Raw genomic sequence first — 128,696 nt, 5'->3', positions numbered from 1 at the left:
AAGATGACTCCACCTCTTCCTTTGGCCTTCTTCCTTTCCAGAAGCCCGGCCTTCCTACCGCTGGACCCTTCCTGGTCCAATAAAAAGCCCCCCTTCTCAATTGACTCCCCCACCCAGTGGATTATGATAATTGTAGAGCAGCAGTGAGAGCAGACTTGACAACCCTTTCCTAAGAATTATGGGCATTAATAATTATAATTATTGCCGGGGTGGTGCAGTGGTTAGAGTGCAGCTCTGCAGGCTCCTTCAGCTCACTGCTAGCTGTAGTCCAGCAGTTCAAATCTCACCACCGGCTCAAGGTTAGCTCAGCCTTCCATCCTTCCAAGGTGAGTCAAATGAGGACCCAGATTGTTGGGGGCAAGAGGCTGAGTCTGCAAACTGCTTTTAGAGGGCTGTAAAAGCAATATGAAGCTGTATATAAGTCTAAATGCTATTGCTATTGCTATTATTGGGAAGAGCAGATTATCCAGATATCCTGTGATTGTGTGAATAAATGTTATTCTATCAAAATGCTTCGCTTGGACCTGTGTTTATGTTTAAACTCAGTTACTGAGGACTGACTCATTCATTACCTCTGCTGGAAGTTGGCTGCAAGCATCCATTGCTCATTCTGTGAAGTTATCCTTTCTAATGCGGATTTTGAATTTCCCTCCTGTCAGTTTGAGGTTATACTCACACACATACACCCCGTGGTTCTCGAGGTTTGTTTTCTAGAACCTTATTGCAACAACATCAACACTGCAACAACATCGCCAAAAAGGCTTCAAGAGTTGTTAACCTAATCCTACATAGCTTCTGCTCCGGTAATCTCACAATACTAACGAGAGCATAAAAAACTTTTGCCAGATCAATCTTTGAATACAGCTCATCTGTCTGGAACCCACACCGCATTTCAGACATAAACACTCTAGAAAATGTCCAGAGATACTTTACTAGAAGAGCCCTCCACTCCTCCACTCGCAACAGGATACCCTACGCAACAAGACTTGCAATCCTAGGTTTAGAAAGCTTAGACTACGTCGTCTTAAACATGACCTAAGCATAGCCCATAAAACCATCTGCTACGTCCTTCTTGTCAACGACTACTTCAGCTTCAATGACAACACACAAGCACACAACAGATACAAACTTAAAGTAAACCCCTCCAAACTCGACTGCAGGAAATAGGACTTTAGTAACCGAGTAGTTGATGTATGGAACTGACTACCAGACTCTGTAGTATCATCCCCTAACCCCCAAATCTTGACCCTTAGACTCTTCACCGTTGACCTCACCCGATTCCTAAGAGGTCAGTAAGGAGCGTGCATAAGTGCACCAGCATGTCTTCTGTCCCATCCTGATATTTCTTTCTTACTAATATCATGTACATATAAATATTACATCTATGTATACCACCAATATGTACGGGCCAAATAAATAAACTAAAATAAAAAAATAAAATAATTTTTCACCAGGATGCACATATTCAGTCCTTCCAATCTCTCCTGATATGTTTTGTCCCTCAGACCTTGCACTGTTTTTGTTCCCAGTGTTTGGACTCGCTCAATCTTATCCATTCATCATCATCATCAATTAAAAAGAGTCCTCCCATCCTGTTCTGTCTGGGTTCCCCCAGACGTCAACACCAACTAAAAAGAGTAGCCAGACACGCTGGTAAAAAGCAAAGTTATTTTATATCTTTGAAAACAAACACAGATAACAAAAACTGTTCTTACAAACTGGAATGCTGTGAAGCTTCACAGAAGAGTCACGACGGCCAGACAATACAACAGGCTTCTTGCTGGCACACACACCACTTGCTGGCACACACACCCACGCCTCCCCCAAGTTTTCAGCATTCGAGGCCACAAGCCAGAATCAGAGACGCCAAGGATCGAAGCAAGGTCACAGGACTCCCAAATACAGGAAGGGCGGGCCTGCCTTTTCAACCTTTCTGAGGAGAACCACACCCAAACCCAGCTGTTGCCTATTAGGGATGGAAATACCTGGCTAATTGTCCCCTTCTTTGTGCTGCCCTTCTCTGCCTCATATCTATGATGGCTTGTGCTTTCTCATCTAATGACTCCAGGCTACTCGCTGGGGAGAGCTCCCCCCCGGGGGTCTCAGGCTGTTCTCCCTCTTCCTCCTCCTGACATTCCTCTTCCCCGTCTGCCTGGTCCTTCTCCTCCTCCTGTTCCTCGTCCTCCCCCTCTGAGCATGGAGCCGGCAGAGTTCCAGCCGTTCCCTGAGGAGCCTCAGACTGAATCACAACACATCCTTACTGCTGTTGAGCCAGGTATTGCTATTCCGTTCCTGGGCATTTGGTTTTTCTTGCGTAAGTGCAAAACCTGAACTTTTCTCACTGCTGAATTATATCTTATTTATTTATTCATTGGATTTATATGCGGCCCCCCTCCGCAGACTTCTTGGATAGAGCCTGGTCTTCCAAACTGTCAAGGACCTTCTGGATCTTGAATCTATCTAGATCAGTGTTTCCCAACCTTGGCAACTTGAAGATATCTGGACTTCAACTCCCAGAATTCCCCAGCCAGCGAATGCACTCTGGAGGGTTCAGGGCAGTGAAGGGCTACCAAAATTTTCACGACCACACTGTGGGTGTGGCTTATTTTGTGGGTGTGGCTTGATGATCATGTGACCAGGTAGACGTGGCTTGCCAGCCATGTGACCAGGTAGGAGTGGCTTGGCAGTCATGTGACTTGACCAAGAGTTTTCCAAGAACCTCAAAACGATCCCCATATCAATGGACTCAAAACAAGCAGGTCATCGAATTCACCCCCATCCTAGAAGTGAGCTGCTACAGAACAGTGAAAGGACAGAAACATCTCACTTAGAATTTTGAAAGCCCATTTTGAGCATTGTCATCAAGGGGCCTTCATGATTAAAATGGCCACTCACAAAATAATCACTTACACAAAGGCAACAATCTAAATTGTCCCTTGCTACTTTCACAGCCTAAATGAACATCCCAAAATGCTCCATTCCCCATAACAGTCTTAATGCCTGCAGACTATCAAACAAAGTCAAGGTTTCTGGCAAAACATTTGGTTTCAAGCATTATTCATTTCATTTTCTAGAGCAGGGGTCCCCAACCTTGGCAACTTGAAGACTTGTGAATTTCAACTCCCAGAATTCTCCAGCCAGCGATGAAGACCTCTGTTCTAGAGAATACTACAGCCATTTGGAAAGGAGGGGGAGGCAGAAACCCAGATCCCATAGAATTCATCCCAGATCTGATCTCCTGATACTTTTCCTAGACACTTTTGTTTGTAGCAGAATCGCACGCTTTGGGGGTATTAATCACTTTTGGGAAAAACGCAGAGGCTGCCCAAAAAGGATGCCCTGCATTTTCTTTCAACATCTTTCAGTGCAAATTGGGTGCTCTGGGGTGGAACTCCATTTTCCATCCCCCACTCCATCCCCCCCCAATCTGAGCAGCAGCCCACCCCTGGTTCCATCCCCTTCTCCGCATTGCTTGGCTCTGGTGGACACTGGAGGACATTCCAACCCCTGCCCATGTTTGAAGCCATAGTTCCCTCTAAGCTGAGCAGTGAGCAATCGCTCACTTAAAAATCATCATCAACTCAGTTTTCCAAACCTGCCCAGAAGCCGAGAGGGAAAGAGTGAGAGGGAAGGAGAGAGAGAGGAAGAGAGGAAGAGAGAGAAACAGATAGAAAAAAGAGAGGAAGGAAAAGAGAAAGAAAAAGAATGGGAGTAAGGAAGAGAGAAAGAAAATCAAAATCTAGTTTGAAACTAGCTCAACTATTTAAGTGGCATTTTGATATTGATAGAGTTGCCCTATTATGAGCTCACTGTTATAGACACACAGTATTTATTTATTTATTTATTTATTTTTCTGTGCCGCCCAGTCCCGAAGGGACTGCCGCTCAGACACTATACTTTTCCGCCCACCCCCCAAAAAAATTAGAGGGAACACTGTTTGAAGCTGCCCCACATCTGTTACTTTCTCTCCCCAAGGAGCCCCCTAAGTTTCCTAAGGATGGAGGAGGAGGAGGAGGAAAGGGGAGGATGGTCGCAGAATGGTGACAGGCTCTCTGGAATTTCATCAACCGGCAGCTGCTAAAATATGCGCCACTATATAATTAAAAGGATATAATAAAAAAGAAAGTGCAAATGCTCTTTGATGACAGTAAATCCATCTGTGGATTGAATGATGGCTTCATTTTTGTAATCTCTTTTGTTTCTTTTTTTCTATTTTCTACTTTGTTTATTACTGCCTTACAATGGGGTTTAACCCTCCAACACTATTGACAGGTCCTACTTAATGTGCTAATTTGACATTAGCCACAAGAGGGAGCTAAAGACTAATTTTTAGTTAACATCCTACCTTAAGTATAAGTGAAATACTGTATATAAAATGCCTGCGACATTTTATATGGACTTTATTTATTTATTCGATTTTTATGCCACCCTTCTCCTTAGACTCAGGGTGGATTACAACATGTTAGCAATAGCACTTTTTAAAAACAGAGTCAGCCTATTGCCCCCACAATCCTGGTCCTCATTTTACCCACCTCGGAAGGATGGAAGTCTGAGTCGACCTTGAGCCAGTGGTGAGATTTGAACCGCTGACCTACAGATCTACAGTCAGCTTCAGTGGCCTGCAGTACAGCACTCTACCTGCTGTGCCATCCCGGCTCATTTGTTTTTACCTATTCTTTAACATATACACGCACACACACAGGACTCTGTTCTACGTCCTGTGGAGATGCACAAACTAAAAAGAAATGTTTGTACCAGGAAAAACACAACCAGAGTCTAATAACATTGTTATATGTCAATGGAGAGTCTCAATCATCCAGGCCATGGTTCTTCCAAAGTGGCTTTTCAGAAGGCAGCTGAACTCTAGCAATAATACTAATATTAATGCTAATGCTAACATTAACAACAACAACAGCAACAGAGTTGGAAGGGACCCTAGAGGTCTTCTAGTCCAACCCCCTGCTTAGGCAGGAAACCCTACACTACTACAGACAGATGGTTATCCAACATCTGCTTAAAAACTTCCAGTGTTGGGGCATTCACTTTTGGGGGCAAGCTGTTCCACTGATCAACTGTTCTGAGTCTGACAGTCAGGAAATTTCTCCTTAGTTCTAAGTTGCTTCTCTCCTTTTTTAGTTTCCACCCATTGCTTCTTGTTCTACTCTCAGGTGCTTTGGAGAATAGCTTGACTCCTTCTTCTTTGTGGCAACCCCTGAGATACTGGAACACTACTATCATGTCAGCCCTGGTCCTTCTTTTCATTAAACTAGCCATGCCCAGTTCCTGCAACCGTTCTTCATATGTTTTAGCCTCCATCTTTGTTGCTCTTCTCTGCACTTTTTCTAGAGTCCCAATATCCTTTTTGCATCGTGGCGACAAAAACTGAATGAGTATTCCAAGTGTGGCCTTACTAAGGCCTTATAAAGTGATATTAACACTTCACGTAATCTTGATTCTATCCCTCTGTTGATGCAACTTGTTGGTTTTTTTGACAGCTGCTGCACATGGCTGGTTCCTATTTAAATGGTTGTCCACTAGGAGACAATCACTACAAGACTCTTCCTGTAACATCCTGGCAGGAAAGTACAGTAGATGACAGAACTAACCTCAATCAAGACCACCGATGTCCCATGCTGGACCTCGGCCTGACCACGACTTATTTTCAATACAAAGAGGTTTCTACAGAGAAAAACACAGCTGTGCCATGGGTTCACCTCTGTCCCCCATTAAGGCCAATCTCCACACGGAATGAGTAGAATCCAAAGTCTAGAAACAAAATTCCAATTTTTTTTCTCCAGTTCTTTTTCCATTACTCCCCAAAGGAAAAATTCTGGTTTCAATTTTATTTCCATTTTCAGGGTTCTCTATGTTAGAGTGTGAATCATACTCCATTTTTTTTGGCTTTATCACATGGGAAAGTATCGTGCCTTAAAATTAATAAAACAAAAACAAAACTGACAGTTAAAAACATTAAACATTAAAACAGGAAAGAGAATTAGAGAAAGAATTGGGATTACAGAGCACAAGGAAAATAAAGTATTTGGGAATTTGGCTGACAGCGAAGTGTTCCTCGATTAAAGAAGACACCTACCCTGTTTCCCCGATAGTAAGACACCCCCGATTGTAAGACGTATCGGGGGTTTCAGGGGGGTCGGCTAATATAAGCCGTACCCCGAAAGTAAGACATATGTCTTACTTTCGGGGAAACACGGGAGGTATTGCCGCCTCCCTCTCATCTAGCTGCGCGCCGCCTCCTGCCCACGTCCGCACCGTCCCCCTCTCCATACGTCGCCGCGCCGTCCCCTGCACTTGTCACTGCCGCCTCTGCAAATTTACTCGGGCACGTCCCTACTCCAAAGAAACCCCCCCCCCCCGCCCGTCACAGAAGGTAAAATGCATATACACTAAAAAAACACATTTTACACAGTTTTTTTAGCTGTCAGTGCCCCTTTAACAATATAAGACATACCCCGAAAGTAAGACATAGTGGGGCTTTTGGGGATAAAAAGAAAGTAAGACACTGTCTTACTTTCGGGGAAACACGGGTATGTGAAATTAATGCAAGAAATAAAATCTGATTTGGAAAGATGGGAAGGCATTACAGCTACCTATACTAGGTTGAATTGCAACCATTGAGATGAACATTTTACTGAAATTGCTTTATCTTTTCCAAATTATACCTATATATATATTAACTATAACTATACATATTTTTCAGAGTATAAGAAGCACCTTAGTTTTTGGGAAGGAAAATAGGGAGAAGGATCTGCTTACCAGATATTCTTTTGGCTAGCGTCCTTAGTCTGGTCAGCTTCAGCACATTATTTTATCCCCTGGTTATGGCTTAAAAAAAAACCTTATTCAGAGAGAGTAACAATGAAAGAGCTTGCAAGCCAGTATGAGCTGGAAAAATCATTAGCCCCTGGTTAGGGCTGGAAAGAAACATTTGGAACAAGTAGAACAATGAAAAAAACCTACAAATACTTAGGGCTTGGAAAACATTCTTTGCAAAGAGTAACAATGAAAGAACCTGCAACTTGTTGCTTGTAGCCCTAATATTTTTATTAATATTGATTGCTTATTTGCACTCTATGACAACCATTAAGTGTTGTCCCTCAGGATTCTTAACAAATGGATCTTTTATTTTATGTACACTGACAGCATCTGCACCAAAGACAAATTCCTTGGGTGTCCAATCACACTTGGCCAATAAAAAATTCTATTCTATTCTATTCTATTCTTCGGACTAGAAAAACAGACCCACAATGGCAAAACCAGGAGGGCAGGTGATGCTTAGAGTTTGGCAGGACATGACCTGAAATATTGTGTGCAAAACCACAGATGTTTCTTTCTATCTAAATTGCACCGTCCTGCCAAGTTCAAAGAATCAGGAGGGTACATTCAAATGCAATTCAGAAAATTTATTGCTCAATCCTCTTCAAGATAAGTGCAGTGGTTAGAGTGCAGTCCTGCAGGCTATGCCTGCTGATCACCGGCTGCCAGCAGTTTGGCAGATCGAATCTCACCAGCGTCAAGGTTGACTCAGCCTTCCATCCTTCCAAAGGGGGTCAAATGAGGACCCAGATTGTTGGGGGCAAGAGGCTAACTCTCTGTAAACCGCTTAGAGAGGGCTGTAAAGCACTGTGAAGCGGTATATAAGTGCTAATGCTAATGTTTGTGGGGACCTAATGACTCTAAGCTGATGACTCATTTAACTCTCTCCCCACCAGTTCTGCTTAATTTTCTCCTACATGTATAAGGAAATAGGGGCAATAATAGGGATAATAATGAAAGAAGGCAAATGTTAAGGTAAGAGGAGTCACTGAATTTGATGGGATGCTCATTATGGACATACAGACCTGGAGGACTACAATTTTTCCAAAAATGTGCCCTTTGTCTCAGGTTGCAGACACATATACCAAGTTGCTAAGTTGTTATCTAGTAAAGTTGTTATTTTACTAGATTAGCAGGTGACAGGAGAGAAGATTGTAAATCAAATTCCGTGCAGAGTGCTTGCTCGTAAAAGTCCACTTCAAGTTCAAGCAGCAACAGAGTGGTCCACCTCATTCCAGGAATCAAGAACCAAACCAGGTAGTTAGCAGGCCCAATAGTAAAGGGTTGAGAAGTGAGGAAATATGGGAGCTATAGAGTCACAAGCTGAAATTCCAAACATTGTTTCCAACAACCTTTGAAGGCAAGAGAGGTACATAAATCTCTCTGCAGGCAGCTGGCTGCTATTTCTGAGGTCTCACCTTTTGCCCGGCAAGGAGCCTCTTTGAATAGAGTTGTTCTGTTCACTGCTGTTTGCATCAACACCTGCAGCTCATCAAATTTGCAGATGACACCAAGTTAGAGAGAGAGCAGTCAAACTTTAGAAGATAAGCTGAAGGTCCAGAAGGCTTTTGATAGGGTTGAGCAATGGGCTCTATCCAGTGAAGGACTGCAACATTTTTTACTATCACACTGTGTGGGCGTGGCTTATTGTGCAAGTGTGGCTTGATGGTCATGTGCCGGGTAGGAGTGGCTTGCCGGCCACGTGACCAGGTGGGAGTGGCTTGACAATCATGTAACTGGGGTGGGTGGGTGGCTTAAAGGTCATGTGACTGGGTGGGAGTGGCTTGCCAACCAAGGCAAGTTTTCAAATAGGCGCTTGGACTCTTTTTCAGTTGATTAAGTCACATTATGTGAATAGCCACAAAAAGGACAAATGATAGACAGCATTATTTATTGAGGAGCACCGTAACATTTTAAGGTTTTGCACCGAACCCACAAGGTTCAGTATGATAACAGATTAGGCAAGTAGCTCGATTTTCTTTAATTACTATAAAAGTTCAGTTCAGATAATGATTAAAACGATTAAATTGTTTATGGGTAAAACCATACTATTTAATTTTTTTTTATTTTAAAAGTAATTAAGGATCATGATAAGGTACTAGAGAATTAAAAAAACTATTGTATTCAATAAATAGTGCATAAATGTACTATCCCCACTGTGCCCCCCTCCCTACCATGGGGGCAGCAGTCCATTGCTGGCCCTATCCAAGAAAATGTTATTCAGTGGTGAGAAAAATAAGGTCTTACTCCTAGAAGGACGGGCATATAATAGGTAGTTCCTAGCTCAATAGTAGCAATTGTGAGAGGGATCAAGTTAATAGCCACTTAGATATGAGCCAACAGTGTGCCAAAAGAACCAATATCCTTCTAGCCTGCATCAACAGAAGAATAGTATCGAGATCAAGTGGAGTAGTATTATTTATACAGCATCCAGTACTGGTCACCACGATACAAAAATATGTTGAGATCCTAGAAAGAGTGCAGAGAAGAGCAATAAAGACAATATGGCATCTGGAACTCAATTGTACAGCGGAGGGCTAAGGGAACTCATAAGGGAGCCCTTCCCTTATGAAACCAGGTTGCAATGCCTTAGTCTCTTCAGCCTTGAAAGACAGCGTTTAAGGGGTGACTTGATCGAAGGGTATAAAATCAGGCATGGGACAGAAAAGGTGGATAAAGAAAAATTCGTTTCTCTATCACACAATACAAGGATGAGGGGGCCCTCCCTAAAGCTCATAGGTAAGAAAGCGAGGACAAATAAAGGGAAATATTTCTTCACCTAGAGGGTTGATGGAATTCACTTCCAGAAGAGGTTGTGACAGCTGTCAGCCTTGGATAGCTTCAAGGCAGATTCATGGATGCCAAGCGTATCAGTGGTTATTGAAAGGGATGTCCAAGGGTCACATCTATGTTGGTTGAGACAGGCAGGGTTCCCTTGAGTCCCATTTGTTGGGGGTCCAGGGAAAGGGAAGGTTTTGCCTTCTCTTTCTACTCAATATCCCCATGGACAATTGGTGGGCCACTGTGTGACACAGAATGCTGGACTCGATGGGCTTTGGCCTGATTCAGCATGGCTCTTCTTATGTTCTTATGAACTAGATATGTTTAGCTTAACAAAGAGAAGGATTGGAGAGACCAGAAACTTCACAGGGAAGAGGGGATCAATTTAGTATAGCAATAGCATTTAGACTTTTTAAAAATAGCAATAGCATTTAGACTTATATACCGCTTCATAGTGCTTTTACAGCCCTCTGTAAGCAGTTTACAGAATCAGCCTCTTTGCCCCCAACAAGCTGCGTCCTCATTTTATGCACCTCGGAAGGAAGGAAAGGAGACTGAATCAACCTGGAGCCTGGTGAGATTTGAACTTCCAAATTGCAGGTAGCCAGCAATCAGCAGATGTAGTTTGCAGTACTGCATTGGAAAAGCCTGTGATGCTCTACTACAGAAATAGAATTTTAAGAAGCAGGCTAAGAAGAGTGTTGAGGTCTTTGAATGTTGGAGAAGACGGCAAGAATACAATGGATAGCCAAGGGGGGGAAATGGATGAGTCATTGAAAAAACAATCAACACAAATAAATACACTTAGAAACAGTTCACTTAAATGCGTGAGTCAATGGAAATAGTTGACCAATAGTATCTCTTTCTTTTTCTTTCCTTCCTCTTCTTTTACCTTTCCTTTTCTCTCTCCCCCCCTCCTCATTTCATTCTTTTTTTAAATCATGCATAAAATCAGTCTAGGCTTAAGTGATAACTGGGTAATTAAATAGGAACAAATTATAGTAAATATACTTAATTGATTTAGAATGTATATAGAAAAAAGAATGGTAAACTGCTGAAATGTAAGCCTAAAAACTTCAACCAATGTCAAGCATCTTTGTCAATTTTGTTTGTTTAATAAAGTTTATTTAATTTTTTTTAAAAAAATGAACCCAGATTCTCAGTCAAGGCACAAATGGCCAGGCTCAAATTATTCTACTTTGGACACATGATGTGAAAAGGCCCTGATGCTGGGGAAGATGGAAGGAAGAAGATGATCAGAGCAAAGTGGAGACGCTCTTGGAAGAGCTTAGGGACAGCATCATGGAAAATCTAATAAGCAACTTCAATTACAAGTCTATAAGCTGTTTGCAGTAATGAAACCTCACATATAGCAACTTTTCCCCCTATAAAAATTGCTATAAGCTAAATTAAGAAAAGGAAGATAGCAAGTCACAGGGGATCTGCTCTTCCAGTTTATAGCCATCCCAACATCATCTCTCGATGAGTGAAAAAAGGACAAATTACAACTTATTCTCCAAAGTACCAGTGGGCAGGACAGGAAGCAATGGATGGAAACTAATTAAGGAGAGAAACAACCTGGAATTAAGGAGTAGCTTCCTAACAGGGAGGACAATTCACCAGTGGAACAGCTTGCCACCAGAAATCATGGGAGCTCCATCACTGGAGGTTTTTAAGAAGAGACTGGACATTTGTTTGTCTGATCATATTCATCTTTAGATCAGATGACTTTGATTAATTAAAATAAAGTGAAAGAACTGACGGGAAGATGGGACAGGATTAGAGGTTCTATGGTTAGAAGAATCCGAGACCAAGGTATAAAGAATAAACTGGAATCACTCTATAATGTGTAAATATTGAAATGTTCTTGGTTTAAAATAATATAAAAAAGTACACCCTCATTTTAGTGGAGGGGTCTGAATGAATGATGTTGTGTGCTGGGAGTACGCATCACTGTGCCCTGTGTTTTATGTAGTGTGCATCTGTCATTATTAAAAATTAATAAAATTTATTTAATTTTAAAAAGACATTCGTTTGTCTGAGATGGTATAGGATATCCTGCTTGAGCAGGTTGGATTAAAAGACCTTCAAGGTCCCAACTCTGTTATTCTGTAAATTCTTGGTTGGGCCCCAGAATTTGCTTCTAAGGGCTATTGAATGCTTTTTCTCTCCTATTTTGGACACATGATGTAAAAATCTCATTTTCTGGAGAAGAATGTACTCCTGGAAAAGCTGGAAGGAAACAGAAGAGGACATACTTCACCAGAAGAGCCCTTCATTCCTCCACTCAAAACAGAATACCATACGAGACTAGACTTTCAATCCTGGGCCTAGAAAGCCTAGAACTATGATGCCTTAAACAAGATCTAAGTATTGCCCACAAGGTCATATGCTGCAACGTCCTGCCTGTCGGCGACTACTTCAGCTTCAACCACAACAGCACAAGAGCACACAACAGATTTAAACTTAATATTAACCGCTCCAAACTTGACTGTAAAAAATATGACTTCAGTAACCGAGTTGTCAAAGCGTGGAACTCATTACCAGACTCCATAGTGTCATCCCCAAACCGCCAACATTTACCCTTAGATTATCTACGGTTGACCTATCCAGATTCCTAAGAGGTCAGTAAGGGGCGAGTACAAGTGCACTAGAGTGCCTTCCGTCCCCTGTCCTATTGCTCTCCTATATCTCCTATACCTTTCTTCTATTCCTATATCTCTTCTTCTATTCTTTCATCTTCATATTACTATATCTTCTTTTCTATTCTTTCACAGATATATTTTACTATGAGTATCTCCTCTATAACCTTCATCATGTATTTTACTATGTGTATATATATATATATACCCACTAAAACTCTCATTGTGTATTGGACAAAATAAATAAATAAATAAAAAATAAACAACTAGCAGAAAGGTGGAGGAACTCAGTTAGTGGGGATAGTACCGATCAGGTTAGGATGGTGATTTTCAATTATTTTCTATTACACCATCCCCCAGGAAGAAGTAAACATTTACCTCCCCCAAGTCTCCAATCTGGATCCAATGGAATTTTAGTGTTAATATTTATTATTTTATTCTACAATTTCTCTCCCAGTACTTTATTTCCAAGATCTTCTCCTAGGACCAAGACACACCTCTACAAGTCTACGGTAATCTTGTTTAGCTACCTGTTGACACCTGTAATGAGCTGAAGTATAAATTGCTGGGAAATAACCCAAGGGGGAATTGTGGAAACCCTTAGGATCCCTCGCTGTCTTTCACGGACTCCATCCAAATGTGTTCCAACTTGTGGAATCACAGTGATAATCCTTCACTCCCAGTCCTTCATCATAATCAGTCACATCGCAGACATATTTTAGATGTACAACTTCTCCTTCGCTCCTACAATTTGTTTCTACTTCACTATGACATTTATGCTTGAACCACACAGTTGAAATGTTATTTTTAATACACATTCAGACATCTAAATTGTATAAAAGAATTATACAAATTACTAAAAAGTATTAAAACACCATGTACAGTCATGCGCATTCATCCAATTCAATCATTCATAATATCAGCCGGGGACAATCTCGTGGCTCACGGCCCCCATGCCCGCTGGCAGAGGTGGGTCTTCAGAGCTTTACAAAAGACCAGGAGGGAGGGGGTGGTACGTATCTCCGGAGGGAGTTTGTTCCAGAGGACTGGGGCCACCACAGAGAAGGCTCTTCCCCTAGGCCCTGCCAGGTGACATTGTCTGGCCAACGGGATCTGGAGATGGCCGACTCTGTGGGACCTGACTGGCCACTGGGATACATGAGGCAGAAAGTGGTCCCGTAGGTAATCTGATCCTAAGCCATGTAGGACCAATTATTATACAGTGATCCCTTGTTTTTCGCTGGGGGTGCATTCCAAGACCACCCGTGAAAAACGAATTTCCATGAAGTAGAGGAAAGATATTTTTTAATGTATTTAACAAGTATTTGGACTTTTAAAACCCACCCTTTGCATTAAGCAGTCATTCTATAATGTTTCTCAGCTGGAACTACATGTGATATCCTATCAGTTTCTTTAATAGAGTACAGTAGTACTGTAGAAGAATTTTAGGAATTTTTAATGGATTTAAATATTTTAATGGATTTAATGGATTTAAGCCCCCTTTGAAAACCCATGAAATAGCGAATTCGTGAAAGATGAAGCGTGAAGTAGCGGGGGATTACTGTATACCAAATTATACCAAAATATATTTCCATCTTTTCACTTATTATTTAATTAGAATTCTCACTTCCCTGCATTCCACAAAAGCAGAACCACTTTTATTCGAGTCTTTTTGCAAGCTTTCCTGTTCTCTTATTTTCCCAGGGACAGAATTTACATTTATAATTCTCTCTTTAATTCACAGTCTGGGTGAAACTTGAACTCGCCATCCTCCTGCTTTTTTTTCCAGCCTGGCGGGGCCTTCCCACTAGGCCACACCGCCTCCGACTCAGCCAGCGTTTCTTTCGCTCGGGGCTCCCCGAGGTCATCGGTGCGGCCCCCACAGGTGAGAGCCCCCCCCTCCCCGGCCAGCACACGAGGTGGCCGGACAAGGAGGCTAGAATCCGGGCAGGAAAGCCGGCCGCCTCTCGGGCTCAAGACAGGGGGACCCTCGGAACCCCCCAAAGCCACCATGGAGACTCCTTACCCCCGACGGCCCGCACCGGAGAGAGGGAGGGGCAGGACAGGTCCTCCCAGGGGTCCGCCGCTCGCCCCACCCGGCCTGCGTTCCCGCACGGCGCCGGCAGGGGGAGCCCGCCGCTCGCAGCCGCGAAGGGACGAAGGAAGGAAGGACCGCGCCCCCCTTCCTTCCCTCCCTCCCTCGCGCGTCTTCGCGACTCCTCCCGGCCCCGCCTCGCTCGAGTCGGGCGCGCCCCTCCCTTTGTCGAGGCGGGGCGGGGCGTGTCCGTCCCCGCCCCGTCCGGCGGCCGGGCGAGGACCCCGGCGCGCCGCTCTGCCATTGGCCGCCGGGGAGGGCTGCCTGCCGCGATCGCCTGCGCCGGAGAGTAGAGCGCGCGGCGTCGCCCCGGCGCGCCCAGTGCGAGCGGAGCAGCCAGCGCGGTCGCTCGACGGGCGGGAGTAGTAGACACGCACCATGGCGGGCCCGTGAGGAGGCGGAGGCGGAGGCGGCGGCGGAGGAGGAAGGTCCGCGTCGCCCCGAGGAAGAGCCGCCGCCGCCGCCCCCGGAGCAGCGGTGGCGGTGGCGGCCGAGGATGGGACGCCCCGAGCGCCTCTGCCGGGGGCTGCTGGCGCTGCTGCTGGCGCTGGGCCGCCTGGCGACGCCGCTGCTGGCCAAGAGCCTGGAGCCGGTCTCCTGGAGCGCCGCCAACCACAAGTAGGTGCCCGGACGGGGCGGGCGGGCGGGCGGCGGGGACAAAGGGGGCCGCTGGAGCGGGGCGGGTGGCGGGTGGGAGAGTCTCGGGGGAAGGGAGAGCCCAGGCGCCTTCGGGGCCCGTCGCCCCTCGCCGGCCCCGCGGCTGCAGAAAATAGCCCCGCCGAAAATAGCTCCGGTACTGAGGGTCGGCGGCCCCGGCCTCCCTCCCGGCTGAGCTTCCCGGCCTTCCGCCCGCCCCTCAGCGCGTCCCCCTCGCCCGCTTGGGTCCCTCGGCTTCTTTTCTGGAAGAGCGGCCGGCGGAGCCCCCGAAACCCCCCGCCCTGCAAGGCGGCTGCATGGCCTCCGGGTTCCCGGCAGCTGCCCTTGGGTCTACTCCCCCCCCCGATCCCCCTTTGTGGACTTTCCGCGGGCGAGCAGCGCTGGTTTCCCTTCGGGGCCGCCGGTGCGAATCCTGCTATCTTGTCTCCCCCCCCCCCCTCCGGGAAGCCGCCGACAAAGAGCTCCGTTCGGAACCGGCCTTTCCTAAGAAAGTCTCCGACGGGACGGAGCTCGGTTCGGATTTCGGTTGCTCCGAATTGCGGAGCCATCCAGGAGGCGATTCCCCCCCCCCCCTTCTTGTCCTTTGAAAACCTGAGAACCGTTGGGCAGCGTAGAACTCAATTAAATTAAAATTAAATTGAAAGCCCTTGAAGAATAGACACAACGATGAATGGGACATGGAGGGCAGTGGAGCCGATGGCATAGGATCGTTTCTTGCAAAGGATTTTTCGGCGGTGTAATTTACACTTGGTTGGAACCGCGGTGGTTTTTACGTTACGGAATGCTCGGAGTTGAGATCCGATCTGCTCGACGGGACAAAGCTGGCTTCGCTTTGCTCAGAGTTCCCGGGGGCGATTCCCCCCTCCTTGCACTTTTGAAACCTAGAGTCCCGTTGGGATTGGGCGGCGTAGAAGTCAATGAAATGAAGTTAAATTAAATTAAACCCCTTGGAGAATAGAGCGATGAATGGGATGGAGGGCTAATGATCCAAAGCCATTGATGAACCGTTTCTTGCAAAGGACTTTCGTCTGTATATTTACACTTGGTTGGAACTGCGATGGTTTTATTTGAGATCCGATTTGCCTGCTTCCTTCCTTGCCTCTTCGTTCTGCGCTACTATTACTACTAGTTTTTTCTCATTGTTCCTATCACCCATCTCCTCCCACTTATGACTGTAACTTGTTGCTTGTATCCTTAAGATTTTTATTAATATTGATTGTCTCCTGATTGCTTATGTGACCTCTATGACCATCATTAAGTGTTGTACCTCATGATTCTTGACAAATGTCTCTTTTTCTTTTATGTACCTTGAGAGCATATGCACCAAGACAAGTTCCTTGTGTGTCCAATCACACTTGGCCAATAAATAAATCTATCTATCTATCTATCTATCTATCTATCTATCTATCTATCTATCTATCATCTATCCCTCCCTCCATCCATCCATCTATCTATGATAAGAAGCAACATGAGAAAATATTATTTGAAAGAGTAGTAGATGCTTGGAACAAATTTCAGGTAGACTTGGTTGGTCAATCCACAGTCACTGAATTGAAACATGCCTGGGGTAAACATAGATCCATCCTAAAATAAAATACAGGAAAAAGTATAAGGGCAGACTAGATGGACCAGGAGGTCTTTTTCTGCCGTCAATCTTCTGTGTGTCTATGTTTCTATCTATTGGTTGGGAGCTGATAGGTCTGGCTGGGATTGGCAGAAATCAGCACGATTTTGCTTGGAATTTGCATTGGAGAAAGGCAGTTCTGTGTTAAGCTGAATGTAGCAAGACCTCTCCCCCCTTTCAAAGGAAGGGTCTTTTAATGGGGGGGCGGGGAGAACTTTGATTAAAAAGTTTGGTCTGTCCCAGTTGAGGCTGCCGGCCCTGGGAATTGAGAATGGCACAACGAGCCTCGGATGGGAGAAGCCCAAGTGTTGCCCATTTAGGGCAGGGGTCTCCAACCTTGGCCGCTTTCAGACTTGTGGACTTCAACTCCCAGAGACCCCTGCTTTATGGTGTTGCCAATCCGTTGCCTGTTTGCCTTATAAACCAAGTCGCCTTGCAAAGCAGAGCAGCTCTCTGGTTCCGTCTCCCTGGCCTCCCTCCGACGGTTCAGCCCTGAAAGATCCAACGGCTGATAACTACCCAAACATTCCTCCCCCCCCCCCTCTTAACTTCCCACCTTTAAACCCCTTTGCGATCGGCAGCATCATAGCCGGCTGGTTGAGAAAGAGATGCAATGTTTCCAAACATTCCGAAACGAAACCTTGCGCCTCGGTTTCCCTTCAGGGGTCAGCTTCCCTCCCTCTCCTGCCGGCTGATTGGCTGCGGGTGCATTCCAGCCGTTGCCCCCCTCTCACTCCATCTCTAATCCCAGGGAAGGGCCGGTCAAGTAACCCAAGAGCCGAAAGAGTTGCTCAACCACCTTCCATGGGTCTTGCTTTGTGTTTCTAGCGTGACGTGGGTGAGATCACAAAAGGGTGTGTTTAGGGGGGGAGGATAGAGGGATCCCGCTGTGGGTTAGTTTTCAGGTCCCAGAGGTTCTCCTTGTTGGAGGGCCAGATTTGAGTTGAGTGAGGACTTCTTGGCTGACTCTTGCGAGTGAGAAGAGGTTGGCTTTCCTCTTCTTTCTTGAATAGCTCATCCTTTGCCTGTAGCAGGGGCCTTGTTAAAAAGAGAACAAGAGTCTCTCCCCCTCCCTCCCTCCCGTTGCAAGTTAGTGGTACTGGTAGTGATTTCTGGGTGAACAGTGTGGTCAGGCGGTAGGGAAAGTGCGTAGAATGCTTGGCTGCATAGCTAGAGGTATAACAAGCAGGAAGAGGGAGATTGTGATCCCGCTGTATAGAGTGCTGGTGAGACCCCATTTGGAGTACTGTCTTCAGTTCTGGAGACCTCACCTACAAAAAGATATGGGTAAAATTGAACGGGTCCAAAGACGGGCTACAAAAATGGTGGAAGGTCTTAATTAAGCATAAAACTTATTAGGAATGACTTAATGAACTTAAAGGGTTAAATAAGGTTCAGGAAGGAAGTGTTTTTAATAGAAAAGTGAACACAAGAACAAGGGGGCACAATCTGAGGTCAGTTGGGGGAAAGTTCAGAAGCAGTGTGAGAAATATTTGACTGAAAGAGTAGTAGATGCTTGGAACAAACTTCCAGCAGATGTAGTTGGTAAATCCACAGGAACTGAACTGAAACATGCCTGGGATAAACATATATTCATTATAAGATAAAATACAGGAAATAGTATAAGGGCAGACTAGATGGACCATGAGGTCTTTTTCTGCCGTCAATCTTCTATGTTTCTATGTTGTTCTGATCTTCCTGCCTCGGGGACAAATGAGGTCAAGGGGATTGGGTCGGTGGCTTGTCAACCTCTCAGCACAGCGGGTAGCGGGGATGACACACCAAAAGAGACCCCCTCCAACGTCATAGAGAAGAAAAGAGGTGAACCTGACCATGCATTAGGACGTGCCACCCTTTGGTGGGCATACCCTATGCCAGTGATGGCGAACCTTTTTTGCTTCGTATGCCAAAAGGGACGTGTGTGTGTGTGTTAGCACTGCACCAGTACCCACACCCATTCCCTTCCTCCCTACATGTGTGCAAGCCCCCCAAATCAGCTGTGATTTGTGGAAAAGTGATCTGGAGGTGCAAGTGCCCACACTCATAATTCAATGCCTGGGAAGGGCGAAAACAGCTTCCCCCCCCCAAAGACCCTCTGGAAGCCAGAATGGCTTGTTTCCCAACTTCTGGTGGGCCCAGTAGGCTCGTTTTGCTGGCTGGGGAATTCTGGGAGTTGAAGTCCAAATATCTTCAAGTTGCCAAGGTTGGGAAAGGCTGGTTTAGAGAACTATTTCTTGGTTTCCAACTTTCCTCTGAAGCCTGGATTTGTAAAAGAGGAGATGGCCTGGGTGGCATTAGTGGAGGGCATTGGCTGGGACCTAGATCAGGAGAGTGGACCCATCAAGGTCCTTTTAAGAATGCACAGCAATGTTTGGTATTCTTGGTATTCTTATGGCTCCCCTTTGGAGTTGAGGGCTCTGTATTGCAGTAATTCCAGTCCTTGCTCAGTGGCAAGTTGCTTTGTCTGCTCCAGCGGTGTTTCTTGGTGGGATGTCAAAACTCCCAAAGGAGCTTCTGTGTGATTTTATTCTGAACTCCTGCCTCCTTTTAGAGCAGCAGATGGGATACTAGGGGCAGTGGGAGGACTTTGCTGCAGTGACTCACACACTTGGGACTCCTGTTTAGACTTTGCCACAAAGAAGAGGGAAACAAACTATTTTCCAAGGCACCAAAAGGCCAGGCAAGAGAAGAAGCAATGAGTGGAAACTGATCAAGGAGAGAAGCAACTAAACAATGTCGTTTGGCGGGGCCTAGGGGAAGAGCCTTCTCTGTGACGGCCCTGGCCCTCTGGAACCAACTCCCCCCCAGAGATTAGAATTGCCCCCACCCTCCTCGCCTTTTGTAAGCTTCTTAAAACCCACCTTTGCCATCAGGCATGGGGGAACTAAGATATTCTTTCCCCCTAGGCCTTTACAATTTATGCATGGTATGTTTGTATGTATGTTTGGTTTTATAAATAAGGGTTTTTTAGTTGTTTTAGTATTGGATTGTTACATGCTGTTTTTTATCACTATTGTTAGCCACCTGAGTCTACCGAGAGGGGCGGCATACAAATCCAATCAATCAATCAATCAATCAATCAATCAATCAATAAACCTAGAACTAAAGAGAAATTTCCTGAGAGTGAGGACAATGAATCAGTGGAACAGCTTGCCTCCAGAAGTTGTGAGTGATCCAACACTGAAAAAAAAAGAAGAGATTGGACAGCCATTTGTTTGAAATGGCATAGTTTTTTCTGTCTGAGCAGACTATAAGACCTTCAAGGTCCCTTCCAACCAGTGGAGGACTGCAAAAAGTTTTACTACCACACTGTGGATGTGGCTCATTTTGTGGGTGTGTCTTGCCAGCCATATGACCAGGTGGGAGTGGCTTGATGACCATGTGACTGGGAGGTGCCCTAAAGGTTATGTGACTGGCTTAAAGGTGGCCAACTTGATGTCATTCACGTCAAGGGTTTGGGTTTGGATGCCTGGCCTCTTCTCTCCTCAAATGGATACAATTTCCCTCTCTATTGACTATGACTGAACATCCAAAATATACTCTTTTAATTCTATGTATATATGCCATATTATACATAGTGTACATATTACACACAGGCGCACAAAAATATACATTACTATATAAACGGTATGTGTATGTACACACACACAAGCACAGCTCTTCTAAAATTATACACATTCAACCTCATTTACTATGATAGGAAAAACATACCCGGAGCCCAGAAGGGAAAAAAAGAAAGAAAAAAAATATCCAAATTTTTCTACTGTTTCTGTGTACCTGACTGTACCCGTAGTAGGAAGGAGCCCATCAAAACTCCCAACTCTGTTATTCTGCTCTATTCTACTTTAGCCTTCTCTGGGTAGTACTGTGCCTTTAAAGATGACTCAGAGACTGCAGTTCGTTCAGAGTGCAATGGTTTGTATGCTGATGGAATTGGCATTTGCTGATAGACGAATATTACACTCATGCTGTGGACCGTATACTGCTTGCCAGTAGTTTTCTGAATGAAACCCAAAGTGGAGTGCTTGCCTATAAAGCTGTGATGGCGAATCTATGGCACGTATGCCACAAGTGGCACATGGAGCCATACCTGCCGGAACGCGAGCTGTTCACCTAGCTCAGCTCCAGTGCACATGTGTGTGCCAGCCAGCTGATTTTTGGCTCACGCAGAGGCTCCAGGAGGGTATTTTCAGCCTCTGGGGGGTGGGAGAGGCTGTTTTTGCCCTTTCCAGGCTCCAGGGAAGCCTCTGGAGGCGGGGGAGAGTGAAAAATGGCCTAGTGGGCCCACCGGAAGTCAGGAAATAGAGGAGCGTGGGGGAGATCATGCACGCATGCGTGGGGGCAGAGTAGATGGGGGCACATTAAATTATGGACACGCACGCTTTTGGCACCCGTTGGAAAAATTGGTTCACCATCACTGCTATAAAGCCTTCCATGGCTTGGTGCCAAGGTATCTACAAGATTCAGTTCCATGAATTCTATCTACCCTTGGAGTTGGTCCAGCCTCTTTGATTTACTTGGGAAAAGTTGCTAGTCCTGCTGCACTTTAAGGAGCTCTCTCTCTCTCTCTCTCTCTCTGTGTGTGTGTGTCAGTGTCATGGTCTTCTTGGGGGCATCTACTCCTTTGGTTAGCCGGTTACATTCTGGAAGCCAGTCAAAATTGAGCCATCCTGGAGGATGTTAAAGTCCTGATTGCATCTTGGTTGGGTTACCTGTAGCTTGTTTCATTCTGGTTTTGATGGGTTTCCTGGCTTTTTAATTTTTATCATGCATTGTCTGTTGTGCATCTTTTTCTTGTAAGTCGTTAGAGATTGCAATGGTCTATACATGAAATAAATCAATCTTAACTATCATAAAATATATGTTTAATGTTTTTCTTACCCACTAAGACTGTTGACTTTTTAGGAACAAATACTCTGATTCTTTACTGAAGATTTTGTTTAATTTGTAATTATTCCCGCTATATTTTTTTTGTTTGTAAACTATTTTTTAAAATTGTAAATGTTTTACATTCAAAATCATTGGAAGTTTTCTCTAGCTGACAAGCGCATCACTCCAAAGTGAAAATATATTAAATGTTTTAATCAAATTTATTGCCATTCCGCAGCTTTATAAGTTACCTTGTATATAGCTTTGAAGGTATACTTAGCAGTAAGTTGGCTGTGTGTTAAACTAATTTTCAGCCTTTAAAAATGTTTTAGAGTCACATTTTCATGAGAGAATAAATCAAATTTATTACCCAGTAACATTCACATATGTTAGATTGTCTTTAATGTTAGGAACACAAACAATTCCCAGGATAACTAGGACATAATATGTGCCAAGAATTTAGAGGCTTCTAATAGAAACATAACAGTTGCCTACGTTATAGTCTCATTTACAATCCAAAGAAAAGCACATTGATATATAAGCTCAGTGATTCAAATGGAAGCCCTCACATATGGGAACCTCAGTTTAAAAAGAGAAAATTTGGCAATCTGGTCATTGCATTAAAAAATTGAATTATTAGGTTACTACTGTATTTTTCTGAGTATAAGACGCACCGGAGTATAAGAGGGAACTTAGTTTTCAGAGAAGAAAATAGGGGGAAAAAAATCTGCCTACCAGATATTCATCTGGCGAGCATCCTTAATCTGGTCAGGTTCAGCACATTGCTTTATCCCCTGGTTAGGGCTTAAGAAAAACCTTATTTGGGGAGTAACAATGAAAAAGCTTGCAAGCTGGTAAGAACTGGGAACATTGTTAGCACATAGTTAGGACTGGGGAAAAAAAGCTTAGAAAAAACCTACATTCAGAATATAAGACACACCCAAATTTTCAGCCTCTTAATCTTATACTCTGAAAAACATGGAATTTTGTTTAAAGTATCAATTACAAGAATCCGAATTACAAGAAATCTGTGAGGGATAGTCCAAGGAGTTGCCAGAAATAATAAAAAGTTTTGAAAGCACTCCCCCACCCAAAAGGATATAAGATTTATTTGCATTTATTGTGCATCTCAAAACATAATTTATTACTTAATTTGGCTTTTATGCTGCCTATATTGTGGTCCCCAACACATGATAATAATGGATCCTATCCATTTATGATTATAAATTGGGACAGTCTTGTACCTTACCCTATTTTATGACCGTTTCTGTGGCTAAGTCGTTAAGCAAGCCCATTGTTTGCTATGAGCGGTGTTGCCGAAAACAGGAAATAACTTTCGACCAAAGTGTCATAAAATGTCATGTGACTGCAGGATGCCGCAAATAACAATAAACGTGACAGCATTTAGGTTGAATGAATTACTCGTTGGAGGTCCTATTTGGCAGTAGCAGAATTGGGTGACAAATCACAGTTTTTCCAATCTTAAAATAGGTATCCTATAGGCCAGTGTTTCCCAACCTTGGCCGCTTGAGGATATTTGGACTTCAACTCCCAGAATTCCCCAGCCAGCGAATGCTGGCTGGGGAATTCTGGGAGTTGACGTCCAAATATCTTCAAGTGGCCAAGGTTGGGAAACACTGCTATAGACCTCCCCCTCAGACTCTAAGAAACATGTCCCAGGAGCCTTCCTGGATTGTTTAATACTTCTGTAGCATCAAAGATATGTCGAAAACCTTCAGCCGGACTACAGAAATTGTATTTTGTTCTAAGAAGCTCATCATCAAGCATGTTTAATTCAAACTATAAAGTGTGTGGGAGAGGGACCAAATCCCAAAGGTGAGAATTTCCACTGACTCATTAGTCTTTAATTCCATACATTGCCTGATTTCAATTGAGAAACCAAATTTTTTCCCCTGGTATTTCTGTCAGTTCCCAATATAAGCATTTAACACACCTCATTAACTCCTCCGCTTCAGGTGCAGTCAGTTGATCAAATTCCAGCATAATCTGTTGGAAGCCACTATAGAGTTCCAAATTTGATTTCTCACATAGATGAACAAATTTTCCTTAATCTTCCTTTCCAGATTTCAGTTACAGGTTTCCCACCCTTTCTTATTCTAGGAGGCTTACAGCCCCATTGTGTAAAAAAAAAAAAGCTTTAAAATTCCCGACAGTGTTTGTATTTGTTATTTTGGGGGGGGGGGGGGGGGGGAAAGCTGAAGAAAATTTGGGAAACATCTGATTGTGATGCATTAAAAGAAACAACAAATGGCTAGAAATCTTCCTAAAGAACCATCCAAACAGGATATTATAAGAGAACCTGTAAAATAGCCGTCTAGCCCCTGTTCTAAAGCTCGGAATATTAAAAACTAATCTCAATAAACAAAAGAATAGGAGTGGGGGGGGGAGTTACATTCTCATCAGGTTCTAAATTAATGCTGTCCAGATGTCAGCTGCATTAAATTTCTTTCTGTAAGTGCAGAGGGCACTCCAGCTCTGCAATAACTTTTTGTTAGAAACTTTTATGATTGTCCATTGTGGAGTCCAAAATAAAACTGAATTCTTTGACCTTAAATGCACAGTTTACCATTTAAATTAAAACTATACTGCTCAAAAAAATAAAGGGAACCCTCTAAGAACACATCCTAGATCTGAATGAATGAACTATTCACATTGAATACTTCGTTCTGTACAAAGTTAAATGTGCACAACAGCAGGTGAAATTGATTGTCAATCTGTGTTGCTTCCTAAGTGGAAAGTTTGGTTTACTTGGAGTTATATTCTGTTTTTTTAAGTGTTCCCTTTACTTTTTTTGAGCAGTGTATTTAAAAACCCAACTTTTCTAAGCAATATTACTCGTATTGCTTTCTTTTATAGCTTGTCACGCAGTCAGACAGATGTTTAAAGTGGATTTGGCATTTTTATCATCCTGCCAAGTGCTTCCCAAGCGGAAGGGGCCAACTCAGCCCGGCCAGCTCACTGCTGCCAAGCTTGGCATCGCCAAGTCTCCTTTGCCAACTCACCACCGCCAACTCATTGCAGGACAACTCAACAAGACCAATTTGCTGCAAAGACAACATGCCACTGGCAGTCAGAGGAGCAGCTTTGGGACCCTGTTGAATGGCCTGTGGTGGTGGGATTGTGAAAATGGGATGTGCCCGGCCTCTGCTGCCACATGAGCACCACTGCTGCTGACCAGCCCATGGTGGGACATGCCGGGCCATCTGCACTCTGCCCACCCACCTGCCAGGGTTAACTATCCGGCTCTCCCTCTGACTGTGGGCAGAATTTTCCTGCAATACTGCCCTTTAAGAACATAAGAACATAAGAAGAGCCTTGCTGAATCAGGCCAAAGCCCATTGAGTCCAGCATTCTGTGTCACACAGTGGCCCCCCAATTGTCCATGGGGATCTTGAGCAGAAAGAGAAGGCAGCACCCTTTCTTTCCCCTGACCCCCAATAAATGGTACTCAAGGGAACTTTGCCTGCCTCAACCAACATAGAGGCGGCACATGGACATCCGTTTCAATAACCACTGATACACTTGGCATTCATGAATCTATTAATCCTGCCTTGAAGCTATCAAGGCTGACAGCTGTCACGACCTCTTCTGGAAGGGAATTCCCTAAACCAACGACCTTCTGGGTGAAGAAATATTTCCCTTGATTTGTCCTCACTCTCTTACCTGTGAGCTTTAGGGAATGCCCCCTTGTCCTAGTATTGTGTGATAGAGAAAATAATTTTTCTCTATCCACCTTTTCTATCCCATGCATGATTTTATACACTTTTATACATGCATGATTTTATACTGCGCCGCCAGGGGCTCCCAACAAGATCTAGCAACGGCTAAGGGCACCAGAGTGGAAGAAAGAGTCAAAGGGGCTAATTCTGGATGTCCAAGGCCAAACCAAAGGAATAAATACATACAAAGCATGAGTTGAGAAGACAGCAACATACACCAAATGCTGCCTCTATAACAGTGGTTCTCAACCTGGGGGTCGGGACCTCTTTGGGGGGTGGAATGATCGTATCATAGGGGTTGCCTAAGACCCTGGGAAAAGACAAATTTCCCATGGTGTTAGGAACTAAAGTTCTATTCTGGCGTCTTGGAACATATTTTTACAATCTGACCTATCAGGCATTTACAGTGGTGGGTGTCCCTCTGATCTTCCTGCCAATCAGTTTAAAGCTCTGTTGGGAGAATTGGCGCTAGACTTATGGTTGGGGGTCACCACAACATGAGAAACCGTATTAAGGGGTCGCGGCATTAGAAAGGTTGAGAACCACTATGAGAAACTGAAGGAATAGTGGAGCATCTAGTTAGCTGTTGCAAGAAGATCACACTGATTGACAATGCACCTGCGTGTCCGTGCACGATTTTGCTACCTGCCCAGGTGCGGCATACAAATCTAAGTAATAAATAAATAAATAAATAAATAATTGTGCTGGACTCCGCTAGCACTTGGAGCCAGGGGGGCGAACACACGTCACTGTTCCACCTCAGCAGCCCAACCTCGCTCTCTGTGTGTATGTGAGATGGAATTACTTAGCCCGAAGGAAAAGGAAAACATCTGATTTTCTTTGCTGACTTGTATCTGAGCTTCGTCTTACCGCTTGCCAATAAATTGGGGAGAAAGAAACTCAATACTGAAAAAAAAAAGAGCTTAAAAGGAGATTCCCTCGTAAAAAATAGAAAGCCCCCAAAGAATAAATAGGCAATCACTTGTGTTATAAAATATATACCAGAATCACAGCGATCCCTATAGAAACATAATAAAACGTATCGCCGGAGAGGTGTTGCCAGGGACTTCAAAATGCACAACAGACTTAATGTAATGTTCCTGGATGCAGAATCCATAATGAAAACCATGACACATTTCCAGCTGAGAAGGAAACATTTAGGAGAGGTAATTTTAATCTCCCGAGGTTCCCTCCTATGCTGCTTTGGGAGGAAGGGTGGCGTCACCCAAAATAAGTGCCAATGTGTAGAGGAAGATGAAGGCGATGAGACTGGCCACCCTTTGGGACTGTAGTGGGTCCTGTGTGATGAATTTGGGGACCAGCCAATGAGTGTTGGGATTTCTCTTAGGATCGGCCTGGCTCGCCAAGTTTAAAAGGTCAGTTTCTCTTGTGGGCAGCCGCCTTGGGGAGAGGAGGAAAAGTCACCCACTGGACAACTGAAAGAACTCTAAGGGTATAACAAGAGTTGGGAGGAACTTTGGAGATTCAGCACAAAACCCTAGACCAGAGATCTTCAAGTTTGGCAACTTTAAGACTTGTGGACTTCAACTTGTGGAAATCCACAAGTCTTAAAGTTGTCAAGTTTGGGGACCTTTGCCTTATACCAGTGCCAAAAGAACATGTGTGCGCTATCGTGCATGTGCGAGTGTCCACACCCATAATTCAATGCCTAGGGAGGGCAAAACCTTCTGGAGGCTGTAAATGGCCTGTTTCTCAACTTCTGACGAGCCCAGTTTTGCCCTCCCCACCCCCCAAAGGCTTCCCTGGAGGGTAAAAATGCCCACCCCCATTCCCCAGGAGGCTCTCTGGAAGCCTTCTATGCAAGCTAAAAATCAGCTGGCCGGCACACACATGCACGTTTGAGCTGAGCTAGGGCAATGGCTTATGTACCAGCAGATATGGCTCCGCATGCCACCTGTGGCACCCATGCCATAGATTCACCATCACTGCCCTATACCATTCTGTACAAATGACCATCCAAACTCACCTTCAAAAACCCCAGTGGACCACTTGCAGCTCCAGTAGCAAGCTGTTCCATGGATTAGTTGTTCTTGCTGTCAGAAAAATTATCCTAAGTTCTAGGTTGGAGCTCTTTTTGTTCAGTTTCCATCTTCTTGTCATGCCCTCAAATGCTTTGGAAAATAGCGTGACCCCCCTTTCACAGAAGAATAGAATAGAACAGAGTAGAATAGAATTATTTATTGGCCAAATGCAATTGGCCACACAAGGAATGTATCTTTGGTGCATAAAAGAAAAGATACGTTTGTCAAGAATCATGAGGTACAACACTTACTAATTGTCATGGGGTACAAATAAACAATCAAGAAACAATATTAAATTGTAAGAATACAAGCAACAGGTTACAGTCATACAGTCATAAGTGGGAGGAGATGGGTGACAGGAATGATGAGAAAACATTAATAATAGTAGTAGTGCAGACTTAGTAAATAGTTTGACAGTGTTGAGGAAATTATTTGTTTAGCAGAGTGATGGCATTTGGAAAAACAACTGTTCTTGTGTGTAGTTGTCTTGGTGTACAGTGCTCTATAGCAACATTTTGAGTTGAAACAGTTTATGTCCAGGATGCGAGCGGTCAGTAAATATTTTCCCCGCCCTCTTTTTGACTCGTGCAGTATACAGGTCCTCAATGGAAGGCAGGTTGCCAGCAATTGTTTTTTCTGCAGTTCTGATTCTCCTCTGAAGTCTGTGTCGGTCCTGTTGGGTTGCGGCACCAAACCAGACAGTTATAGAGGTGCAGATGACAGACTCAATGATTCCTCTGTAGAACTGGATCAGCAACTCCTTGGGCAGTTTGAGCTTCCTGAGGTGGCGCAGAAAGAACATTCTTTGTTGTGCTTTTTTGATGATGTTTTTGATGTTAGGTGACCATTTTAGGTCTTGAGATATGGTAGAACCTAGAAATTTGAAGGTCTCTACTGTTGATACTGTGTTGTCTAGTATTGTGAGAGGTGGAAGGATGGGAGGGTTTCTCCTAAAGTCTACCACCATTTCTATGGTTTGAATAAGCCTTGCCCTTGATGCTCCTCCTGCCTCAATTAATTCTTAGGCCCCAACATGTGTCCGATTAGAGCCGTGATGGCAAACCTATGGCACGGGTGCCACAGGTGACACATGGAGCCATATCTGCTGGCACTTGAGCCATTGGCATAACTCAGCTCCAACATGCATGTGTGTGCCGGCCAGCTGGTTTTTGGCTCGCACAGAGGCTCTGGGAGGGTATTTTTACCTTCCCACAGCTCCAGGGAAGCCTTTGGAGTCTGGGGAAGGTGAAACATGAGCCTACTGAGCCCACCAGGAGTTGGAAAACAGGCCGGGAGAAGCTGTTTTCGCCATCCCTGGGCATTGAATTATGGGTGTGGGAACTCGTGCGCTCGCTCTTTTGGCACCCAAGTAGAAAAAGATTTGCCACCACTGGATTTGAGATTACTTGAGACAAACCATGGTTAGGCGGGGGGGGGGGGGGGGCTATGAATTCCCAACCTTTTTCCCAGTTCCTCCCAAGCTATGGCGGTTGAAATGCCCTGAGAGTAGCAGCAGCAGCCAATGTGCTCCTGGTGCAAAGGTGAGGACCAGGGGATCCGGAGGGTGGCCTGTGAGGCAGCCAGGCGGCAGGTGGTCTCTCCTCTTCAGGTGCTGCTGCTCCTTGGATTCCCAGAGGCTCCAACCTTTCTGCAGACAAGGAGCCTCGCCCTCACCCCACCTTCGTGCCTTCATCTCCACCACAATCTTGCACGCACGCACGGTGTGTTTGGTCCCTCAGGGTATGTGCAGGATGGGGGGGGGGGAGAGTCACACCCAACAGCCCTTTTCTGTAGTTGTCTGTTCATTGAGGCAGTGTGTGTGTGTGTGTGTGTGTGGTGTGAGGGAGCAGAGGAGGGCAAGTGTCTGATTAAGTGATGTTTCCTTCCTTCCTTCCTTCCTTCCTTCCTTCCTTCCTTCCTTCCTTCCTTCCTTCCTTCCTTCCTTCCTTCCTTCCTTCCTTTCCTGCTTGCTTGTTTATTGATTGATAGATTCATTCATTCATTCATTCATTCATTTCGACTTCTATGTCACCCGATCCTGAAGGACTCAGGGCAGCTTACAAACAATATAAAAAAGTACAGTTAACAATAAAAAGAAGTCAAGTACAAATTAAAACAACAACCCTAGTTAAAACCCACAGCTGAGCAATCCAATCAAAACATACATATCCTTCAATACAATTTGGCCATGAAAGATGTTCAATTCATGCCCCCCCAGGCCTGCCGGCAAAGCCAGGTCTTTGCAGCCTTTTGAAAGATCAGCAGGGGGAGGGGAGGTTCCATAGAGCCGGGGCAGCCACAGGGAAGGCCCTATCCCGCAGCCCCACCAACATGCATTGCTTAGTCGACGGGACCTGGAGGAAGCCAACTCTGTGTGTTCTTATAGGTCCCCGGGAGGTATGCGGCAAGAGATGGTCCAGTAGATAGTCTGGCCCTGAGCCTTGTAGGGCTTTATAGGTAATAACCAACACCTTGAATTGTGCCCGGACACCAATCGATAGCCAGTGCAGCTCACAGAGTATTATTATTATGGTTGTTGTTGTTGTTGTTGTTGTTGTTGTTATTATTATTATTATTATTATTATTATTATTATTATTATTATTATTTAGACTTGTATGCTGCCCCTCTCCAAGGACCCGGAGAATATAGGTGTTATATGGGTGTACCAAGGCATCCACATGACAGTTCACGCAGCTGCATTCTGGACTATTTGCAGTCTCCGAACACTCTCCAAGGGTAGCCCCATGTAGAGTATGTTGCAATAATCAAGATGGGAGGTGATGAGAGCCTGAGCGACTGTGCGTAAAACCTCCTGATCCAGAAAGGGCCGTAACTGGTATACCATTCGAACCTGGGCAAAGGCTTAGCCCCGGTTTCCCCTTCTCACCTTTGGGGATTGCTGCAAGTGAGGGTTCCAGCGTGGAGGTGACCCCTCTTCTGGGCACAAGCAGCTTTCAAGGGGCTCCTTCTGTTCCTGACTTAAGACTTGTAAAAGTTTGCAGGCCCGCCAGAGCGTCGTGGCATTGCCCTGGCAGGCGGGCACTTGAGTGGCATGCGTTCCTGGTGGTGAAGATCCAGGAGAGAGTAACTCTGCAAGGGGTTACCAGGGGAAGGGCTTTGAAAGACAGCTGGACGGACAGCTGGGTCCCTCGGCCGACCCAGAAGAGTCCTCCTTGACCAGTTGTGTTTTCACAGGATGGGAGGGGATCCCCGGAGGGAGCCTAGGAGCTGGCACCTGTTCCCCGTGGCACAAAAAGGCTTCTGTATGTACTCGTCACGCCTCACTTTATTTGGCTTTGTCAATTACGCCACACAGGTAGTTCTCAACCTACAATGGAGCAAAGTATTTCTGTTGCTAAGCAACATCGTCGTTAAGTGGATTTTGCCTGAATGTATTAAATGAATTGTTGTAAGTTAAGGGCTCCCTGTACTTTTGCAGCTACCCGTCTCACAAAATGTAACCGGGTGGTGCAGACTGGGGGTCCCGAAACTTGACAACTTTAAAGACTTATGGACTTCAACTCCCAGAATTCTCCAGCCAGCTGGAGAATTCTGGGAGTTGGAGTCCACAAGTTTAGTTTAGTTTAGTTTAATTGGATTTGTGTGCCGCCCCTCTCCGAGGACTCGGGGCGTCACACAGCATATATAAAAGTCATAAGAATACAATTGATCCAATTAATATAATTAAAAATCTTTAAAAATTCTAACTTTAAAACATTCATTAACATTCACTCAATAAATCACTCTAAAAAGTCTTAAGTCTTAAAGTTGCTAAGTGTGAAGGATAAATCGCAATCCTTAGCATGAAGAGTATTAGAAAACATTCCAGATTTTCAAACATCCACATTATTATTAAAAAGGCTAAACGAGAGCAGGTGAGGTTACAAGCAATGGAGTGGGGCATTCTCCTTTAAGTTTCAGGCTATTTATGGGATCGCCTGCTGCCACATACCGTATTTTTGGAGTATAAGACGCAATGGAGTATAAGAGGGGAGGAAAATAAGGAAAAGAATCTGCTTACCAGATATTCATCTGGGTAGCATCCTTAGTCTGGTCAGTTTCAGCACATTATTTTATCCTCTGGTTAGGGCTTTAAAAAACTGTATTTGGAGAGAGTAACAATGAAAGAGCTTGTAAGCAGGTAAGAGCTGGGAACATTGTTAGGACCTGGTTAGGGCTGGAAAGAAACTTACTTGGAGCAAGTTAAGAGTAATGAAAAAAATTATGCAAAGACTTAGTGCTTGGAAAACATTCTTTGCAGACAGTAACAATGAAAGAGTTCGCAAGATGTAAGAGCTGGGAAAATCGTTAGCACCAAGTTAGGGCTGGGGAAAAAAAGCTTCAAAAAAAGCTGCATTCAAAGTATAAGACGCAACTGAATTTTCAGCCTCTTTTAGGGAGGAAAAAGGTGCATCTTATACTCCCAGAAATACGGTGCCTCCTAGTGACCGATCAGGGCCCACAGGGTTGGCCTTCTCCGGGTCCCGTCAACTAGACAGTGCCGATTGGCGGGTCCATGTCGGAGGGCCTTCTCTGTGGTGGCACCAGCTCTCTGGAACAAGCTCCCCTCCGAGATCTGCACTGCCCCCACACTATTGGGGCCGTTGAGCAATGAGTTACCACCTGGCTCCAACTAAGATGCCTTTGATTTCTGTGGCTTTTACTATTTTGTGTTGTTTTTAATTGCTATACACCACCCAGAGTCCGGAAGGAGTTGGGCGGCTTATACATTTAAATAAAAAATAAATACACAAAATGAACAGAATTCGCTCAGGTGTCCACAGATGCTGGCCACCTGGGTCCCGTGGGTGAGAGTGTGGGCGCAAAATATCACAGTGTGGGCTATTCCAGTCTAAACCTGGCGACTTATTTAATAATAAATGTTTCGTGCACAAACAAGCAATGACTTTACTTGAGCATATTTCTGGCCCAGGCCAATTAATTAGTTTAGCAATAAAATTAAAACAGCTGTCAAAACAGGTACAGGCAGATCCCGATGAATGCATCCTTGCCCTGTGTTGTTTTTGTGGAACAGAAAGGCCCCAAATTGAGGCAGTATTGTGTAAAGGTTGCAGTAGTTTGTTTGAACAGAGGTGATTCACGAGCTCCATCTTTTGCTCTGCCAAGAATGGGTCGGTCGGCCCTCCTCCTCCTCCTCCTCCTGATCCAGGTCGGCCCTTCCTCACTGGTAGATCTGAGTGGACACCCCCCTCCCCCCCCAATCTGGGCAGAAGCGAAGGGTCCCCAAGTGGCCATCAAATGTGGCAAGCATTTCTCCCTCTCTCTCTGATGCCCCCTGTCCTCAATAAGGCTGGCAATTCAATGGTACCTCTACCTAAAAACGCCTCTACTTATGAATTATTCTAGATGAGAACCGGGTGTTCAAGATTTTTTTTGCTGCTTCTCGAGAACCATTTTCCACTTACAAACCCGACCCTCCAAAACTGTAACCGGAAAAGGCAGGGAGAAGCCTCCGTGGAGCCTCTCTAGGAATCTCCTGGGAGGAAACAGGGCTGGAAAAGGCAGAGAGAAACCTCTGTGGGGCCTCTCTAGGAATCTCCTGGGAGGAAACAGAGCCAGAAAAGGCGGGGAGAAGCGTCCATGGGGCCTTTCTAGGACTGTGTTCAGTTCTGGAGACCTCACCTACAAAAAGATATGGATAAAATTGAACGGGTCCAAAGATGGGCTACAAAAATGGTGGAAGGTCTTAAGCATCAAACTTATCAGGAAAGACTTGATGAACTCCATCTGTATAGTCTGGAGGACAGAAGGGAAAGAGGGGTGGTGGTGGCATGATCAAAACATTTAAATATGTTCAAGGGTTGAATAAGGTTCAGGAGGGAGAAGTGTTTAAGAAAGTGAACCCAAGAATAAGGGGGCACAATCTGAGGTCAGTTGGGAGAAAGATCAGAAGCAACGTGAGAAAATATTATTTGACTGAAAGAGTAGTAGATGCTTGGAACAAACGTCCAGCACACGTGGTTGGTAAATGCACAGGAACTGAATTTAAACATGCCTGGGATAAACATAGATCCATCCTAAGATAAAATACAGGAAATAGTATAGACTACATGGAACAGGAGGTCTTTTTCTGCCGTCAATCTTCTACGTTTCTATGAAATGTCCCTCTTCTTCTTTCCCACGTTGTAGGGCTGGGTGAGCTCCCCCTTTTGCTTTCTGCTGCGCTGCCATATTTCCTTCCACCAAAGTGCAGTCAGCCTTGTGCCAAGGTAATTCTTTGTCTTGGAACGGCAAAATGGGTTTTTTCCCCCCCTTCCGGTTTCTCAAGGGGCCCGAGGAGATAAGGAAGTTCTCGGAATGAGCTGACATTCCACTTTCCAAGGAAGGGCAGAAAAGCTCTGGGAAACCCTTGGCTCGAACCTTAGGCAGCTCAGCCTCCTCCCCACCAGGCAGTGGGACACCAGTTTCCTTTCTGGGCCTAGAGTTGTCCCATAGTGTTTGGGGCTGGCCAAAGAGCTCCTTCGAGGAACAGCCAGACCAGGAGCTTCTCCATCCTGGAATGGAGGTGCTGGTGAGCGTACAGCTTTCTCCAATCTTCCCAGTGGCTTTTTCAGTCTCTTGATGGGAGGGCTTTGGGGGGGGGGGGGGAGAATCGAGACACTTGGCTGGTGGGTCCCCTTTTCCTTGCATGGTCGGGGGCTGCTTTGACAATTCGCCAAGCTTGATCCCCGTTTGTGTGTCATCTTTTTGCTGGCAAACAAACAAACAAATAAAGTTTTGAAGTTACCAAGTTCAAAACCCTCTGTTTTAGGGAATGTTTCCTGATCTACTGTTGTATACAGATCTAGATTTATAAAACATTTTAGTACAATAGTGTTAAGGAGTGTGGAGAAAGACCCTCGAGCTATCAAGGACATGCACAGAGGAAACGTGGGATTCCAGCAGATACCCAGGAGATATGAATAATTATTCAGTCATACAAGACAGATACGTTCATGTTTATAAAATAGTGTTTACTTTTAGCACAGTCCAGTCATACACATTCAAATCAGTCAATATCTCTCAGCACAATAATATTACAAGCCTGTCTTTGTCTTACATATCAGACATACATTACAGCTCACAAATGCATTAACTCAGAGCTTACTACATCAGTCACAGTGAATCAACAGAGAGAACAGAGAGAACAGAGAGTCATGCTTTCTGGCTCCCTCTTAGGGCAATTTGCAATGCTACCTCTTAAAGCTATAGTACTTCAATGCAAAGAGATATTCATTGTTAGCTTGTTTATATAATGCAAACCCAACTGTTTTGTAATGAGATCTAACAAATATGACCAATGCAGAGTAGGTATGTATGTAGGTAGATAGGTAGGTAGGTAGGTAGGAAGGAAGGAAGGAAGGAAGGAAGAAAGAAAGAAAGAAAGAAAGAAAGAAAGAAAGAAAGAAAGAATAGAGGGTCAATTTCTTGAGGATGATATTGTGTTTCTGTTGATGCAGGCTAGGATTGATTTTGCATTTTTTTGCAGCTGACTGTTGTTCGGTGTGTATCTGCTCCGGGTTGCACCTTGATTTCCTCCTATCCATAAATTGGGTTTTAAATTTCTCCTCACAGAAATTGATGCTGCTATGTAGTTTTATTAGGGATTTATAAAGTGGTACTAATACTTCATGTGATCTTGATTCTATCCCCATGTTAATGCAGCCAAGGATTGCATTGGCTATTTTAACAGCTCATATATGTGGTTGTCTACTAGGATTTCTAGATCCCTCTTGAATTTGCTGTTGTTGAGCCAGGTTCCACTAGTTTATACCTGCACATTTGGGCTTCCTCCCACTATGTGTAAAACCTTACTTTTCTCATCACTGAATTTCATTTTGTTAAGATAGGGCCCAATGTTTGAATATGTCACTATCCATCTAGCTCTTGAGCCTTATCTTCTATCTGCCATCTTATTGTCATCTGCAAATTGGATGAGTTCTTCTACGCCCTCATCTAAATTATTGATGAAGATATTGAAGAGTACTAGATCTAAGATAAGATCTAAGGTACTAGATCTAGGATCGAACATTGGGGTACACCTCCCCCCTTGCGATTACCTTCCTCCTTGTAGATGCAGTTCTATTTAGGACTACAGTGCTCAATGCAACTTGTCAGCCCATTATGAATCCATTTGCTGGTGATGCTGTCTATCCCACATTTTTCTAGCTTACCAAGAAGTCGGTTGTAGCCTACATGCCTGGGATAATCATATATTCATCCTAAGATAAAATACAGGAAATAGTATAAGGGCAGATTAGATGGACCATGAAGTCAATCTTCTATGTTTCTATGTTTTACTTTGTCAAATGCTTTACTGAAACTCCACTGCACTATGTCCATTGCATTTTGCTGGTCCACTAAATAAATCTGAAAGGTTGCCCCAAAGATCTTATGTCCTAGGAAATGCATATTTCTCCACCTTTGGTAAATACCAAACAAAACAAAACTGAACTGTTTCTTTTAGTTGCTTTTAATGGTAGTAATGGTCCATTTTGGATAAATCAATGCGTGCTAGTTTATTAAAAAGAATGCAGTTGTAGCAATGTTTAGACATCGCTGGTCATATTTATGCCATATGTGTCCTGGCCTGGCTTGGCCTGGCTGCAGTTTTTCTGGCAGGAACCAGCCACTTAAATGAAGAAAAAGAGAAGAAAAAACCCTTGCCACTTTTGGCCTTCAAGTGCAGCTGTTCCATCATGAGGCTGACACGTTGGTCTGGCTGCTAGCCCAGGCTGGTTTGGGTAGCTTTGGAGCCAGTCACCTAGTTGGTGCATGGAGGCTGGAGCTCCGAGGAACCCCCCCCCTTCGGTTGATGCAGGACATGCTCTCAGTCTAACCAAAAATGAAAAGGAGGGAGTAAAAGACTGCAGTTGAATGGACGGAGTAGCTGGAGAGAAATTGGGTTTTTCTTGGAAAAAGGAGAGGGGAAGGGAGCTCTCTGAAGGGTCCAAGAAGAGGAAGGAGGGCCATGGATAGCTGGCTGGCTTCACCCAAGACCCTGGAGAGGGTGGAAGAAGACAGCTGCTACTGGGAGAGAAGCCCAGCATCCGATAGTGGGATAGAAACATAGAAGATTGACGGCAGAAAAAAACCTCCTAGTCCATCTAGTCTGCCCTTATATTATTTCCTGTATTTTATCTTAGGATGGACCTATGTTTATCCCAGGCATGTTTAAATTCAGTTACTGTGGAAGTTTGTTCCAAGCATCTACTACTCTTTCAGTCAAATAATATTTTCCCATGTTGCTTCTGATCTTTCCCCCAACTCACCTCAGATTGTGTCCCCTTGTTCTTGTGTTCACTTTCCTATTAAAAACACTTCCCTCATGAACCTTATTTAAGCCTTTAACATACAGTGGTACCTCAAGATACGAACCCCTCGTCTTACGAACAACTCGTGATACGAACCCGGGGTTCAGCAAAATTTTGCCTCTTCTTACAAACTTTTTTCGAGTTATGAACCGGCGTTCGGAGACTGCTGGGAAGCCGCACGGCTGTTTTAAAAGGTGACAGCCAGGCGGCGGGGCTTCCCAGAAGCCACCCGAACGCCTGTTCGTAACTCGAACAAAGTTCGTAAGAAGAGGCAAAATTTTGCTGAACCCCGGGTTCGGTTCGGGGGGGTGCTGGCAAGACCCCCAGGCCGGCTGCGACCTTTTAAAACACCCACGCCGCTTCGCAGCTGTCTCCTGAAGCCGAACGCTAAAGCTGAACTTCCGCGTTCGGCTTCGGGAGACAGCTGCGAAGCGGCACGGCTGTTTTAAAAGGTCGCAGCCGGCCTGGGGGGCTTGCCAGCACCCCCCCGAACCCCGAACCCGGGTTCGGGGGGGGGGTGCTGGGAAGCCCCCCAGGCCGGCTGTCACCTTTTAAAACAGCCGCGCGGCTTCCCAGCAGTCGCCGAAAGCCGTTTTTTTGCGGGGGTTTTTTTGGTTGCATGGATTAATTGACTTTACATTGTTTCCTATGGGAAACAATGTTTCGTGTTACGAACCTTTCGTCTTACGAACCTCCTCCTTGCACCAATTAAGTTCGTATCATGAGGTATTACTGTATTTAAATGTTTCGATCATGTCCCCACTTTCCCTTCTGTCCTCCAGATTATACAGATTTCATGAAGTCTTTCCTGATAGGTTTTATGCTTAAGACCTTCCACCATTTTTGTAGCCCGTCTTTGGACCTGTTCAATTTTATCAATATCTTTTTGTAGGTGAGGTCTCCAGAACCTAACACAGTATTCCAAATAGTTTGATGGATAGTTTGAGTCTGGGTGATTTGTATCTGGTGTGTGAACTCTGGGCTGATTTGATGTTCCCTAAGTTTGCTGTTTTGGCTGTCCACCGTCTTCCCTGGACTCTTCCCCCAAACCAAAGTTCAAAAGCATCACCCTGTCCTGCTTCTTAGGTCTCCTTGCCTACACTGCATATTTGAGATTAGATTTTCAGTATTATTTAATAGCTTTAGCAACAGCACATAAACTTACCGTATATACCAGCGTTTCCCAACCGGTGTGCCGCGGCACAGTAGTGTGCCGCGAGACATGGCCAGGTGTGCCGCGAGAAGCTCAAGCTGGGCGGGGCGCTGCCGGCGCCCCTGCCTGAGTGTCGTCCTGTGGGTGGTCTTGGGCTTCACAGTCGCTTCCTGGTTCCCTCTCCTCCCACCGCCTGTGTCTCCCGCCGTCGCCTCCCACCAAGCCGTCGCCCGTTGCCGTGGGTTCCTCGAGTGGGAGCTGCCGCTTCCCTCCGTCCAGCTCAGCCACGCTGCCGTAGAAAGCACAGAGGTTATTGCCACCGCTTCTGCCTCCACTCAGGGAGCCACCGTGGTCACCGCGCCTTTTCCTCTCCCTCAGCTCAACCACGGTGGCTCCCTGAGTGGAGGCAGAGGCGGCGGCAATAACCTCTGCACTTTCTACGGCAGCGTGGCTGGGCTGCCTGGAAGGAAGCGGCAGCTCCGAGGAATGAGGCGCTGGCGGTAGACACAGGCGGAGGGAGGAGAGGGAACCAGGAAGCCACCGTAAAGCCCAAGACCAGCCACAGGACGACCTTCAGCCAGGGGCACCGGAACCGCGCGCAGCCATGGTGGGAGCAGCATGAGGTAGCAACGAGGCGCGAGGACAAGCAGGCAGCTTGGCGGAGGGGAAGCGCTGAGGGGCGCTCCTCCTTCCCCAGCCCCGCGCTTCTCTCCCGCCCTGGCTTTCGCTTCGCCCCATGATTTCCCCGCAATTTCATCCAGGCCACCTCTTACCTCCTTTTGAACTGCGGGGAAATCTGCGGGCAAAGCAAAAGCCAGGGCGGGAGAGAAGCGCAGGGGTGGGGAAGGAGGAGAGCCCCTCAGCGCTTCCCCTCCGCCAAGCTGCCTGCTTGTCCTCGCGCCTCGTTGCTACCTCCTGCCTTTTTCCAGGGGCCTTTGGAAGGCACCCAGGGAAGGGGGGGGATTGGGGGTGGCTGCAGCGGCTTCTCGTCCTCCTCATCCGGCTGCTAATGCCCGCCCGGCCCCTTTTGCAGTCCCTTCACGGAGCGCTTTTGTCCCAGGCTGTCAGCGAAAGGGCTGCAGGACAGGTGGGGCAGGCGTTCTTCCCACAGCTGAGGCAGAATTTGGAATGTCGGGTGTGTGTGCGTGCGGGCTCCGCATCCCCCTGCCACCCGGAACATTTAAAATAAGAAAAACCTTCACCGGCCTCCGCAGAGAAGAAAGGAAGAGAGAGAAAGAGAGACAGAGAAAGAGAGACAGAGAGAGAGAGAAAGAGAGAAAGAAATAAAGAAAGAAAGAGAGAGAATGAAAGAGAGATAGCAAGAGAGGCAGAGAGAGCAAGGGAGAGAGAAAGACATATAGGGAGGGAAGGAGGGAGAGAGAAAGAGAGCAAAAAAGAGAGGAAGAAAGAAAGAGGGATGGAGAGAGAGAAAGAAGGGAAGGAAGAGAGAGAAAGAGTGAGGGAGAAATAGAGCGAAATGGAGGAATATTTTTTTTGTCAAAACTTTTCTTTAGCCACCCCCCACCCCCCCACCCCGTTCAGTGTTCCCCAGGATTTTGAAAATATGAATAATGTGCCGCGGCTCAAAAAAGGTTGGGAAACACTGGTATATACCACTTCACAGGGCTATACAGCACTCTCTAAGGGGTTTACAGACTCAGCATTCGGTCCCCAATAATCTGGGTCCTCGTTTTACTGACCTTGGAAGGAGGGAAGGCTGAGTCAACCTTGACCCAGTCAGAATCAAACTCCCTGGCATTGAGCTGAGTTTAGCCTTCAATACTGCATTCTAACCACTGCACCACCATGTCAAGTTCAGCTGATGAAATTTATTCGGATTTTTCTCTTTCTTTCCTGCATTTTATGGATCATTAGGAGCCGGGTTCTCCAAAATTGGCAACTTTTAAGACTTGCGGACTTCGACTCCCAGAAATTCTCCAGCCAACTATGTTGGCTGGAGAATTCTGGGAGTCAAAGTCCGCAAGTCTTAAAAGTTTGCCAAGTTTGAAGACCGCTGATTTGGAAGCGTATTTTGGATTGTCATCTTGCTGAAATATCCCCAGAGCCTTCATCTTCAACTAGCACAGCATCTTTGGTCTAGTTTTGGTTTGGCTTGCCCTTGTGTGTTGGAGTGGTGGCTGATGGGCCCATTGAACAAAAAATGCCCTTTTCCTCACTTGGTGCACTTTCTGTTGGGTTTTTAATCAACTGAGCTGAGGTGGCGCAGTGGTTAGAGCGCAGCACTGCAGGCTACTTCAGCTAACTGCTAGCTGTAGTTCAGCAGTTTAGATCTCACCACCGGCTCAAAGTTGACTCAGCCGTCCATCCTTCTGAAATGGGTCAAATGAGGACCCAGATTGTTGGGGACAACATGCTTACTCTCCGTAAACCATTTAGACAGGGCTGTAAAGCACTGTTATCCATGTAATAATCATGATGGATGATGGAGTGGTTTGATGAATATGGATTTGACGTTTGGTTCTGAAAACGATAGGAACAGCATATAGGGCAGAGAGGAAACCTACATGGGTGTAAATGGGGCTAGTGTGTGAACCTACTCATGGCAAGGGTGCAAAACCCTGGATGGGGAGCCGGCTTTTCTGCTAGTGAGGAGGAAACCGATTGTGGTAGAGGACCATCCAAATTCTGGTTTGTGACTTTGGCACAAACTTTATAAAGTATATTACAGTAGATAAGAGTTGGGTTGCTGGTTATCAAGCGGTATATAAATCTAAATGCCATTGCTATGAAGAGCCGGGGTGGTGCAGTGGTTAGAAGGCAGCACTGCAGGCTACTTCTGCTAACTGCTAGCTGTAGTTCACCAGTTCAAATCACACCACCGGCTCCAGGTCAACTCAGCCTTCCATCCTTCCTAGGTGGGTTAAATGAGGAGCCAGATTGTTGGAGGGGCAATATGCTGATTTTGTAAACCACTTAGAGAGGACTGTAAAAGCACGATGAAGTGCTGTATAAGTCTAAATGCTATTGTTATTGGTAAGGGTGAAGGTTCAAAGGAAGGGCAGCTGCTGCAACATCTCTTCTGAGAAAGGATCCTGGGCGCTGTAGGCCTGAGGCCTCTCTCGTCTCCTTCTCTTCCTCCTCCGCAAAGGCCGCTGGCTCTTTTCAGCAAGAATTCCTTAATGGATCTGAGATCTGCCCGGATTTGCTGAGAAAGGCGTGTTCACACATTTCTCAGCCAGGTGAAGGTCTCTCAAATGCCTCCGCCTTTTAGAAGTGGGTGGTACGGTGGAGCTTTGCCTACCTCTGAGTCAGAGGTAGCCCCGGGACCAGGAGCCATGCTCATTTTCTGAACTGGTAAGCCAGCTGGTGATGGGATGAAGACTCCGGGGTAGGCTGGCTTGAGTTCAGGTCCACCCTCAACCTCGGAAGATCCCTGGGTGGTTTTCTTTCAGCTCCACCTTTGCTTCAGGTGCCTCTTGCTGCTTCTCGGAAAGAGCAGGGATTCCAATCAACTGCATTCCTGCGACTTGGAATTTCGAGTTGGTGCGGAAAGCATTTTTTTTTAGTTTCTTCCTCCTCCTGTGGTTTGAGTCAGGCTTCCCTCTAGCAATATCGGAGGGCAGGAATTGGGTGACTCCTTTTTTGCTTTTCTTTGACCCTTTTCTTAAAGTGCCAAGAGTAGGCAAGGTGAGTTTTGACCGATTTCAAAGCTCTCCGTTCTGTAATTTGGAATTCTGCTTCTGTTGCTGTTATAGCCAGAAATGGCACTTTCCCCTTTGCATCCCCTCGGTTGCTATTTCCGTTTTAAAAATACAAGCCAAGCATCCCTCATCCTATATGGTACTTTCATCCCCACCTCCCAAATCAAGAACCTTCCATTTACATCAGCTGAGAGTAGCTCATACTGCTATTCTCAGGCCTGTTACTCTTACTCTACTACAAATGTATTCCAGTTGATTTCTGTCTTCTAGGGTGGCTCGCTGATTGGGGAATTCTGGGAGTTGAAGTCCAGCTATCTTGGGGGTTTTGTGGGCGGAGGGTTATAAAATTTTCTTAATTTTTCTCCAACATACAGTAGAAAACAGCATATGCAAAAAAACCACAAAGTCAGTGCCTAAAGTGATAATACATAATATTTCTTTGTTACATTAAACATTCACAAAGAAAGTCTAAATATTTTAAATTACACTTTTTACTAAAGTGATTTGCTCTTCTCTGCTAAATTAATTAAAGTTAACCACTCATCAAACATATATTCTCTACAAATAGCGATATTATAAAATATATTCCCTTATATCCCCTTTTCTATCTATAATAAAACAAAGATATCTTTACTCAATATCCACTTTCATCCTTTTACCTCTGTGTTAAATGCTTATCCACTACTGCCACCAATCCTTATTTTGCCATCCGGGTCATTAATAGATTAAAATTAAATCATCATACATTTCCTTACAAGTGATTTAAAAATATTTATTTCTCAGTTATTTTTTAGTTTCCAACCCTTCATAGAACTTTCTCCAGATTTTAATTATAAAATCTGAAGTCCAGCTATCTTAAACTTGCCAAGATCAAGAAACACTGTTTTAGGGCATCTACCTGTCCAATTTTGTTTCATCAGCACATTGGTTAAACATTTCTCCTATCTCTTAATTGCAGTCGTTAATGAAAACGTTGACGAACGTAGGGACCAGTAAACCTTGTTTAGTAAGTTACTTCCTCGATTAAAATAATGAGTAAGTTATTTCCTCGATTAAAATAATGGATCAGCATTCTTTGAGTTTGGGTTTTAATCAATTGTGGAGCCACCTGAGAGGCATAAGCCAGTACTTAACAATTTGTTAATGAGAATGTGAGTTCTGCATCAGCCTTAGGTACAAAGCCAGGCCAGCCGCCCTCTCTCAACCCTAGCAAGAAGGAAATGGCAAAGCACTTCTGGAGAACCTAGCTGGGAAAACTGCAGGGATTTGCCTAGCCAACCTGTAAGGCAGGGGTCCTCAAACTTGGCAACTTTAAGACTTGTGGACTTCAACTCCCAGAATTCATAGCTGGCTGGAGAATTCTGGAAGTTGAAGTCCACAAGTCTTAAAGTTGCCAAGTTTGAAGACCTCTGCTCTAAAGACTGACACAGGTGAAATGAAAGGAGGAAGACGGGTACTACTTTATCAAGCATTTTCCTGACATGAAGGCATATTACACCATTACAGCATTACCATAAGCTACCCAAGAACTTACCACATCAAAGGATGAGGTAGGCTTACGGAATGGCTCTACTCTGCTCTCATCAGGCCTCACTTGAAATATGATGCCTCATTTGGGGTATCGGTCTCAAAAAGGATGGTAACGCATTGGATCAAAAGTCCAACAGTTGCTACCAAAACAATGAAGGATCTTGAAACCAAGTTTTTTTAAGAAACGGGGCTTGTTTTGCTTAAAGCAGAATTCTTCAAACTTGGCAACTTTTAAGACTTGTGGACTTCTGGGAGTTGAAGTCCACAAGTCTTAACAGTTGCCAAGTTTGGGGAGCCCTGGTTTAAATGAAGTACAGCTAAGGGGAGACAGGAGCATCTGTTAGGATGTCGCAGAAGAACAAGTGGACGTATCTTCTCTTGCCCTAGAGGCCAGGACAAAAGCCAACAGGGCTAGAAGTATAAGGGAAGAGGTTTGGCCAAGGAAGGTCCTGTAGAACTGTAGATGCTGTCCATAGTCAGCCCAACAGGCTACTTCTGGAAGTGGTATTTAATCAGTTGCAGCATCCTTTGCTCTGGGGTTTTTTTGGGGGGGCATTTTTGGGCAGGGGTCAGCAAAAAAGTATACGTTGTATTTGCTGGATTCAGTTAATGGCCTTAGTCACTCACTTTATGACAATAGTAAAATCATTGTAAAAAGTTCACAACTTAACAACCAAAATACTGAGCTCCATTGTGGTGATCAGATTGTGAGGACTTATCTGTAGATGACCTCCAGATTTTTTTTCCCAAGTCCATGATCTAAGATCCAGGGAGAGATCTGTTCTCAAAGTGATCCACCGTTGCTCCTTCTTCATAGGAGAGAGCGGGAGAGAGAAATCTTACCCCTTCGGCATTGAAACAGCATGAGAAAAAGAGCTGGAATTGCCCTGCTCTAATTTGCCTATGCTTTGCCTATATATAGGGTTATAATTTCAAAATAGAGTACTCAGCAGAATTGTGAACTTTTTAATATGTCTTATTAATCAGAGCTCAGGGAGATTAGTTCTTGGGTATAATTATTTTCAGTCTGACATAGATACCTGGGAAAATGATTGGATGTCATTTCCTGGATCTTCACCTGTTTCTAGGATATTTTATTTTGGGTTCATGCCTCCCCCTTTACCAGGTGATCAGCCAGGTGTGCCTCCCTGAAGATGTCAACTCATTCAGAGTAGAGAAGATTTAGTTGACCAAGCTCCTCTCCTGTCCGCTTTGAAGACTTGCCCCATCATCCTGCTCTTTATCATGGCACTATTTATTTATTTGTTTGTTGATTTGATTTGATTTGTATCCCGCCCCTCTCCAAAGACTCAGGGTGGCTCACAACACAATAGAAAACAATATACAATATCAAACCTAGAATCCAATTAATATAACTAACTACTCTAAACATTCATTCATTCACATTCAGACAACAGCACACATCACATTTGTTGGTTGGGAACTGGGGTCTAGTGACGCCAAGCCTGGCGACATAAATGGGTCTTCAAGTTCTTACGAGTTCTATCCACCTTTTCTATCCCATGCATGATTTTATACACTTCGATCAAGTCACCCTTTAGACACCATCTTTCAAGGCTGAAGAGACCAAGGTGAGACCAACTAGTTTCATATGGGAGGGGCTCCATTTTCTTGATCATTCTTGTTGCCCTTTTTTGCACCTTTCCTAGTTCCATTCTATCCTTCTTGAGGTGCGGTGACCAGAACTGTACACAGTACTCCAAGTGTGGCCTCACCATCGATTTGTACAGAGGCAATACAATACTTGCCGACCTATTTTCGATTCCCTTCCTAATCATGCCAAGCATGGAATTTGCTTTTTTTTTTTTACTGCTGCTGTGCACTGGGTTGACATCTTCATTGAGCTGTCCACCAAAACCCCTTTCTTGGGCTGTCTCGGAAAGTTTGGTCCCCATTAGTTGATAGGTATAATTGGGGTTCTTTGCCCCGATAGGCATAACTTTGCACTTGTTTAGGTTAAAATGCATTTGCCACTTCCTTCCTTTGCACCATTCCTTTCCTTGAGACAGAATTGAGGTGATAGGTATTTTAGAAACATAGAAGACTGACGGCAGAAAAAGACCTCATGGTCCATCTCGTCTGCCCTTAGTATTTACTGTATTTTATCTTAGGATGGATATATGTTCATCCCAGGCATATTTAATTTTTTTTTATATTTTCAAAAGTATATTTCTTTCTCATTTGTCGAGTGGAACGTGACACCAAAAGCGGAAGAGACTCTCGGAGCAATCCTTCAGCGTGACAGATCCAGAAAGGGGTTCCTGGGTGGACGGGGTCTCATTCTCCTCCCCACAATTCCCTGAAGGTTTTCAAAGGATCTTCATAACGTGAACAGAGAATCCGCCACCTTCCTTTTCTCCCTCTTAATTTCGGCTCGCAAGCAGCTGCCCTCTTTGCACCCGTTTTGATGTAAGGAGTGTGCAGCTGCCCCCCTGCGCCCGCTCCGTACTTGACCCTGACGGTTTCCTGACAAATCTGGTTGCAGCTCTGCATGTCTGATCAGCTTCTTCTTTCTGGTGTTTGCTTTTTCTGAGGCCTTTCGGAGTCCTCTGTTCTTGCATCGCCCTTTTTTCCTCTTTCCCGGGAGTGGAGCATGGTTTCCAGAATTCCCATCTGCTTCTCTCTCTCTCTCTCTCTCTCTCTGCTGATATGCAGTTGTGAAACCTGGCCTTGTATTCCTTTGCGTGTCTTCATTCATTTTCCTAAACAACACTTGAACTGCTGAAGAATGGTGGAAGGTCTTAAGCATAAAACGTATCAGGAAAGACTCGATGAACTCAATCTGTATAGTCTGGAGGACAGAAGGAAAAGGGGGGACATGATCAAAACATTTAAATATGTGAAAGGGTTAAATAAGGTCCAGGAGGGAAGTGTTTTTAATAGGAAAGTGAACACAAGAACAAGGGGACACAATCTGAAGTTAGTTGGGGGAAAGATCAAAAGCAACATGAGAAAATATTGTTTTACTGAAAGAGTAGTAGATCCTTGGAACAAACTTCCAGCAGACGTGGTAGATAAATCCACAGTAACTGAATTTAAACATGCCTGGGATAAATATATATCCATCCTAAGATAAAATACAGAAAATAGTATAAGGGCAGACTAGATGGACCATGAGGTCTTTTTCTGCCATCTATGTTTCTATGTTTCTAAGCAGTGGCAGGCTTGTAGAATATTCATCTATAGATGTTGTACTCCGGCCTTAATACGGACCTAGTTAAGCAAATGCACCGTGGTCATATTGATTGATTAATTGATTGGATTTATATGGTGTTCCTCTCTGAGGACTCGGGGGGGGGGGGGCTCATAACATATCAAAACAATATACAGTACTGTATAGTATACATATCTAAAAACCCAATAAATATAGCTAAAATGTCTTTAAAACCCTAATAACATTTAAAATCACTCACTCACTCACTCACTCACTCACTCACTCACTCACTCACTCATTCACTCGCACGGAGTCTTCTCCCTGCCTTTAGGAGATTCCTAGAGAGGCCCCATGGAGGCTTCTCCCCGCCTTTTCCGGCCCTGTTTCCTCCCAGGAGATTCCTAGAGAGGCCCCATGGAGGCTTCTCCCTGCCTTTTCCGGAGGCTTGGGTTTGTAACTGGAAAATGGTTTTTGAGAAGAGGCAAAAAAGTCTTGAACACCTGGTTCTTATCTAGAAATGTTCGTAAGTAGAGGCGTTCTTAGGTAGAGGTACCACTGTATTGGGGATTTTAGGTTAGTTAGCTAGTTTTAATTAATTGGATTTAGTCATTTCATTTTACTGTTTTTAATATATGGTGTAAGCCGCCCCGAGTCCTCAGAGAGGGGCGGCATATAAATCCAACAATTAATTAATTAATTAATTAATTAATTTCTGATGCCAAGCACAGCAGGGAAGGGACCAGGAAAGATACAACGAGTTACAAATCCATTTGGTGGTGATTCTGTCCATTCCTCTTTTTTCTGTCTTACCAAGAAATAGGTTGCCATGTACTTTTGTCAAATCCCTTGCTGAAATCGAAATATACCATGTCCACAGCATATTGCCGGTCCACTAAATTTAGTCAGTTTGACAAAGAATGCAATAAGGATTGTCTGGCCTGATCTGTTTTTTGACAAACCTGTGCTAGCTTCTGATAATAGCTTTGTTTGTTTTTAGTTGTTTGAAAATCCATCGCTTGATTATTATGTTTTCCAGGGATCTTCCCAGGCATTGATGTCAGGCTGATGGGTCTGTAAATTCCTGGATATCTCTCTCCCCCCCCCCCCCCCCCCCTGTTTGAAGATTGGCATCACATCAAAACTATTCCAGCCCTCTGGTATTTCTCTGGTGCTCAAGCAGCTTTGAAAAAAACATGGTTCAGTAGTTCCAAGATCAGAGTTGGCAGCTCCTGCAGAATTCTAGGATGTAATCCCTCTGGTGCTTGGTGATTTGAACTTGTCTACAATGGACAGGTGGTTGTCTTACCATTTTCTTGTCACTTTGACTTGTATTCTTAATCTACAAGGGTCGCCCAGAAAGTAATGCACCACATTTTTTTTTCTCAGCCTACAGTAATGGTCCGAATGCCAAACTTTAGATACACATTATTTGAAGTGTCAGGAGTGCCTGTGTAAATTTTGTGTTTCTTCAGACAGATAGTGTAGTTGTAGCAGTGTTTCAAAATGGTGTCTGTAAGTGATATACGTTACAAGCAGCGTGTCATCATTGAATTTCTCATTGCGGAGAAAGAAACTGTTGGAACATTCACAAACGTTTGTGTACAGTTTATGGAGAATCTGCAGTTGACAGAAGTACGGTTAGTCGTTGGGCACAGAGGGTAAGGCCATTAGAAGATTGTGTCTTGCTGAAGGAAGGCCATAGAACGGGACGGAGATTACAGTACTTGGGAAAATAGGGAGTGTAGAAGAAACATCCTTCTTTCTTGTGAGTAAGTTTCACTGTGTTCAATAAATAATTGTTGAAGAAAAAAAATGTGGTGCATTACGTTCTGGGCAACCCCCGTACTTTGGAGGCTCGAATATTGGAACCAGTTTCTGAATACCACCTTCTCCTCTACAGACTCAGCGCCCCGACTTTCTTCTGCTCTTTCAAAGGCTTCCTCGCTGGAACCCCTCTTGCTTTGTATGATAGCCCTGAAGGCCTTTCCAAATTGCCCCCTCTTGTCCCTTCACGTCTTTTTGGTTCTGCCTACCTGCCCAGCTGCCCAGCTTTGGCAGCACATATACTAAAATTGGAACGATACAGAGAAGACTAGCATTTATTTATTTATTTATTTATTAGATTTGTATGCCGCCCCTCTCCGTAGACTCGGGGCGGCTGCATGGCCCGTGCGCAAGGATGACACGCAAATTGTGAGTCTCCAGAGAGGGGCGGCATACAAATCTAATAAATCATTATATTATTATTATTGTTGTTGTTGTTGTTGTTGTTGTTGTTGTTGTTGTGGTGCTGGACTTCGCTACCACTCAGAGCCACGGGGGGGAAAGCACACGTCACTGTTCCATCTTAGCAGCCCATCTCTGGGTATGTGTGTATGCAGCTATGGCAACTTTCTGTCCTGGAAAAATGTGAAAAGCCACGAATGGTGTTTAGCGAAAGAGGCAACCCTCCTCGGCTCCCACTTCCTTGCCCAGCTGATTTGGGGGGTACCAGGGGTGGGGTGCAGAGGCAAAGGCACCAGCCCAGTTGCTTGAGGGGAGGAAGAAAGGGCCAGCCATTTTGGGGGGTGGGGAGGTGGGGAGAGAATCAGGAGAGGATGGGCTGCTGAGTTAAGCCCAGATTCCCAACCTCTGTGGTTACCAAGGCAACCTTGGATGCTGCATTAGCGCCTTGTGTAAAATCTGTGCCGGTCCTTTGTCTTTGGGGGCCTGAGCAGACCTCTTGCAATTCAGGAAGCTTTCTGAAAAAGAGCCTAAGGGGCACAAGGAGTGGACAGGAGGAGGAGGAGAAGGCGGTGGCAACTGAAGCTTCCTTGTCTAGGCTGAACTTCTCAATGGGGCCTTGAGTCTGAGCATAGAGGGGGGGGCTCTGCCTGGGGTCCTCCCTCCTTCTCCCAAGGGGATTTTAACTCTTGGGAGGGTGAGGGGTTGGCAGTGGCTTCCAGGCCAAGAAAAGATAATAATAACAACAGTAACAACAACAACAACAACAACAATAATAATAGAGTTGGAAGGGACCTTGGAGGTCTTCTAGTCCAGCACCCTGCTTAGACAGAAAAATCTACACTGCTTCAGACAAAAGGTTATCCAACATCTGCTTAAAAACTTCCAGTGTCTGGGCCTTGAAAACTTCTGGAGGCAAGCTGTTCTACTGTTCAACCATTCTGACTGTCAGGAAATTTCTCCTTCGTTCTAAATTACATAGAAACATAGAAGACTGACGGCAGAAAAAGACCTCATGATCCATCTAGTCTGCCCTTATACTATTTTTTTGTATTTTATCTTAGGATGGATATATGTTTATCCCAGGCATGTTTAAATTCAGTTACTATGGATTTAGCCAACTACGTCTGCTGGAAGTTTGTTCCAAGCATCTACTACTCTTTCAGTAAATTAATATTTTCTCATGTTGCTTCTGATCTTTCCCCCCAGGATTGGGCCCCCTTGTTCTTCTCTTCTGAACCTTATTTAACCCTTTAACGTATTTAAAAGTTTTGATCATGTCCCCCCTTTCCCTTCTGTCCTCCAGACTATACAGATTGAGTTCATTAAGTCTTTCCTGATAAGTTTTATGCTTAAGACCTTGCACCATTTTTGTAGCCCGTCTTTGAACCCGTTCAATTTTATCAATATCTTTTTGTAGATGAGGTCTCCAGAACTGGACACAGTTTTCCAAATGTGGTCTCACCAGCGCTCTATATAGCGGGATCACAATCTCCCTCTTCCTGCCTGTTATACCTCTAGCTATGCAGCCAAGCATTCTACTTGCTTTTCCTACCGCCCGACCACACTGCTCACCCATTACTTCTCTCAGCTTCATGCTTAGAACAATCAGTGCAGCTCCAGAGTTTACAATTCTCAGCATCTTTAGAAGCCTGGCCATGGCAAAGTGGCTGAAGGTTACATTTTGGCCGTACCTGGAATAAAAGGGATCGCCTCCCTGAATTTGTGAAAGGGCATTTGATCGCTGTTTGACCTTTGCTGTGGGTGCCTTACATTTCAATATTGTTTAATGGTAAACGTATCTTATTTTATCTCTCGGTTGTGAGACTGCCTAGAGTTTGGCACAAGCTGGGCGGCTATATAAATGTTTGAATTAAGTAAATACATAGAATGAGTTTTGCCTTTGGAGCGCAGCTATTTCTAGGCAGCCTTCCTGGGTGGGGATCGAGGGAATTGGGGCTCATTCCAAGGGAGGGGGCTCTGTGTTGGTGCTTTTAGCCATATGGTTGCCCTGGTCTCTTCCAGGACACAAGGTTGGCTGCTTCTTCACCTTTGTAGCAGAGGGGCAGCTGTTGGAGGTCGGGGCTCAGGGTGATGTGAGGGCCTCCCATGACAAATGGCTTGGATTTTTTCCACGGGGCTTCTCCTTTGCATCGAAACCCCTCACCCTGTTATGCTGATAGATGGTGTGGATATTTACAAGTCACCCAGTGGGGGATTGTGGGCTGAGACTCACATATGGGAAATTAGCACCTTTTTCAATTGAGGATGGCCATGTGTGGCCTGAATTGGTCCTGTAACTGAGTAGGAACTAGGTTCGTAGTAGAACCTTGGTGGTGCAGTGGTTAGAGTGCAGTCCTGCAAGCTACTTCTGCTGATCATCGGTTGCCAGCAGTTTGGCAGATCGAAACTCAGTAGGCTCAAGGTTGACTCAGCCTTCCATCCTTCCAAGGTTGGTAAAATGATGGTTTCCATCCTTCGCTTCTTGTCCTGCCTTCTGGTGCTTTGCAAAATAAGTTGACCCCCCTCTTTTATGGGCCAGTCACTCAACTATTGGAAGACTGCTATCACATCATCCTTGGTCCTTCTTTTATTAAACTGGACATACCTGTTGTTGCATTCCTCCACATGTAAGGTATTCCCTACCTGCTTGTTGGACTTCTAGTTGTGCCTTTTCTGTGCAAAGATACTTCATCCTTCCATTCACACAGGACCTTCTTTTCTTTTTTTTCCAATTCACATGTTATTCAGCCAGTCACTCACGCTCAGCCCTAGGAAACCGAGAATGGAAAACATGTTTTGAAATCTTGGCAAGAAGCTGCAGGCAATTGCCGTTGCCTGGAGTAAACAATGACTTGAAGAAGCCAAACAAACAATCACAAGAGATAATCTATACGGTTGCTAGGAGTCACGGTGACTTCATAGCACATAATCACTCCATTGGGTCACATAATCACTCAATCCGTACATGTGGCTCCTGCTAAATCTATACAGTGGTACCTCTATCTAAGAATGCCTCTAGTTAAGAATCTTTCTAGATAAGAACTGGGTGTTCAATATTTTTTTGCCTCTTCTTAAGAACCATTTTCTACTTAAGAACCCGAGCCTGGAAAAATTTCCCAGGAAATTTGAGAGCAGCATGAAGGGCCGGCCAGTTTCCTGCCATTCCCCCTTTAATCCCGGCCACCTCGGGCTTTTCTGGGCTGTCAGAGGAGCCTTTTTGTGGCACTTAAGGCGGCTTTGACAGTCCAGAGCGAACAAAGCATTTTCCTTTCTCTGGGCGCTTGGAGTGGGAATAAACCTCTGCCAGCGCCAAGAGAAAAGAAACGTTCCCTTCGCTCTGGGCAGTGACTGTCTCCCTCCTCCTCTTCTTCCTCCTCCTCCTCCTCCCACCCAAATTCCGAGCTTTTATTTCTTTCCTAATGGGTTTGCACGCATTATTTGCTTTTACATTGATTCCTATGGGGAAAATTGCTTCTACTTACAAACCTTTCTACGGTACTTAAGAACCTGGTCACGGAACAAATTAAGTTCTTAAGTAGAGGTACCACTGTATATGATCTCTGGAAAGTTCAAAACGGTCTTCATGCATGTGTGTGTGTGTGTGAATTCACAAACGGTTTATTGGAAAGAATTGCATCTCCGTGTGAATGGCCAGTCCTTCAAAAATTGAGGGTGGCCTCTTTGCACCTTTTGGTAGGACCGTCTCCCATCAAAACAGCCTCGACCGACTTGTGTGTTCCTTTCATGCAGGAGACAAAGGTGATTGTTGTATGTGTGGGGTGGTGGTTTTTTTTGTTAAAATATAAAATTAGTATGATGAAAGAGCTGACTTGTTCTTCCTGCCTCCATCTGTGCTTCACCAGATGAAGGTCACACCCAAACAGCCCCCCTCCCACAAACACACACACATACTTTTGACTGATCCTGTGATAACGTTTGGACTGGCTGACGTCCTGCTCCGAGTGAAATAGTAGAAGAAGACACCAAAGCACCAAAGCGGTTGTGGTTTCTGTGCTTTGTTCGGTGAATTTGTACAACATTTTGTTGTACACATTTGTAAAACAGAGATTTTGGGCGCAATGGAATAGCAAAATTCTGCTCTTTGTCTCAGCAACTGGGCTTGGTGAGAATTACCTCTCACATAACCACTAAAAAAACAACAGGAGAACAAATGCAGCAATTACTGAAACAAAAGACAGGTGGAGATTGACAAGCCCACTCAAAAGAAGAGCGGGAGGGTGGGGGGAGGAAAAGGCATCTGAAAAGAATTTAAATTTTATTCTTACACAGGTAGCCCTCGACTCAGGACCACAATTGAACCCAGCATTTCGGTTCTTCAGTGAAACGTTTGAGGTTTTTTTTTCTCTATTTCACTTTTTTTTTGCCGCAATTGTTAAGTGAATCACTGAAGCTTTTTTAAAGTCAATAAAACGGTTGTTAAGTGAATCTGGTTTCCCCATTGGCATCGCTTCTCAGAAAGGCTGCAAAAAGTGATTGTGTGACCCCAGGACATTGGAAAGCTCTCTATATGGGGCTACCTCTGAAGAGTGTTCGGAAACTTCAGGTCATGCAGAATGCAGCTGCGCGAATGGTCATGGGTCTTCCCAGATATACCCATGTTTCTCCAATACAGTGGTCCCTCGATTTTCGCGGGTTCGAACTTCGCGAAACGGCTATACCACGGTTTTTCAAAAATATTAATTAAAAAATACTTTGCTGTTTTTTTCCCTATACCATGGTTTTTCCTGCCTGATGACGTCATACGTCATCGCCAAACTTTTGTCCGCCCTTTAATAAATTTTTTAAAAATAAACTTTAATAAATAAACATGGTGAATAATAATCTAAATGGTTGCTAAGGGAATGAGAAATTGCAGTTTAGGGGTTTAAAGTGTTAAGGGAAGACTTGTGATACTGTTCATAGCCAAAAATAGTGTTTCTCCGTACTGAAGGAGCGGGTCCAGCAGTCACATGGGTTGCTCATGTCCAATCCGGTGGAACTGAGCCTAGTATTAAAAAAGCTTGCCGGATCCGCCCCTTCCCCAGAATTCGCTCAGTTCGCATATCCTGCGGTTGTATTGTGATAGCTCGTTCGACCTTCTAACACCTTCCCTTCGTTCTTTCCTTCAAAAAGTAGTAAGATTTATTGTCTTTATTTTATTACTTGCACTAATTGCGCCAGCCGTTTAAAAGAAAAAAAAGAAAAAAACGCGGCTTGGCTTTCTTTCCTTGGGAGAAGTTGCGGTTTCGTTTTCCCCCGGCGGTTTTGCCGGTTACGATTCCTGCGGCCGCTTGTGGATTCTTCTAATCCCTAGGCCTGGAGGTCCTAGTGCAAGTATTTATACCATTGAAATCTTGATTATCTACTGTATATAAATATTTAAGGGCTTATAATATACCTCCTGCGGAGTGAGACGCCTTTTAGTCTCCTGGACTTAGTCGATCGCTTTCCCTTTAGTAATTCTCAGCAGCGATCTTTTCGGCGCGAAGGCCTTCGCGCCCTTTTTTTAAAATCTAGGCCTCTCGTGTTGGCCTTCTGCCAGCCGCGTAGGCCTCAGTCCACCGCGTGGATCCGGGAGCGGGCCTTGGGGGTCCCAGGCTAAATTCTCCACCGGCTAAGCCTCCAACCAGAGTGCCTTGGTTTACTTAATTACTAAGTTTAGGGAGGCTGGCCCCGCTGGATTTGGGGGCACGAACTCTGGGTTTGCCCAGATTGTCCTCACTCTTCAGCAGCTTCGAGGCCTCGAAGCAGGATCCATTCCTCTTGGGAAGTCCTTGAAATCTTCTCCTTTTAATTCAGTCATTGGCTCAGCCTTGTCTTCTGTTAATTGTCAGACTATGGCTACCTTTCCCAAGAGAGGCACAACTAAAGGTCCCAGAGAGGCCAGGCCTACAGGCGATGAGATTACTAGTATCCCCCAGGCCTCTTCCTCCTCTTCTCCAGGGGCCCGCCCCTCGACCAAGGTCACCAGGGCCGAGAAGAGAAGGGACCTAGCCCTACAAAAAATCCATGACAAATCAGCAAAACGTTTAAAAGTGCAGGCCCAAGTAATCAGTAGCCAAGACCCACCAGAGGCCTCTAGTCTGCCTCCTTCTGGGGTCCCTGTGTTATCTCTGGATGAGCCAAACCTAGACAGACCCCAACCTAACCTATGGGGCATAGGTCCAGAGGAACCAGATATTATTGAAGATTCCCCCCAGCCAGGATCCTCCCAGGCCTTTAGGGATTCTTCTGCCATTTCTGCTGATATTTCCAGTTTACCTCCTGAGTTCCAATCTATTTTTGCTGTGTTGTCCAAAGCCATTGATGCCAAACTCTCCTCCATCAATGAGCTTCCTGTACCTCTTCCTCCTTCTCGTTCCTCCCGCCCCTTGGGTTCTTCCCCAGCGGTCAGAGCTCCTACTCAGGATGATTCAGAATCCTCCCAGGATGAATATGAGGATGTAGAGGAGGATGAAGACCCTTTTCAGGGCTTATCAGAGGATGAGGAATCCCAAATAAAAGTTCCTCCTCCAATTACTATTTTTCCTTCTCAACTATTCAAATCTCTCCTCCTCAAAGCTAGAATTTCTACGGGATTAGCGGCCCAGGAGAAACAAGCCTCCACTTCCACTGATCCCCCGGAGGAGAATTTACCTTACTTCACAGAGGAACAGGAGGATAACGAGGTAATTCCTATGCCTAAATTGTTTAAAGATGCCTTACTCAAACAGTGGGATTTTCCAGCCTCTGGCCTTAATCCCTCTACCAAGGACAGAAAGTTGTATAAACTCTCCTCTTCCTATGAAGAGCTTCTTTCCTTTCCCAAACCAGATGAACCTGTCAAGATTCTTCACTCGGCAGCGGCTGTACCAGGCGAGGCGGAGGAAGTCCTCCGTCCAGAGGACAAGCGCATCGAGCTGATGCTCAAAAGAGGATTCACCGCTGATTCCTGGTCCATTAAAAGTTCTGCAGCGGCCTCCTTCTTCTCCAGAGCCATGCTGCTGTGGCTTCGCCAGCTTCAACAGCACATTCCTCCTGATGACTTGAGAGGTCAACAAGACTTCAACAAGGTCTTTGCAGCTGCCCAGTACGTGGCTGATGCCACCTTGCAATCTACTAGATTTTCTGCTAAGTCTATTGCAGCCTCTACAACGGCAAGAAGACTCCTATGGATTCGCCCTTGGCAAGCGGGAGTTCGCCAAAAGTGGCAGTTATCCCAGGGCCCCTTAAAGCGCGACCTTCTCTTCGGTGATCTTCTGGATCCACTCCTCACGGAGACCACGGACAAGAAGAAGGTTTTGGGTCCAACCACTAAAAAGGTTACCAAAACGCAGTCCTTTCGTCGCCCAGGGCGCCAGCAAGATCAAGCGGCTTCCTATCAGAGATCTTCAGGTCAGTATTCCCCCCGCTTTCGTTCCCAAGGCAGGAACTCCAGGGGTAGAGGGTTTCGTTTCCAAAGGGGAGCTTCCTCTAACAGGGCTTCAAAGAAACCTAGATGGTAATCTTGCCTCCATTCCCATAGGGGGTCGCCTGGCTCATTTCGCCTCTAATTGGCGTCTCACCTCCAAGGACCCTTGGGTCATTGACACTGTTCAAACAGGCCTTCTTTTAGAATTTATTTCTCCTCCCCCTAAACGTTTCATTTCCTGCCCTTCTCCCAGGTCATCCTCAGATTGTAACCGTATGGAGGAGGCCATTTCTCATCTTTTGTCCATCAGAGCCATTCAACCGGTCCCTGCCGGTCAGAAGGGCCTAGGTTTTTACTCCATCCTATTTATGGTTCCAAAGTCCTCCGGAGGTTGGAGAGCTATTTTGGATTTAAAGAAACTAAACCTATTCATCAAATATAGGAAGTTTAAAATGCACTCCCTGTCTTCTATTTTGGCCGCCATTCACTCAGGAGATTTCATGGTCTCCTTAGACCTCACTGAGGCCTACCTTCACATCCCTATAGCCAAATGCCACAGAAAATTTTTACGTTTTTCCTTTCAAGGCAGGCATTTCCAGTATAGAGCGATGCCATTTGGCCTTTCCTCGGCCCCTCGGGTCTTTACAAAGCTCTTGGGGTCCCTGGCGGCCTATATCCGGGCGTCTCCCATTCACATTTTATGTTATCTTGATGATATTTTAATTCATGGGAACTCCCTAGAGAGAGTGAAAACAGACCTTGCTGTCACCATGTCTGTCCTTCAGGACCATGGATTTTCCATCAACTTTGATAAAAGTCACCTCCAACCTTCCACTTCCATTTCTCACCTGGGATCCATTATTGATTCAAAATCCTCCCAGGTTTTTCTCTCTCCCGAGAGAAAACTCAGTATAGTGGAGTTAATTTCTAACATTTTATCTAATCCTTCAGTATCCATAGTTACTCTATCTTCCCTTTTGGGGAAGATGGTGTCATGCATAGGCATCATTCCCTGGGCTCGCCTTCATGCTAGGGAACTCCAGTGGCTTCTGTTGCCTTTTCAGAGATCAGGGCACAGCAACTCAAGTCGACGCATTGTCATCCCACTGAGTGTTCGCAGATCCTTCAAGTGGTGGAAGTCTCCGGCCATGGACAGAGGATCCCCGTTCAGGTGCCCGGATCAATTTGTCATCACCACAGATGCCAGTCTATCGGGATGGGGCGCCCACGCCCAGGGGATGATAGCCCAGGGCACGTGGTCCCCGGAGGAGGCTTCCAGGCCAATCAATTGGCTAGAGTTAAGAGCCGTCTCCCTGGCTCTGAAGCATTTCTCTCCTCGCATTCCCAACCGGCACGTTCTCATTCTCACCGACAACATTGCCACAAAAAGCCATATCTGCAGACAGGGGGGCACGAGATCCAAGGCTCTCATGAGGGAGGCCCTCAAGTTGGGCCTTTGGGCGGAAAAACATCTCCAGTCGCTCCTAGCCGATCACATCTCCGGGAGTCTCAACGTCCAGGCGGATTGGCTATCCCGAGCAACGATAGACCCAGGAGAGTGGAACCTCCATCGAGACCTGTTCCATCAAATCACCCTCAGATTCGGCCTACCAGTCCTGGATCTCTTCGCGACCAATGCGAACACCCAGCTCCCTCGCTTCTATGCCAGATTTCCATCCCCGGGAGCGGAAGCAATCAATGCCCTCCGGAGTCCATGGCCTCCAGGCCTACTCTACGCATTTCCTCCGATTCCAATCCTCCCGGACGTGATTCACAAGGTCCTCACCGAGAGGGCCAGAGTAATCTTAATCGCCCCTCATTGGCCCCGCCGGCCCTGGTTCGCGGATCTCCAACAGCTGTCCGTCCAGGACCCTTGGCGACTCCCCGTTTCGGGGGATATGCTGCGGCAGGGGGCCTCTTTCCATCCAGACCCGGAGTGGTTCCACCTCACCGCCTGGCTGTTATCAGGAGAGATTTAGAACTGCGTGGTCATGACCCAGATTCAGTGGAGGTCATTTTAAAGGCCAGGAGGGGCTCGACCAATCGAATCTACGACCACTCGTGGTCCAAGTTTCACCAGTGGTGTCTACAGGAAGGTATCTCCCCTCTGTGCATCCCCATTCACAGAATTATTTCCTTCCTTATGCAAGGCTTCCATAAAGGACTTTCCACCAGCACCCTCCGGCGTCATCTGGCAGCCATTTCATCTGTCCTAGGAGGTCCCCGCAGACAGCCTCTCCGATCCTTCCCTGAAGTTCAGGAATTCCTTAAGGGCATAGCCAACCTCAGACCTTCCAAGGTCCACAGGTATCCATCCTGGGATTTGCCACGGGTTCTCCACTCCCTCACGCAGGCACCATACGAACCCCTAAAATCGGCGTCCCTCAGGTACCTATCCTTTAAGGTAGCTTTTCTGGTGGCTATTACCTCTGCCCGGCGCATTTCGGAGCTGGCTGCTCTCTCGATCAGGCGGGACCTTTGTCAATTTCATCAGGACAAGGTAGTCTTGCGACTGGACCCCACCTTCTTACCCAAGGTCAGTTCCATGTTCCACAGATCTCAGGATATTGTCCTACCTTCCTTCTGCCTCCAACGAGACCATCCATTGGCAATTAGATGGCACACCCTGGATCTCACCAGAGCGCTGAGAATATATATCCAACGCACAGGACCTTTTCGGAGGTCAGAAGCACTTTTTGTAGCCTATCATCCCAGAGTCATGGGGGCCAAAGTGTCTTCTACAGTAATAGGCCGTTGGATCAGAGGGACTATATCTAAGGCCTATGAGTCGGCCTCCCTCTCAGTTCCAAGGAACATCACTGCGCATTCCACCAGGAGCGCAGCCACCTCAGCCGCTTGGGCGACTCAAGCCCCGTTGGAGGAGGTCTGCAAAGCAGCTACTTGGGCCTCACCAAATTCCTTCATCAGGCACTACAAGATTGATTCTTACGCTTCAGCGGACGCTGCCTTCGGCAGAAGGGTACTCCAATCCGTTATCTCACACGATAGCAAGCTAATCCCACCCTAGGGACCATCTATTGGGTATGTCCCATGTGACTGCTGGACCCGCTCCTTCAGTACGGAGAATAGGCGTTGAATTGCTTACCTGAACGCCTCTTCTCGTACGGTGAGCGGGTACAGCAGTCACTTCCCGCCCTTGTATGTGTCTTCTTTACCTTTTTCTATATCTTTCTTCCTCTAACAATGAGAGTTGAACACTACAGAGCTTCACAACTGAGCCTAGTCTATGGATTCGCGAATTCTGGGGAAGGGGCGGATCCGGCAAGCTTTTTTAATACTAGGCTCAGTTCCACCGGATTGGACATGAGCAACCCATGTGACTGCTGTACCCGCTCACCGTACGAGAAGAGGCGTTCAGGTAAGCAATTCAACGCCTAATTTACTTCCGCATCTCTACTTTGCGGAAATTCGACTTTCGCGGGCGGTCTCAGAACGCATCCCCCGTGAAAATCGAGGGAGCACTGTACTCCGCAGCCTGCATTGGTTGCCGATTGGTTTCCAGACACAATTCAAAGTGTTGTTATGACCTATAAAGCCCTATATGGCATCAAACCAGATTACCTCCGGGACCACCTTTTGCTGCCTGAATCCCAGCAACAGGTTAGGCCCCACAGAGTTGGCCTTCTCCAGGTCCCGTCGCCCAGACAATGTCATCTGGCAGGGCCCAGGGGAAGAGCCTTCTCTGTGGCTGCCTCGGCCCTCTGGAATCAGCTCCCTCCAGAGATTTGCACTGTCCTCACCTTCCTTGCCTTTCACAAGAGTCTCAAGACTCATTTATGTTGCCAGGCATGGGGCAATTAGATCAATAATAATAATAATAATAATAATAATAATAATAATAATAATAATAATAATAGATTTGTATGCCGCCCCTCTCCGAAAACTCGGGGCGGCTCACAACAATCATAAACAATGTACAAATCCAATGTTTAAAACACAATTTAAAAACCCTTATAATAAAATAATGACACAACCCAATCAAACCATGCATAAACCAAGTAGTAAGGGGAGGTGTCAATTTCCCCATGACTGGCGGCACAAGTGAGTTTTCAACAACTTACGAAAGGCAAGGAGGTGGGAGCAGTTCTGAACTCTGGGGGGAGTTGGTTCCAGAGGGCTGGGGCTGCCACAGAGAAGGCTCTACCCCTGGGCCCCGCCAGACGACATTGCTTAGTCAACGGGACCCAGAGAAGGCCAACTCTGTGGGACCTAATCAGCTGCTGGGATTTATTTATTTATTTAATTTATTTATTTATTAATAGAGTTGAAAGGGGCCGTTAGGTCATCGAGTCCAACCCCCTGCCTGAGCAGGAAACCCTACAGCACCCCAGCCAAATGGAAGTCCAATCTCCTCTTGAAGGTGTCCAGAGTTGGGGAGTTCACCACCTCCCCTGGCAGGCAGTTCCATTGGTTGATCGCTCTGACCGTCAGGAAGTTCTTCCTTATTTCCAGGTTGAATCTCTCCTTGGTCAGCTTCCAACCATTGTTCCTCGTCCGGCCCTCTGGTGCCCTGGGGAATAAAGAGACCCCCTCCTCACCGTGACAACCCCTCAAGTATCTGTAAACTGCTATCATGTCCCCTCTAGACCTTCTTTTTTCTAGGCTGTCCATGCCCAGTTCTCTCAATCTCTCTTCGTAAGTCTTGGTTTCGAGTCCCCTAATCATTTTGGTTGCTCTTTTTTGCACCTTCTCCAGAGTTTCGATGTCTTTTTTGTAGTGAGGTGACCAAAATTGGATGCAGTACTCCAGGTGGGGTCTGACCAGGGCATAGTAGAGTGGTATTAGTACTTCCCTGGTCTTGGAGCGTATTCCTCTGTTGATGCAGCTTAGGATTGAGTTGGCTTTTTTGGCTGCTGCTGCACATTGCTGACTCATGTTTAGTTGATTGTCCACCAAGACTCCAAGATCTCTTTCACAGTCACTACTGCTGAGTGGGGTATCTCCCACGCTGTATGTATGTCTAGGGTTCTTTTTGCCGAGGTGGAGGACTCTGCATTTGTCGGTGTTGAACCTCATTTTGTTGGTATGGGCCCACTGTGATAGTCTGTCTAGGTCTTCTTGTACTCTGAGCCTGTCCTCAAGGGTGTTGGCTACCCCCGCCAGCTTGGTGTCATCTGCAAATTTTATTAGTTCCCCTTTTATTCCCTCGTCCAGGTCGTTGATGAAGATGTTAAAGAGTACAGGACCCAGGACAGAGCCCTGTGGTACTCCACTGTCTACTTTTTTCCATGTGGATTTGGTGCCGTTGAGGACAACTCGTTGGGTGCGGTTGGTCAGCCAACTGTTTATCCATCTACATGTGTAGTAATCTACTCCATTTTTTTCTAGTTTGTGGATTAGGAGATTGTGGTCGACTTTATCGAAAGCCTTACTGAAGTCCAAGTATATGAGGTCCACTGAGTTGTGTTGGTCAACTGACTTGGTTATGGTGTTGAAAAATGATATGAGATTGGTTTGGCATGATTTGTTTCTGATGAATCCGTGCTGGCTATTGGATATGATCTTGTTTGTTTCTAGGAAGTGGGTAAGTTGTTTTTTTATTATTTTCTCCAGTATTTTTCCAGGTATAGAGGTCAGACTGATTGGTCTGTAGTTACCTGGGTCGGTCTTTTTGCCTTTTTTGTGGATGGGGACTACGTCAGCTCGCTTCCAGTCTTCCGGTAGGTCTCCAGTGATCCAGGATATTTGGTAGATGAGGAGGAGTGGTTCCGCTATGGTGTCTGCCAATTCTTTTAGGACTTTGGGGTGAAGTCCGTCTGGCCCTGGTGATTTGTATTCGTTGAGTTCCCTCAGGTAGTCAGTCCCTCACTGTGCTTTTGTCTATGTTGAGTTCGGTTCTGGGGCAGTTTGTTGCAGTTAAATTGCAGATTGCAGCAGAAGACTATGAGATGTAATGTGTGGTTGTGAATGAGTTGGCTGACTGATTTTAATATATATGGGATTTTTAGTAGTAATTTTAATTAATTAGATTTGTTGTCATGCGAAGGGCGACATACAAATCTAATAAATAATAATAATAATAATAATAATAATAATAATAATAATAAGTAGGAGTCGGTCCGCAAGAACCTGAATTTTGATCACTTGATCATGGAGATGCTACAAAGGTAATAAATGTGAAAAGTGGTCCTAAAAGTCATTTTTTCAGTGCTTTTGTACAGTCACTAAATGAACGGTCAAGGACTACCTGACCAGACAACACAGTCACGCGAGACACAAGGCTGCATGTTCATTTTCCCTTTCCTGAAATCTGCCTCATTTTTTGAGGATAGTAGTGTAGCTGTCTCTTGGTTCCAGGGTGTCCAGCAAACCTGGAAAACAGGGAAATCAGGGAATTATCAGGGAAATTGGTGGTTCGGGAAATAGGGAATAATTCATGGAAAAATCCTGGAATAAATCAGGGAAAAAACCAAACTGTATTAAAATGTTTTAAAGTCAGGGAAAAATCATGTAAAAAAAACCCCCTGGATCGCACTTCCTGGCAGAGTCAAGCAAAAATGAGCATTGGTGGAGCAACAACTTGCTTTCTCAGCTTCCGATATTTCTCCATGGCTCAGCCGTTTGGTATGACACCATTTACGACCGCGCCTTAACTAGATCGCAAGTTTCAGGGAAATGTCAGGGAATTTCAAAATGCTTTCCCCTGGACACCCTGTGGTTCAGAATGTGAGGCGACCGGCAGTGCATAACGATCAGTGTTTGTGTTGCCTTTGTTGCTCCAACAAGGGTTTTGCTCTTTTTAAAAGTGGAGCTCCTGGGCTCTATTCAGAGCAGTTTCTTGTAAGATGAAGTCAGAAGTCAGGAATGACCTTCATCTCTTCTTGCTTGTTCATATTTGTCCCATGGGTGTTCCAGATGTTGGAATGATATAGGTGACCGAAACCCTTCTTATTTGCGTGTGTTTGTGCGGGGAGAAGAGATGGAGAGCTGTGCTGATTGGGAAAGAGAAGTTGTGGTACAGCAACTTGGGTAGGAAGAGAGTTGCATCTGCCCAGGGCTTCCAAGAAGCAGAGGGTGGGAGAGACCCCCTTCCGGCACAGGAACTGGGGCAGGCAGAGATTTCCCACTTTGGCTGGGCTTCCCCAAGTGGGTCGGAGAGCCGGGCTTCTCAGCCGTTGAGACACAGTGACGTCGGAGTTGGCTTCTGTCGATTGCCTCACCCGGCCGATCTTGTCTGGCTGGGCTCGGCCAGGCACCGGCGGGCAGATCCAAGGCTGGGGAAGGGGTGGGGCGGGAAGAGAGCTTTGGTGAGCCCTTCGGGGCCAGGCGTGGTAGTGGGGCAGCGCTTCCTCCCGCTGCCAAGAAACTGCCAGATGTGGCTGTGAATTGGAGGCTCGGCTCGGCTAAAGAAAAATCTGGCTGGTTTGAGGTTCATCCTCTGATCTTTTTTTCCCTGCCTGTCCATTTTAATACAGTTGTGTGAAGCATCCTAATAGTCTTGTGCAACGAAATTGAATTACGGCATCCTCTAACTTCTTCTGGTCTAGAATTCGCTTTTCCTCTTTCAAAAGGCAGCACATGACCCACCTTCTCCTGAGAGGGGAGGGAGGTTGGCAGCAACACCCGCACTCGGCACTCTCCTGGCGTGACTCTTCCAGGGCAGCTGCTTTGCGGCACTCAGGCTAGAGCAAGCCAGCGTCCTAGAGAGAGGGACAAAGATACACACAGACACAGACATGCAAACACACACAAAACACACCCCTCTGTGTACATATGCGTCATCCTATTCCCTTTCAATGGAAGGAGCTTTGTATAAAGATTAGAAAAGAAGTGAAAAATAGTAAGGCAAATGAATAATGATAGTGAGTTCTAGTCCTGCCTTAAGCATGAAAGCCGGTTGGGTGACTTTGGGCCAGTCTGTTTCTCTCAGGCCAACCGACCTCGCAGGGCTGTCATTGTGGGGAACACTGCCACCTTGAGTTACTTACATTTGCCACCTTGAGTTACTTACAGAGTCGTAAAGGGATTAAAACTTTCAAACAAAATTAAAAGCTTGAGTGAACATAAATGCTATATCTATCTAGTGCAAATCCTCTTTGTACTTACTGACCACTCAATCGACCACTCTTCTAAATTATCATGGCCTGTTCTCGAACTCATAGCCATAACAGTTCCGGTTATGTGACCTCGATTTGGGCACTTGCAAAACCGGCTCACATTTATAAGGGTCATAACACGCCAAGGTCATGTGATTGCCACAGCTGGCTCCCGACCGGCGATGGGGGGAAGCCGGGCAGGAAGTCACTAGTCCCAGTCTTGTGGCACCTCACTTAAGGACAGTGTGGCTTAGCAACAGAGCTCCCAACTCTCTCTTGCGGTCAGTACACAAGGACTTTCTCCAATACATTTACCTTTGTCTGTGATTTGATTATACCTAAGAGGACAGGCCACCTGTGTCCATTATTGCAGCCTAGCTGGATAGAGGAAAGGGTATTCCACTCATTGAGATGTTTCCTGGGCTGTGCCAGTCTCCGCTTGGGCAGGCAGACAGCACTAATTTTATTTATTGATTGATTTATTCATTCAATTTTTTAATGCCATCCTTCTCCTTAGACTCAGGGCGGCTTACAACATGTTAGCAATAGCACTTTTTAAAAACAGAGCCAGCCTATTGCCCCCACAATCTGGGTCCCCATTTTACCCACCTTGGAACGATGGAAGGCTGAATCTCCCTTGAGCCGGTGATGAGATTTGAACCACTGACCTGCAGATCTAGTTTTATTGTCCTGCGGTACTGCACTCCACCCACTGCGCCACCTCGGCTTATTTAGCAAGAAGATAGCATTTGTGCTTATAGACTGCTCCACAGGGTGTTACGTCGCTTACATTATAGAACAGTGATGGTGAACCTATGGCATGGGTGCCACAGGTGGCACATGGAGCCATATCTGCTGGCACGTGAGCCGTTGCCCTAGCTCAGCTCCAATGTGCATGTGTGTGCAGGTCAGCTGATTTTTGGCTCGCACAGAGGTTTTGGGAGAGTGTTTTTGGCTTCCAGAGAGCCTCCGTTGGGGATGCTATCCCTTGGTTCCAGGGAAGCCTTTGGAGTCTGGGGAGGGTAAAACATGAGCCTACTGGGCTCACCAGAAGTTCAGAAACAGGTCGTTTCTGCAGTGTCCAGGTATTGGCCTGGTTCTCAGTGGATTGTGCCCAATGAAGGTGGAAAGGCCTCCAGGGGATGGAGGAAGCTGTTTTCACCCTTCCCAGGCACTGTGTGGGCACTCGCGCGTGTGTGATAGTGCACGCGCACACTCATTCAGCAACCGAGACAACTGATATAGAAGCATTGTTTGTATTTTGCCCCCAACAATCTGAATCTGGCTCCTCATTTTCCCAGCCTTGGGAAGATGGAAGTCTAACTTGAGCTCTGTCGTGATTGATCTCTTAGCTGTGGGCAGAGTTTGCCTGCAATGCTGCAATTCTAATCTCTGCACCACCAGGGCTCGCTAGTGTGGCTTGTTTATTACATGCCACAATCTCACTATTGAAGCAACTGGGCAGCTGCTGCTGGTGGTGGGATACTTGCAGGGCTCTCTTCCCCAGTGGTCATCCTTGGGAGTTGGGCCTGAAGAAGTGGGGAGCCCTAGGCTCAGGCCCTGCCCAAAGAAGAGAGGACATCTCAGGGTGCAGCTAGCAATAGCAATAGCACTTTATACCCCTTCACAGTGCTTTACAGCTCTCTCTAAGTGGTTTACAGAGAGTAAGCATATTGCCCCCAACAAACTGGATCCCCATTTTATTGACCTTGGAGGGGTGGAAGGATGAGTCAACCTGGTGCCTACTGAGATTCGATCTGCTAAATTGCTGGCAGCTGGTGATCAGCAGAAGTAGCTTGCAGTACTATACTCCAACCATTGCATCACCGAGGCTCTTGAAGCAATGTCTTCGCCAGCGGAGTTGTGCTGCCCCAAAGGATGGACTAGAAGTGGGTGGGCCCTCAGAGGAGTATGGAAGCCACGTGGAAGAGGTGGGGGATTGCTCTGGTCATGCATTGTTCTCAGTGGATTGTCAGGATGTCCAGCAAACCTGGAAAACAGGGAAATCAGGGAATTATCAGGAAAATCGGCGGTTCGGGAAATATCAGGGAATTCGTGAAACAAATGGGGGGGGGGAAGCCAAACTGTATTAAAATGTTTAAAAGTCAGGGGGAAATGATTAAAAAAACCAACGGATCACGCTGCCTGGCAGAGTCAAGCAAAAATGAGCATAACTGTGGCCACAACTTGCTTCCTCAGCTCCCGATATTTCTCCACGGCTTAGCCGTTGGGTTTAACATCATCTACGACCGTGCCTTAATAGATTGCAAGTTACAGGGAAATGTCGGGGAAATATCAGGGAATTTCAAAATGCTTTCCCCTTGGACACCCCGATTGTGTTCCCGGTGGATTGTTCCCTCTGAAGGTGGGAAGAGGAAACCAGTGCATGGGGGGCGAGGGTGGGGTTGGCCTCCTCTCCTGGAACAGCCATAATCTCTTGGTTTGGCTGAGCATCTGGCTCTGTTGAGGGCCTCTCTAATTCAGAAGGTGGTGGCCGAGAAATCGGGAAACTCACACGAGGCCTTGGTGCCGGTAATTGGTTGCTAGCGGTGTGGTACTGGACTGCGCATCAGTAGCGGCTGCCAAATTGAGCAATTTGCGCACGACCACTCCAGTGGTGGTCTCATGGGCGCAGCTATCTTTTTTCTTATTTTTTGCTTCATGCGCAGAAGTAAACTCACGCCCACGAGCCTCCCCCCAGAAGATTTTGCTGTGTTTTTGCTTCCTGTGCATGCGTGGAAGCAAAAACACTGCTGGGGGCGTGCGTGCGAACATGCGTGACAAGTGCACTGGTAGTGGCCGGTGATAGCAATCCATCCCTGCTTGGTGCCCTTCTGCCTTGCAAGCTCACCCTGCCTCTGTGGCGTCCTTAGTGCTAGAAGAAGCAATGCAGATTGGCGGGACTGCAGGGGAGGGCCTTCTCTGTGGCTGCCCCGGCTCTATGGAACCAGCTCCCCCCCCCCCCCCCCCCCCCCCCCCCCCCCCCCCCGATATCCATACTGCTCTTGCCCTACTGGCCTTCCGTAAGGCCACAAAAACCTGGCTCTGCCGGCAGGCTTGGAGGTGCCATGAACTATACATCTTTCCTGGCCAAATTGTATGAATGGTGCGTAGGCATGTGATTATGTCTTTTGATAATAAATGGGTTTTATCATGGGGTTAATTTTAGATTACATTCGACTTCTCTTATCCTTTGTATGTTTTGCATTTGTATTATTATTTTTCAAGCCGCCCTGAGTCCTTCGGGGATTGGGTGGCATAGAAGTGGAATAGATACAATAAAATAAATAAATAAGAGAGCAGGGGCAGGCAGCTTAACCTCACCCCGACGACCAGCCAGCCTTCCTATTGTCCACATGGGATGAAGTGCCAGCTGAGACTCACCCAGGTGGCCCCTTTTCTGTGGCAGAGCAAGAGAAAGTAGAAGCGATTCTGGGCAGAGCTATTGTGGCGCGACACCCTCAAATTCTAGGGTCTGCCGTAATAAGAAAGGCGAATTCTGACTAATTGGGAGCTTTTCAGAATTTACCTGTCTCTGCGTTTCTGCTGCTGCCCCCCTTTTCTGCTCTTGTGCATGATTTATGCCAGTTGCACTAATCTTGGGGAGTGGCAAGTAACTCTGCAGAATACTGGAGCTCCACACCCAGGCCTTGGAAGATGTAATTAACTCTCTCTCTCTCTCTCCCACACACAAATGCACACCTGTCTCATTTACCTGCTTATGCATTTCAGTGTTCTCTCCCTGACTTTCCATCTTCCCCCGCTTCCATGTTCCATACATTCATACATTCAGGGTGCACCAAAAGTCAGGCCCCCCAGAGAACATACAATGCGAATTACATTAAAGTCTCAAATTGGATGCAGTTTTCTTTTAAACCCTCCCTTAACTCCTAAGCACAGTCATATTTTTTCTCCAAAATATTAAAATATATAAAACGTTGGGGCCTGATTGGTGGTATCCCCTGCAATCTACCATCGATCGATCAAATCCCTCCTTAGGCACGAAGCCAGCAAGATGACCTTGGGCCAGTCGCTCCTCTCAGCCCTGAAAAGGAGGCGGCAGGAGAAGCCCCTTCTGAAAAATGCCGCACTGGTCCAGGCAGTTGTCAGGAATCAAGACTGACACAAAGGTGGGTGGGCACATGCATGCGCGCGCACACAGACACACCCAGTCCCATTTAAAATGGGGCCTTCTAAACAGACTCTCCTAGAGCAGTTTCCCAACCTTTCTGGGTTGGTGACCTGGGGTGGGGAGAGAGAGGAAAGAGGGAATGATTTTGTGGGAGGGGCAAGCACATGTGCACATGCATGCATGCGAATGGGTGCCCATGATGTTTGCAAGGGTGGGTCTGCAAAGCACCCGCAATGGTTCTTGTGTAAATGGGATTGTGAGCACTTGCAATGACACTCATGTGAGCATATCAGTTGGTTACTCAGAAGGTCCAGTGGCGATTAGCCCGGGGCCCAGTATTGGGCTAGAGCCCACAAGTTGGGGACCCCTGCTCTGGAACATGATAGGCTCAGGAATTCTGGGAGTTGAATTTCATGGATTGCAAAAGGACAATAGTTCCCCAGGGCTGTCAAACTCAAGGTCGGGGGCCTGATTGGGCCTGTGGGGTACTTAGATCTGACCCAGGTCACCCTCCTGGAAATAGAAAAATGCCTCAGTGAAAACACAACTTAGAAAGGCTGTGTACGGCTCTGCCGAGCTCCATTTTCGCTTGCAGAGGAGTTGCAGGAGGCCACCACAGCGGAAAAGGAGCTCAAGAGCCTGTTTTTGCTGGCAGAGGGGTTGCAGGAGGCCATCACAGCCGAAAGAGAGCTCGAGAGCCTGTTTTTGCTGGCAGAGGGGTTGCAGGAGGCCATCACAGCCGAAAGGGAGCTCGAGATCCCGTTTTCGCTGGCAGAAAAATGAAGTTAAGCTGGCCACATCCAGCCTGGCCATGCCCCCCACCCTCCCAAGGTCAAACACATCCCCGAGGCGATCCTCAATGAAATTGAGTTTAACATCCTTGATATAGAGAGTTGGGGCCAAGAGGAGATCCCCAGCCCTTCCAAAAGGCTAAGAAAGGCCTTCCCAGTTAGCAGCCATGGATGCGTTAGGCCTGGGAGGGGCCAGGAGCAATTGATACCCAGTGCAGATCTGGCACCACAGATATTGGCCCATCCAAATGTATTAATAGCCAGGTGGCCTCGCATTGCATCAGCTGAAGCGCTTGGACATCACCTGAGGGTTTCTTTGCTCCTGGTTCTACTTGAGCAGCCTCCTGTTTTCATGACAAGACAATCAAATGGGAGTTGTGGGTGTAATGGAGGCTGGTTGGTGGGGTATCGGGTGTGCAGCAGTTTGTGTTGACCCATCAGGCTGTTTCTCTCTTCAGAGGCTATTAAGAGACCTCACTAGTATTTCAAGATCACGATTCTCAGTCTATGTTTGTTCACGTATAACTTTGTAAAGAAAACAAACTTTCTCCGGGGAAAATTAGAATGAAATGGAATTTTGAAATGTTAGCGTTCTGGTGCAAAACCAGTGGTGGGCTTCAAAAAATTCAGCAAGGGGTTCTCTGCCTAGTTGCTAAGTGGGTGTGGGTGTGGTGGGCGTGGCCTAGTTGGCCTCCTGCATCACGGTGGGGGCCCGTTTTTAACCCTCCCCGAGCTCAGGAAGCTTTCTTCGAGCTTCTGTCAGGGCAAAAATGGCCTCCCCAGACTCTAGAGGGGAACGTCCGGTTGGTGGGTCCAGCCAGGAGTGGGATTTGGGGGGGTTCTCCAAATGCACAGAATCTTAGTTAGAAGTTCTCCCAAAGTCCTGCAAACCCCAGCAGCCCCACCCCTGTAATACAAGCTGGGTTCACCAGTTCTATTCTTGCAAATATTCTATAAACAGACAAAAAGAGAAAGAAATGCACTTGAAATTTTAAAAAAAGACAAAGAAATGGGAAAGAGGCAGGGCACTTTGGCAGGGAAACGGGCTGCTCTTGGCAGACTCCACGGTGCAATTTAGCTGGGAGACACAGTGGAGAAGCTCTGCGTGTATGGGGGAAGAGCTGCTCGCTCTGGCTGGGTCGGAAGCTCACTCGCAAAACCTCAAAGCGAGCTGCAGTCGGATGGAAGGGAGGAGACCTCGCAGGGGTTTCTTTTGGCCTCCACAGGCCACCAGCAGCCTTCAAAAGGCCCCACCAGGTACGCCAGGGTGCTGCGGGTGTCCACGTGGCCATCCGAGATGTGGGGCCAGAATGAGGCTTAGAAGAAAGTCAGTTCCCACAGCTTAGTGAAAATACAAACAGTATCAGCATTCATGCAGGGAAGAGAAAGGAGTCCCTGCGGAGTTGGGCGGCTTATCATTTAATAAATTAAATTAAATTTCCATATTTTTCAGAGTATCAGATGCACCAGAGTATAAGACGCAGCTTAGTTTTGGGGGAGGAAAACAAGGAAATGAATCTGCTCACCAGGTATTTATCTGGCTAGCACTTTGTTTTATCCCCTAGTTAGGGCTTTAAAAAAACTTTATTCTTTGTTTATGAAAGAGCTTGCAAGCCAGTAAGAGCTGGGAACATCGTTAGCACCTGGAAAGAAACATTCAGAACAAGGAGAGCAATGGAAAAACCCCTGCAAAATCTTATGGGTTGGAAAATATTTCTTAGCAGAGAGTAACAATGAAAGAGCTTGCAAGCCAGTGAGATCTGGGAACATCATTAGCACCTGCTTAGGGCTGGAAAGAAACTTATTCGGAGCAAGTTAGAGCAATGAAAAAAACCCTGCAAAGACTTAGGGCTTGGAAAACATTCTTCGCAGAGAGAAACAATGAAAGAGCCTGCAAGGAAAGAGTATAAGACACACCCAAATTATCAGCCTCTTCTGGGAGGAAAAGGGTGCGTCTTATACTCTGAAGAATACGGTAAATAGCTGACTCCCTTCTTTGCCTTGGGGAAAGCAGCCCTGAACTGACCTCCCTTGGGCTTTCCAATCAAGGGGAAGAGGGAGAGGCTTGTCCAGATACCCATGTCTCACCACGAGAGAAAGACATTTCTCACAGCAACCCTTAAGTGTCGATCCTGGACAGTAGTGACCGTGCATCCCGGTCAGTGGCTGCTTACGGGCCCTTCACCTCCCCTTTCCTTGCCCACTCCAGTTGCACTGGTTAGAGGTTTAGTCTTCTGGTGGCCTTGTTTGTGATGCCCTCCGACCTCCGTGCTGCCTTTTGTCGGGTTGCCAGCTCTCGCCACCTTTTCTTAAACACCGTTAAACGGCGTGCCACGGGACCAAGAGCCTTCTCCGCCCTCTTCTTAAAATATTTTTTCCCTTTCGACCTCTTTGACTCTTCTCCTGGCCCTTAGCTGGACAAAGTTAGCATCTTCCAAAGAATGCACCTTCCTGAACTCTCCAAAAGAAAAGTTAACAATAACATATCAGAGTCGGAGTCCTTGAAAATGAAAGGAGTGGAACAAATTGCCCCTTTTCACTCAACAGCGTCTCTCTTGGAAAGGAGGTTAGGCGTCAGGACAGGTGTTTCCATCCCCTCTCAAGCACCTGGAGCTTTGTAGTTCCCCCTTCCCTCTCCCTGCCGCTCAATGGGGACAATGAAGAGTCAAGGATCACCAGTTCCCAGCAGATTCAGGAGAAATAAATATTTCCTCAGCCTCGTTCACTGCTGGGGGGAGTGAAATCTATTTCACTCGCACGGCCATTTTCTTTGTCCTTCGCTCAGGTCCAAAGGGTCTGGCTCAGGTCTGTGTTGTGCCAGAGGTTTTGGACGGAGCCTTGGCCTGAAGAAGGCTTTAGGTCGGACCTGACCAACCTTGGGTCAGGTTGGTCAGGTTTTGGCCTTCAACTCCCAGAGTTGAAATTTCAGGCTTGTGGCCTTCAACTCTCAGAGTTGAATTTTCAGGCTTGTGGCCTTCAACTCCCAGAGTTGAATTTTAAGGCTTGTGGACTTCAACTCCCAGAGTTGAAATTTCAGGCTTGTGGCCTTCAACTCTCAAGTTGAATTTTCAGGCTTGTGGCTTTCAACTCCCAAAGTTGAATTTTCAGGCTTGTGGCCTTCAACTCCCAAAGTTGAATTTTCAGGCTTGTGGCCTTCAACTCCCAGGGTTGAATTTTCAGGCTTGTGGCCTTCAACTCCCAGAGTTGAATTTGAAGGCTTGTGGCCTTCAACTCAGAGTTGAATTTGAAGGCTTGTGGCCTTCAACTCCCAGAGTTCCTCAGCCAGCTGGTTGAGGAACTCTGGGAGTTGAAGTCCACAAACCTTAAAATTGCCATGGTTGGAGACCCCTGTGCTAAGAAAGAAAGGGAGACACAGAGCAGGCCCCAGGCTAGTGAAGATGGTCAGAGAAGGAAGGGCCAGGCTGCCCCAATGGGATGACGACATCCATTTTAATCCCCAGTTGTCATTCCTGGATGGAAACATGGAGTCTCCATTAAAGATTTGTTGATGGACAGAACTGAGGCGCGAGCATCTGTCTTCAACTAGCCTTTAACGGGACTGTACTCTCAGCCAAGCTCTTCCTTTTTCTAAACGTACCAAATTAAGGCGATGGAAGGCAGTTTGGTTTAGCCGTTAAGGCACTAGCCTACCTCACAGTGTTTTATTTTATTATTTTATTAATTTTATAAATTGGACTTGTATTCCACCCCTCTCCGTGGACTTGGGGCAGCTCACAACATATCAATGACCAAACAGTATACAATCATACAACTAGGTCCAATTAATATAAACAGTTAATTTAAAACATTATAAAAAGTCTAAATGTTAAAATCATTCATACAATTACAGCCATCAGCATTCTCCGTACTGAAGGAGTGGGTCCAGCAGTCACATGGGTTTGCTCTGTCCAATCCGGTGGAACTGAGCCTAGTATTAAAAAAGACTGCTGGATCCGCCCCTTCCCCAGAATTCGCTCAGTTCGCATTCCTTCGGATGTGTGTGAATGCTCGTTCCTCCCAAAACACCTTCCCTTCGATCTCTCTTCAAATCCAGTAAGATTTTTCCATTACTGTATTAAGCTTGCCGGCTGGGGATTCCACTCAGCCCTCCTGGGCTTTGAGTTGGGGGAGAAGTTAGCGGCTCAGCCCCCGCGGTTTTTCCGCTCCGTGCTGCTGCCGCGGCCGTTATTTTACTATTACGGTCTGGAGGTCCCGCCGAGAGCAAGCCTTCTTTAACTAAAATAAACAAACTATTAAGGGCTAATTACCTCCCGCGGTGTGGGACTTGAATTGTCTCCCGGGCTTAGTGTCTCCGATCATAAATTAACGGAGCGTTTGTTTTTGGCGCCAAAGGCCCTCGCGCCCAGTAATTGCACTTTCGGTTCTGCCCTAAGAGGTCGGCCATTAGTGCTTCCAGCCCGCCGCCTGACCCTTGGAGTCGTCGTTCGAGTTCCCTCGAACCTATTCTCCACGGAAGTGGCCTCCAACCAGTTGTGCCTTGGTTTTTCTTAAAGTTAAGTTTGTGAGGCCTGCCACGCTGCACTTAGGGACACGAACTCTCTGGTTCCGTCCAGGATTGCCCCTTAAGGCGCAGCTGCTCCTGGGCCTAGGAGCAGGGTCACCTCTCCTCTTGGGAAAGCTCACTAAAAATTCTTCTCCCCCCTATTTTATTGGCTCAAGCCTTGTCCTCTGTAATTTCTTTCAGACTATGGCTTCTTTTCCCAAGAGAGGCACTACTAAGAGTCCCAAAGAGGTTAGGCCTACTGATAATTCTACTGAAGTTCCCCAGGCCTATTCCTCCTCTTCCTCTGGCGCCCATTCCTTAGCCGGGCCCACCAGGGCTGAGAAGAGAAGGGACCTAGCCCTACAAAAATTACATGATAAATCAGCCAAACGTTTTAAAGTGCAGGCCCAAGTGCATACCAATACACCCCTCCCGGAGGCCTCTAACCTGCCTCCCTCTGGGGTTCCTGTGTTATCCCTGGATGAGCCAAACCTAAATCCACCCCAACCTAACCTATGGGGTTTAGGTCCAGAGGAGCCAGATATTACTGAGGATCCTTCCCAGCCAGAATCTGCTCAGGCCTTCAGGGATCCTCCTTCCTTTCCGGCTGATGTTTCTTCCTTGCCTCCGGAGTTTCAGTCTATCTTGACTATTTTGACTAACACCATGGACGCTAAACTCTCATCTTTCCATGTGTCTTCTTTGTCTCATCCCCTCCCACGCTCCTCCCGTCCCGTGAGTTCTGCTCCTTCCTACAGAGCCCCAATCATGGAGGTCTCTGACTCCTCTCAGGAAGAGGATGAGGACGTGGATGCAGCAGAGGATGATGGCCCCTTTCAAGGGCTGTCGGAAGACGAGGAATCCCAGATCAAGATTCCAGCCCCAGCTGCTATCTTCCCTTCGCAGCTTTTCAAATCTCTCCTGCTTAAAGCAAGAGTATCCACGGGGCTAGCCGGACAGGAAAAACAGGCTACTACTCCTTCAGACCCTCCGGAGGAAAATCTTCCTTACTTCATGGAAGAACAGGAAGACAATGAGGTAATTCCTATGCCCAAATTATTTAAGGATGCCTTGCTCAAACAGTGGGACCACCCAACTGCTCGCCTCACTCCCACTTCCAAGGACAAGAAGCTTTACAAGCTTTCTCCCTCCTATGAGGAGCTCCTAACATGTCCTAGGCCAGATGAGCCAGTGAAAACGCTCCACTCAACGGCCGCCATGCCTGGCGAAGCAGAGGAGGTCCTCCGGCCGGAGGACAAACGCCTTGAGCAGATGCTCAAAAGAAGCCTCTTCGCAGATTCATGGGCCATTAAGAGTGCTGCAGCGGCATCCTTCTTCTCTAGAGCTATGCTCTTGTGGCTCCGTCAGCTCCAATCTCACCTGCCTCCAGATGATCTAAGGGGCCAACAGGATTTCAACAAAGTCTTCGCAGCTGCCCAATACGTAGCAGATGCTACCTTCCAATCTTCAAGATTTGCAGCCAGGTCAGTAGCAGCCTCAACAACGGCCAGAAGACTTCTGTGGCTCCGCCCTTGGCAGGCGGGAGTAAGACAAAAGTGGCAGCTAGCCATGGGTCCGCTGAAACGCAACTTGCTCTTCGGAGACCTCCTGGATCCTCTCCTTACAGAGACCACAGACAAGAAAAAGGTCTTAGGACCCACCACCAAGAAGGCCCCTAAGCCGCAGCCTTTTCGGCGCACAGGACGGCAACAGGATCAAGGCTTCACCCTTCAAAGGAGTCCAGGTCAATATTCCCCTCGGTTTCGATCCCAATCTAGAACCACCAGGGGCAGAGGTTCCCGTTATCAGAGAGGATCCTCCTCTACCAGGGCTTCCAAAAGAGCCAGATGGTAAGTACTCCTTTTTCCCCATAGGCGGTCGCCTAGCCTGGTTCTCTTCCGCCTGGCACCGTTCTTGTAAGGACCCCTGGGTCATTGACACTGTGAACAGGGGCCTAAGATTAGAGTTCATTCTTCTCCCCCTAACCGCTTGTTTCTTGTTCTTCTCCCAGCCTCCCTTCAGATAGTTTCCGAATGGAGGAGGCTATTTCCCATTTGTTGGCTATTAGAGCTATTCAACCGGTCCCCTCTCTCCAGAGAGGTTCTGGCTTCTATTCCATCCTCTTCATGGTCCCTAAGACCTCTGGAGGCCGGAGAGCCATTTTGGACCTAAAGAAATTGAACCGGTTCATAAAATATAGGAAATTCAAATGCATTCCTTATCTTCCATCCTAGCAGCCCTTCATCGGGGAGACTTTATGGTGTCTCTGGATCTCACGGAGGCCTACCTCCATCTGCCCATTGCCAAGGCCCATAGGAAATTTTTGCGCTTCGCCTTTCAAGGCAGGCACTTCCAGTATAGGGCTATGCCATTTGGGCTCTCCTCAGCTCCCAGAGTCCTCACTAAACTCTTGGGATCCTTGACGACTCATTCCCGAGCCTCTCCCATTCATTTCTTATGTTATTTAGATGACATTTAAATTCATGGGAATTCCAGAACTGGAGTGGCTGCAGACCTCTCCCTTACCATGTCGGTTCTACAGAATCATGGTTTCTCCATAAATTTCGAAAAGAGCCACCTGGATCCTTCCACTTCCATTCTGCATCTGGGAACTATCATTAATTCTGAGTTAGCCCAGGTTTTCCTCTCCACTGAGAGAAAACGTAGTTTTTTGGGATCTCATTGCTCGCATTATGCCCCAACAATCTGCCTCCATTGCCACCCTATCTTCCCTTTTGGGTAAAATGGTGTCATGTATTGGTATTGTCCCCTGGGCCCGCCTTCACGCCAGGGAACTACAGTGGCTTCTGTTACCGTTTCAGAGATCGGGCCACAGCAACTCAAATCGCCGCATTTCCATTCTTCTGCGGTTCGCAGATCCCTCAAGTGGTGGTCGTCTCCAGCCCTAGCAAAGGGATCTCTCTTCCGGTGCCCCGACCAGTTTGTAGTCACCACAGATGCCAGCCTCTCGGGCTGGGGAGCCCACGCCCAAGGTCTTTTAGCCCAGGGCACAGGGTCACCGGAGGAGGCTTCCAGGCCCATCAATTGACTAGAATTACGAGCCGTGTCTCTAGCTCTAAAACAATTCCAATCTCACATCTCCAATCAGCATGTGTTGGTCCTCACGGACAATATAGCCACCAATAGCCATATTTGCAGACAGGGAGGCACAAGATCCAAGGTTCTCATGAGGGAGGCCCTGAAGTTAGGCCTCTGGGCAGAGAAACATCTCCAGTCGCTTCTAGCCGATCACTTCTCGGGGAGCCTCAACGTCCAAGCGGACTGGCTCTCGCGAGCGACCATAGACCCAGGCGAGTGGAACCTCCATCAGTCACTGTTCCACCAAATCTGCCTCAGGTTCGGCCACCCAGTGTTAGATCTGTTTGCGACCAAAGCCAATGCCCAGCTCCCTCGCTTCATCTCCAGGTTCCCGTCTCCGGGAGCAGAGGCAATAAATGCTCTCAGGAGTCCTTGGCCTCCGGGTCTACTGTATGCCCTCCCTCCAATTTCAATTCTGTCAGACGTGATCCACAAAATTCTTCTGGAAAAAGCCGGGTAATCCTGATAGCCCCTCACTGGCCTCGCAGGCCATGGTTCGCGGACCTCCAACAACTGTCCATCCAGGACCCCTGGCGACTCCCCGTTTCGGAGGAGATGTTGCGGCAAGGGCCCCCCCCTTCCATCCGGACCCGGAGTGGTTCCACCTCACCGCCTGGCTATTATCCGGAGGGACCTAGACCTGCGAGGGTATGACCCGGACACAGTGGAAGTCATCCTGTAGTCCAGAAGGGGGTCTACCAATCGGATCTACGACCATACTTGGTCCAAATTCCATCAATGGTGCTCACAGGAGGGCTTATCTCCCCTGTGTCTTCCCATACACAGGATAATCGCCTTCCTCATGAAAGGTTTTCCACCAAGGCCTCTTTACCAGCACCATCCGGCGTCACCTGGCAGTCATTTCTTCCGTCCTGGCGGGGCCTCCCAGGCAGCCCCTACACTCCTTCCCGGAAATCCAAGAATTCCTAAGAGGAGTGGCCAACCTCAGGCCTTCCAAGATCCACAGATATCCTACCTGGGACTTGCCACGGGTTCTCCACTCCCTTACTCAGGCACCTTACGAACCCCTGAAGTCTGCGTCCCTCAGGTACCTATCCTTCAAGGTAGCATTCCTGGTGGCGATTACATCTGCCCGACGCATGTCTGAATTGGCAGCCCTTTCTACCAGACAGGACTTCTGTCAGTTCCACCAGGACAAGGTGGTTCTGCGACTGGACCCCACCTTTCTCCCAAAGGTCAGTTCCATGTTCCACAGATCTCAGGATATCGTCTTACCTTCCTTCTGTCTCCAACGAGAGCATCCCCTGGCAATTAGATGGCACACTCTGGATTTCACTAGGGCGCTAAAGATCTATATCCAACGCACAGGACCCATAGGAAGGTCAGAAGCACTCTTCGGGGCTTACCACCCCAGATCCCGGGGATCTAGAGTGTCTTCCACAGTAATAGGCCGTTGGATCAGAGGGACCATCTCTAAGGCCTACGAGACAGCTTCCCTTTCCATTCCAAGGAATATTACAGCGCACTCCACCAGAAGTGCTGCCACATCTGCCACTTGAGCAACTCAGGCTCCGTTGGAAGAAGTCTGCAAAGCAGCCACTTGGGCCTCACCAAATTCCTTCATAAAGCACTACAAAATTGATTCGTACGCATCAGCGGACGCTGCCTTCGGCAGAAGAGTACTCCAATCCGTTATCTCTCACGATAGCCATGTACTCCCACCCTAGGGACCTATCTATTGGGTATGTCCCATGTGACTGCTGGACCCACTCCTTCAGTACGGAGAATAGGCGTTGATATGCTTACCTGAACGCCTCTTCTCGTACGGTGAGTGGGTACAGCAGTCACTTCCCTCCCTTTGTGTGGTCTTCTTCACTTTCTATTCTAACTTCTTTTAACACGGGAGTTGAACTTAAAGAGCTTCACTACTGAGCCTAGTCTACGGATTCGCGAATTCTGGGGAAGGGGCGGATCCAGCAGTCTTTTTTAATACTAGGCTCAGTTCCACCGGATTGGACAGAGCAAACCCATGTGACTGCTGTACCCACTCACCGTACGAGAAGAGGCGTTCAGGTAAGCATATCAACGCCTATTCTAAACATTCAATGGCCAGAGGCTGGGATCTGATGCCCCCCAAGCTTAACTGCATAAATAAGTTTTTAGGTTCTTACGAAAGGCAAGGAGGGTGGGGGCAGTGCAAATCTCTGGGGGGAGCTGATTCCAGAGGACTAGGGGCCTCCACAGAGAAGGGCCTGCCAAATGACATTGTCTAGTTCAACATTTCCCAACCCTGGCATCTTGAAGAGATCTGAATTTCAACTCCCAGAGTTGAAGTCCAGATCTCTTCAAGATGCCAAGGTTGGGAAACACTGGTCTAGTTGACAGGACCTGGAGAAGGACGCCTCTGTGGGACCTCACCGGCGGCTGGGATTCATGCGACAGGTTTGCTCTTGAGGGGTAGGAAATATGAGGAGGAAGTTGTGTTGGATATATTCACTACCTTGAATTATGTGTAAATTTAACAAAGCCAGGATACAAATAAATAAAAATGCAGCACTTGGGAGTACAAATACAGCACTTCGAAACAGCCCGTGCTTTGATCCTTTCCGTGCGCAGGTTTTTTCCCTAAATGTGACAAGTACGGTGTATGCCATGTAAGGCGCAGCTCCTGCCGTTCTGATTTCCTTTTTCTTTCCATTTTTTTTTTGCAGGTTCATGTCTGGCACAGGGCTGGTGATTTACCCAGAAATTGGGGACAAGCTGGACATTATCTGTCCGAAGGCGGAGCCATCCAAACCGTATGAATATTACAAACTGTACCTAGTGAAACGGGACCAAGCAGAGTTCTGCAGCACCATCATGGACCCAAATGTGTTGGTGACCTGCAACAGGCCCGAGCTGGAAATCCGTTTTACCATCAAATTTCAGGAGTTCAGCCCCAACTACATGGGCTTGGAATTCAAAAGATACGAGGATTACTTTATTACATGTGAGTGTGTCCCCCACCCTTCCAAAGCCTTCCTCTCCCTCGGTGTTTGCTTTCTCTCCCAGACTCCCCGTGGAGAATCTCACAATCACAATCCTGCTGGAGGATGTTACCTAGTCTGGTAATGAAATGTTTGGAAACCAACCCAGAAGCTCAGAGACCGAACCTTCACCCTCCTTTCACAGTCTTTCCCTCCCCACTCCTCTCCCTCCCACCTCCCTTTCTCTCCCCCCTGTTCTCTGCACATCCCTCTCAGAGCGACCCTTCGGACTCAAAAATATTTATTGTATGAATAAATCAAACTCTTTATTGATATAAGCGCACATGATGAAAAACAGATTTTAAATGGCCAGGGCAAAGGAGTTATCTTTTTCTTCGGAGTTAAACATAATAGCATAAGATGGCATGGCATGGCATGGCATGGCATGGGATAGAATAGAATAGAATAGAATAGAATTATTTCTTGGCCAAGTGTGATTGGACACACAAGGAATTTGTCTTTGGTGCAGATGCTCTCAGTGTACATAAAGAAAAGATACATTTGTCAAGAATAGAATAGGGTAGTTAGAGAACAGAACAGAACAGGACAGAATAAAATAGAAATAGAATTCTTTATTGGCCAAGTGTGATTAGACACACAAGGAATTTGTCTTGGTGCAGATGCTCTCAGTGTACATAAAAGAAAAGCTACATTTGTCAAGAATCATGTGGTACAACACTTAATGATTGTCATAAGGGTCAGATAAGCAATGAAGAAACAATCAATAAATAAATAATGTCCAAGAAAGGTGCCAAACTCCGCCTAAGCAGCATTCCTTAGATAACAAGTCCATTCATCATTTAAGCATATGAATTTGCTCACTGAAATCCTGGCCAACAAGCATCCAGCAGAGAATGTGTTTTACCCCCCCCCCCCCCAGTCTCACATCTCTCCCATTGAATGACATTGAAATTCCACACCCAATTTCCCAAGATCCTTTGCAGAGGGGACAAACCTGTTTGGGACCAGGTAGCGCTGGGGTCTCCAACTGCAGCCGCTTTAAGGCTTGTGGATTTCAACTCCCAGAATTCTAAGCTTGGAGCCCCCCTGCACTAACAGCCTCTGCCCCTCCATTCTCCCAGAGATTGTTCTACTTCCCTATCTTTCCTCACCAAGCGCCTTTGGTGGAAGACAAGCTGCAGCCAGGACCATCAGGGTGTCAAAATAGTCTGGGTAGCCCTTGAATTACGACCCAGACATTTCTGTTGCTTAGTGGGACATTTATTAAGTGGAATTTGCCCCCGTTTTATGACTTTCCTTGCCCCACCATTGTTAAGTTAGTAACCCCGTTGGTAAGTGAATCTGGCTTCCCCATTTACTTTACATAAGAACCTAAGAAGAGCCATGCTGAATCGGGCCAAAGCCCATCGAGTCCAGCATTCTGTGTTGCACAATGGCCCACTGATTGTCCATGGGGATCTTGAGCAGAAAGAGAGGGCAAGACCCTCCCTTTCCCTTGACCCCAAACAAATGGGACCTAAGGGAACCCTGCCTGCCTCAACCAGCATAGAGGTGGCACTTGAACATCCGTTTCAATCACCACCTATGATACACTTGACTTCCATAAATATGTCTAATCCTTCCTTGAAGCTAGAGGGTCCTTCGTTTATGGAATTTACTTCCAGAAGAGGTCATGACAGCTGTCAGCCTTGATAGCTTCAAGGCAGGATTAGACAGATTCATGGATGCCAAGCATATCGGTGGTTATTGAAACAGATGTCCAAGTGCTGCCTCTATGTTGGTTGAGGCAGGCAGGATTCCCTTGGGTCCCATTTGTTGGGGGTCAAGGGAAAGGGAGGGTTTTGCCTTCTCTTTCTACTCAAGATCCTCATGTACAATTGGCGGGCCACTGTGTGACACAGAATGCTGGACTCGATGGGCTTTGACCTGATTCAACATGGCTCTTCTTATGTTCTTATGTATTTGCTGGATTTTGGGAGACTGGAAGTGTTTCTCCCCATACTCTGGGAAACCAGAGAGGAGCCTCCTGAAAGATTCCTCTTGCTCCTCTCCCTTTGTGGATGGAGATACAGGCAGTCCCTGAATTACAACGATTCATTCCCTGGTTAGGTCTTAAAAAAAAAATTCTTCGGAGAGAGTAAAAATGAAAAAAGCCTGCAAGCCAGTAAGAGCTGGGAACATCGTTAACACTTGTATGCCGCCCCGAGTCAGCCGAGAGGGGCGGCATACAAATCCAATTAATAATAATAATAATAACAACAACAACAACAACAACAACAACAACTTGGTTACGGCTGAAAACATATTCAAAAACATTCTTTGCAGAGAGTAACAATGAAAGAGCCTGCAAGGTAAGAGCTAGGAAGATCATTAGTACTTAGTTAGGACTGAAAAAGAAGCTTTGAAAAAAGCTGCAGCTGCTCAGAGTCCATTTGGAGTGAGTGGCATATAAATACAAGAAAAAAACAAGAGACAGAGAAACAGAACCTTCAGGGAGGAGGGCGTTTGTACCCTCCCCCTGGCTCCAGGGAAGCCTTTAGGGCCTGGGGAGGGCGAAACACGAGCCTACGGGGCCCACCAGAAGTTGGGAAACAGGCTGTTTCTGGCTCCGAGGGGCAGGAGAAGCTGTTTTCGCCCTCTCCAGGCATTGAATTATGGGTGGGCACTCATACATGCGCGATAGCATGCGCACACGCTCTTTTGACACCTGAGATAAAAAAGGTTCACCATCACTGCTCTAGAGCCTGGAGAGGGTGAAAAACAGCCCTACTGGGCCCACCAGAAGTTGGGAAACAGGCCATTTCTAGGCTCCAGAGGGCCTCCAAGGGGAAGGGAAGGCCGTTTTCACCCTCCCCAGGCATAGAATTATGGGGGTGGGCACTCGCGTATAAGTGATAGTGTGTGCGCACACACATTTTTGGCACCCATGGGGGGAAAAATGGTTTGCCATCACTGTATTTAGTTCAATCTATAGTGTAGGTAGTGAAATTGATCCTCGGAGCTGGAGGGCCACTTTTGCCTCCTGTTGTCTTCTCTTTCTAATGTCACCTTTGTGTCATTTGTCAAGTGCCAAAGGGCCTGCAAAGGAGGCACTGATCAATGGACTCTCGCGTAGCTGATGTGCCAAGATGGATCCTTTTAGGCCCAGTCTTTTGTTCAGCCCTTGGCATCCAGGGCCTGTTGGCAAGGCAGGCAACATCCGGCGCTGCTTTTCCTATATCCCAGCGAACGTCTCTCGTTTCACTGATTTGGGAGAAGGAGGAACCCGTTTTGGTTTCTGCTACATCTGCTTTTTATCTAAGCGCGCAGGACGCATGGAATGCTTCTTAGCTGGGGCTCTGGATGCCAACGGGGTTTCTTCCCTATTGTCTTCTGTGCCTGCCCTCTCTAGGTGGTTCCAGAATAACCAGTGTTACTTTGGGATCCTTTCCCAACTTCACTAAAGGGACAGATGTCAATGTGCTTGCTTGGCTTTAATTTCTGTTTGAAGAGTTGAAAACGGCAAGACGGCGAAGAATGACCACGTAGAGTTTTTCAGATAATTACAGACTTGGACCAGAATTTCCTTCCAGGCTGTCCTCTGGTCCCACTGTGAACTTAAAGGGTGGAAGGAAATTGAAAGCAGATGCCTGTTCCAGCAGAGGCTTCCACCAGCTCTTCTAATTCGGAGCGTTATGATTCCCCACCCTATGAAGTCTTCAGTTCTCGATCTCTAAAAGGAACAGGTCCTTTGCTGCCATCTGGGTCCAGTTAAAAGAGCTTCGGGAATAACAGAGGAGCCACTGAGGCAGGGGAGCGGAGAGCAGGGCAACAGGTTGGCAGGCCCAGAAAGGGGGGCAGAGCGGGGAAGGGATGAAGCTGTGGGATGAGAACTACTGTAGTCTGGATGGAGCTGACCATCATTGATAAAATGGATAAAACTGAACGGGTCCAAAGACGGGCTACAAAAATGGCAGAAGGTCTTAAGCATGAAACTTATCAGGAAAGATTTCATGAACTCCATCTGCATAGTCCGGAGGACAGAAGGGAAAGGGGGAACATGATCAAAACATTTAAATATGTTTTATTGCACCAAAAAAAAAGCCAAAAACAAGATGACGACGCATGCTCAGTGCCAAAAATTCATCTTCTATGCATGCTCAGAAGTTCCCATGGTATATGTATATGTATATATACTGCTAAAAAAAGAAAGGGAACATTTAAATAACATGAATGAATGAAATATTCTACTTGAATACGTGTACTTTGTTCTGTACAAAGTTGAATGTGCACAACAGGCGGTGAAATTGATTGTCAATCAGTGCTGCTTCCTAAGTGGACAGTTTGATTTCACAGAAGTTTGATTTACTTGGAGTTATATGGTGTTTAAGTGTTCCATTTATTTTTTTGAGCATTGTGTATGTGTGTGTGTGTGTGTATGTATGTATACACATACATACACACATATGTGTGTATGTATACACATACATACACACATATGTGTGTATATGACGGTCTTGGTATATTTGGGTTTCTTCCCGTGTAGGATTTGGAAATTTCTGGCAACGTTTCGACGAGGTCCCACTCAAGTGGGACCTCGTCGAAACGTCGCCAGAAATTTCCAAATCCTACACGGGAAGAAACCCAAATATACCAAGACCGTCATACCTGTACCCGTGAAAATCTACGAAACAAATATATATATATGTATATATATATATATGTGTGTGTGTGTGTGTGTATGTATGTATGTATGTATGTATGTATGTATGTATGTATGTATATGTATATGTATATATATGTAATCTATTTACATGTAGGTGGATAGAGGAGCAGTTCCTAAGATCATTGGAAATATGTTTTACGATGGTCTTAGGCGACCCCTGTGAAAGGGTCATTCGACCCCCAAAGTGGTCGCGACCCACAAGCTGAGAACCGCTGCCTTAGACATATGCCACTTTTACAGCCCTCTCTAAGCGGTTTACAGAGTCAGCATATATAGACATAGACCCAACGTTCTGGGTCCTTGTGTTACCCACCTCGGAAGGATGGACAGCTGAGTCAACCTTGAGCCTAATGAGATTCGATCTGCCAAACTGCTGGCAGTCAGTGATCAGCAGACGTAGCCTGCAGGGCTGCACTTGTGGGCACGAAGATACTCCAAAGTGTGTGGGAGTGGATGCGTTTAACCCCTTCCTCAGCACAATCCTCTCTTCCATCATGGCGGCTACACCACCCCTGTTTCTCCAAAGTCTGACCGGGGCCAGGAGAGGTCTGCAGCGGGTTGGGGCAGAGGCCCAGCCCACAAGTATGGTTTCCTCCTTCTGCAAAAGGTCCTCCGTGGGTGGATGGATGACTGAACTTCCTCCCTGGCATTTCCAAGCACGGGGCGTCTTTGGAAGCTGCTTTGATCTGGATCTGGCCGGGCTCTTCTCCTCTGCTGGGCAGAGGTTTTTGCTCTTGTCTGCCAGTTAGGTGGGGCCTCTCCTCCACCACCCATGTTCCGCTTAACAACCTGCATGTTATTTAAAAAAAATATATTTAAACTTTTATTTTTTAAAAAAAATATATTTAAACTTTTATTGTTAAAAAAAGGATAAGTCTTCGGAGAGAGGCGGCATACAAATCTAATAAATTATTATTATTATTATTATTATTATTATTATTATTATTATTATTATTATTGTTTTTACAGATCCAATACAGTTTCATTTTGGGTAATAAAATTACAAATCACATCTCTATGTCTTAAGCAAACCATATACATTTCCGTAAGTTATTAAAGCCTATAATATTAGTATATTTAGATCTCTTAAATGTACACTTTATATTGATATACAGTGGTCCCTCGATTTTCGCGGGTTCGAACTTTGCGAAACGGCTATACCACGGTTTTTCAAAAATATTAATTAAAAAATAGTTTGCAGTTTCCCCCCCTATACCACGGTTTTTCCTGCCCGATGACATCATATGTCATCACCAAACCTTCGTCCACCTTTAATAAATATTTTTTTAAATAAACTTTAATAAATAAACATGGTGAGTAATAATCTAAATGGTTGCTAAGGGAATGAGAAATTGCAGTTTAGGGGTTTAAAGTGTTAAGGGAAGGCTTGTGATACTGTTCATAGCCAAAAATAGTGTATTTACTTCCGCATCTCTACTTCGCGGAAATTCGACTTTCGCGGGCGGTCTTGGAACGCATCCCCCGCGAAAATCGAGGGAACACTGTACAGTGGAACCCCGACATACGACATTAATTGGTTCTGGAAGGAACCTCGTATGTCGAAGAGCTCGTAGGTCGAAGCATTGTTTCCCATAGGAAACAATGCAAAAGTGATTAATGCGTGCAAGCGCGAGGGCTGAGGGGAAAAGACGTCGTCTGAGGGGTGCCCGGTGCTTCGGAGCCAGCATGGGGGGGCTTTCCATGCCGGCTACGATCTTTTTAAACAGACGCGCCGATTCTCCGCTCACTCCGGGTGAGCTGCGAATCGGCGCGTCTGTTTAAAAAGATCGTAGCCGGCATGGAACATCCCCCCGTGCCGGCTACGATCTTTTTAAACAGATGCGCCGATTCGCAGCTCACCCGGAGTGAGCGGAGAATCGGCGCGTCTGTTTAAAAAGATCGTAGCCGGCATGGAACATCTCCCCGTGCCGGCTACGATCTTTTTAAACAGACGCGCCGATTCGCAGCTCACCCGGAGTGAGCGGAGAATCGGCGCGTCTGTTTAAAAAGATCGTAGCCGGCATGGAACATCTCCCCGTGCCGGCTACGATCTTTTTAAACAGACGCGCCGATTCGCAGCTTACCCGGAGTGAGCGGAGAATCGGCGCGTCTGTTTAAAAAGATCGTAGCCGGCATGGAACATCCCCCCGTGCCGGCTACGATCTTTTTAAACAGACGCGCCGATTCTCCGCTTTTAGCAGTGAGCGGAGAATCGGCGCGCCTGTCTGAAAAGATCGCTGCCGGTCCGGTGGGGTTTTGCAGCAACCTCCGAGCCCAGGTTGCTCGGAGGTTGCTGCAAAACTCCACCAGACCGGCGGCGATCTTTTCAGACAGGCGCGCTTTCTCGAAAAGGCGGAGAAAGCCCTCTCTCGCAGCCTCCTGGCTGGGAGCACTTTCGCTGTGAGAGAGGGCTCCGTCCCTTTCGGGAAAGCCCTCTCTCGCAGCCTCCTGGCTGGGAGCACTTTCGCTGTGAGAGAGGGCTCCGTCCCTTTCGGGAAAGCCCTCTCTCGCAGCGAAAGTGCTCCCAGCCAGGGAGAGCGTTCAGATCCCCCCACCCCCAGCAGAAGCCAAGGACTCACCAAGCGAGGAGAAGAGCCAGGCTGGTTTGCTTTGCTTCCTTCCCCTGCAGAGCCGAATAAAGCGTCACGCCCCCCTGACGCTTTTGGCGGCAAAAGAGCCCAGCGTCGCTTGGGAAGCCGCCGAAAGCGTCAGAGGGGCGGGACGCTTTACAGTATTCGGCTCTGCATCAGCGGGAAGGAAGCCAAGCAAGCCAGCCTGGCTCTTCTCCGCTCGTATCTCGGGTTTGAGCTCGGGAGGCGAGCAAAAATATTGCTCGCCTCCAAGCTCTTATCTCGAGTTGCTCTCGTAAGGTGAGCTGCTCGTATGTTGAGGTTCCACTGTATTTAGTTTTTGTTGCGAATCCATTCATGACATTTTTGCCATATCGCTTTGGTTTCTTTAATTCTTTGATTGCATTTGTCAAACAACCTACATGTTCATTTAATGGCCACATCAGGCAGAACAGAAGGTTGATGGTCCTTAAGTGAGGCTGTCTCACTTAAAGGCCGTCACCATTGGCAGCCGTAAGGGGCAGGCTTCCTTGTGGGCTGCCTGTACTACATTTTAGTTGTGTTTCATTTTTTTGCATCTGCATTACACAGTTGGAGGTGTCTAGGATAACTCAGCGACAATGGTTATGGTTGAGGAATTCTCCCGCCAGAAGCTCGGAGGAGGAGAAGGGGAAAGTGAGGAGGAGGAGGAAGGAGGAAAAAGCTAATGCTCAACTCCTATCAATAAGAGCTACTCAAGCGTTTCAAAGCTGAGATTATTTAGGGCATTATTGATTGACTGATTGATTGATTGATTGATTGATTTGTATGCCGCCCCTCTCCGAAGACTCCCCGCGTTTTATCTTAATATTATAGCATCGTGTTTGTAACGTGGTAATTTCTCGTAAGCCTTTTTTTTCCCGCCACTGTGTTTTAATGCATTGTGAAAAAGACTCCACTGTACTCCCAAGTTTGGGAGTAGCACAGTGGTTGGAGTGCAGCACTACAGGCTACTTACTTCAGCTAACTGCTAGCTGTAGTTCAGCAGTTCAAATCTCACCACTGGCTCGAGGTTGACTCAGCCTTCCATCCTTCCCAGGTGGGTCAAATGAAGAGCCAGATTGTTGAGGGCGATAGGCTGATTGTGTAAACCGCTTAGAGAGGGCTGCAAAAGCACTAGACTAGTATATAAGTCTGAATGCTATTTATTTATTAATTGATTGATTGATTGATATTGATTGATTGATTTGATTTGATTTGAATGCCGCCCCTCTCCGCAGACTCCGCAGACTATTAGTTTCTTTGATTAGTCTGGTGCCCTCTCGCTTCAAGGTGACTCCGGGCGAATGCTGAAACCCTGAAGAATAAATATTCCTAATAACAGCAATAAAGCACCATTAAAAAAGTTGGTTGGGGAGTAAGAGAGCATGATGTGCGGGGGTGGAGATGGGGGTGGAGAATGATGCCTACCCATTGGGGCACCAGGCCATCTGGCAGAGCCAGGCCTTCAGACCCTATCAGAAGGGTGGGGGCAGATCCCACCTTGGGGGAGGGGGAGACATTCAGAGGTCACAGCACAGAAAGCTCTCCCTCTGGACCCACCAACCAGAATTCCTTTGCTGATGAGATCCGTAACAGGTCCCTTCTGCTGGTACCAGTATCCAGAGTCTGGGCCACCCTTTGACTCTAGGAACATTACCAAACCTTCAGCAGGGCTTTGTAGTAAAGCCCCCAGGATATCCCCCAGTTCCTGGCTTGGTACTTCAAACAGGGTGTCCAGCAAACCTGGAAAACGGGGAAATCAGGGAGTTAGGGAAATCGGTGGTTCAGGAAATATCAGGAAATTATTAGCTAATTTGTGAAAAAAAACTCAAGCAAAAATGAGGATAACTATGGTAACAACTTGCTTCCTCAGGTACCGATATTTCTCTATGGCTCAGCCGTTTGGTATGACGTCATCTACGATCATGCCTTAACTAGATCTCAGGTTACAGAGAAATATCAGGGAATTTCAAAATGCTTTCCCTCTGGACACCCTGTTCAAAGTAGTGACATCTGAAGTGAGGGGTATTAGAAAAGCAAAGCTCTGATCTGAGCCTTTTGTAATTCTAATTGACACACAGATGTATCACAGCTATTGGGGTTCCCATTGCCCAACTGCAACCACCATTTTGATCCCACAGAGCAGAGGCCACTGCTAGCGAGAATATTTGTAGCTCGGGGTTGAAACAAGGGGTCCTTGGTGGTCTCTGAGCTCCCTTGTTTTCTTGCAGACTTATCATTACCCAAATTAAGTAACATCCTCAGTGCTCACCAGAGGCCACTGATCCAGTATATTCAGTAAGCAGCTTATTATTTTATTGTTCAACTTTTTTGTACGAAGTGGAAAGGGAGATCTCGGTGGGGCGATTTTGTATTTTGGTGTCAGCTGGCTTATTGGGCTGGAGGCAGAAAGAAGAGAACATGGATTGATTGCAGTATTTAGAATAGAATAGAATAGAATAGGAATAGAAACAGAAATAGAAATAGAAATAGAAATAGTATAGAATTCTTTATTGGCCAAGTGTGATTGGACACACAAGGAATTTGTCTTTGGTGCAGATGCTCTCAGTGTATATAAAAGAAAAAGATACATTTGTCGAGAATCATGAGGCACAACACTTAATGATGGTCATAGGGGTCAAATAAGCAATCAGGAGACAATCAATATTAATAAAAATCTTAACAATACAAGTAACAAGTTACAATCAATTTTTCCCCCAAATTAAACCTTTATTACAGTCAAAGACCATCAATAAAATAAAGACAGAACATCCAAGAACCGTTTCAGATTCTTAGAATCTGAATCTTACACTCCTAAGTGGAAGGAAAAGGTTGATAGGATGATGAGAAAAAACTAATAGAACTAGAAATGCAGTCTTAGTAAATAGTTTGTTGACACACAGATGTATCACAGCTATTGGGGTTCCCATTGCCCAACTGCAACCACCATCTTGATCCCCCCAGAGCAGAGGCCACTGCTAGCGAGAATATTTGTAGCTCGGGGTTGAAACGAGGGGTCCTTGGTGGTCTCTGATCTCTCTTGTTTTCTTGCAGCTGTATCATTACCCAAATTAGGTAACATCCTCAGTGTTTAGCAGAGTGATGGCGTTTGGGAAAAAAACTGTTCTTGTGTCTAGTTGTCTTGGTGTGCAATGTTCTGTAGAGACGTTGGTAGGAGTTGAAACAGTTTGTGTCCAGGATGTGAGGGGTCAGCACCCTCTTTTTTATGTGCAGTATAAGAGGCAAATGCAACTGAAGAGGAGTTGGGCATTGCCAAAGTCTTCCATGTCCATTATATTCTGGAATGTGGTCTCTCAGGGGTCTTAGCTCCAAATATTTGTTGTTAGCAGCCCCCCATTCTATAACCATAGACATGAACAGAACTGCAAGCTATTGTGTCCTGCTTAGGTGTAGCTCAGACCTGGGCAAGGGGTGGCCTGTGGGCCGCATCTGGCCTGCACGCTATCTGTGACCGGTCCACGGAGATCAGGGTCCGCTCCAGTGCGAGGATGAAAGAGCTCACCACGTCTGCCGGGACTCCTCCGGTTCCTGCTTTCCTGATGAATCATGAGGAAAGCAGGAACTGGAGGAGTCCCGGCAGACATGATGAGCTCTTTCATCGTCGCACTGGAACGGACCCCGACCTCCTACCGAAAGCGGCCAGGCACAGAAACCATGCAAACACTCCAGTGCAGTGTCTGTGGTGCACCGTGTTGCTGTAAAGCAAACAATTAGGGGTCTGTAGAGTGGGTCTGGGTGTTTAGGTCAGGCCAGGGTCTGGGTCTTTACGGTATTGGGTAGAACTGACTTAATTATATTAGTCCGGCCCTCTAAAACCATCCCAATTTCTCATGCGGCCCCATGGCAAAATTAATTGCCCACCCCTGATGTAGCTGATCTTTAGCAACAGGCTGGTGCAAGATATCGATTTAAAGCTCTCTTGGAGGATTGTTTCTGTGCTTTGGAATTTAATCGCTTGTGTTCTGCTCTTAAAAAAGTTTGCTTTGCCCAAATTGGTCTTGGATGGTTTTGGAAATTTCCTTGCCTTGGGGATAATTGGGTCTTGTTGTTTTGCTAGGAAGCAGAGTAGTCCTTTGATCCTGCCTCAAAACACAGAGCTGGAATGATCACATGGCCAAATTCCCAGCATTGTAGCTAAGGCAGCTCAGAAAGCCGAATGCTTCAGCAATTGAGAAGAGGAAGGGGACAAAGCTGGTCATTAAAAGGTCTCAGTTGCTAAGAAAATGGAACTCGGAGGAGAATATCCGAGACTCTTCAATTTAAACCTTGCATTTCAAGACTTCCTGAACTCCCTCCCGGCAATGTTTGTTTAGAACAAAGAGCAAACAGTGCAGAGGTTTTTGTAGTGAAGTCATGAGGAATCCATTCCATGTGACGTGGGTTTTAGACAGCCCTGTGTAGAAACAGACTCGGTCACCCCTCTGGATTCACCCATTCAAAGACTGGATGAACAGTTCCAGTCGTTCTGTCTTCCACGTAGCCATAAGATAAGACTTGTGGGGGTGGTTCCAGCACGTTGGTATTTGCATTTTGCTAGTTGAATGTAACACAGAAATTATATCAAATGTAGAGACGTGAGTTCAAGAAAAAGAGGGGCCCTAGCAGAAGCAGTTAAAAATCTCCATCTTGGATGAGGGGTCTGAAGATCTTTCTGCACAACTCGGTGAAATTGCAGGTTTAGGAGCTCCACTGTGGCTCGGAAAGGCGGCATTATTATTATTATTATTATTATTATTATTATTATTATTATTATTATTATTATCATCATCATCATCATCATCATTATCATCATCATCATCAACATCAACAACAATAACACAACACAGCAAACGAGATCACTATGCTGGATTTCATAGTTCATCACCAGTCGGGCGCTTTCCAAGCACCTAGGACTGCGTGATATAGCGGCGAATTATGTGTGCCGATCCCTGTAGAGTCGCCTTTTGCAATTGACAGGTGGAGATTTTGTCAATTCCGATGGTTTTCAAATGCCAAGGACCACTGGGACCGCTTTCACTGGCTTATACAGCTCGATTTTTAGATCATCATATTTTGCAAATTTCTTTAGCTGCTTCTCCGTACTGAAGGAGCGGGTCCAGCAGTCACATGGGTTGCTCATGTCCAATCCGGTGGAACTGAGCCTAGTATTAAAAAAGCTTGCCGGATCCGCCCCTTCCCCAGAATTCGCTCAGTTCGCATATCCTGCGGTTGTATTGTGATAGCTCGTTCGACCTTCTAACACCTTCCCTTCGTTCTTTCCTTCAAAAAGTAGTAAGATTTATTGTCTTTATTTTATTACTTGCACTAATTGCGCCAGCCGTTTAAAAGGAAAAAAAGAAAAAAACGCGGCTTGGCTTTCTTTCCTTGGGAGAAGTTGCGGTTTCGTTTTCCCCCGGCGGTTTTGCCGGTTACGATTCCTGCGGCCGCTTGTGGATTCTTCTAATCCCTAGGCCTGGAGGTCCTAGTGCAAGTATTTATACCATTGAAATTTTGATTATCTACTGTATATAAATATTTAAGGGCTTATAATATACCTCCTGCGGAGTGAGACGCCTTTTAGTCTCCTGGACTTAGTCGATCGCTTTCCCTTTAGAAATTCTCAGCAGCGATCTTTTCGGCGCGAAGGCCTTCGCGCCCTTTTTTTTTTAAAATCTAGGCCTCTCGTGTTGGCCTTCTGCCAGCCGCGTAGGCCTCAGTCCACCGCGTGGATCCGGGAGCGGGCCTTGGGGGTCCCAGGCTAAATTCTCCACCGGCTAAGCCTCCAACCAGAGTGCCTTGGTTTACTTAATTACTAAGTTTAGGGAGGCTGGCCCCGCTGGATTTGGGGGCACGAACTCTGGGTTTGCCCAGATTGTCCTCACTCTTCAGCAGCTTCGAGGCCTCGAAGCAGGATCCATTCCTCTTGGGAAGTCCTTGAAATCTTCTCCTTTTAATTCAGTCATTGGCTCAGCCTTGTCTTCTGTTAATTGTCAGACTATGGCTACCTTTCCCAAGAGAGGCACAACTAAAGGTCCCAGAGAGGCCAGGCCTACAGGCGATGAGATTACTAGTATCCCCCAGGCCTCTTCCTCCTCTTCTCCAGGGGCCCGCCCCTCGACCAAGGTCACCAGGGCCGAGAAGAGAAGGGACCTAGCCCTACAAAAAATCCATGACAAATCAGCAAAACGTTTAAAAGTGCAGGCCCAAGTAATCAGTAGCCAAGACCCACCAGAGGCCTCTAGTCTGCCTCCTTCTGGGGTCCCTGTGTTATCTCTGGATGAGCCAAACCTAGACAGACCCCAACCTAACCTATGGGGCATAGGTCCAGAGGAACCAGATATTATTGAAGATTCCCCCCAGCCAGGATCCTCCCAGGCCTTTAGGGATTCTTCTGCCATTTCTGCTGATATTTCCAGTTTACCTCCTGAGTTCCAATCTATTTTTGCTGTGTTGTCCAAAGCCATTGATGCCAAACTCTCCTCCATCAATGAGCTTCCTGTACCTCTTCCTCCTTCTCGTTCCTCCCGCCCCTTGGGTTCTTCCCCAGCGGTCAGAGCTCCTACTCAGGATGATTCAGAATCCTCCCAGGATGAATATGAGGATGTAGAGGAGGATGAAGACCCTTTTCAGGGCTTATCAGAGGATGAGGAATCCCAAATAAAAGTTCCTCCTCCAATTACTATTTTTCCTTCTCAACTATTCAAATCTCTCCTCCTCAAAGCTAGAATTTCTACGGGATTAGCGGCCCAGGAGAAACAAGCCTCCACTTCCACTGATCCCCCGGAGGAGAATTTACCTTACTTCACAGAGGAACAGGAGGATAACGAGGTAATTCCTATGCCTAAATTGTTTAAAGATGCCTTACTCAAACAGTGGGATTTTCCAGCCTCTGGCCTTAATCCCTCTACCAAGGACAGAAAGTTGTATAAACTCTCCTCTTCCTATGAAGAGCTTCTTTCCTTTCCCAAACCAGATGAACCTGTCAAGATTCTTCACTCGGCAGCGGCTGTACCAGGCGAGGCGGAGGAAGTCCTCCGTCCAGAGGACAAGCGCATCGAGCTGATGCTCAAAAGAGGATTCACCGCTGATTCCTGGTCCATTAAAAGTTCTGCAGCGGCCTCCTTTCTTCTCCAGAGCCATGCTGCTGTGGCTTCGCCAGCTTCAACAGCACATTCCTCCTGATGACTTGAGAGGTCAACAAGACTTCAACAAGGTCTTTGCAGCTGCCCAGTACGTGGCTGATGCCACCTTGCAATCTACTAGATTTTCTGCTAAGTCTATTGCAGCCTCTACAATGGCAAGAAGACTCCTATGGATTCGCCCTTGGCAAGCGGGAGTTCGCCAAAAGTGGCAGTTATCCCAGGGCCCCTTAAAGCGCGACCTTCTCTTCGGTGATCTTCTGGATCCACTCCTCACGGAGACCACGGACAAGAAGAAGGTTTTGGGTCCAACCACTAAAAAGGTTACCAAAACGCAGTCCTTTCGTCGCCCAGGGCGCCAGCAAGATCAAGCGGCTTCCTATCAGAGATCTTCAGGTCAGTATTCCCCCCGCTTTCGTTCCCAAGGCAGGAACTCCAGGGGTAGAGGGTTTCGTTTCCAAAGGGGAGCTTCCTCTAACAGGGCTTCAAAGAAACCTAGATGGTAATCTTGCCTCCATTCCCATAGGGGGTCGCCTGGCTCATTTCGCCTTTAATTGGCGTCTCACCTCCAAGGACCCTTGGGTCATTGACACTGTTCAAACAGGCCTTCTTTTAGAATTTATTTCTCCTCCCCCTAAACGTTTCATTTCCTGCCCTTCTCCCAGGTCATCCTCAGATTGTAACCGTATGGAGGAGGCCATTTCTCATCTTTTGTCCATCAGAGCCATTCAACCGGTCCCTGCCGGTCAGAAGGGCCTAGGTTTTTACTCCATCCTATTTATGGTTCCAAAGTCCTCCGGAGGTTGGAGAGCTATTTTGGATTTAAAGAAACTAAACCTATTCATCAAATATAGGAAGTTTAAAATGCACTCCCTGTCTTCTATTTTGGCCGCCATTCACTCAGGAGATTTCATGGTCTCCTTAGACCTCACTGAGGCCTACCTTCACATCCCTATAGCCAAATGCCACAGAAAATTTTTACGTTTTTCCTTTCAAGGCAGGCATTTCCAGTATAGAGCGATGCCATTTGGCCTTTCCTCGGCCCCTCGGGTCTTTACAAAGCTCTTGGGGTCCCTGGCGGCCTATATCCGGGCGTCTCCCATTCACATTTTATGTTATCTTGATGATATTTTAATTCATGGGAACTCCCTAGAGAGAGTGAAAACAGACCTTGCTGTCACCATGTCTGTCCTTCAGGACCATGGATTTTCCATCAACTTTGATAAAAGTCACCTCCAACCTTCCACTTCCATTTCTCACCTGGGATCCATTATTGATTCAAAATCCTCCCAGGTTTTTCTCTCTCCCGAGAGAAAACTCAGTATAGTGGAGTTAATTTCTAACATTTTATCTAATCCTTCAGTATCCATAGTTACTCTATCTTCCCTTTTGGGGAAGATGGTGTCATGCATAGGCATCATTCCCTGGGCTCGCCTTCATGCTAGGGAACTCCAGTGGCTTCTGTTGCCTTTTCAGAGATCAGGGCACAGCAACTCAAGTCGACGCATTGTCATCCCACTGAGTGTTCGCAGATCCTTCAAGTGGTGGAAGTCTCCGGCCATGGACAGAGGATCCCCGTTCAGGTGCCCGGATCAATTTGTCATCACCACAGATGCCAGTCTATCGGGATGGGGCGCCCACGCCCAGGGGATGATAGCCCAGGGCACGTGGTCCCCGGAGGAGGCTTCCAGGCCAATCAATTGGCTAGAGTTAAGAGCCGTCTCCCTGGCTCTGAAGCATTTCTCTCCTCGCATTCCCAACCGGCACGTTCTCATTCTCACCGACAACATTGCCACAAAAAGCCATATCTGCAGACAGGGGGGCACGAGATCCAAGGCTCTCATGAGGGAGGCCCTCAAGTTGGGCCTTTGGGCGGAAAAACATCTCCAGTCGCTCCTAGCCGATCACATCTCCGGGAGTCTCAACGTCCAGGCGGATTGGCTATCCCGAGCAACGATAGACCCAGGAGAGTGGAACCTCCATCGAGACCTGTTCCATCAAATCACCCTCAGATTCGGCCTACCAGTCCTGGATCTCTTCGCGACCAATGCGAACACCCAGCTCCCTCGCTTCTATGCCAGATTTCCATCCCCGGGAGCGGAAGCAATCAATGCCCTCCGGAGTCCATGGCCTCCAGGCCTACTCTACGCATTTCCTCCGATTCCAATCCTCCCGGACGTGATTCACAAGGTCCTCACCGAGAGGGCCAGAGTAATCTTAATCGCCCCTCATTGGCCCCGCCGGCCCTGGTTCGCGGATCTCCAACAGCTGTCCGTCCAGGACCCTTGGCGACTCCCCGTTTCGGGGGATATGCTGCGGCAGGGGGCCTCTTTCCATCCAGACCCGGAGTGGTTCCACCTCACCGCCTGGCTGTTATCAGGAGAGATTTAGAACTGCGTGGTCATGACCCAGATTCAGTGGAGGTCATTTTAAAGGCCAGGAGGGGCTCGACCAATCGAATCTACGACCACACGTGGTCCAAGTTTCACCAGTGGTGTCTACAGGAAGGTATCTCCCCTCTGTGCATCCCCATTCACAGAATTATTTCCTTCCTTATGCAAGGCTTCCATAAAGGACTTTCCACCAGCACCCTCCGGCGTCATCTGGCAGCCATTTCATCTGTCCTAGGAGGTCCCCGCAGACAGCCTCTCCGATCCTTCCCTGAAGTTCAGGAATTCCTTAAGGGCATAGCCAACCTCAGACCTTCCAAGGTCCACAGGTATCCATCCTGGGATTTGCCACGGGTTCTCCACTCCCTCACGCAGGCACCATACGAACCCCTAAAATCGGCGTCCCTCAGGTACCTATCCTTTAAGGTAGCTTTTCTGGTGGCTATTACCTCTGCCCGGCGCATTTCGGAGCTGGCTGCTCTCTCGATCAGGCGGGACCTTTGTCAATTTCATCAGGACAAGGTAGTCTTGCGACTGGACCCCACCTTCTTACCCAAGGTCAGTTCCATGTTCCACAGATCTCAGGATATTGTCCTACCTTCCTTCTGCCTCCAACGAGACCATCCATTGGCAATTAGATGGCACACCCTGGATCTCACCAGAGCGCTGAGAATATATATCCAACGCACAGGACCTTTTCGGAGGTCAGAAGCACTTTTTGTAGCCTATCATCCCAGAGTCATGGGGGCCAAAGTGTCTTCTACAGTAATAGGCCGTTGGATCAGAGGGACTATATCTAAGGCCTATGAGTCGGCCTCCCTCTCAGTTCCAAGGAACATCACTGCGCATTCCACCAGGAGCGCAGCCACCTCAGCCGCTTGGGCGACTCAAGCCCCGTTGGAGGAGGTCTGCAAAGCAGCTACTTGGGCCTCACCAAATTCCTTCATCAGGCACTACAAGATTGATTCTTACGCTTCAGCGGACGCTGCCTTCGGCAGAAGGGTACTCCAATCCGTTATCTCACACGATAGCAAGCTAATCCCACCCTAGGGACCATCTATTGGGTATGTCCCATGTGACTGCTGGACCCGCTCCTTCAGTACGGAGAATAGGCGTTGAATTGCTTACCTGAACGCCTCTTCTCGTACGGTGAGCGGGTACAGCAGTCACTTCCCGCCCTTGTATGTGTCTTCTTTACCTTTTTCTATATCTTTCTTCCTCTAACAATGAGAGTTGAACACTACAGAGCTTCACAACTGAGCCTAGTCTATGGATTCGCGAATTCTGGGGAAGGGGCGGATCCGGCAAGCTTTTTTAATACTAGGCTCAGTTCCACCGGATTGGACATGAGCAACCCATGTGACTGCTGTACCCGCTCACCGTACGAGAAGAGGCGTTCAGGTAAGCAATTCAACGCCTATTCTCCTCAATTCTGCTGTCCCCTGGGATTGCGATGTCGATGATCCATACTTTCTTTTTCTCCACAATCAGGATGTTTGGTGTGTTATGCTTCAGAATTCGGTCAGTCTGAAGTTGGACATCCCACAGTAGTTTTGCCTGCTCATTTTTGATCACTTTTTCGGGCTTATGATTCCACCAGTTCTTTGCCACTGGTAAATGTTAGTTCCGGCACAAGTTCCAGTGGATCATCTTTGCCACAGCATCATGTCTATGCTTTTAGTCACTGTGCGATCTTTTTGCAGCAGCTGAGTATGTGATCGATTGTTTCATCTGTTTCTTTACAGAGTCTGCACTTCGTTGTATTATTATTATTGTTGTTGTTGTTGTTGCTGTTGTTATTGTTATTATTATTTATTAGATTTATAGGCCACCCTTCTCACAGACTCAGGGCGGCTTACAGAATAAAATACAGACAATGATAAAAATAATACAAATACATTCATTCATTCTACTAGGCAGAGCGGGAATGAATGCTCACAGCCCCAGTCCTGCTGGCATAAATGTGTTTTTAATGCCTTTCAGAAGGCAAGGAGACTGGGGGGCGATGCGAATCTCTGGGAGGAGTTGGTTCCAGAGGACTGGGGCCATGACAGAGAAGGCTCTTCCTCGCGGGCCCGCCAGTCGGCATTGTTTGGCCGAGGGGACTTGGAGGAGACTGACTATGTGCGACCTAACCGGTTGCCTGGTCCTGAAGGCTTGGCGGCTTCTGTCTGTGCCTTGCATCTGATCACACAGTACAAATAATGTGGCCAAGCTGAGGAATATCGGTAGCCTCATCAGTGTCTGGTTTCCTCTGCATTTTTTGGGTGTTCCTCTTGAGATGTCAGCTTCAAGGGAAGTTGGTTAGGGTGCCAAAGTCCCGTCTGCCTTTTTCTCCTGCACCAACCCACCAAACGAATGGAGAGCTGATTCAGCAACAGCAGCCCATCGTGGTGGTTTCTGCGGGTTGCAACTGGAGCCATGAGTCACCCTCTTGGCATTAGAGGAGGTCCCAAGGCTTCACTAAGACGAGAGCGATCGTCTTCGTGTTCTGGAATTATTTTTAAATTGCTTGTAGCCACTCCAATTTTGAAAACAGTTGAAGTAAGCAACCAACTATCACTCGCTAGCTAAGTTGATGCAGATAAGATGTGATTTGCCGGAATCGGAGTGGTTTGAAAAGTCATCAGGGGCCACCTGTACGTTGGGTGGAAAAATATCTTGGATTTTATTTCTGATGAATAGAGAACTGCGTTGATGCCTTCTTGTTGGCTTCCTGGCTTTCACAGAGCACGGTTGAGATGTTAGAATTCCTCTTCCTCCTCCTATTATTATTATTATTATTATTATTATTATTATTATTATTATTATTATTATTAAGATTTGCATGTCGCCCTTCTCCAAAGGCGCGGGCGGCTCACAGGATATAAAAACAACACAACAAATCTAATTAATTAAAAATTACTACTAATTTTAATGCAGGCAAAAATGAATATGAATGCAGGCAAAAAGTAAATGTCATTTAGTTTAGGTCAGGGGTCCCCAAACTTGGCAACTTTAAGACTTGTGGGCTTCAACTCCCAGAATTCTCCAGCCAGCCATAAGTCTTAAAGTTGCCAAGTTTGAAGACCTCTGGTTTAGGTGAGCAGAAAGGTGCCTTTGAACTTTTCCCTTCAAGGTATCTTGGATTATCCCCATTTTACAGTAACAATTCCTCTCTGCCATTCCCTCCATTAGGATGCTTAAGCAAAGGGAGGGATTTTCTTATAAACCCCCCCCCCCCCCAAAAAAAAAAGTCTCCCTTTGCTACCCAAGTGCAAGACTTGAAACTTGACTTCTCCTGATTACAAAAGGGAGTAATGGAAAGACACAGAATAAACCTGTTCAATGTAAAATGAGCTTGGTCGACTTCTATAGGCTTTTCCTCAGCTGAGTTTATATCAGGTTGAAAGACCAAGGGTTGGTTCTTCCTCTTTTCTCATTTCCCTTTCATTTTTTGTCTAAAGCAGGGGTCCCTCTCCCTGGGCTGCGGCCTTTTGGGAACTGGGCAGCAAGTGTGTGCACGCAGCTCCATTTACACGAGTAGCGGGCAATTTTGTGCGGGCAATTTGGTGCGTGCCCTGAAGTTCCATTTGTGCACGCGGCGGGCATTTGCGCCTGCCATTTGCACAAATGGAGTTTCACAGCCCTGTGGGAGTGCCTGCCACTTGAGCAAATGGAGCTGCACACATGCTTGCCTGCCACTCACACAAATTTATTTCTTCTCTCCCCGCTATGTAAAGCTGGAAGGTTTGGGGACCGCTGGTATAAAGCAGTGATGGAGAACCTTTTTTCCCATGGATGGCAAAAGTGCATGCTGTCATGCATGTGCGAGTGCCCTCACCCCTAATTCAATGCCTGGGGAGGGAGAAAACAGCATCCCCCTTCCCCTGGAGACCCTCACAAGGCCAGAAATGGCCTGTTTCTCAACTTCTGGTGGGCCTGGTAGGGCGGGTTTTTTGCCCTCCCCAGAGGCTTCCCTGGAGCCTGGAGAAGGCAACAATGCCCTCCCCCATTCCTCTGGAGGCCCTCTGTATGCTGAAAATGCCCTCCCAGAGCCTCTGTGCGAGCCAAAAATCAGCTGGCCGGCACACACATGCACGTTGGAGCTGAGCTAGGGCAACGGCTTGTGTGCCAGCAGATATGGCTCCATGTGCCACCTGTGGCACCCATGCCATAGGTTCGCCATCACTGGTATAAAGGGAATCATGCATAGTAAGGATTCCTCCCCCCCCCCATATCGCCATAGGTGGCTTTGCCCCCTTTAAAAAAAAACAACGCAACTCAGAACTCCAGGATTTTAATTCAGACAAACCTCCAAATTCCCAGGCTTTGTTTAATGTTCTCGGTAGCCCAGCCATGCACTTGTCATTTCTCATCCTGTGTGTCTCTCTCTCTGCTCTCAGAGACAGAAATTTTTGCTTCCTCTGTGAATGAGAAGCTAAGAGACTGAGCTGTACATCCTCTTTTTCCAGGAATGCCTGAAATTCTCAAATGCCTGAAAATCTCTCGAAACCTATTGGAAGCAACAGCGAATGGGGGCAAAGTGGTGTTCAGCAGCCAGCTGCCTCTCTGATTGCTTTGTGGGGCTTGTTGCACTGAGAGTAAATACTCTTTAGTAGTGGGTTGCTACCGGTACGGTAAAGAATGCTCTACCAGTAGCGATCGCTGCGCTGTGCCTGAAGCTTTGATTATTTCGCGCACATGTGCGTGCATGAGATTTTGTTGGTTTTTTGCTTCTGTGCATGCGCGGAAGCAAAAAAATTACTGAAATTTTGCACGTGTGTCCTCTCTGTCCGCATGGGCAGAAGCAAAAGCACATTGGAACATATGCACACATGCACAAGATAACCAAAGCTGCAGGCGTAGCACTGGTATCAGTAATAATAGGAATCCCTACACCTATAGAAATGCCGTTCCATTTTCATCCTTGGTTGTTGTTTTTTTGTTTTGCATTTCTATATAGGTGTAGTTATTTCTTATATGTAGTGCAACTCCACCTCCTCTTTTATTAGGTGTGTTTTTTTTGATTGCCTGGTCTACAGATTCCTAGTTCAGTTTCCCTGAGCAGTGATCTAGTTGATTTCCAAAAATATTCTTGCTAGAAGGCCCCACCCCACCCCATGCAGGCATTTTAAACCATGGTCTAGGACTCCATCCAATGTTCTCTCATCAATGTCAGTGGTGAAAGTTCTATGTTCCTTCATTGGGAGAAGAAGTAACTACCACCTGTGTCTCCATCTCTTTGGCTTTCATGCCTAGCTGCTTGCAAGTCTCTTGATACAGTTTTTCCGGCTCTTTGTCATATCAGTCATCCCCCCATGAAAGAGGAAAAAGGAATAGTAATTATTTTAGTAAGTCTCTCAGTCACAACCTTGATCTTTGTTCCTGGGAGACAGGCTACCTCCCTAGATTGATTGACCCGTCTACAAATTGCTGATTCCGTTCCCCTGAGCAGTGAGTCTGCTATCACCAACACATGCCTGCCCGTTTTCTTATGAAATCAATTGTTTATCTGGACTGGACTGGGTTGGATTTCCCCCCCTTCTATGAGTGATATGTCTGTCTGTGTTTGTCTTCATTCAAGGTTCATTTTCTGTTAGTTAATTTTTTCCTTACTCTATTCAGTTCAGTTTAGTTTAGTTCAGTTGGGTTTAGTCTGAGAAACAAAGTGTTGTTTAGTCTGTTGTTTGTGTCTCAGAGTGGTCAGACTTGTCTCTAGACTTATCCCCCCCCCAATGTTTCAATTAGTTTACATTTAAATTTAGTACAGATATAACTTGAGTCTTCTGCATGTTGCCACCTATATTGCAGACTTTCCCCCCACGACTGTGTGTTTTTCTATGTGTTTTTAAAAGTGCTATTTTTTTTTAAACCATGTTCCATTTTCTTTTTTAAAATTAAGGAATTTAATCCCTTAACCTATCACGGTGAGTTGGTCGTCGCTAGTTGACTTCTTGAGGTTAATAATGAAATAATACTTGTTTCAGCTCTTCTTATGGGTAGTGTTGAAATTCCTTTGGTTCTTCCCAGCCGCCTCCATTCTTAGCTATCTGCCCTGCACATCCCTCCTTCTTCTTCCTCCTCCCCCTCTGCCTCTTTTTCTTTCTTTGGAAATTCTTCAAAACTGATGTCTAAATTCTCCCCCACTCCCAATTCCAACTTATTTTATCTGTATTCTTCCTCCTTTTACTTGTCCTCCATTCCGAACTCCTCCTCGTTGTACTGCTGCTTGCATGACTACAAGATGTTGCAATTTTCTGTTAGTTAATTTTTTCCTTACTCTATTCAGTTCAGTTTAGTTTAGTTCAGTTGGGTTTAGTCTGAGAAACAAAGTCGTCCCGAGTCTACGGAGGGGGGCGGCATACAAATCTAATTAATAATAATAATAATAATAATAATAATAATAATAATAATAATAATAATAATAATAATAATAATAGTTATAAATGCAAGTCAGTTACCGCGCACCCAAACTGGGATTATATGACCGAGTGGTTGGTGGTTAACCATAATGTTGGGGGCAAGTTGCAAGTTATTTCTTCCAAGGTCATTTTAACTTCAAGCCTTTGAGGAAAAATGTGCACTTAAATGTGCAGTGTATGTATGTATGTATGTATGTATGTATGTATGCATGTATGCATGTATGTTTTGGTTGGTGGGGATTTAGGGATAGGGGCGGCATACAAATCCAATAAATAATAATAATAGTTAACTAGGAAAAAAACCCACGAGAAATGTTTTTGTACATGCTAACTGCAACAAGATGCAATCTGCACAAAGATGGAAGGATTCCAAAATACCCACTCTGGAGGAATGCTTGGGAAGATGACAAAATTGGCAGAAAACGGCAAAGTTAACGTGCTTGATCAGGGACAAAACAACAAATATGCTTATTCGTGATTGGAAACCCTTTATGGACTTTTTGCTGGAAACATAAAAACTGAACTGTTGACTTTATTCTATAATTCGAAAGTATGGGAAGAAGATAGTTATGAGAAAAACTTAAAGAAGGAAGATAGATGGTAAATTTCCTCCACTGAGGAAAATGAAGGATGACTCTGACTGGACACGATCTAGAGCTTCTGTTAAGGCCTAGTTCGTGGAGATAAACGTGGTGAAAGCATTATTTCTTCGTCCTTGCTGTGCCCACAGCGTGCCACCCGCTGGCTGTGTTCCAGATCACCTGGTCCCTCCTGGGGCAGAAAGGTGATCATCTATAAAGAGTGTCCAACCTTGGCAACTTTACGAATAGTGGATTTCGATTCCCAGAATTGAATTAAGGAAATGGAGCCCCTCCCATATGAAACCCGGTGCAATGCCTTGGTCTCTTCAGCCTTGAAAGACGGCGTTTAAGAGGTGACTTGATCAAAGTGCATAAAATCATGCATGGAATAGAAAAGGTGGATAGAGAAAAAATATTTTCTAGGACGAGGGGGCCCTCCCTAAAGCTCATAGGTAAGAAAGTGAGGACAAGTAAAGGGAAATATTTCTTCTTGGTTGATGGAATTCACTTCCAGAAGAGGTCGTGACAGCTGTCAGCCTGGATAGCTTCAAGGCAGGATTAGACAGATTCATGGATGCCAAGTGCATCATAGGTGGTTATTGAAGTGGATGTCCAAGTGCCACCTCTATGTTGATTGAGGCAGGCAGGGTTCCCTTGGGTCCCATTTGTTGGGGGTCAAAGGAAATGGAGGGTTTTGCCTTCTCCTTCTGCTCAAGATCCCTATGGACATTTGGTGGGGGGCACTATGGGACACAGAATGCTGGACTCCATGGGCTTTGGCCCGATTCAGCAGGGCTCTTCTTATGTTCTTAGGCTTAGAATTCTCAGCCAGCTTTAACTTCTTATCCAACCGAACCCAGAGAAGGCCGACTCTGTGGGATCTGACCGGCTGCCAGGACATGTGAGGCAGAAGACGGTCTCGTAAATAATCTGGTCCTAAGCCATGTAGGGCTTTATAAATGTTAGTGAGGAAATTATATATGAAATTGGGATCCTCTGAAACCGTAGAAGCTTTTATTGGGGAGAAGCAAAAAGAGAAAAGTGACCAGCTGACCGGTAGGGCTGAGAACAATTGGGGGGGGGGGGCAGGGGGTGTTTTTGGCCTTTTGCCCCCTGTGACCACCTACAAATTCATTAGTTGTATTCATGGGGAGGAAAGAGGGCTGCGTGGTTCCCCTTCTCATTTTAGGCCGCTCTGCTGGATGTTCTCATCTTCCTTTCCCCCCTCCCTCCCTCTCCCCCCTCCCTCTCTCCCCCTCCCTTTTCTCCCTCCAAAACATGATTTTGATACTCTGTCAAGAAAACTAGAAGGAAAGGAAGATTCAGGCTATTATAAAATATGGGAGAACTATAATTGGTTAAAAGAAAAAAGGATAAAAGAAAAGAAACTATACGGAAAGACAGTCCAAAAGATTATAATCCAAGTTTATAGAAAAGTATGCGAATATGTAAATAGGCAAAGCAATACGTTAACAAAAACAAGGTAAAAATGTACATATCTCCGATCGAAATTCTGAATGAGAAGGAAATGTAAATATCCCAAATCTATTATGTTTGTAGAATAGAATAGAATAGAATTTTATTATCCAAGTGTGATTGGACACACATGGAATTTGTCTTGGTGCAGATGCTCTCAGCGTACATAAAAGAAAAAGATACATTTGTCACGAATCATGTGGTACAACACAATGATTATCACAGGGGTCAAATAAGCAATGAAGAAACAATCAATATTAATAAAATCTTAGGATACAAGCAGCAAGTTACAGTCATATAGTCCTAAGTGGGAGGAAAAGGATGATAGGAATGATGAGAAAAACTAGTAGAATAGAAGTGCAGCTTTAGTAAAAAGTCTGACAGTGTTGAGGGAATTATTTGTTTAGTAGAGGGATGGCATTCGGGAAAAAACTGTTCTTGTATCTAGTTGTCTTGGTGTGCAGTGCTCTGTAGCGACGTTTTGAGGGTAGGAGTACAAATTTATTTGAAGTTTAGTGTCTTTATTGTTTTGTGTTTTGTTTCTGTTTTTAAAATTCAATTTAAAAAATGCAAAACAAAACTTCTACCCAATTACTGGGTGTTCGATGCTCTGCAGCCATTTTTCACGAGAGAGAGAGAGAGAGAGAGAGAGAAAGAGAGAGATGCACATGTGGATTTGCACTAGTTAAAATTAGGCCGTTATGCAAGTTCGCACGTAGATGCGCCTGGAGCAAGGAAAAAGCAGGCCTGGCCTCCCCTTTCGGTTGCATTCAAAGCCCCATCCTTATGCCTTCCTCATGCGCCAAATATTTGTGCCTCCACGGTTGCTGAGCCATCAGGCAAGGCCTCCTGGAGTGGCGTTCTTAAACTGAAGGGTCAGCGATCTTTTCATGCCCAGGTGTGATCTCCTGTGGTGGGCCACGGCCATTGCTTTCAAAACTTGCAAAATCGCATAATTCTCAGATGAAGCTCCATCGTGAGGGAGGCGAGACTCTTGTTCTCTTTTAAAAAGCTTTTTGGGGTTTTTTTTTGGTGCTCATGAATCTCTTCCAGAGATATTTACGGAACCATCTTCTGTTTCAGATGTCCCAGGGACCGATTAGTCACACAGAGTCGGCCTTCTCTGGGTCCCGTCCGGCCAAGCAATGTCGGCTGGCGGAACCACGGGGGAAAAGCCTTCTCTGTTGTGGCCCCAGTCCTCTGGAACCAACTCCCCTCCAGAGTTTTGTACTGCCCCCCATTCTCCTAACTTTTCAAAAGGCGTTGAAAATTCACTTACGTTGGCAGTCCAGGGTCTGTTGAGGTGTAGTTCCCTCTCCAGCTAGAGTGATGACTGTATGTGGTTTATACGAGGTTTTAAAATTCTTACTTGTTTTATCTTTTTATTGGAGTATTTTAACTTTGTTCTATTTTATTGCTGTAAGTCGCCCTGAGTCCACTAGGAGAAAGGGGGCAGATAAATTCGAAAAATAAATAAATATTGTAGGTAGGTGCCCATGGAGAGCCTGCTGTGAAATACAGGCTATGTGGTGACCTGGATTCAGAGGGAAAACAGTCATTGGAAGTGTCCACGTCACACCTGGCAGGACCTCCTGGAGGCAGATTTCATTGTTTGGGGTAAGCAAGGAGTGGCTGTCATGTGTAACCAGAGGTGGGCTGCTAAGGTGGAACGGTGACGTGTGCTCGCCCCCATGGCTCGTGAGTGCTAGCGAGTCCAGCGCAATTATGCTACTGCACCTGGGCAGAAATAAAATCGTGCGCGGACACGCAGGAGCACCCGTAGCATGATTTCGCTCCCTGCCCAGCTGCAGGAGCAGAATTGTACTGGACTCTGCTAGCACTCAGAGCCACGGGGGTGAGCACACGTCACCGGTCCACCTTAGCAGCCTACCTCTGCGTGTAACATCCATAAAAGGTTAGTCACCAATGGCTTCGTGGCTCTGTTTGCAAGCCTTGTATTGAAATTTGGGCATTCTGCCTCTGTCCTGTTTTGATTTTAATTGGTTTGCATCTTACTTTTAAATTACCCGGCGCTGAAGCCAAAGTTTAGGGCAGTGATGGCAAACCTATGGCACGGAGCCATATCTGCTGTCACGCAAGCCGTTGCCCTACCTCAGCTCCAACGTGCATGTGTGTGCCGGCCAGCTGATTTTTGGCTCGCACAGAGGCTCTGGAAGGGCGTTTTTGGCTTCAAGAGACCTCCAGGGGGATGGGGGAGTGCGTTTTTACCCTCCTTTGGCTCCAGGGAAGCCTTTAGAGCAGGGGTCCCCAAACTTGGCAACTTTAAGACTTGTGGAGCTGGCTGGAGAATTCTGGGAGTTGAAGTCCACAAGTCTTAAAGTTGCCAAGTTTGAAGACCTCTGCTTTAGAGCCTGGGGAGGGCGAAACACGAGCCTGATGGGCCCACCAGAAGTTGGGAAACAGGCCATTTCTGGTCTGGTATTGAATTATGGGTGTGGGCACTCGGGCAAGCGTGATAATGCGCGTGCACACTCTTTCGGCACCTGAGGAAAAAAGGTTCGCCATCGCTGGTTTAGGGCCTCCTATTTAAGCAGTGTGATGGATTGGATGACCCCAAGGCCCGTTCCAGCCTCTGTTATTCTGTGAAGTACAAACTCCTAGGCCGCACAACTACACACACACACACACACACACACACACACACACACACACACACACGAGAGACATGTCTTTGGGGGCTTCCGGTGGTCCTTGCTTGGCTTTATGGGGTGGGGTGGGAGAGGTTCTCTGCCTCGTCTGTGCTCCACCCGGGGGCCATTTATTCTGCCCCCCAGGCCTTGAGGGGGGGGGGGGGTCTGCCTGGGCTTCGCTGCTAATTAGGTTGGGTCCTGAGGGGAGCTGGACACTCTGCCCCCCCCCCCCCCATATTCACAATGGAAGGAAAGGCAGCCAGAGCCCCCCACCCCCCATTTTAAGGGAGAGCTTGTTAACTGGCGGGAGAGACACAAAAGGACCCGCTCTTTTTGGCATGCTATCCCAGGGGCTGTCTTAATCCCTGGGGAGGGGGAAACGGGGACTGAAGGCTGTGTGCATGGGTGGGGAGGGGGTTTTCTTCCCGCACCAGGAGTGCAGAACAAGCAGAGTCCCCAATCATGGGGAGAGTCCCCTTCCTTCCAATCTTTGGCAGATCTGATGCCCTCCCTCCTCTACTTTTGGCCTTCCGAAAGAGCTAAAGACCCGGCTGGGGTAACAGGCCTGGGGGGGCCAAAGAGGCGGCCCCTCCTGGAGGTGATTCCTGGATTAGGAAAGAGCCCCCTGTTCACCTTCAACGCCCTTTGAGCGGCATTTATGGCTGTTGTTGTTTCCTTGCTTTATTATTTTAAAGTAGTTTCATTGTTTGTAAGCTGCTCAGAGTCGTCATCCGGAGGAGATGAGCCTCACAGAAATGTAATGAAACGAATAACTAAATCTGGGGCCTCTGAATGGTGAGGCTGGAGGAACCAAAACTGCCAGCCGCTTGGCCGAGTGGGAGCAGGGAGGGGAAGGATTAACTATAGACAAAGCTTCCTTCCCATTTTCTCTCTCTTTGATTCCTTTAGTATTTTATTTTATTTTATTTTTTATTTGAAGATTAAACAAACATATACGACAAACACAAAATACATCCAATTGGGATATTTACATCCCTCTTTCTATCAGAAGCTATAACGGAGGTACATACATTTTTGCATTGTTTTGTTAACGTTTATGCTTGCATAATTTTTATTTACAATTCAAAAAAAGGGAAAAAAACCTTTTTAGTCTTTTTTGGCTCTCTTGTTTTATTTTGCTTCCTTTATACATTTCTCTTTTTTAGCCAATTATAAAATTTATCCCATCCCATACCTGTAAGAGACCCTTTTAGCATTTTAAAGAGGGAAGGGCCACCCTTATGGGCCACTCTGGATGAGAGCAAGCCTACCTACGTGGGGCAACCTTCCCCAACTCTAAGCAGGAGGAGAGGCCTTCAGGCCCACCGTTCACCTTGCCTCTCATGCTCTATGAGTGGAAAAGATGTTGTGGCCTACCAGCAATGGAATGGTTCCTCAGGAGGAGGTCTCCTTGGGAGTAAGGATTGGCCATTCCCCTAGCCTATTTAAAGGATGACAAGGAAAGAGCCAATTTGCAGGAAACAACTAGGTTCATATTCCTTCGTGTCTTGACTCCAGAAATGTCTGATCGTTTTGTTTCCCCTCTCAGCATTTTTCCTGCAAATTGCTTCTGGGCATTTGGCCAACCACTGTAAGTTTCCTGTCATCTGCAAGACTATTGACTCAGAATTGAGTTATTATTTCATGGACTTGTGCTAGCTGATAATGAAGTTGAATTGACGGCCGGTGTTAAGAAAAGACTGTTTTAAATTGTATTTGTGTTTGAGGACTACTAAGTAAGCTCATTAGTAGTCCTTAATTAGTAACTTAGTAAATTAGTAACTTTGTACGGACTTTGTGTGTGCTGCATTCTTGTGGTCTGTAGCTGGGGCAAAAAAAGAGGGTCCCTTGGCATTGCTCTGTTGTCCTCCTGGCTTTTCACACCCCTGATACCTTTTTCTTCTCTCCTTGCAGCCACATCCAATGGGTCCCTCGAGGGCTTGGAGAACAGAGAAGGCGGGGTGTGCCAAACGCGCTCCATGAAGATCATCATGAAAGTGGGACAGGGTGAGTTGTGCGGGCACTCTGGGTGCCTTCCGGGACTAGCGTGGGTTCTCTTGAGACCCTTGAGGGCAAAGATGGTGAGACCTATAGAACGACCTGGGCTTGTGTTTTGGTGTCATGGTAGGAGATGACCTCTGGCTGCCTTGAGTGACTTGGGTCCTTCCCAGAATGACCAGGGATCTGGAGAGGTTCAGTTGAAGCATCTGGGAGACTCCTTCACATTTCAGACGTGATAGCGAATCTATAGCACGTGTGCCACAGGTGGCATGAGGAGCCATATAGAGGCATGCAAGACTTTGCCGTGGTTCAGCTCCAGTGCGCATGTGTGCGGAGGCCAGCTGATTTTTGGCCTTGTTGAGACCATTTCATGCTCTGGATTCTTCAGGGAAGCCCTGGAGGAAAAAAAAAAATCCCCCAAACGGACAAACTGGAAGCTTGGAAAAACGAATTTCCGGTTTGCCAGTCTGCTGTTCCTTTGCACTCTGGAGGGTTCATGGAAGCTTCCTGAAGCCCCGGAGTGCAAAAAATGTTTTCAAAACTTCCGGTTTGCCTGTTGTGCTTGTTTTTTGCACCCTGGAACTTCAGGCAGCTTCCCTGAACCCTCCAAAGTGCAAAAAACAGCACAACGGTAAATTGGAAGTGTGTTTTTCCGAATTTTCACCCACCAGGCTTCAGAAAGGCCTGTGCGCATGCGCTGGGGGCAGTTTGGGGGGGGAGTTGTACATGCATAGAGGGGGAAGGGAAGGTGTGGTCGCGTGCACGCAAGCTAGCACACCCACCCCCACCCCTTTTGGCACGCAAACCAAAAAAGATTTGTCACCCCTGGCCTAGAGTACTCTCCATAGCTGCCCTTTCCCCAAATGTCTCCTTCCAAATGAGCAGAGTCTCCTCTTTGTTTCATCCATAGGGCTGCAGCCTTTGTCCCCGAATAGAGGAGCATCTGATTGATAAGAGGGATTGGCTGCCCCTCTCTCTGCATGGTATAAAATTAAGAATCCCCCCCCCCTCTTTGTGGGCTTAAATTGCCTTAATTCAGGAAGCTAAATAAAAACTCGGAAGGCAGCAATTGTAGAACACGCAGCACTGAAAAGACATGGAGGGACAGGAGGGGGCAATTTTGGAAAGGCCTTCATGGCTATCATGAAAAGCAAGAGAGCGGTTCCAGCGAGGAAGCCTTTGAAAGAGCAGAAGAAAGTCGGGGTGCAGAGTCAGTCCGTAGAGGAGAAGCTGGTGTTCAGAAACTGGTTCCAACAATGAAGTCTCCAAAGTATGGGGGTCGCCCAGAACGTAATGCACCACATTTTTTCTTCTTCAACAATTATTTACTGAACACAATGAAACTTACACACAAGAAAGAAGGATGTTTCTTCTACACTCCCTATTTTTCCATGTAATCTCCATCCCGTTCTATGGCCTTCCTCCAGCGAGACACAAGGGCGTTGTAAGCCCTGTCAGTACCTCCCCTTTTTCTGGTCACAAAGCCATTTCTCCACTGGGCGAATCACCTCTAATGGCCTCACCCTCTGTTCTTCTGTTCTGTTCTTCTAATGGCCTCACCCTCTGTGTGCAGTGACTAACCGTACTTCTGTCCACTGCAGATTCTCCATAAACTGTACACAAACGTTGGTGGATATCCCCAACAGTTTCTTTCTCCGCAGTGAGAAATTCAATGACGACACACTGCTTGTAATGTACGTCACTCACAGATGCCATTTCGAAACACTGCTGCAGCTACGCTATCTGTCAGAAGAGACACAAAAAAAGTTACACACGCACTCCTGACAATTCAAATCATGTATATGTAAAGTTTCACATTCGTACCATTGCTGTAGGCTGAGAAAAAAATGTGATGCATTACTTTCTGGGCAACCCTCACAGCTTTGATTACACTTTCAAGATTTATGTAGGCAGCTTATGGCCCAACATATATATTAACCGTGTAGTAGAGGAAGCTTAACAAAATGCCCTGCATCATTAGACGATTATGAGAGGAGGAAGGGGAAAGGCGTTAAACCCATTCAAAGCCTCGGAATAAAGACTTCCCTTGCACCTGCTCCATTCCGCATGAAACTTGATGCCAGAGAAAATCCTCTGAAGATGACCTTTTCCATGCTGGTGCTAATGTCCAGGAAGCCCTTTTGTATGGCTTACAGAAGTGATGTGGGCAGAAAACTGCAGTCTTGCAAAGAAAGGAACCAGGAGGCAGAATTCTGAGCTCCGATTTCAGCAAGAAAGTCAGTACAGTCAAAGCAGCATAGGAATGTAGATTTGCCTAATGAGATTTGCCAAAAACCGACTCCAGTTGCACTGGCTGGATACATCCTGGACAAATAGCATGAAATACAACCACCTTAACTTCTCATAGGACAGTGAGGGTGAATCTTCTTTGGCTTGGATGCCAAAAGGGTGTGCATGTGTGTCCACATCCATAATGCAGTGCCCTCCCCCTGTATATGTGCACAACCCCCCATGCTGTCTCCCCCCCCCCTCCACCATGCGCACAGCCTCAGTGAAGCCTCCATTTTTTGTCAGGATTAGCAATCCTGGGTGATATTTCATTGTATTACCATATAAGGTAAAAGATAGAATGTAAGAATGCTAATGCTGAGTCATTGGGTGTGAATTGCAACCTGATTGGGCCAGAGCATTATAAGATGCAAATCAACTTCACCATTCTTTCTGTCTGCTGTGTTTGCTCTTGGTAGTGGTTGTTAGTTGGCTGGCTGGAGCAGTTTGAGCGTGAGTTAAATATTAAGTAGAGTAATTTATTTATTTATTAATAGTAATACAAAGAAACCTGGATTGGTTTAGTATCTACTTGTAACCTGGATTGGTTGAATATCTACTTGTAAGTAAGCTGAATATAGCTAATGTAAAGTTCCTGTATAGAAAAGACTGAAGCAGAAGGTATTTTGCACTGAAGAGTATAACTATTGTTTTCTACAAACGTGTCTTCATCATTTATCTGGTTCCTTAATCTCCACATTATATTCTGGTATCTTTTCTAGTCCTCCGTTACTCTGCATATATTTGGACAGTTTTTCACTCTCACCAGGGTTCAGGAAAGCCTCCTAAAACCTGAGGAAGGTGAAAAATGGCCCAACGGGCCAATTGGAAGTTTGGAAACGAAAGTGGAGCTGCCTTACTACTTACCTCCAGATAGTTGCAACCAGGCCTCCCATGCCTCAGCCCATTTCTTCTACAAGGCTTTCCTGAAGGCCTGTGTAGCCGATAACAGAACTCCGGATCTTTCTGTTCAGTTCTGAAATCCAGTAAAACTAAAACAAACAGTCTAAAACCCCCAGTTTAATCTAAAAATAGTCATATTCAGTCCAGCAACATACTTCCATACGTTCATTCATAGGCAAGGACTGCAAATATTAGTGTCCCCAAGCCTGTTGGCACAAGTGCGTCTTCAAATTCTTGTCAAAGGCAAGGAGGGTGGGGGAAGTACGAATCTCTGGGGGGAGCTGATTCCAGAGGGCCGGGCCCCCCCACAGAGAAGGCTCTTCCCTTAGGTCACACCAAGCGACATTGTCTAGTTGACGGGACCTGGAGAAGGCCGACTCTGTGAGACCTAATCAGACGCTGGGTCTCATGCTGCATAAGGTGGTCCCATAGGTAATCTGGTCCAATGCCATGTAGAGCTTTATAGGTCACAACCAACACTTTGAATTGCCTCCGGAAACTGATCGGCAGCCATATTAGGAACCAATCAATATAAATTGTAAGGATACAAGCCACAAAGTTACAGTCACATAGTCATTTGTGGGAGGGGACGGGTGATAGGAACAATGAGAAGATTAATAGTAGTGTAGACTTAGGAAATAAGTTGTCAGTGTTGAGAGAAATATTTGTTTAGTAGAGTGATGGCATTCGGGGGGGGGAAACTATTCTTGTGTCCAGTTCTCTTAGTGTGCAGTGCTCTATAGCATTGTTTTGAGGGTAGGAGTTGAAACATTTTATGTCCGGGATGCGAGGGATCAGCAAATAAACTACAATGCATGTTAATTGAGGACATGTGCATAAGAGTCGTGATGGCACACTGTCGAATGCAGGATGGCAGGCTAACTCACTGCTCACTGCCAGCAGTTCGATCCTGACCAGCTTAAGTTTGACTCATCCTTCCATCCTTTTTACACCCTCTCTAAATGGTTTCCAGAATCAGCCTCTTGCCCCCAACCATCTGGGTAAAATGAGGGCCCAGATTGTTGGGGGCAAGAGGCTGATTCTGGAAACCACTTAAAAGGGACTATGAATCCATATATAAGTCTTAAGTGCTAGTGCTGTTGCTGTTTCTGCTCTTTGGATTTCCATCCGAGAGGCCCAGAAACATAAAGAGGAACGCCTCTGCCTGAGGATGTTGAAGAAATACCAACCTCTGTGCAATTTTAATTGGTTCATGTTCTTGATGCTGGAAAGGAAGAACGAAGCATGTGCAGCTGTAGCTCTGGTGGTAAAATTGGAACAAAACGGAGAAGCTTTTAATAGGTCTAAGTTGAAGGCAGGCAGGACAGATTTGTAAAAGCCAAAGGCTCTTAGAATAAGGGAGTAGTTGGACCTCTGATATGAAAAAGTGTTCTGCCTTTCTCAACTGGGGAATAGAGGCAGTGGGCAAATTCTGTGCGGATTCTGTTTGGCAGGTTTTTCTTCTGCCTGCCTTTGAGCAGTAAAATAATTTATGTGTGATTTCCAAAATGGTTGGGTCTTGTCTTTGCTTGTTTTGGCAGTGCGGTGTATATGTGTTTTGATATTAAACTTGATTAATGCGCTCTCTGTCGTTGCTTGAAATACGTTTGGGGGCTGTTTTCAGCCCAATGTTGGCATTTTTGCCAAAATTCTAAGAGGGGAACTTGGAGAACGGAGTCCCTGGGAGTGGAATTTTAAGTAGCATCCCTACAGTTTTCTAGGTAAGGCCATTTCCCCTTTCCCAAGCCTGGAGAGTGTAGTGATTAAAGTGCTGCCTTTGGGGTGAGTATCTCGTGTTCAAATTGTGGCTGCTTATCTACTTTACCAGGGAAGAACCCCCCACTAAGCTTCACCTACCCACCTTAAAATGTGAGAGTGACCCAAAACACTGGGGAACAATTTGTAACACAATTTCGAGTTTGATTTTTGAGCTTTTTTATAGTTAATTAGGATAATGCTGGTTTCAAAACTCTAGTTAGTTTTCTTCTACCACGTCAAGCTTTTTCTCTACACCTTATACATATATATATGTAATATAGTTAATTAGGCAACATGAGCATCAAATTACATTTTTGACATAGCCATCTTGCTAACTTCCTGGAAAATCTTGGTGCAGTCAGTGATGAGCAGGGTGAGCGATTCCACCAAGATTTAAAGATCATGGAGACTCGGTATCAAGGTAGATGGGATGTACATATGATGGCTGACTATTGTTGGAGCATCAAGCGAGAATGATGCTCCACATATTAAACAATCCAGTAAAAGATATAAGCAATTTTTTTTACCTTAATATGTATAATTACTGTTCGATTAATAAAAAACACTATTTTTATGAGCACAATTTAACTTGCGGTAACTATTATAGCCTTTGTATGAATAAAATTTATTCTTTCTAAACAGTATATTTGGAAAGTTTTTACTTTCCTTTCCTTTATATGCACAATTTGTATGACTTTTGAGGGTGTTCTGTAGCTTAAAAAGTTGACGTGATAGCCAAAACCAAAAATCCAGAGGCCAAAAGTTAGTTGAAAACAAGTCACGGATTTAAGACAACGAAAGTGTTGTTCCCCAGTGCCAGCAAGCAGGCGCTTTGTCCCAAGCTTCCCACCATTTATGTTTCTTCTGCCCTATCTGGTTAGGGACAGGACAGTAGTTCTCACTTTGTGAAAGCAATTGGAGCTGGGAAATCTGTCATTAAGTGATATGCTCATCAAGTATGATGTCTACTTCGCTAAGTGCTGGAAATCCAGTTACCATGGATCCAGAGACCAAACGTTAGTTGAAAACAAGTCACAGATTTAAGACAATGAAATTGCTGTTCCCCAGGGAAATAGGAGAGCCCTGCTGGATTAACCAGGTCTTCATCAGATGTTGAGGAACGGGGACAATCTCATGATATGTGGGAATACAAATGAGTCGCCAGATACCTTGCCGGTAGAGTGAACTGGCCAGAGAAAGATCTGGAACCTGTTCACAATGGATGGATGTTTCCATTTCAAGTCCAACAGACAGCAGGTGGAAAGAGGACGGTCAGAGTCTGGTGAGGGTCAAACCCAAGGCATCCAGAGAGTAAGTCAGCAAGAGGGCACCCAAAGAGGAGCTGCTGAGAGAGTGCCCGAGGCAGCAGCAGACGTGGGAGGAAGATCAGGTGGAAAACATGCCATGGCAAGAACCTGCCTAGAATATACCACCGACAGATGGCTGAGATGGCAGACATTGGGAAACGCTACCAGTGTCTGGAAAGGGCTGGACTAAAAGAGAGGCCATGATCGTAGCAGCCCAAGGTAGCTGACACGAAGCACCTGATTCATGGAATCCGGGATCTACCACACTAGACAGGATCCAAGGGGCAGGCTGTGCAGAGAGGCCTCAGAGACAACCCAAGGTGCCATACCAATGCCATAGATCATTGGTTATGACCTATAAAGGTCCTACATGGCATCGGACCAGAATACTTGTGGGACTGCATTCTGCCGCATGAGTCTCAGCGACTGGTTAGGTCCCACAGAGTCGGCCTTCTCCAGGTCCCATCAACCTCTGGAATCAGCTCCCCCCAGAGAGTTGTACTGCCCTCACTCTCCTAGCCTTCCATAAGAACTTCAAAACCCATCTATGCCGCCAGGCTTGGGGTCACTAGACCAGTGATTTTCAACCTTTTTTGAGCCACCGCACATTTTTACATTTACAAAATCCTGGGGCACACCACCAACCAAAATGACACAAAATGACATTTACGTCCAGTCCTGAACAGGATTAGAAATCGGGACCATAGGGTGGAGTAGCAGCTTCAACTACTCACCGCGGCCACACAATGGCAAGTGCAGGCAGCCCAAGTGGGGACCTTCCTGGGTGTGGATGAGAGGCGGCCTGCTATTGGTTCATCGCTAGTGGTCGGGATGAATCTTAGAAGGTGATTGGTCACTGAGCGTTCCATGTGCCTCCACTCTTCCTGTTGCCGATAGCTGGAGGGATTGTGAGGGGAATGTTTATGTTTGGCTGGAGGCGGCTGGTGGTGGCCCGGATAAATGGCCTCTGTGGGCCGTATCCGGCACGCAGGCCATAGTTTGGGGACCCATGTTTAATTTCCCCACGGCACACCTGACCATGTCTCACAGCACAGTAGTAGTGACCAGAGAATGAAATGGCCTTTCCCAAGGCCGAAAATCAGCTGGCAAGCATGCGCATGTACGCTGGAGCTGAAACATGGAACAGTCCCATGTGCCCTTCCATACGTCTCCACGTGCCATAGGTTCGCCATCATGCGGCTAGACCCTCTTGAGCAGGGGTCCCCAAACTTGGACACTTGAAGACTTGTGGACTTCAATTCCCAGAATTCCCCAGCCAGCATAGCTGGCTGGAGAATTCTGGGAGTTAAAGTCCACAAGTCTTCAAGTGGCCATGTTTGAGGACCTCTGCTCTTGAGTGTAAATGGGAGAACCCACACAAGATCATGGAGAGTACGGAAGCTAAGATCCTGTGGGACTTCCAGATCTACACGGACAGGCAGGCCCTGGCCAATCAACCAGACATTGTGGTAGTAGACGAGGCCCAGAAGACAGTGGAGGTGATGGATGGAGCAGCGATATTCATTCATTCATTCATTCATTCATTCATTCATTCATTCATTCATTCATTCATTCATTCATTCATTTTATATGCCCCCTCTCTCTGACTAGGGGCGGCTTACAACATATAAAAAAGAACAATAAAATACAATACACTAAATCTAATTAAGTAAAATTAAATAAACTACAGTACTCTAAAATCATTAGCTATATCAAAAATCAATCATACCCATTCAAACAGCAACCATACTTAACACCTGTTGGCCAGGGGGCTAGGGTCTAATTGCCCCAGGCCCGGTGGCATAAATGAGTCTTAAGACTCTTAAAGAAGGCAAGGAGGGTGGGGGCAGTGCGAATCTCCAGGGGGAGCTGATTCCAGAGGGCCGGGGCCCTCACAGAGAAGGCTCTTCCCCTTGGTCCCGTCAAATGACATTGTCTAGTTGACGGGATCTGGAGAAGGAAGACTCTGTGGCACCTAACTGGTCGCTGGGATTCATGTGGCAGAAGGCGGTCCTGAAAGTATTCTAGTCCAGTGCCATGTAGGGCTTTATAGGTCATTACCAACACTTTTAATTGCATCCGGAAACCAATTGGCAGCCAGTGCAGTCCGCGGAGTGTTGGAGAAACATGGGCATGCCTAGGCAGGCCCATGACTGCTTGCACGGCTGCGTTCTGCACAATTTGCAGTTTCTGAACACTCTTCAAAGGCAGCCCCATGCAGAAGGCATTGCAGTAGTCGAACCTCGAGGTGATAAGGGCATGAGTGACTGTGAGTAGAGACTCCCTATCCAAATAGGGCCGCAACTGGTGCACCAGGCAAACCTGGGCAAACACAAATATCAAATTTCATTACAATACAATGTAATACCAACCACCAAATTCTTAATTAAAATTATTAATTTATATCTCTTTTGTTTTTGTATTCTTTATTTATCTTGTGCTATCTCCTTTTCTAATTTTGTCACCTGGATTTCAAAGATTGTTTTCTGTTCTCATTCAAGTTCAAAATGCTATTAGTTATCAAAGTTTCTACCGGCTATTTTATTTTATTCAGTTATTTATTGGATTTATTTATTCAATATGCTTTTATCGAATAAATCCATGCCATAGTGCTTCAGTCCATCCAATCCACCCACCTCAAGGTTGATTTAGCCTTCCATCCGTTTTGAGGTCGGTAAAATGAGGACCCAGATTCTTTTTTGGGGGGCATATGCTGACTTTGTAAACCCCTTAGAGAGGACTGGAACGTTCTTGTTAAGTGGTATATAAGTAAACGCTGCTGCTATTGCTATTCTGATCACTTCCATGCTTCTGGTTCTGCCATTGTTTATCATTGTGCTGCTCAGTCTCCTGGATTATTAATCTGACAGGATTTCAGAGAAGTTTAAAGCTTTTGTCATTCAGGGTGAGATGATATACGAGACCAAGTGAGTTTCCCAGAGGTTATTCTTAGATGGAATTTATACCCAGGGGAAGGATTTTTTCAGATCAAAATGCCAAATGCACAATCTCAATTATAGATAATAGTGACCTCCTTCTGGATTATTAGGCCAATTTTGTGCTTGAGCCACAATCTGTTTTTGATGGCCCTGCTAGCAGGGAAATGCTTAGTTGTTAAAATTGCTGATTGTGCTCAGCTTAGAAACAGAGGGCAGGTGTAGTTAGCTAAATTTAAATATTAGTTCTAGAGATGCAGGCTGGAATTAATTGGCTTTAATTGACCTATTTAAAGGAGGTTTATCTGAGGAATTGCAAGATTAGCTAGGTTTGACGGGCAGAAGAGTCACGGTAGTGCAGGAAATGTCAACCAGATAGTTGACATAACTATCTCTTTCTCTCTTTCTCTAATCTTTTCCCTTCTACTTTTTGACTTCATCTTTATTTTTATTCCTTTCCTATTTATATTATTATATATTCTCTATTTTGTGATTTTTTAAAATGTATATATTTAATAAAGATTTTTTTTAAAAAAAGAAGTTACAGTGGTGCAGTGGTTAGAGTGCAGTAAGGCAGGCTACTTCTGCTGACTGCTGGCTTCTTGTAATTTGGCAGTTCGAATCTTACCAGGCTCAAGTTGACTCATCCTCCCATCTTTCCGAGGTGGGTAAAATCAGGACCTAGATGATTGGGGCAATAGGCTGACTCTGTAAACCGCTTAGAGAGAGGTGGAAAGCTCTGTAAAGCGGTATATAAGTCTTAAGTGCTTTTGCTGTTGCTATGGTAGACTTTTCCGAGGCGCTGTTCCAGCTTTACACGAACACAGGTAGAAGGTCAGGACCGCTGGAAGTAGATGTGGAAAAGGAAATTCTCTTTGGCCCAGATCCTTCCTTCCACTCCCTGGGTTTGGTTGGTTTGGTTTGGAATTCAGAGCAAGTCATTTCGAAGAATCCCTCCTAGAAGTATCCTTGGTCTGTTTATATTGTGGCCCCTGTGCACATTTTGCACCTGAATCTTGTTCCTGAGGTGGTGTCACTCTTGGGGAAGGACAGGCAGAAGTGGGCGCATGCGCGGAAGCAAAAAACCACGGCCAAACATGGGCACCCTTGCATCTCCATGTGCGATTTTGCTACCTGCACCGGCAGTAGCATAATTGCGCTGGACTCCACTAGCACTCAGAGCCACGGAGGCGAGCACACGTCATCGTTCCACCTTAGCAGCCCACCTCTGAGTATAGGTAGTCCTTGACTTACCACAGTTCGTTTAGTGACTGTCCAAAGTTACAACGGCATTGGAAAATGTGACTTACGACTGTTTTTCACAGTTATGACCTTGGCAGCATTCCAGATGGTCAAAACCCAGATGTTTGGCAACTGGTTCATATTTATGACAGTCATTATGCCTTGGGGTTACGTGATCCCTTTTGTGACCTTCATACAAGCGAAGTCAATGGAAGAAGCCAGATTCACTTTACATCGGGGTTAACTGACTTATCAACTGCAGTGATTGACTCACTTAACAACTGAGTCAAGAAAGGTTGAAAAATGGGAAAAAGTCACTTAACCAGAGTCTCACTTCACAATGTAAATGTTGGGCTCAGTTGTGGTCATAAGTTGAGGGCTACCTGTCATTTTTCTACTAGGACCTATTAGGTCCTTTTTCAAGGAAGAAACTTACTTTATCAGTAAAAGCCGCCCCCCCCCCCCCTCAAGACAATTAAGCGGCTTGTAGAGTACTGGCATTTGGCTCTGTTTGTTGTTCTTTGCATACTTCAGACGTGCATTTTGGGCTTTAGTGCCTGATTATTTTATTGCCTGATCTCCACAATCATTCATTAGCAAATTTTACGATGCTACCTGACTTCTCTGTTCCCATTGTGCAGGGGCTGAAGTTGGTGTCCGATTTTTAATTCTCAAATTGACTGGGTAATAGAACCTTTGCTAGCAATGTATTTGCCCAAATCTCTGCAGAGTTTAGGACTCTTTAATAGTAAGCTTTACTTGTTCTACCTGCCAAGTATTCTGATGTGGCTGATGGATTTGGAGAGGAAGAAACATGTCTTTGTTCTTCTCATCATGCTAATTTTGACTGCAGGTGCTCGAATCACTGATAAATATGGGAAGCACATTTATTTATATGACTTACCGGATTTTTCAAGCTATAAGACACACTGAGCTATAGCGCACCTAGCTTTTTGGGAGGAAAACAAGGGGGCAGGAATCTGTCTCCCAGGAATTTGCCTCCTTGCAGCAAAGAGCAGCAAACAGCCTGGTTGATTTAGCATGAGCACTTGGTTGACGGTTGGATCTACTTTCCAGAATACTGCCTATCAGCTGTTCGAGGCTGTGGGGATCGCCGCCCATTGCCGCCGCCACCGATTACTGCCTCTGTGAGTCTGTGCCCCCCATTTTTGGCCTGTTCCAGGCCGTAGGAATTGCTGCCGCCTATTCTCATCTCCTAGAAAGGGCTGCAAGTGAGACACGCGGAAGTGACTATGGGCAGTGGAACAGCTGATAAGTGGTATTCCAGGAGGCTGATCCAACTGCCAATCAGCTGCTTGTGCTAAATCAGGCTGTGCTGAAGCTGACCAGGCTGTTTGCCGTTTGCTGGAAGGAGGCAAATTGCTGGGAGGCAAATTGATTGTCAATCAGTGTTGCTTCCTAAGTGGACAGAGAGTCTTCGGAGAAGGGCGGCATACAAATCTAATAAATAATACATTGTAATTATAAAGTTGAAAATCTGCTTTCTCCTCAGCTATGAAGCTGCTCACATAATATACACTGCTCAAACAATAAAGGGAACACTTAAACAACAGGATATAACTCCAAGTAAATCAAACTTCTGTGAAATCAAACTGTCCACTTAGGAAGCAACACTGACTGACAATCAATTTTACCTGTTGTTGTGCACATTCAGCTTTGTACAGAACAAAATATTCAATGAGAATATTTCATTCATTCAGATCTAGAATGTGTTCTTTGAGTGCTCCCTTTATTTTTTTCAGCAGTGTATATGACGAAAGCTAAAAAGCTTGAAATAGATCAATACCAGTCTCCCTTTATTGCTTGATCAATTATTTGCAAGTTTGGAATATATAATGTATATATATTCAATCTTGAAAGACCATTGTATCATGCTCTGGATTCCCCAGAACATGAAGCCTGGGTGGGTGGGGAGGGAAGGAAGGAAAGAAAGAAAGAAAGAAAGAAAGAAAGAAAGAAAGAAAGAAAAAGAAAGACTGGCCTCTGTTTTTCACCCTGACTTTTCCTTCTCTCTTCTTAGATCCCAATGCGGTGATGCCAGAGCAGCTGACCACCAGCCGGCCCAGCAAGGATTCAGGCAATGCGGGGAACATAATCACACAGAGCCCCCATCACAGATTCCCCTCAGTGGTGGAGGTCCCAGGGAAGCCAGGTAAGACCCTCCACCGCCTGGCACCAGACAAACACCTGTGTGCAAGGACAGCTTGCATTTTTCTCCCACTGGGGTTGCTGCTGGTGAATGGGGATGGTTGGTGTTCCGCTTGCTGGCAGTTCGGATTAGTTCGCTTCCTTCCACTGCCCATTACTATGCGAGCTCCCTAGTCTGAGATATTCCCGGGAATAGTTCAGGCTGAAAAATCCCAGGGCTTTAGGGGGAATGGTGATGTCGTCAAGGTGGGAGGTATGGTTTTAATTAGAAACATAGAAACGTAGAAGATTGACGGCAGAAAAAGACCTCCTGGTCCATCTAGTCTGCCCTTATACTTACTATTTCCTGTATTTTATCTTAGGATGGATATATGTTAATCCCAGGCATACTTAAATTCAATTTCAACTTTTTAAATTTAATTTTAACTTTTATAACTTACTGTTGCTATTGTATTGATTGCTGTGGCTGCCAAGAAACAAACACTCTGAGCAGCAGTCAGAAGGTCTGGGCTTATTGAGCCCAGTGATGGCGAACCTTTTTTCTCTTGTGTGCCAAAAGAGCATGGGTGTGTGCTTTCACGCATGCGCGAGTGCCCACACCCATAATTCAATGCCCCAGGAGGGCGAAAACAGCTTCCTCCACCACCCCCAAGAGGCCAGAAAAAGCCTGTTTCTCAACTTCTGGTGGGCCCAGTAGGCTCGTATTTCGCCCTCCCCAAGGCTCCAAAGGTTTCCCTGGAGCTGGGGGAAGGTAAAAGCGCCCTCCCCCATCCCCTTGGAGGCTCTCTGGAAGACAAAGAAGCCCTCCCAGAGGCTCTGTGTGAGCCAAAAATCAGGTGGGCGGCACACATATGCATATTGGAGCTGAGCTAGGGCAACTGCTTGTGTGCCAGCAGATATGGCTCTGCGTGCCACCCGTGCCATAGGTTTGCCATCATTGACGTAGCCTGTACAAGGGATGACTGGAGGGAACTGGATGTGACAGCATCCTTCAAATACCCAAAGTGGGGGCTGTGGGTGGGGCAGAGTTCTTCTCAGTTGTCCCAGCGGCTGGGACCAGAATCATGGGAGGTTCAGGCTGTAACTGAAGAGAAGGTTGGGAGACACCACCCAGTGGAACAGGTTACCAGTAGAAGTGGTCAGTTCTCCTGTGGTGGAAACCTACAAAATGAGTCTGATTGGGTCATCTGTCAAAGATGTTCTGAGCAAGGAGGTTTTGGTACCTGGTTGGTTTCTTGCAGATGTCTCATCACCTCAATTTGGTGAACATCCTCAGTGTTGGGAGGGAGCGGGGTTCTGAGGAATGTTCCCTGACCAAGGTTGGAGTAGATAATTGCTCCTCCCTACTTTTTGTTTCTGCAATTTTTGTGATTTTTTTAAAAATCGGGAATGTGTATGCTTTTTTAAAAGAATGTCGAAGGAAAATATGTTTTAGTAATACTCTTTATGTTTTTGTACTCAAGTGGCTAAACACCCTACAAAAGCAGCTTTTAGTTGATGAGCTATGGCAATAGTAGGTTGGTTTCCAAGGTTTGTGAGAATAAGGAGGAACTTTCTGACAGTGAGAGTGATCAACCAGTGGAACAGCTTGCCTGCGGAGGTTGTGAGAGCTCCAACACTTGAGACTTTCAAGGGAAGACTGGACTACTATTTGTCCAAAATGGTGTAGGGACTCCTGCTGGAATGGGGGGTTGGACTAGATGACCTTGTAGGAGGTTGGTCTGCATGACCTTGTAGGTCACTTCTAACTCTAACAATAATCTAATCCTAATCTAGTCTAATCTAATCTGAATGAATTTATAGGGAAGATGGGCTACATAAGTCTCATTCAAACTAGATCAAAAAGGGAGAAAGTTTTCCTTGGTAGCATCTGGAAGGGATCTATAGTAACAACCTTAAGGAAGGCACAGCAGCTGATAGTTTCCCAAATTCCAGACAGCTCCCATGTGAACTGGATGATGCAATGGCATTCCGATGGAAACACACCAGTGTGAGAAAGTGTGTAGGTGTGTAAAGGAGTGGTGTTTCTTTGTATGAGGATTTTAAAAGAGTTTTGGGAGCGAGCGAAGATGGTGAGACGGGAATCCTTCCACGGAATAAATGGAATTGAGAATAAAAGAGATGAAATGATTTGGAAAGAAACACAAAGGAGCAACTGTTGCAGGGAGCATTTCAGACATTTGCCTAGGAGTTATGAGAGTCATCAAATAGTGAATCTGAAATAAATTCTGGAAAGGTGCCTAAGGGGGGGAAAAAGTAATAAATTTCATAAAAATATGGAAAGGGACACGGCTGCGAATAAAAGCCGGCTCAAAAACATTTATGGGGCATCTGTTTGAGTTGTTTAATCCTGTTAGGGTGGCCTCTGACACCCCCCCCCCCCTTTGGAAAAGTGTTCCCCTACACAAAGTTATCAAGAGTGACTATTCAGGGGGCTGGGTGTTTTTAAGTGTAGAAAATTATTTAAGCAAAACACTGATCAAAAGAGAAAGAGACGAATGATTTGAGAAGTTCCTTTTCACATTATGTTGGCAGGCAGAACGTGCAGGTTTGTCCCTGGGGGAGGGGGTGATGTTTTGGGAGAAGGGAACTATAGGTTTGCCTTTATACTATTTCCTGTAGGATAGATATATGTTTAAACATGCCTGAGATAAACATCTATCCATCCTAAGATAAAATACAGGAAACAGTATAAGGGCAGATTAGATGGACTAGGAGGTCTTTTTCTGCCGTCAATCTTCTAGGTTGCTATGTTTCTAGGGAAATGCATCACTGGGGAAAGACAGGTGATGAGGGAGAACATAAGAACATAAGAAGAGCCCTGCTGAATCAGGCCAAAGCCCATCGAGTCCAGCATTCTGTGTCACACAGTTATACATGGGGATCTTGAGCAGAAAGAGAAGGCAAAACGCTCCCTTCCCCTTGACCCCCAACAAATGGGACTCAAGGGAATCCTGTCTGCCTCAACCAACATAGAGGCGGCAAATGGACATCCGTTTCAATAACCACTGATACACTTGGCATCCACGAATCTGTCTAATTATAGCCTTGAAGCTATCCAGGCTGACAGCTGTCACAACCTCTTCTGGAATGGAATTCCATCAACCAAGGACTCTGGGTGAAGAAATATTTCCCTTTATTTGTCCTCACTTTCTTACCTATGAGCTTTAGGGAGTGCCCCCTTGTCCTAGTATTGTGTGATAGAGAAAATAATTTTTCCCTATCCACCTTTACTATCCCATGCATGATTTCATACACAGGGAGGATGAATGTGTATCAAGTTTTCAGGAGCACAAGAATAAACCTACCTTGAGGTTTTTTAGAGCAACTTTAAGACTTGTGGACTTCAACTCTACAAGCCTTAAAAATTGCCAAGTTTAAGGGACCCCCATTTTAGAAGAAGATTAGGCGACGCTGTGGTGCAGCCAGCAAGATTGTGGATCCCTAAAGGGAAAATGGGGTGCAACTGAACCCTGGAAGGAGACAAGAGAAAGCCTACTGATGGCTGGTGACTCACTGCTGCATGAAAACGAAATAAGTAGGTACTTACCACACCTTGCTGCCCCAGGAGCAAAGATTAGGGATGGGGACGTGCAGCTTCTAGTGTTTTCCCAGTCCAACAACAATTATCCCTACCTGCGAATACATGTGGGGGCAAATTATCTTGCAGTAAAAGAAAAACCCCTGCAACTGTCTTTTATCATGGAGGTGGAAGAATGTGGAAAGAAATTTAAGTTCTTGGGAAATCGAGTGGGGCGTCCCCTTGTTTTTTTACAGAATATATGGGAAAAAAACCAGAGTTGAAGGAGAATGTCAGGGTTCCAGATAGCATGAGTTTAGAAACTCAAATTTTTCATTTATACTGATAGTAGAGATCTTAAAAGCTGTAGACTAGTAATCGGGTCAACAGATAAGTTGACACTATTTATAACATCTGATAAATTTATAGATATGAATTTATCTCTTTCTTCTTTCTTTCTTCTTTCTCTTTTTTATTTTTCCCCTTCTTTTACTTTCTTTCTCTTTCCTCTTCCTTTTCTTTCCTTCTCTCCCTTTCCCTTTAGCTTCCCCCCCCTTTAAGTGTGTGACTTATAACCGTATACTGTACTTAAAATTCATATACATTTGTACCAATATTTGCATAGTCCTTTTGCTTTATGTATCCCTTCCCCTATTTATTTTCAATAAAGATTATATTTTCTTTAAAATAATAATAATGAAAAACAATTATCCCTACCTGCTAATACATGTGGGGGCAAATTATCCTACAGTAAACACCCCCTCCCCTGCAACTGTCTTTATCACGGAGGTAGAAGAACTTGGAAAGAAATGTAAATTCTTGGGAATTTGAGTGAGGCATTCCCTTATTTTCTTACAGAATATGTGGGAAGAAAACCAGAGTTGAAGGAGAATGTCAGTGTTCCAAAATGACTATATCTATTTATTCGATTTTTATGCTGCCCTTCCCCTTAGACTCAGGCCGGCTTACAACATGTTAGCCATAGCACTTTTTAACAGAGCCAGCCTGTTGCCTCCACAATCCGGGTCCTCATTTGACCCACCTCGGAAGGATGGAAGGCTGAGTCAACCTTGAGCCGGTGATGAGATTTGAACCGCTGACCTACTGATCTACAGTCAGCTTCAGTGGCCTGCAGTACAACACTCTACCTGCTGCACAACCCTGGCTATATAAACCCTGGGCCGATGGGAGAAGGAAAGTTCTGCAACCACAGCCACAATTATTTGCACCATGGATTGCCAATCTCATGATGGGTTATACTCTCGCCCGCTCTGATGAAAATCTGGTTATGTCCAAGTGCTGCTAGTCCTCGACTTATGACTGCAGTCGAGCCCCAAATTTATGTTGCTAAGTGAGATATTTGTGAATTGTGCCCCATTTTACAGCTTGTCTTGCCACAGTTGTTAAGTGAATTGCTGCAGTTGTTGAGATAGTTAGACGGTTGTTAAGTGAATCTGGCTTCCTTGTAGTTGACTTTGCTTATTCCGAAGGTTGCAAAAAGTAACCCCCGTGACTCCAGGACACTCCAGCAATCACCATAAAAGTGAGTCAGTTGCCAAGCATCTGACTTTTGATCAAGTGGCCACGAGGGTGCCGCAGTCGATGGTCATAAATGTCAAAAATATTCAGGTCACTTTTTTCAGTACTGCTGAAATTTTGAACTAAATGGACTGTTGTAGGTCGAGGACTGTCTAAACGCCACATTTGGTGGAGCAAAAAACCACTTTCAAAAATGCAGTCAAAAAAACTGCAGGGATTTTGACAGTGACTGACTGAGTGACTGACTAACACACACACACACACACACACTGCACAAAATAATGGATTGACAGGTGGGGGAGAGAGCTTGTTTTGGGCATGGAGATTGTTTAGCGGTGGGACCCCTTTTCCACAGAGATATTTCTTTTGGTGTTAAAGAGATCGTGGTCTACTTGTTCTAACCTAATTTGTTTCATCAAGTGCAGAGAGTTGGTTTTGGGCACCATGATTCCGGTCCTCATGAAGGATGTCCTGAGAGCCTGCCTGCTCCCTTTCTAGACTTTTCCTAATTTCTCTTTTCTTTCCTCACGTGCCAGACCCTGTTAACCAAGATGGCCATGATACCCAAAGACCGACCGATGGATTCTTCAGCTCCAAGGTGGCCGTGTTTGCCGCGATAGGAGCCGGCTGCGTCATTTTCGTTCTTATCCTCATCTTCCTCATCGTCCTCCTCCTCAAGATCCGGAAGCGGCACCGGAAGCACACGCAGCAGCGGGCGGCGGCCCTGTCGCTTAGCACCCTGGCCAGCCCCAAGAGCAGCGGCAACGCCGGCTCCGAGCCCAGCGACATCATCATCCCCTTGCGGACTACAGAGAACAACTACTGCCCTCATTACGAGAAAGTGAGCGGAGACTACGGGCACCCCGTCTACATAGTCCAGGAGATGCCCCCCCAGAGCCCGGCTAACATTTATTACAAGGTTTGAGGACAAACCTTGCCGCCCCATCGCAAAAGCCCGCCGGGTGCCAGGGGAGAAGAGGAGGCGGAGGAGGCTCTGCTTGCCCCCTCGAGCACTCCCCGCCCTTGATTAGCATTTAGCCTTGTAGTTTGGAGCTTTTCGGACCGAGGATTTGAGGGTGGGGGGGTGTCTTCTTGTCCCCCCCCAGTCTGCTCCCAGCCCGCTTTGTGGCCCTCACTTGGGCTCTGTGCCTTTCTCGCTCTTGAACCCACCCGGGAAACCCCAAATGGCCGCTGCCTTGCTTTGAGGGTAGATTCTTCCGGCTCCTCCTCGTTGTTTTGTTTGGGGGGACGGCAGTGGGGGGCATTGTTGGGGGGGGGGGGGACCACACCAAGCCTGGCACTGCAAAGGGGGGGGCATGCCAGTCCTCAAGGGGCAGAGCTTTGGGCCGCGCTGAGGAAGGAGTCTGCCTAGCCCCATCTTTTATATATATATATATATATATATATTATAATTCTAAAGTATTTTTTGTAACTTTTTAAAAAAGAAATGAATTGTGAAAGATCGGACTCGTGAGCTGCCTCCTGCGGTTTCCCAGCACAAGCTCATCTGCGGTCCTGCCCCCTCTCCTACCCCCCCCCCATCCACTCATCCCACTTTGGACGGTCACCTCCCCACTGCTGAGAGAAAAGTGGGCCTTCCTTCATTTTTGGTTCTTTTTTATTTTTCCCTGCTAATTTATGAAACACAGAAAGAAACAAACCAAATCTGCAAAATCGTTTGCAACGGTCAGTCCAGGCGAGAAGCTGGTTCTGAAAAACCAACTGGGAGGGGGTGTCAGGAGGAGGGCTGCTGAAGCCCCCTCCTCCTGGGCCGGGGTGCAGATGGGTGAGGGCATGGCCGGGTAGGGGGGGGTCTCTGAATCCCCGAT

General features: G+C 46.2%; 1 protein-coding gene and 1 pseudogene across 1 annotated transcript; both read left to right on the top strand.

Annotated features, from left to right (window-relative positions):
• Window positions 1-14,626: 14,626 nt before the first annotated feature.
• Window positions 14,627-128,120, top strand: EFNB1 (ephrin B1). Its single transcript, XM_070758291.1, has 5 exons — window positions 14,627-14,970; window positions 78,991-79,268; window positions 109,118-109,210; window positions 121,681-121,812; window positions 127,404-128,120. The coding sequence occupies exons 1-5, from the start codon at window positions 14,849-14,851 to the stop codon at window positions 127,790-127,792; spliced, it is 1,014 nt and encodes a 337-aa protein (XP_070614392.1). The 5' UTR covers window positions 14,627-14,848; the 3' UTR covers window positions 127,793-128,120.
• LOC139171723 (U6 spliceosomal RNA) lies at window positions 48,160-48,317 on the top strand (annotated as a pseudogene).
• Window positions 128,121-128,696: the final 576 nt, after the last annotated feature.

This window comes from Erythrolamprus reginae, chromosome 8, assembly GCF_031021105.1.
Source record: "Erythrolamprus reginae isolate rEryReg1 chromosome 8, rEryReg1.hap1, whole genome shotgun sequence".
Taxonomy (NCBI): domain Eukaryota; kingdom Metazoa; phylum Chordata; class Lepidosauria; order Squamata; family Dipsadidae; genus Erythrolamprus; species Erythrolamprus reginae.
This window is presented reverse-complemented; position numbering and strand designations above follow the sequence as displayed.

What these genes read in the sequence shown, in the direction of transcription:
- EFNB1 (XM_070758291.1), top strand. Translation starts at nt 14,849, where the DNA reads ATGGGACGCCCCGAGCGCCTCTGCCGGGGGCTGCTGGCGCTGCTGCTG. An exon ending in TGGAGCGCCGCCAACCACAA is followed by an intron (nt 14,971 to 78,990) that starts GTAGGTGCCCGG and finishes TTTTTTTTGCAG; the next exon opens with GTTCATGTCTGGCACAGGGC. An exon ending in GGAGGTCCCAGGGAAGCCAG is followed by an intron (nt 121,813 to 127,403) that starts GTAAGACCCTCC and finishes CTCACGTGCCAG; the next exon opens with ACCCTGTTAACCAAGATGGC.